We start from the raw sequence: 144,179 nt of genomic DNA, 5'->3' as shown, positions 1-144,179 counted from the left end.
GTCTGACAATTTTTAGGGTCTTCCTCTGACACTGCCTGGTATAGAGGTTCTGGATGGTAGGAAGCTTGACCCCAGTGATGTACTGGGCCGTTCGCACTACCCTCTGTAGTGCTTTGTGGTCGGAGGCCGAGCAGTTGCCATACCAGGCAGTGATGCAACCAGTCAGGATGCTCTTGATGGTGCAGCTGTAGAACCTTTTGAGGATCTGAAGACCCATGCCAAATCTCCTGAGGGGGAATAGGTTCTGTCATGCCCTCTTCACAACTGTCTTGGTGTGCTTGAACCATGTTAGTTTGTTGGTGATGTGGACACCAAGGAACTTGAAGCTCTCAACCTGCTCCACTACAGCCCCGTCGATGAGAATGGGGGTGTGCTCAGTCCTCTTTTTCCTGTAGTCCACAATCATCTCCTTTGTCTTGATCACATTGTGGGAGATGTTGTTTTCTTGGCACCACACGGCCAGGTCTCTGATCTCCCTATAGGCTGTCTCATCGTTGTCGGTGATCGGGCCTACCACTGTTGTCATCGGCAATTTTTTATTTAACCTTTATTTAACTAGGCAAGAACAAATTCTTATTTACAATGACGGCCTAGGAACAGTGGGTTAACTGCCTTGTTCAGGGGCAGAATGACAGATTTTTAACTTGTCAGCTCAGGGACTTGATCGACGGGGCGGCCGGGCAGGAGGTTCAGGATCCAGTTGCAGAGGGAGGTGTTTAGTCCCAGAGTCCTTAGCTTAGTGATGAGCTTTGAGGGTACTATGGTGTTGAACACTGAGCTGTAGTCAATGAATAGCATTCTCACAGAGGTGTTCCTTTTGTCCAGGTGGGAAAGGGCAGTGTGGAGTGCAATAGAGATTGCATCATCTGTGGATCTGTTGGGGTGGTATGCAAATTGGAGTGGGTCTAGGGTTTCTGGGATAATGGTGTTTATGTAAGCCGTGACCAGCCTTTCAAAGCACTTCATGGCTATAGAACATGAGTGCTACGGTTCGGTAGTCGGAGATCAGAGAGGTTTTCCAATGCTTCGCAAAGGGCACCTATTGGTAGATGGGTAAAAATATAAAAAGCAGACATCGAATATCCCTTTGAGCATGGTGAAGTTATACACTTTGGATGGTGTATCAATACACCCAGTCACTAAAAAGTTACAGGCGTCCTTCCTAACTCAGTTGCCGGAGAGAAAGGAAACTACTCAGGGATTTCACCATGAGGCCAATGGTGACTTTAAAGCAGTTATAGCATTAAATGGTTATAATATGAGAACTGAGGATGGATCAACAACATTGTAGTTACTCCATAATACTAACCTAATTGACAGAGTGAAAAGAAGGAAGCCTGTACAGAATTTAAATATTCCAAAACATGTATCCTGTTTGCAACAAGGCACTAAAGTAAAACTGCATAAAATGTGTCCTGAATACAATGTGTTATGTTTGGGGCAAATCCAATTCAACACATTACTGAGTACCAGGGCATAAAATGTACTTTTTGGTCCACGAACCGCTGTGGCAGGTAGATTTAAAAATCTACCACTGTTGTTGGCAGGTAGATTTAAAAATCTACCAGCCACTCAGATTTTTTACCAGCTAAAATAGTTTTGAAACCACTAAATTACACCAACAAAACACACAACAAACCAGATGAGCATGCTTTGTAATGTTTTTAAAACAGTACATGTATTACTAGTAACTAACTAATGTGGTATATTGAATAATACAAACAGTCTTTTAACCAAAATATCACAGATGAGACAAAAATGTTCACCAGCCCCCTTTAAGGGTGGAAGGTTACCTTGGTAGTGAGACTCAAGTCATGTTTGTGCCTGTGATATTGAGTCTGACTAGTAGAAGTGGTTTTCTCTTCACTAGCAGTTGAAACTCAAACATAGAAAACAACCTAGCTTGTGAACAAAACAATGTAAGTAGCCAAGAAACACAAGGATAAAGTCTCACTTTAGTAGACTTTTACTTCAAGTGAATTATAGCATATTTTATGCCTGTGCACAGCGCTTCTAAAAAGGTGTCTTTCACTCAGATCTTCAGGTGCGTACAGCCCCCAGCCAGGAAGTGTTGCAGTGCGAGGTGGAATAGGCTACAGTATATAGGATTTGTAGTTCTTTGACTTTGCGCGATTAATTTACCAGCTATGAAGCAAAACGGTGAAAGTACGATGAAAACAGCTACTGCTGCATTTCTTTTACTGTAAATGTGATCATACTTGACTATTTTTATTCACAAGTGAAATGCCTGCACTGTAGAGTCCTGACAATCTGCCAACGTGGCTGGTGAAATAGACATCTTACCCGCCAGTCTGCTTTCCACTAGACACTAGGAGATTAATTTACCTTTAAGCAGGAAAATAACTTAAAAACACAAGGCCAAATCTACACTGGAGTTGTTTACCAAGAAAACAGTGAATGTTCCTGAGTGGCCAAGTTACAGATTTGACTTAAATCTGCTTGAAAATGTATGGCAAGACCTGAAAATAGTTGTCTAGCAATGATCAACAACCAATTTGAGCTTGAAGAATTTTTTTAAAGAATAATGGGCAAATATTGCACAATCCAGGTGTGGAAGGCGCTTACACTTACCCAGAAAGTATTGACTCGGGTGTGAATACTTTTGTAAATGAGATATGTCTCTATTTCCTTTTCAATACATAACCCAACAATTTCAAAAAACATGTTTTCACTATGTCATTATGGGGTATTGTGTGTAGATGGGTCAGAGAAAAAAATATATTTAATCAATTTTGAATTCCAGCTGTAACACAACAAAATGTGCAATAAGTCAAGGGGTATGAATAAGGGATTTATTATTTTAGATCATTCAGAGTCTCACTGTTTCTCATAAGTTTCGAACAGGGCGCCTTTCCTTTGGGCCGTTTGGGATTTTTTTTGCCAAATTGGAGGCACCACTACACCAATGGTTGTGATCAAATTTGAAAAAATTACCGAATGGGGAACTGTATTCAAAATGGTTGCTCTCTGCTGGTGATTTGCAGGATGTGCAATGTTACAAGTAAGTAAAACGAGGGCTGTGATTGGTTACATTGCCTACTATGCAAATTTCTCTGTATAAAATGGGCCATAACTTTTAACCTAGCAGAAATCCCTGGGTAAGGCCAAAATGTCAAATATGCCAACTTTGATAAATTATTTCTCAATTATGCTTTTAGATTCAAACATCATATGTCAACAATTCTTCCTCCAAAGGACTATTCTATGGATTATTTTGTGAAAATCTCCAAAATCATGGTCTTTTTTTGTCCTGGTTTCGTGAGGAATTAGTCATTTGAATAATGTAATGTACTTTGTGATTGATTTATTGGATAAAAGTATATCAATCAATAAAATTCTATCCTAAATGGTATGTTGTTATTATTATTATTATTATCTTAGGTATCCACGAGATGGAGGAGATGTTGCGTCTAGGGGAGAGTGTGACCGGGGTCGGGGAGCTGGTGCTGGACAACAACCTGGTGAAGCTCCAGCCTCCCAAGCAGGGCCTGAGGTACTTCCTCAGCCGACTGGACTATGACTCCCTGGTGGAGAAGCAGCAGAGCAGCGTCAGGTTCTGGAGGATCCTGACCATGATGTTTGGTGTGGTTGCTTCCACAACGCTCTTCTTCATCCTGTGGAAGCAGTGGGCTTACCATAGACAGAGCAGGAAGAAGAAGAATGTTCTGGAGGAATTCAAGGAGCAGCAGAGGAAGAGGATGAGGGAGCTGAATGTGGAGGAGGCCAGTGTTTCCACTAGTGCCTGTACAGTTTGTTTGAGCCAGAAGCGTTCCTGTGTGTTCCTGGAGTGTGGGCATGTCTGTGCCTGTGACTGGTGCTACCAGGCTCTGCCAGAGCCAAAAAAGTGCCCTATCTGCAGGGCGACGATAGAGAGGGTAGTGCCTCTTTATAACAGCTAATGGACAATGCCATAGGGATGGCCATTGTAAATGGACTAATCTAATGTCACTGAAAAAAGGATTGTGTCGGCTTATTTTTCTGTTTTCTTTGCTTTTATAATGTTTAATTGAAAGATCAAGCTGACTTGTAGCTTGATTTGAGTTATATCACTTGAGGAAAACATGTAATATCCAGGATCCTTCTTAGTTGTAGAAGTTGAATGTTTTCACCTCAATGTTTCTCCAAAGAACATCAAAGCCATTTTGAATAAATAAAGACAAACAAAATAAATATATCCTCAACCTATTTTACAAATCTGTTAGCCCTGTACTATCCACACACATTTATGTAAATGTTTATGGCTGCCAGGAGAGGGTGATGTCTGCCTTGCATACCTTTTCAACAGGGATGAAAGAGTACATCATATTTTATGATTTATATAAACCATTGCATTTGAGCTAAGCAGAAAAGGTACAGAAATCATGTACAAAATAAAGGTATTTGCAAATGAAAAACATTTCATAAAGTATGAAGTTTTGTTTTAAGTGACAATCAGTAAGTTATCATAAAAGAAGGAGCAATACACAATGGTGTTAACAACTTATTCATGAAGTGTTGACTGTTACCGGGAAGGTAAAGAATAAATACAATATCGTGATGAGACAAGTGAATGCACCAGGAAAAAGCTACCACAGTCGGTGACGTATCTTTCTTCTGCAAATTCTGCTCGGGATTGTTTTGCATCGCTCTCCTACACTATTTGCATTTCTCTCTTCATTAGACTTTTATTCTGTAAATGACTATTCCATCGATAAAATACCCATTTAGTCGTAAAGAGGAAGGAACATTTTGGATAATATGTGTTTTATGCAAGCGATATCATAGGCTATCGTATAATTTTCAGTTTATTATCAAATCAGCTTTTTCACCGACGTCTTTCAGTATCGATTATTGACTAAGCTTTTATTGTGAAGACATGTTGGAAAGTATTGCCTTACAATGAGAAAAAACTCTATGGGGCTGATGGTGACAGGTTTCCATCACCGGTCTCCTTGCAGGATACCAACAACTTCTATTGTAGCCTACTTCAGACTAACAACCCACCTAAACTCTGACAGATTGGGAGAAGTAAAAAAGGTGAGAGACTATTGTCTGTAGGACCTCTCTAAATAATCATTACAGTAAAGGCAATAAACACGAAGGAATTGTCAGTAGAGCTCTGAGACTGTTGAGGCACAGATCTGGGAAAGGGTACTAAAAATATTTTGCACTATTGAAGGTCCCCAAGAACACAGTGGCCTCCATCATTCTTAAATGGAAGAAGTTTGGAACCACCAAGACTCTTCCTAGAGCTGGCTTCCCAGCCATACTGAGCAATCGGGGGAGAAGGGCCTTGGTCAGGGATGTGACCAAGAACCCATGGTCACTCTGACAGAGCTCCAGAGTTCCTCTGTGGAGATGGGAGAGCCTTCCATAAGGACAACCATCTCTGCAGCACTCCACAATCAGGCCTTTATGGTAGAGTGGTCAGATGGAAGCCAATCCTCAGTAAAAGGCACATGACAGCCCACTTGGAGTTTGCCAAAGGCACCTAAAGGACTCTGACCATGATAAATATGATTCTCTGGTCTGATGAAACCAAGATTGAACTCTTTGGCCTGAATTCCAAGCGTCACATCTGGAGGAAACCTGGCACCATCTTTACAGTGAAGCATGGTGGTGGCAGCATCATACTGTGGGGATGCTTTTCAGCGGCAGGGACTGGGAGACTAGTCAGGATCGAGGGTAAGATGAACGGGCAAAGTGGAGAGAGATCCTTGATGAAAACTTGCTCCAGAGCGCTCAGGACCTCAGACCGGGGCAAATGTTCACCTTCAACTTCCTACAAGGCAACAACCCTAAGCACACAGCGAAGACAATACAGGAGTGGCTTCGGGACAAGTCTCTGAATGTCTTTGAGTGGCCCAGCCAGAGCCTGGACTTGAACCCGATCTAACATCTCTGGAGAGACCTGAAAATAGCTGTGCAGCGACACTCCCCTTCCATCATAACAAAGATTGAAAGGATCTGCAGAGAAGAATCGGATAAACTCCCCAAATACAGGTGTGCTAAGCTTAGCGTCATACCCAAGAAGACTTGAGGCAGTAATCACTGCCAAAGGTGCTTCAACAAAGTACTGATTAAAGGGTGTGAAACTTATGTAAATGTGATATGATATTTGCAAAAATGTCTCAAAAACTTTTTGCTTTGTCATTATGTCAATCCTATACATCAGATGTTTTTTAAAGGCATAAACTGGTTTGCTATGTCACCTTGAAAAGTTATGCCCACGCATACTATAGATTCATTTGATGCTAAATATTTTTGGGCACATTAACAAATCAAATTGTATTTGTCACGTGCCGAAAACAACAGTTGTAGACATTTACATTTAAGTCATTTAGCAGACGCTCTTATCCAGAGCGACTTACAGTAGTGAATGCATTACATTTCATGCATTTTTTTTATTTTATTTTTTACATTTTTCGTACTGGCCCCCCATGGGAATACAAACCCACAACCCTGGCGTTGCACACACCATGCTGGCGTTGCAAACACCATGCTCTACCAACTGAGCCACAGGTAGACCTTAGAGTGAAGTGCTTACTTAAAAGCCCTCAACCAACAATGCAGTTTTAAGATAATACCTACAACAACAAAAAAATACTAACAAATACTAAAAATATATTTTTCCTTTTTTATTTAAAGAAACTTTTGAAATAAATATAAAAAATATAAGTAAGAGATAAGAATAACAAATAATTAAAGAGCAACAGTAAATAACAATAGCGGGACTATATACAAGGGGTACCGATGTCGAGGTAATTGAGGTAATATGTACAGTCATGGCCAAAAGTTTTGAGAATGACACAAATATTAATTTCCACAAAGTTTGCTGCTTCAGTGTCTTTAGATATTTTTTTCAGATGTTACTATTGAATACTGAATACAGCAAAGCAATGATGACGGCACGTGTTACCTTGCCTGTAACCATGGTTTGTCCTCGTCCAGCCTTGTCCTCGTCAACACTCACACCTGTGTTAACGAGAGAATCAGGGCTGAAATGCAGTGGAAATGCAGTGGAAATGTTTTTTGGGATTCAGTTCATTTGCATGGCAAAGAGGGACTTTGCAATTAATTGCAATTCATCTGATCAGTCTTCATAACATTCTGGAGTATATGCAAATTGCCATCATACAAACTGAGGCAGCAGACTTTGAAAATTGATATTTGTGTCATTCTAAAAAATTTGGTTCACGACTGTACATGTAGGTGGAGTTATTAAAGTGTCTATGCATAGATAATAACAGAGAGTAGTAGCAGCGTTCCAGAGGGGGGGAAATGCAAATGGTCTGGGTAGCCATTTGATTAGCTGTTGAGGAGTCTTATGGCTTGGGGGTAGAAGCTATTTAGGAGCCTCTTGGACCTAGACTTGGTGCTCCGTTACCGCTTGCCGTGCGGTAGCAGACAGAACCGTCTATGAGGGTGGCTGGAGTCCTTGAGCATTTTTATATCATAACACCTTAATGTTCAACCCCCCCCCCCTCCACCACACACACACACACACACACATACACTGAGCAAACACACACACACACACACACATACACTGAGCAAACACACACACACACACACACACACACACACACACACACACTGAGCAAACACAAGTAATTACAGGGTCTAGCTCCCACAGCAGTCCATAGAGATGCATCATGGTGCAGATCTATAAAAAAGAAATCCTACCTAGTCTCAACGTTGAAGCAACAACTGCACTGGGAGACGGAGCTGGAGGCTTCGAGCAGTTGCCAAGGCAACTGTCCTAGTGCTGGCAGTCTGTGTGGTGTGTGTTATGTGTTACGTTTTCTCAGCTCACAGTTGTCATACCAAGAGTGCCGCCATGAGTTATCACAGTTTCCTGAGGAAATCGCTGAACCCTAGGGTGTCTAACATGATGATTCCTATCACATTTTAATGATATCAGCAGGAGTTATACACTTCAATTAAGCCAACAACCAGACAGTGTAAGGCTAAAGTCTCACACAATGTAATGCATGGTGTGCACTGTTTTTCAACAGTATTGATCACTAAGGCTGCATTTACACAGGCAGCCCAATTCTGTTTTTTTGCCAAATTATTGGCAAAAGATCTGTTTTGATTGGTAAATTAGTGGCAAAAGATAAAAATTGGTCTGCCTGTGTAAGCACAGCCCAATTGCCTCATTGCCCTGTCATATGTCTCACATTTTTATCAGTCATTAATTTAATCATTATATTGACATGATATTAAGATGGAGAAACGCAACATCCTGATCATCTGAAAAGCAATGTGAGACCATGCTGGTGAAGAATTGTAATCTACTGTCATGTGCTGTGCATTGAAACCTGACAAACAAGCTTCCAGATAAATGAGTCTACATCTTATAATGTTGGTAAATGGCTCCTTTGCAGACAAAAATAATTCAGCAGATCTTTTCATTGGCAACATGTACCTTCAGTATGAAACAGGGATTGTGAGTTTTTCTTTACCCATCTACTTACTCTGTAAAACAAACACTTCAAGTCCTTCTGATGAATAATGCACAGTTAGTATGGGCTGCATATAAGATGTTTGAAAGTGAGGTGTTGTTTTGATTAGGCGTTGTGTGTTTTGTTCCTCAATCACTTCAATTCAGGATGATCTTTCAAAATGAGATGTTGACTCCCTTCAGTTGGGGTCTATTCCTTGGGGAGCCCTAGTCATTCCACAAATGTGTTCTATTCCAACACAAGCACTCCTGATTCAAGTAGTCAATGGACCTAATCATCAAGCTCTTGATTAATTGAATCAGGTGTACAGTGCTGGAATAACAAATATGTCCATGACATGATACTGGGTTAAAATATATGTAATGGATTATGTGTGCCGGGTGGAATTACTGTAATATATGGTATAGTTGCTCATAGTGGTCTCTTCTGTATCTAGCTGAATATCATTGATGTAGCCCTTACATCCAGACCGTGATTTCAAATGATCTTTCTATTGTGGCTGGCATTTCCTACTGGCCAAACAGAGCTATTGAGACAAACACACTGAGCACTGACAATGCCGATGTTGTTTGTTTTATGAAAACAAATTAAGTGTAATATGTATTCATGGAAGCAACCAGTCCACCTGCCTACATAAGATTATACAAATCAACCATGAGGAAAATTAGAAATATAATTGATTAATTGTAACGGCCGTCGTTCAAATGAGACCAAGGTGCAGCGGAGGATGTGTTCATCTTACAAGATATTTTAATAACCGAATGAACACTATACAAAAAAGAACCAAAAAACGACCAGCAACAGTTCTGTCAAACCCCAAAGGAAAAACAGGCTGCCTATGTATGACTCTCAATCAGCAACAACGATCTACAGCTGTTCCTGATTGAGAGCCATACACGGCCGAAACAACGTAACACACCAACATAGAAAAAGAAACCTAGAACATCCACCCATGTGACACCCTGGCCTAACCAAAAATAGAGAACAAAAAACCCTCTCTATGGCCAGGGCGTTACATTAATTATATATGAAAATGGTTCCGCTTCTATCAACCTAGTGATCATTTATAATATTGCCCCTCCTATAGCAGTAAGGATAGACACAATTCTAAATAGGAGTTATATCCATTGTCATTAAATATGCTAATGCAGCTATATACAATAATTGTAGATACAAATCAGGATAATAATCATAGCTGGTCATTTACGATTGTAACCTATACCGTAACAATACTAGTATGCATACCAGTCTCTGTACTATATTTTCTACTAGCCCAGATTATACCTTTGTCTCTGTCCTTGAGACCTGGGCCTTGCCTGTGAGCTAATTGCATTCACTTTTGTGTAATTACTCTGTATCTCTGTCAGACCGATTGGGCAGTATAATAGTAGCTTTGAAAGGCTACAACCATTACTGGAGCAGTAGTGGATATTCAAGTGATTCTTTAGTTTTTTAGAGTCTTTAATCCCATAGTAGTGAGAGAAACACCAAAGGGTGTTTCTGAATTAAACAGAACATTTCTATGAACATATAAGGTTGGTATAGGTACAACACCAAGCCACACTGAGAAGGTAAAAACAATAGGAGGTCTTCAAGGAGGCAGCCTGCTGAATCAGTGAAGTTGCCCAAGTACCTCTGATGTGTACTTTTAGGTCATCATAAAATGATTACCAGTGAGAGGAGGGCCATTAGGTTCATCTTGCTTGATAACCTGAGAATAGTCTGGGGTCCTCAGAGAGTACCGCTGTCAGTTAATACCTCTGATGGAGAGTGCTGTGAACAAAAATGGTCTCAGGGTAGCTATAATGGTTATATGTTGTAAATGGCTTGTTTGGTTGTAGGATAGTGCAAAGAGACTTAGGGTCAGCCAGGGCAAAGAAAAACAGTAGAGAACTCAATTTCACAATTTATTACTGTTTCAATACTGTTTCTGCTCCTAGCCAACTGTACATTACAAATATACCTCTGTTCAGTGCCCTCTTTTGCCCTCTTTTGTTCAGGTGCAACATACACAATATTCAAAGAAGATATTCTTGAGGTCTGTCATTCCAAGTTCCAAACAATATGTATGCCAGTTAGTTGTTTTTTACCACTGAGACACTTCTGTTCTGACTATTCCATGCAAGGGCAGATATTGACAGCCTTCAATCAAACATTACAATCAGAAATGCACATTGGGCCATCCGACATACACTGCATGGCCAAAAGTATGTGGACACCCCTTAAAATTAGTGGATTTGGCTATTTCAGCCACACCAGTTGCTGACAGGTGTATAAAATCGAGCACACAGCCATGCAATGTCAATACAAAAACATTGGCAGTAGAATGGCCCGTACTGAAGAGCTCAGTGACTTTCAACATGGCACTGTCAAATTTCTGCCCTGCTAGAGCTGCCTCGGTCAACTGTAAGTGCTGTTATTGTGCAGTGGAAAGTCTAGGAGCAACAACGGCTCAACCATGAAGTGGTAGGCCACACAAGCTCACAGAACGGGACCGCCGTGTGCTGAAGCGTGTAAAAATTGTCTGTCCTTGTTTGCAACACCTACTACGAGTTCCAAACTGCCTCTGGAAGCAACGTCAGCACAATAACTGTTCATCAGGAGCTTCATGAAATGGGTTTCCATGGCCGACCAGCCGCACACAAGACTAAGATTACCATTCGCAATGCCAAGCGTTGGCTGGAGTGGTGTAAAGCTCACCACCATTAGTCTCTGGAGCAGTGGAAATGTGTTTTCTGAAGTGCTGAATCACATTTCACCATCTGGCAGTCTGACGGACGAATCTGGGTTTGGCGGATGCCAGGTGAACGCTACCTGCCACAATGCATAGTGCCAACTGTAAAGTTTGGTGGAGGAGGAATAATGGTCTGGGTCTGTATTTCATGGTTTGGGCTAGGCCCCTTAGTTCCAGTGAAGGGAAATCATAATGCTACAGCATACAATGACATTCTACACGACTCTGTGTTTCCAACTTTGTGGCTAGAAGCTGCACTGTATATACAAAGTATGTGGACACCCCTTAAAATTAGTGGATTTGGCTATTTCAGCCACACACAGTTTGGGGGAGGCCCTTTCCTGTTTCAGCATGACAATGCCCCCGTGCACAAAGCAAGGTCCATACAGAAATGGTTTGTCAAGATCGGTGTGGAAGAACTTGACTGGCCTGAACAGAGCCCTGATCTCAACCCCATCGAACACCTTTGGGATGAATTGGAATGCCAACTGCGAGCCAGGCATAATCGCCCAACATCAGTGCCCGACCTCTCTAATGCTCTTGTGGCTGAATGGAAGCAAGTCCCCGCAGCAATGTTCCAACATCTAGTGGGAAGCCTTCCCAGAAGAGTGGAGGCTGTTATAGCAGCATAGGGGACACTAACTCCATATTAATGCCCATGATATTGGAATGAGACGTTCGACAAGCAGCTGTCCATATACTTGGCCATGTAGCATATGCCTACTCCAATACTCAAATTCTTCTCATGGTGCAAAATGTATCTTCTAGACATAGGGTCTATACTTGTCATTCCGTGTAACACAATGAGAGCAGTAACTTGGAACAGCAGTGTTTAAACCTTTATCCATGTAAAAACTGTTATGCTATTTGTTTTTGTCAAAGTCAAGAACGGTTTAAATTCATTTATTGCACCCCAAAATAGATGTACAAGCCAATATTAGCTAGAAAAGGTATCCAAATGTCATGACTTGGACTCCACTGTACCTATAATGACGATGCAAAAGTTGGAGTCCTCAAAGGCCCTCTTACGCTTGTTTCCATTCATATTCATCATTGACATGAGGCCGTTTGTCAGGGTTCTGTATAGAAGACAAAATATGTATTTTACAAGCAACACACCATGACCTCATTTAAAAGTGAAACAAATATGGTAATAGTTTACCGGTGCATCGCTCTCTTCACCCAGTCTGGGATGTCCCCCCCCCAGCTTTGAGAGATCTGTAGTTTTACAAAAGGAAAATAATGCATTACACGTGTACAGGATTTTCCCATCCAGTACTACATGGCAATTTGTCATTCAACTCATACCAATAAAACATTTCATTTCTCACCAAATATTTTGAAAATCATTCCCCATTAGCTGCTCTTCCATCTTTAATAAATCTTCCGGACTCGGGCGACTGTCCTTTAAAAAGGTCACAGATGTCACAAAGGAGATATAGGACTCTTTTTTTAAATTCTGAAACAAAGTAGATTTACATTTGTTCACTTCCTAATGTAATAGCCTAATTTGAATATCATTCAACATGGTTTAAAAAGAAGTGTCATACTTGCTTCCGGCATAGAAATAGGGTCTGAGCCTTTGCAGCGCTTTGGTAAGGGGGATCTCGCACCTGAATAGGCAGAAGGAGACCTTGGTCTCACACATGACCCATCCCTGGAGAACGAAGATTCTCTGCAGTAAAATATTGGACAACATCATGTTAATTCTCGGTACAACTAGAATACCAATGGGGTTGGCTTACTTTTTTGAAGGGTCCTCCTCACTATAATTGCTTGGTGGCTTGTGCATCATTTTAGTTTGCCATTTCCCCTCACCACCAATACTTGGTGGTTTGCAGGGAGTTTTAGCCTCAACCCCATCTAACACCTTTGGGATGAATTGGAAAGCTGACTGCGAGCCAGGTCTAAACGCCCAACATCAGTGCCCAACCTCACTAATGCTCTTGTGGCTGAATGGAAGTAAGTCCCCGAAGCAATGTTCCAACACTACTGGAACGCCTTCCCAGAAGAGTGGAGTCTGTTATAGCAGTAGGGGGGACCAAGGGGGGACAAACTCCATATTAATGCCCATCATTTTGGAATGAGGGTGAGGACTCCTGACCACAGACTTTGTATTGGGTCTGACTTTTTCTACATAGGAACACAGAGCAGATCAAATTCTTACGATAATTTTCTGATATAGGCATACTCATATTCCCTTGTAGCTGTTAGAGAAAAGCAATAAACAGTTTATACGTTCGAAAAAGATCTTTCAGAATATATCGGCATGTTTTGTTCTTAAGTTAACCGTTCTTCTCTATGCTGAGCCTGAACTCAATAGCAACCCTGTTCCGAAAAGATCCATCCACCCTCATCATGCCATAAGAAAATAACACAAAAGCTTTTTGAAACTCTTGGGAGTAGAACATTTTGCTGTTGTATGTTGTAGACCGAGCACTTTCCTGTTAAATGGTTGAACTGATTCCGTCTCATCATTATTTAATTGTTATAAAGAACCACGAGACATAAAAAAGGATTGGCGACGAGTAAGTCTGAAACTACGGGAACTGCTCTGTCTGTGGTACTGTCTAGGCTAATGTTAGCAGGGTGTATTGCTAGCAGAGGCAAGTGCATAGTCGAGCTAGCTAAGAGAGAGGGTTAGCATAGTCATGGATTCCAGAAAAGGTTTGAGACGGACGTCGGAGCAGGAAAACAACGTGATTAAAAAGGGAAGAATATACAGTGAGTAAAGGAAAGGACATGTATTAAACTGTGAAGACAAACTTTGAACTTTAAAACTGCTAAATGAGTGAAATTGAGGATGAAACATCAGTGAGTGAAGTGAATGAAGACAATATTGAAGTGAGTGACAATCAGAAGCCTATTGAGAAATGAAAAATGGCTGGAATTGTTGGAAACATTGGACAGTTTGATTAAAGTGTTACAGAACGGTTTGAATATTTTGTTCTTGCAAATGACATGGATGAGGACAAAATTGTGCCTACACATTCACTTACTACATGCCGCGCACACTGCAATTTACGCTGTTATCTAGCTAGCACACTGGCATACAGTGTCCTAGTGTATTTGCATATGCACGTGGATGAAAAGAAGCTGCTTGCTGTCATATACCATTTGGAATCACAAAAGAGCCAGAGCTGTTCCAGAGGGCGATGGACTGGATCTTGAGTGGTTTGCCAAGAGTACAATGCTACCTGGATGACATCCTTGTTACTGGAAGGACAAAGGGAACCATCTCCAGAACTTGGATGCGACATTACAGAGACTGAAGGACTACGAACTGTGATTTCGTAACTTCCAATGTGCATTCTTAATACCTCGGACACGTCATCGACACTACGTGCTTTGACAAGGCTCCGTCCAAGGTCAAGGCTATCTTGGATGCCCCAGCTCCTCAGAGCGTCAGCCAACACCGTTCTTTCCTGGGGTTAGTGAATTACTATGAACACTTTATTCCAAGCCTAGCAATGAAGCTGAAGCCACTGCATCAGTTGCTCTGTCAAGACAAAACATGTTCATTTACAGAACAATGCGAGGAAGCATTTGTCAAACCAAGGAAACTCTCCTGAAATCTGAGGCACTGACGCACTTCGACCTTTCACTGCCCATCCAGCTAGCTTATGATGCTAGTCAATATAGTGTGGTAGCAGTCGTGTCCCATGTCATGCATTCTGGTGAAGAGAAGCCGATCGCTTTCGCTTCGAGGACATTGAAAAAAGAAGAAAGTCACAACGCACAGATAGAACGAGAAACCCTAGGGATTGTTTTCAGAGTACACAAGTTTCACCATATCTGTATGGGAGGTAGTTCACCCTTCTTACAGATCATCGTCCACTGACGAGCATCTTTGGACCACGTTCTGTGATTCTGTAATTTGCTGCAAGCAGAATGCAAAGGTGGGCTTTGTTGTTGTCAGCACACACCTACGACATCAAGTACTGCAAGTCTGTACTGCAACGCAGATGGTCTTTCCAGGTTACCACTACCTGTGGTCAAGCCAGTCACGCCCATTGGACATCTTCTACTTCAGACAAGTGGAAAACGCACCAGTCACTTCAACACAAATGTGGAGAAACATAAGAAACAACCCGGTGTTATCTGATGTGATGGGCATTATAATCAAAGGTAAAGTCGCAGGAGATGCTCCGAAACCGAAACCTTACCTCTCCAGGAGAACTGAGCTGTCAGTACAGGGCCGGTTTCCAGAAAGCAATGGAATTTAGGCTTACGAGTGTTTTAACGATGCATCATTTCAACAACGGCCCATGATGCAACATGCGTTTCCCAAAACACCACGTAGAGAGAACGTTCGCTAAGTGCTTCGTTGAGGATCGAAAGAAAGTCAGAGCTGCTCTCGGATCAGCTTTCTCCATTAAAATCTTACCTTAACATTCAAATTATTCCAAAATACTGACCACGGGTCAGCTCCTAGAAAGATATTATCACGGCTGCAAATATTGAGGCGGCTCATTCTAATGCTTAGCCTACCCTATAATAATGCACTAAATCAAGATTGTTGCATATCATGAAATATATTAAGTCAAATTTGTAGGCAGCTTACAATTAGCAAAATATAACTAAATTGAATAAAAATGAAATGTATTTCAATGTTGTTTAATTACTGTGCCTTCGGAAAGTATTCAGACCCCATGACTTTTTCCACATTTTGTTACGTTAAAGCCTTATTTTAAAATTCATTAAATAAAATCTACACATAATATAATCTACACATAATACCCCATAATGCCATAGCGAGAATCAGGTTTTTAGAAATGTTTGCAAATGTATAAAAAATAGAAATACCTTATTTACATACGTTTTCAGACCCTTTGCTATAAGACTCGAAATTGATCTCAGGTGCATCCTGTTTCCATTGATCATCCTTGAGATGTTTCAACAACTTGATTGGAGTCCACCTGTGGTAAATTCAATTGACTGGACATGATTTGGAAAGGCACACACCTGTCTATATAAGCTCCCACAGTTGACAGTGCATTTCAGAGCAAAAACCAAGCCATTATGTTGAAGGAATTGTCCGTAGAGCTCCGAGACAGGATTGTGTCGAGACACAGATCTAGGGAAGGGTACCAAAACATTTCTGCAGCATTGAAGATCCCCAAGAACACAGAGCTCTAGAGTTCTTCTGTGGAGATGGGAGAATCTTCCAGAAGGACAACCATCTCTGCAACACTCCACCAATCAGGCCTTTATGGTAGTGGCCAGACGGAAGCCATTCCTCAGTATAAAAGGCACATGACAGCCCACTTGAGGTATGCCAAAGGGGACCTAAAGACTCTCAGACCATGAGAAACAAGATTCTCTGGTCTGATGAAACCAATATTGAACTCTTTGGCCTGAATGCCAAGCGTCACGTCTGGAGGAAACCTGGCACCATCCCTAAGGTGAAACATAGTCGTGGCAGCACCATGCTGTGGAGAAGTTTTTCAGTGGCAAGGACTGGGAGACTAGTCAGGATCGAGGCAAAGATAAACAGAGCAAAGTACAGAGAGATCCTTGATGAAAACCTGCTCCAGAGCGCTCAGTACCTCATACTGGCTTTAGTGGCTTTGGGACAAGTTTCTGAATGTCCTTGAGTGGCCCAGCCAGAGCCTGGACTTAAACCGATCGAACATCTCTGGAGAGACCTGAAAATAGCGGTGCAGCAATGCTCCCCATCCAACCTGACAGAGCTTGGATGGGAATGGGAGAAACTCCCCAAATACTGGTGTGCCATGCTCATAGCGTCTTACCCAAGAAGACGTGATGCTGTAATCGCTGCCAAAGTGCTTCAACAAAGTACTGAATAAAGGTTCTGAATACTTATGTAGATTGATGGGGGGGAACAATTTAATCCATTTTAGGATAACATGCTGACCAAACCGGACGCGTGCGTGCATCTGCGTGCGCCATCGCGCACACGTTGATTTTGTTCACCCACTCCAGAAGCGATCAGGACACGTAGGTTGAAATATCAACACAAACTCTGAACCAATTATATTAATTTGGGGACAGGTCAAAAAGCATTACACATTTATGGCAATTTAGCTAGCTAGCTTGCTGTTGCTAGCTAATTTGTCCTGGTATATAAACATTGGGTTGTTATTTTACCTGAAATGCACAAGGTCCTCAACTCCGACAATTAATCCACAGATAAAACAATAAACTGAATTTGTTTCTCGTCATCCTTTCTTAAGTCTTCTTTTTCTTCTTTGGACTTTATGTGGCGGTTGGCAACCAACCTTACAGCATTAATACAACCTACCGGAGTGTGGACCTAAGTTCATCTTTCAATCATCCACGTGGGTATATGCTCCTAAAAACCAATGAGGAGATGGCACATGGGTAAATGCTCCTAAAAACCAACGAGGAAATGGGAGAGGCCGGACTTGCAGCGCGTTGAGCGTCACAAATAGAATCAATTTCTATTTTAGCGCTTGGCCACGCAGACGCTCGCTGAAGCCCGTGAGCAGTGTGGGTGCAATGATTGAATAACGTATGTGTAAATGTATTTTGCAACGCACGCGATGCGAGCGGTGTGGTCAGTATGTTAGGCTGTAACCTAACAAAATGTGGAGAAAGTCAAGGGGTCTGATTACTTTCCGAATGCACTTTATATAGGCCTATGTGGCGTATACTGTAGGAAATGTCTTATGTTCTTACAGGTCCGTCCTGTATATTCCCTCAACCTGTCACGCCCTGACCATAGAGAGCCCTCTGGGTTAGGGTTAGAGAGAGTTTTGCACAAGCTTCGACTTACTAAAACCTCAGAACGCAAAGGTGTCAGTGTGACGTCAACACGAAAGTGAGGTCAAATATTGTGAACTGAGAAACTGTCTTTGCTAGGAACTACCTCAACGGACCAAAGCGGGTTCCTGCGACAGTCATTTCTCAGACTGGTCCTGCGTCCTACACAGACTGCAGGATGTCATCTGGAAAAGGCTCACAGATCAGTTACTTTTGAGTAAAGCCACACTGACAGAACCACCAGTTGTGAGTGGTCCAGAACTATTACTGGGTGACACCCTGACCCAGCAGTCATCACCTAAGGGCTCACAGTCACCTTCTCAGGACTGTTGTTCATAATGGGGACAATTTAAGTAGGAGGGGAAGAGATGTGGAGTATTGTGGTTGTGCTGCGGAGCATCATAGACCGAGCACTTTCCAGATAAATGGTTGAACTGATTCCCGTCTCCCGTTTCATCATAAAGATGTGGTTATGAAACCCACGAGACATAACACTAACTCTTACTTAATCTAGCTACAGCAACTTTTTTGTAAACTGAGTCAAAATATATCTGTATTTTAATGGAAGATGTTGGTTTACTTTTTCTTTAGGTCAGGGGTTCCCAAACTTTTTTGGCCCCCGTTCCCATTATGATACCTGAAATTCTAGCGACCCCAACCATGTGAAAAAAAAGTATATAATTACCAACCAATGTTTAATGTGGGGTGCTATGAAGTTAATTGCAAATTAGTCTGACATAATGTTTCTTATCTCACCACCACTAATGAGATGGGTGTGCTTGAAGCATGTCGCATCGGAGCTTTTTAAAGTCAGGGGGCAAGGTTGACAGTGTGCACCTCATCTCTGCTGTCACATGAAGCCTGGATCGATATTTGTTTTTAATGCAGACGAGAGCACTGAATCCAGCTTCACACAGATATGAGCTGGGCAAGGGTAGCCTACCATGAGTTCTATGGTGCTTTCAAGACAACTGGGAACTCAGAAAAATACGAGGTCAAATCATGAGGTCAGTGATCTTTAACCTCTCTAGGGTAGGGGGCAGTATTTGCACGGCCGGATAAAAAACTTACCCGATTTAATCTGGTTATTACTACTGCCCAGAAACTAGAATATGCATATAATTCTTGGCTTTGGATAGAAAACACCCTAAAGTTTATAAAACTGTTTGAATGGTGTCTGTGAGTATAACAGAACTCATATGGCAGGCAAAAACCTGAGAAGATTCCTTACAGGAAGTGCCCTCTCTGACCATTTCTTGGGCTTCTACACTCTCTTTATTGAAAACTGAGGATCTCTGCTGTAACGTGACACTTCCTACGGCTCCCATAGGCTCTCAGAAGGCGGCAAAATGCTGAATGATGTCTTTGCAGGCCCTGGCTGAAAAACAGTAGCGCATTTGGATAATGGTCGATCAGAGAACAATGAGACTGAGGTGCGTGCACGAGGCGACACCATGTTTTTATTTTTTCGTCTTTGAACTTAAACAGGGTTTCCCGGTCGGAATATTATCGCTTTTTTACGAGAAAAATCGCATAAAAAATGATTTTAAACAGCGGTTGACATGCTTCGAAGTACGGTAATGGAATATTTAGATTTTTTTTGTCACGAAACACGTCGGGCGCGTCACCCTTTGTCACCCTTCGGATAGTGTCTTGAACGCACGAACATAACAGAGGATATTTGAACTTAACCTGTTGAGGCCGGATCTTATCCCGGTATTGGGATTCATTGTCATGTGACCATGGCGGGGAATTCAAAACTGCAAGAGTAATCATTTCAAATAATCAAATAATCAACTATTTTCCTCCATTTGAAAGATATATCTCCTAAATCTAACCACGCTGTCCGATTTTCAGAGGCTTTACGGAGAATGCATAAAGTTAGGTTATGTGAGGAGAGTACATTGACAATAGCTGCGTGTAATGTTTAGCCAATTCAAAGAAGGGCATCAACAGACAGAAAACTAGCTAGAATTATGCACTTACCTTTGACAATCTGCATCAGATGACACTCATAGGACATTATGTTAGACAATACATGCATTTTTAGTTCCATCAAGTTCATATTTATATCCAAAAACAGCATTTACAGTCGCGGTGAAATTCAGAATTTTTTTCGGCTCGAATGCTCCCAGTGAATCCAGCATTACAAATCACGGAATTACTATTCGAAAACATTGGTAAATTATAATATTGTCATTCAAAGAATAATATATTATCATCTCGTAATTGCTACCGAATGGCCAGATCTCAAAATAACTTTACTGGGAAATCACATTTTGCTATAAACTGGGTACTATGCTAACAACATAAGCTAAGCTATAAGCTAAGCTAAGCTAAACCGTTAGCATTAGCATCATCTAATATCGATAATAACATTCTAAATATCCCCTTACCTTTGATTATCTCCATCAGAAGGCGCTGCCAGCGATCCCAGGTCCAGAACAAATGTGGTTTCTTTTGACAAAGTTCATAATTTATGTCCAAATAGTTAGCGTTCAGTAGGCTCCCACAAAATGAGGTGGGCAGTGTAAAGTCACGCCGAAAAGCTAAAAAAAACCTAGTAAATAATCTATTTATGTTTGTTCAAACATGTCAAACGTTGTTTAGCATTAATCTTTTGGTCCATTTTTAACGTGAAACATCAGTAAACATCAGTAATATTTTCACACAACCTATCAAGTGTCTAGAATAAACGATTATGACAAAGACACTCTTCTCAGATTCATGCGCAGGCGCAAAAAATGAAGTGATGACGTGTCAACTTGTAAGCATTCTAATTCGGTCTGTATTCATGACAGATGCTTCCAACAACTTTCTAAAGATCGTTGACATCTAGTGGAAGCAGTAGGAGTTGCGAACTGAATCCTTTCTCACTGTGGTATCTGTAAAACAATGACACTAAATAGTACAGTCACAAAATTCTCATTTTTTTAAATCTATTTTTCACAGGTTTTTGCCTGCAATATGAGTTTTGTTATACTTACAGACACCATTCAAACTGTTTTAGAAAATTCAGAGTGTTTTCTATCCGAATGTGTTAATAATATGCATATCCTAGCTTCTGAGTTGGTGTAGGAGGCAGTTAAAAATGGGCACATATTTTTTTCAAAATTCTCAATACTGCCCCCGTGGCCCGTAGAGGATAACTATGGATTATTTTGAACCAAACCAACATTTGTTATTGAAGTAGAAGTTCTGGGAGTGCATTCTGACGAAGAACAGCAAAGGTAATCAAATGTTTCTAATAGTAAATCGGAGTTTGGTGAGGGCCAAACTTGGTGGGTGTCAAATTAGCTAGCCCGTGATGGCTGGGCTATCTACTCAGAATATTGCAAAATGTGCTTTTGCCAAAATGCTATTTTAAAATCGGACATAGCGATTGCATAAAGGAGTTCTGTATCTATAATTCTTAAAATAATTATGTTTTTTGTGAACGTTTATTGTGAGTAATTTAGTAAATTCACCGGAAGTTTGCGGTGGGTATGCTAGTTCTGAACATCACATGCTAATGTAAAAAGCTGTTTTTTGATATAAATATGAACTTGATTGAACAAAACATGCATGTATTGTATAACATAATGTCCTAGAAGTGTCATCTGATGAAGATCATCAAAGGTTAGTGCTGCATTTAGCTGTGGTTTGGGTTTATGTGACATTATATGATAGCTTGAAAAATGGGTGTCTGATTATTTCTGGCTGGGTACTCTGCTGACATAATCTAATGTTTTGCTTTTGTTGTAAAGCCTTTTTGAAATCGGACAGTGTGGTTAGATTAACGAGAGTCTTGTCTTTAAAATGGTGTAAAATAGTAATATGTTTGAGAAATTGAAGCAATAGCATTTCTAAGGTATTTGAATAACGCGCCACGGGATTCCACTGGCTGTTGAGTAGGTGGGACGATTTCATCCCACATACCCAAGAGAGGTTAAGTTGGAAAGTCAGAACTCTAGAAGGAGGCCCGAGTTCCCGAGTTGGAATTCCAAGTTGGTTGACTGCTTAGGGCTGTTAACGTGATGGTATTACCTCCACACCGGGGGTCACGAGTCATGATGGTAGTCAAATTCCACGTGACCGTTTAGTCACGGTAATTAGGCTTCTCCAAGCTCTGATGCTCCTGATGGTCATTAATAGCCTACCAAACTTGCTAACTGACTGGTACTCAGCACTCTATCCCTCAAAGCACTCTGATATTAATGCAAATGTCACAGATAATGTCGTTGTGTTGAAGGGAGGACCAATACGCAGCGGGAATGTGGATACTCATCTTTTTAATAAAACACGAGTAATAGCATCCACAGGAAAAAAAAACAACAATACTCACGACAAGAACAGTGTGGCAGGCTAAACAAAAGCAGTGCTCACAAACAACTACCCACAACCACAAAGAAAAACACACACCTGTTTATAGGACTCCCAATCAGAGGCAACTAGAAACACCTGCCTCCAATTGAGAGTCCAGCACCCAACCTACACATAAAAAACCTCTGCCACATCCTGACCAAAACTAATACAATTACTCTCTCTGCTGGTCAGGACGTGACAGTACCTCCCCTAAAGGTGCAGACCCCGACTGCACCTAAAAGAAAAGAGAAAAACCCCCAAACAACAAAAAATATCCCCCTAAACTAAAGGGAGGGAAGGGAGGGTGGCTGCCGTCAACGACGGCACTGTGCTACACCCCCCTCCCCAACCCACCTATATAGGAGGTGGCTCAGGTGCGGGACGTGGACCTCGCTCCATCTTTGGCGTCACCCACTTAGGTGGCGCCGATGGCTGCGCCGGGCAGACGGGCCACTCGGGCTGGGCCAGAGGACAGGCGGGCCACTCGGGCTGGGCCGGAGGACAGGCGGGCCACTCGGGCTGGGCCGGAGGACAGGCGGGCCACTCGGGCTGGGCCGGAGGACAGACGGGCCACTCTGGCTGACCCGGGCAGACAGGACAATCTGGCAGACCCGGACAGGCGGGCCACTCTGACAGCTCCGGACAGGCGGGGCACTCTGGCTGATCCGGGCAGACGGGCCACTCTGGCTGATCCGGGCAGACGGGCCGCTCTGGCTGATCCGGGCAGACGGGCCGCTCTGGCTGATCCGGGCAGACGGGACAATCTGGCAGACCCGGACAGGCGGGCCACTCTGGCAGCTCCGGACGGGCGGGCCACTCTGGCAGCTCCGGACGGGCGGGCCACTCTGGCAGCTCCGGACAGGCGGGCCACTCTGGCAGCTCCGGACAGACGGGGCACTCTGGCAGATCCGGGCAGGCGGGCCACTCTGGCAGATCCGGGCAGACGGGCCGCTCTGGCAGATCCGGGCAGACGGGCCGCTCTGGCTGATCCGGGCAGACGGGCCGCTCTGGCTGATCCGGGCAGACGGGCCGCTCTGGCTGATCCGGGCAGACGGGCCGCTCTGGCTGATCCGGGCAGACGGGCCGCTCTGGCTGATCCGGGCAGACGGCCGCTCTGGCTGATCCGGGCAGACGGGCCGCTCTGGCGACTCCTGACTGGCGGGCCGCTCTGGCGACTCCTGACTGGCGGGCAGCTCTGGCGACTCCTGACTGGCGGGCAGCTCTGGCGACCCCTGACTGGCGGGCAGCTCTGGCGACTCCTGACTGGCGGGCAGCTCTGTCGACCCCTGACTGGCGGGCAGCTCTGGCGACTCCTGACTGGCGGGCAGCTCTGGCGACTCCTGACTGGCGGGCAGCTCTGGCAACTCCTGACTGGCGGGCAGCTCTGGCGACTCCTGACTGGCGGGCAGTTCTGGCGACTCCTGACTGGCGAGGCTGGGCTGACACACTAGATGCCTGATGCGTGGGGCTGGTACAGGACGTGCCAGCCTGGAGACATGCACCTCAAGGCTAGTGCGTGTAGCGGGAAACACTGGACCGTAGAGGCGCACTGGCGGTCTCGAGCGCAGGGTTTGCATCACCCCTTCAGGCTCGATGCCCACTCTCCCCTGGCACATGCGGGGCGCTGGTACTGCGGGGCGCTGGTAATGCGTTGTATGCAGCATTCGGTCACATGACAGCTCAATCAGCTGTTCGATTTCACTTACCATGTCAACTGAGCCAGGATCACAGTCAAAAGGATTGGGAAGTAGGTCCATCACAAAGTGCTCTTCCAAGCGTTGGAGGTGAGCAGTCATCACTCGTGCCGGACACTTACTGATGCTGTTTTCTGTTATTTTCTTTTCATTACACAGAAAGTCAACCAAGTCTGTTTTTTTACATCTATTGTGAATAACAACAGTTCCTCTCTCAATGCGAAAAATCTTTCCAACACTCCCCCTCGATAACCACTAAGCCTCCATGTGAAGTACTGTAGACATATGTTTTATTTCACACCGATGTGTGGTGGTTATCGAGGGCGAGCGTTGGAAAGATTTTTCACATTGAGAGAGGAACTGTTGTCATTCACAATGGATGTAAAATAAACAGATTTGGTTGACTTTCTGTGCTCTTGTCCCATGTCTCCACGTAGTTTTGCAAGCAGGCGTGCACGCAGTCGATGTGGTTTGATGTAGTTTACAATCAAAGTTACCTGTTGCAGTATATGTATCTCCGAGTTCTGTGCTCAGCTCTTTTGCCGCCAGTTGCTCTCGGTGTATGACAGTGCATCCATATGGCAGAGGGAGATACATTCATAACTGGAGTGCAGAGACCTGCCTGCCATCCCGTGATGGATGGAACCCGATCTGTGTAAAAGCCCACCATTCCAACCCATATGGAATCTGTTTTTCGTCAATATAGCCAAGCAGCTAGGGCTGTGGCGGTCATGAAATTCTGTCAACCGGTTATTGTCATGCAAAAGACTGCCGGACTCACGGTAATTGACCATTAATTAATATAAACAAGTTTCGTAATCTCTGGGCTCCACATACTGGCTACATCCAAAAAATGAGGGGTTCAACAAAGGTTTTTCTAAGATTCTCAAAGTTCGTTGAAGAACCTTAGGGTTCTTGGCACTGAAAATTGTCCCCATAAGTTTCTTCCAAGAACCCCATAGGAGGAGGGGTTCATCGAGGAACCTCCTTAGTTGGTGGGGGTTCTTGCAGGAACCTAACTGCCCAACTGAAATATTTGGATTTGAATTTGAAAGGACAGTAGGTGTAGACACCTAACTGAAAATGTAAAGATCTCCTCAATTTAAGGTAAGGTTTGTCCCTTGTATGATCTAAATTGATATTGTTTTATGACGATACCGTCTAGCTTTTTATATTTGTGCAAAACAGAAAATGGACACAATGGATATCAATCAACAAAGAGGTAAGAATATGTAGGCTATAAGAATATGTTGAAGGCTAGCTGTGTTGGGTGCAGCTGACTGAACTGCTTACTTTTGTGTCTGTGTCTGTCAATTGGTATTGGTATGCTGTCAATTGGTATTGGTATGTTATGCAGATCACATGTACCATCCTCCTCCCTTACCTCTTCGATGAAAATCCCATAGGCCTCTACATTATGGACAAGGTATGTGTATGAAAAACATAATTAAAACAGGTTATTTACATTCACATTTACCACAAAAACCAATAATGTCATGTGCATCTTTTGTTAGAAATATGTACAATTAAAAACATTTGAATTCACAGACTTCACCCTTCCTACACCTCTGATGAATATAACAGGAAACCTGTAGAAAAAAAGGAGGAGGAAGGGAAGCGCTGCTAAGGTACGTAATAGTAGATTTTGGTAGACAGAAGGTGCTCTTTAGTAAAAGGGGTAAATTGGTTATCAAAAAGGAAGGACCAAGGCACTCTTCATATAATTAATTAAAATGCCTTTATTTGTTCAATAGAAACAAAGTTTTAAAAATGTGATGCGTTACGGCTGCATGGCTTTCGTCAGGTAGTACAAAGAAATTATAATAAAATGACCTCTTTTGATCAGCTTTTTCCAATCAGCCCTAATTAGAAGAGGGAGTGGTTAAAAAATTGATTGGACAACACCTAGTAAGCAATACCATACACATTAAAAAGTGAAATACTGTAGATATGTTATCAAAATGTTTTACTCCAAGCTAGAAGCATCAGAACACCTAGAAAGGTAGTTCTAACCTTAAATATGACTGGGCAAAGTGCCAAGAAAAGGAAAGCAATATATTCCATAGGACACAGCAAACATGGACAATAGTCTAAAAATAGCTGAGGACAAAAGAGCAAAATGTCCACTAGATGACAGCAAATGGACCTATCATGACCCTACAGAAAAGGTGAGAAATCCATATCTTCATTTAAACCAGGGTACTTAGTGGCCTGTAGTTTGTAAATCCAAAAACGTCCCCTTTGGTTTAGCTGTTTAAGACGGTCCCCTTTTCTAATTGAGGCCGGAACATGATCAATACCCATAGCTTGTATGGAGGCAGGGTTGCCATGGTGTAAGGACTCGTAGTGCCTTGCCATGGGGTAGTCTTCATTGCCTACCCGTATGGCTTACTTGTGTTCCCCTAAGCGGTTTTGAAGGCGTCTCTTTGTCTGTCCAATGTAGAACACCTTGCACTGTGGACATTCTAATCTATAGATGACATGAGTGGTTTTGCAGTTAATTAAATGCTTGACGTGATACTCCATTTTAGAAGCTGTGTCAACAAAATACTTTTTCTGTGCAATATTTCTGCAATGGTTCCACTGGTTGCATTTAAAAAAGCCCTTGGGTTTGTGGTCTAGCTAAGTGTTTTGAGAGTCACCAGGAAGATAACTGTGGACTAATTTGTCATTTAGGGTAGGACATCTGTGGTGGCTAATTTCTGCATTACCAAATGAGGAGAGTTACAAACTTCACACACAAGTCAGTTATACTTAAAACTACATCTTTAATAATTAAGATGCTTTTGCAAAAGCACTTGACCTTCAATGATGCCATTGAAAAGTGATTACACAAAAGTACAAAGATCTTTTATACCCAAGACCCACCCCTCTCAACGTACATGACGAACAACAGATCTTAGGAACAGTTCACAAAGGTTAAGTTCTGTATGAAAGATATCTATAAAACATAGCAGCCAGCAACTGCTGTATCAACAGTGTTCATTGTATAGACCAGTATCTGGTCCTCCTACCCCAAACTGGAACCGTCTCTCCCTGGTACGGTATAGAACAGAACCATTAGCTCATCCAATGGCATAAATCAATTGACAACTCTAGATACTCCCATCTCAAGTAAACCCCCTCTTGACTCCACTCCTGGACAAGCTCACTGAGGGGAGTGAGCCTCTAGGTCATACACTATCCCAGGATAAGTGCAAGATCTAGAGAGAGGACATACAATGGTCCCAGACACTGCCATACACCTCCTCACAACATAGAAACAACATAGAAAAGGAGGGAGTGACATGCGCACAGACATTGTGGAGACAAGTAATTGGTTCCCCATTAATCAAGCCATCCCTTCACATGGTTTAAGAATAGGTAAAGACACATTCACATATGAAGACAATGTTTCATTCTGACTTCTCCCCTCTCTGGGCCCCAAGTGACTGAGCCCTAGCTAAGGGAAAAGTACAACTGTCAACACCAGAGTCCAAAGGGCACGCCATCCTAATGACAAGTATCTCACATAAGCATATTATACAAATAAAACATCTTAATTATCTATGTTACCCAACTAATTCTGATTCATCCGCCACACATCTCTTAAAGCTTATGACTGGTGGCTCTGGGAAGACTTAGCGTAGTAGCGATGTCAAGGTCCAAAAAATGAATTATCCTTGCTGTACTCCATAGTTAGTTTGATGTTAGGGTTAATGCTGTTAAGGTATTGGTGGAAGGAAATAAGTTAATCTTCTGAGCCAGACCAGAACAGGCAAACATCAATATAGCGTCCCCACCATATAATCCGGTCAAATAAATGGTTATTAGAAGGATCCAAAATGAAGTAATTTTCCCATTTACCCGAGTACAAACCAGTGTAGGAAGGGCTGTAGCAAACTCCCATGGCACATCTTTAACTTGTTTAAAAATACGGTCCTGAAAGACAAAGATGTTATTATTAAGAGTCCATTCAGTCAGTGAGACAATGAATTCTGTAGGAGGCATCTCAGTCTCAGACCGGGTACTCAAAATGGTGCATTGCTGCCAATCCTTGTTCATGTTCAGTGGTGGTGTATAGAGACTCCACATACATGGTGACTAAAAAGGAAGCTGTATCTTGTTAAGGGTGTGTACTGGAGGCGAAGTCAGGTGCAGGAGAGCAGAGTGTAGTTAACAGGCACACTTTTTATTCCGGTCCAAACGAAAGCACAGAAGTCCAAATATCATGCCCAAAACACGGAACTTAAACAAAACTCTGGTGCGTAACAATACCCACATAACATCAAAACAATTTCACACAAAGACATGGAGGGGAACAGAGGACTAAATACATTCAGTGTGATTTGGGAATGAAAACCAGGTGTGTAATGGAACAAGACAAAACAAATGGGAATATGAAAAATGGAGCGGCGATGGCTAGAAAGCCGGTGACGTCGATCGCCGAATGCCGCCCGAACAAGGAGAGGAGCCGACTTCGGCGAAAGTCGTGACATATCTATATTGTTCAATTCCTTAATTTTGTTCAACACATCTGTGGTATCTTGAAGATAGGCTGGGAGTGACGGCAGAAAAGGCTTAATAAAGTAATCAATGTACTTAGAGATGGGTTCTGTCAGACTTTCATTACCACTAATGACTGGTCTGCCTGGGGTGGTTTTCAAGATTCTTGTGGACTTTTGTAAGAAGATAATAATTTTCTATTGAACATGCCATACAAATAAAGGCATTTTAATTATATGAAGAGTGCCTTGGTCCTCCTTTCTTTTTGATAACAGGAAACCTGTTCTATCACCATGCACTGCAAAATAATTCTGGCTATGGATACGGAGAATATCCACACATTAACATCAATACGCCAGAGGATAAACCCAGCTCTGCTGGGAGTTTACCTCATATTTAGATTTTTTTATTCTGCTTTGCCACTAAAATAATATTGTGTTATTGTTGTTATTATTAATAATAATAATATGCATAAGGGAGGGGGAACACAAAAAATAGGTGTCCAACAAGGGTTATAAGATCCTCAAAGTTCTTTGAAGAATATATATACACACTACCAGTCAAAAGTTTGGACACACCTACTCATTCCATGGTTTTTCTTTATTTTGACTATTTCCTACATTGTAGAATAATAGTGAAGACATCCAAACTATGAAATAACACATGGAATCATGTAATAAACAAACAAATATACAAATCAAAATATATTTTAGATTCTTCAAAGTAGCCACCCTTTGCCTTGATGTCAGCTTTGCACACTCTTGGCACACTAATGTCAGAGAATGAAAGGGCACAGTCTAATTTCATGGCAATCCCTGGTGCCACTGTCCGTGGCTTGCAGAAAAATCCTGTCTCACTCCAGCATAGTTGAAGGGTTGCTGAGGTTGACTTTAGAGCTCATTTCCTGACGATGGCTCAACGCTCCTTGTACTTGGAGACTTCAACCTCCCGACGTCTGCCTTCGATTCATTTATTTCTAACTCTTTTGCCTCCTTTGATCTCACCCTTTCCCAGTCCCCTCCCACTCACAAGGCAGGCAATACTCTTGACCTCATCTTTACGATCTCACTGCAACCCCACTCCAGGTCTCAAATCACTACGTTGTTTCCTTTTCTGTCCCCCTCTCCTCCAACCCTAGCCACTCAGCCCCTACCCAGATGGTCATGAGCCGTTGCAATCTTTGCTCTCTCTCTCCCACTGTTCTGGCCTCTTCTATCCTATCATCTCTCCCTTCTGCTAAATCCTTCTACCTCCTGTCTCCTGATTCTGCTTCTTCGACCCTACTCTCCTCCCATTCCACATCCTATGACTCGCACTGTCCCTTTTCCTCCCGGCCGGCTCTCCCTTCCTGCTCCGTGTCTGAGTGACTCATTGCGAGCTTACAGAACAGGGCTGCGGTAAGCCGAGCAAAAATGGAAGAAAGCTAAACTCAACCTCATCCCCTCCTCCCTTCTCCAGACCATCTCTGGAGACCACCTCCCATTCCTCACATCCCTCATTAACTCATCTCTGACCAGTGGCTGCATCCCCTGTGACTTCAAAATGGCAGAGTTGCTCCCCTCCCTAAGAAACCAACACTCGACTCCTCTGATGTCAAAAACTACAGACCAGTATCCGTTATTTTCTTTCCAAAACACTTGATTGTGCTGTTTATGATTAACTCTCTCACCATCTCTCTCAGAATTATCTTCTTGACCCTAACCAGTCAGGTTTCAAGACGGGTCACTCAACCAAGACTGCTCTATTCTTTGCACTGCCAAAGCTGATTCTCTCTCCTCTGTTCTCATCCTCCAAGATCTATCCGCTGCCTTTGACACAGTGAACCATCAGTTCCTTCTCGCCACCCTCTCAGGACTGGGCATCTCAGGCTCTGCACTCTCTTGGATTGCATCCTACCTGGCAGGTCGCTCCTACCAGGTGACGTGGAGAGGATCTGTGTCTGCACCACATACTCTCACTACTGGTGTCCCCCAGGGCTTGATTCTAGGCCCTCTCCTCTTGATACACCAAGTCACTCGGCTCCGTCATATCCTCACATGGTCTATCGTATCATTGCTATGCGGATGACACTCAACTACTCCCACCCCCCTTGACACCCAGGTGGCGACACTATATCTGCGTGCCTAGCAGATATCTCAGCTTGGATGTCGGAACACTACCTCAAGCTCAACCTCGACAAGACGGAGCTGCTCTTCCTCCTGGGAAAGGCCTACCCACTCCAAGATTTCTCCATTACGGTTGACAACTCCATGGTGTCCCCCTCCCAGAGTGAACATAACCTTGACATGACCCTGACAACACACTGTCGTTCTCTGCAAACATCAAAACAGTGACTCTCTCCTGCAGGTTAGTTCTCTACAAACCTCAAACTCAACTCTATGTGCAATTAATTATCAGGTAGAACAGAAAACCAGTTGGCTACAGACTTCATAGGGTAAGAAATGAGTACCCCGCTCTACAAACTTCCGTAGAGTATGACCCTATCTCATACAGGAAGCCGGCACAGGTCCTAATCATGGACTACTGCAACTTGCTGTTGGGTGGGCTCCCCGCTTGTGCCATTAAACCCCTGCAACTTTTTCAGAACATTGTAGCCCGCCTGGTGTTCAACCTTTTCAAGTTCTCCCATGTCACCCCGCTCCTCTGCACATGCCACTGGCTTCCAGTCGAAGCTCACATCCACTCCAAGACCATGGTACTTGCATACGGAGCAGCAAGAGGAACTGAACTTCCCTAATGTGAGCGGACCAAGTACGTGGAGGTTGCTCTAAAGCGGAAAGGTGGAATAAACGAGTCAGGAGCAGGTTTTCTTAGTTGAACAAAGTTCTCTATGGAGGTGTTTTTTTCCTTCTCAAACACTTCAACACAATCAAGGATGATATCCCAAGGATGATATCCCAAGGATGATATCCCAAGGATGATATCCCAAGGATGATATCCCAAGGATGATATCCCAAGGAAAACACAAATCATCTTCACAAGAACAAGGAACACAAGGTGAGTATCTTTAAACTATAACATAAATCCCAGGTGTGTCACCGCCTTCAAGATCCGTCCGGGGAGAGCTCCCTTCAGGTGGTCGTCCGGATCCGTGGTGACCATCCCCAAGAGGTGGAGTGTCCCCTTCTCCCTTCTGAAAGGTACGCCCTCTCCTTTGTAGAAGTAAACACTCTTTTCTCCCCTCTCTGCCGGTTCCCTCCTCTCTCTTGTAGGGGAAAGAGAATAGCTCATTAGTACCGTCAGCTGTGCTTAATTGCCTCTGATCACCTTGACTCACATGCCGGGCTGGGCTACTGTCCGTAGGAGCAGCCTGCCCTCTGGTGGTCCTTCCACACTACCTACATCCCAACCCAAGCACTCCGTTCTGACATCTTTGGTCTCTTGGCCACCCCACCTGTACGGGAGGGAAGCTCCCGCTCAGCCCAGTCCAAACTCTTCTCTATCCTGGCAACCCAATGGTGGAACCAGCTTCCGCCTGAAGCTAGGTCAGCAGGTTCCCTGCCCTTCTTCCAAAAAAATCCCAAACCCTACCTCTTCAAAGAGTATCTTAAATAAAGCCACAGTACCACCTGCAAACCCTCCTCACCCCGACCTTTTCTGAACTAACACTCGTACTTGATTTCTTCTGGATGAGAGCGTCTGCTAAATGACTAAAATGTAAAAAAACAAAAAAAACATTTTATTTTTTTTAACCTTTATTTAACGAAGCAAGTCAGTTAAGAACAAATTCTTATTTACAATGACGGCCTACCAAAAGGCAAAAGGCCTCCTGCGGGGACGGGAACTGAGATTAACTACAAAAATAAATAAAATAAAATTCAGGACAAAACACACATCACGACAAGAGAGACCACACAACCCTACATAAATAGAGATCTAAGGCAACAACATAGCACGGCAGCAACACATGACAACAACATGGTAGCAACCCAACATGACAACAACATGGTAGCATCACAACATGGCAGCAGCACAACATGGTAGCAGCACAAAACAGGGTACAAACATTATTGGGCACAGACAACAGCACAAAGGGCAAGAAGGTAGAGACAACAATACATCATGCAAAGCAGCCACAACTGTCAGTAAGAGTGTCCATGATTGAGTCTTTGAATGAAGAGATTGAGATAAAACTGTCCAGTTTGAGTGTTTGTTGCAGCTCGCTCCAGTCGGTAGCTGCAGCGAACTGAAAAGACGAGTGACCCAGGGATGTGTGTGCTTTGGGGACCTTCAACAGAATGTGACTGGCAGAACGGGTGTTGTATGTGGAGGATGAGGGCTGCAGTAGATATCTCAAATTGAAGGGCACATTTCCATCCCCTGCACTGGCTTTGGAGGGTACCTCTTCAAAGCAACGTGTAGTGTGTACCATGTGTACCAGTAACAGGAACAGCTGTAGCTCTGTGTTTGATCTTCATAAAGAAATGGTCAAGATGGACTTCTGTTGCATCGCCTGTCTTTACACTAATGAGCCTTGCTTCATCTTTATTCACGCTCTCTCTCTCTCCATATCTCTCTCCCACTCTCTTTCTCTCTCCCACACTCTCTCTCCTGCCTACCCCCATCTAGCCCTCTCTTTCTATCGCTATTCCTCCCTCTCCCTCCACTCTCTCTCTCTCCCTCCCTACCTTCACCTCTCTCTCTATGTAGAGATATGTGTTTCACAAGGTCGTGGTGTTGGTAGCATGACCAGATCCTTTCCACTGGGCACAGACGTCAGGTCAACGTCTAGTTTTGATTTACATTTGGTTGAGTTTTCAACTAATGTGAATTCAACAAAAAATTGCACGAGGTCAAAAGACGAAATGTCCTTACGTTGATGACTTTTTGCAAATCCAATCAGTTTTCCATGTTGATTCAACATCAGTACATAGATTTTTTGGGTTGAAATGATGTGGAAACAACATTGATTCAAACAGTTTTTGCCCAGTGGGTTGTTATCCTAATGAGCTCTTTGATTTTCTCAAGTCATGGCTCCTTCCTACACTTGTTGTTAATGAGTCAGGTCTAGCTTACCTGATCGAGTTGACAAGCAGTCGATAGTGAGTGATCCTATAAAATATGAAAGCATATTTTCATTTCAGTGAACATAGTGGCCTTTTGGTACAGACATTCTATACAGTTGCATGAGAGAACTTCGCATTTTAACTATACTGAACAAAAATATAAATGCTTCTTTACATCCCTATTAGTGAGAATTTCTACTTTGCCAAGATAATCTATCCACCTGACAGGTGTGGCATATCAAGAAGCTGATTAAACAGCATGATCATTACACAGGGGCACCTTGTGCTTTGGACAATAAAAGGCCACTCTAAAATGTGCAGTTGTGTCACACAACACAATGCCACAGATGTCTCAAGTTTTGAGGGAACGTGCAATTGGCATGCTAACTGCAGAAATGTCGACCAGAGCTGTTGCCTGAAAATTAAATGTTAATTTCTCTACCATAAGCCGACCTCCAATGTAATTTTAGAGAATTTGGCAGTACGTCCAACCGGCCTCACAACAGCAGACCACGTGTAACCACGCCAGCTCGGGACCATCACATCCAGCTTCACCTGCGGGATCGTCTGAGACCAGCCACCAGGACAGCTGATGAAACTGAGGGTTTGCACAACCAAAGTATTTTTGCACAAACTGTTAGAAACCGTCTCAGGGAAGCTCATCTGCGTGCTCATCATCCTCACCGACTTCAGTGGGAAATAATCATCTTTGATGGCCACTGGCATGCTGGAGAAGTGTGCTCTTCCTTGATGAATCTCGGTTTCAACTGTACCGGGCAGATGGCTGACAGCGTGTATAGCGTCGTGTGGGCGAGTGGTTTGCTGATGTCAATGTTGTGAACAGAGTGCCCCATGGTGGCAGTTGGGTTATGGTGTGGGTAGGCATAAGCTATGAACAATGAACACATTTGCATTTTATGGATCACCTCATGCTTCAGCATGATAATACACGGCCCCATGTCGCAAGGATCTGTCCAGAATTCCTGGAAGCTGAAAATGTCCCAGTTCTTCCATGGCCTGCATACTCACCAGAAATGTCACCCATTGCACATGTTTGAGATGCTCTGGATCTACGTGTACGTCAACGTGTTCTAGTTCCCCGCCAATATCCAGCAACTTTGCACAGCCATTGAAAAGGATTGGGACAACATTCCACAGGCCATAATCAACAGCCTGATCAATTCTATGTGAATTGCATGAGGCAATTGGTGGTCACACTAGATACTGACTGGTTTTCTGGTACACGGCCATACTTTTGTTTGAAAGTTATCTGTATTCCCAGTCATGTGAAATCCATAGATTAGGGCCTACTGGATTTATTTGAATTGACAGATTTCCTTATATGAACTATAACAGTAACATCTTTGAAATTGTTGCACGTTACGTTTATATTTTTATTCAGTGTACATAGTTTTCAAATTGTGGCGCAACATCCACTGACTATCAATAGTACAGTCGTGGCCAAAAGTTTTGAGAATGACACAAATATTAATTTCCACAAAGTTTGCTGCTTCAGTGTTTTTAGATATTTTTATCAGATGTTACTATGGAATGCTGAAGTATAATTACAAGCATTTCATTAGTGTCAAAGGCTTTTATTGACAATTAGATGAAGTTGATGCAAAGAGTCAATATTTGCAGTGTTGACCCTTCTTTTTCAAGACCTCTGCAATCCGCCATTGCATGCTGTCAATTAACTTCTGGGCCACATCCTGACTGATGGCAGCCCATTCTTGCATAATCAGTGCTTAGAGTTTGTCAGAATTTGTGGGTTTTTGTTTGTCCACCCGCCTCTTGAGGATTGACCACAAGTTCTCAATGGGATTAAGGTCTGGGGAGTTTCCTGGCCATGGACCCAAAATATTGATGTTTTGTTCCCCGAACCACTTAGTTATCACTTTTTCCTTATGGCAAGGTGCTCCATCATGCTGGAAAAGGCATTGTTCATCACCGAACTGTTCCTGGATGGTTGGGAGAAGTTGCTCTCGGAGGATGTGTTGGTACTATTCTTTATTCATGGCTGTGTTCTTAGGCAAAATTGTGAGTGAGCCCACTCCCTTGGCTGAGAAGCAACCCCACACATGAATGGTCTCAGTATGCTTTACTGTTGGCATGACAGGACTGATGGTAGCGCTCACCTTGTCTTCTCAGGATAAGCTTTTTTCCGGATGCCCCAAACAATTGGAAAGGGGATTCATCAGAGAAAATGACTTTACCCCAGTCCTCAGCAGTCCAATCCCTGAACCTTTTGCAGAATATCAGTCTGTCCCTGATGTTTTTCCTGGAGAGAAGTGGCTTCTTTGCTGTCCTTCTTGACACCAGGCCATCCTCCAAAAGTTTTCGCCTCACTGTGTGTGCAGATGCACTCACACCTGCCTGCTGCCATTCCTGAGCAAGCTCTGTACTGCTGGTATCCCGATCCCGCAGCTGAATCAACTTTAGGAGACGGTCCTGGCGCTTGCTGGACTTTCTTGGGCGTACTGAAGCCTTCTTCACAACAATTGAACCGCTCTCCTTGAAGTTCTTGATGATCTGATAAATGGTTGATTTAGGTGCAATCTTACTGGCAGCAATATCCTTGCCTGTGAAGCCCTTTTTGTACAAAGCAATGATGATGGCACGTGTTTCCTTGCAGGTAACCATGGTTGACAGAGGAAGAACAATGATTCCAAGCCCCACCCTCCTTTTGAAGCTTCCAGTCTGTTATTCGAACTCAATCAGCATGACAGAGTGATCTCCAGCCTTGTCCTCGTCAACACTCACACCTTTGTTAACGAGAGAATCACTGACATGATGTCAGCTGGTCCTTTTGTGGCAGGGCTGAAATGCAGTGGAAATGTTTTTGGGGGGATTCCGTTCATTTGCATGGCAAAGAGGGACTTTGCAATTAATTTCAATTCATCTGATCACTCTTCATAACATTCTGGAGTATATGCAAATTGCCATCATACAAACTGAGGCAGCAGACTTTGTGAAAATTAATATTTGTGTCATTCTCAAAACTTTTGGCCATGACTGTACTGCCTTTGGGTGCAATTCTTTTAAAATGCCAAACGTCATTAACTGAACATAAAACTGGACATAAACCACTACTGCACCATTCAGGGTAACGTTCGTTATATTGTTTATTTGACCAATGGGACCAATAGTTTTTGCTTTGTCTCAATACAAACTTTTACGGCTTCATGTGCAAACATATTTTATTACATGCAGCCCCAAACAAACAGTCAACAATCTTTTCAAAACACACAGCAGCAATGGCGAGGTACACTATATATATATAAAAGTATGTGGACACCTTTTCAAATTAGTGGATTCGGCTATTTCAGCCACATCCATTGCTGACAGGTGGATAAAATTGAGCACACCGCCATGCAATCTCCATAGACAAACATTGGCAGTAGAATGGCCTAACTAAAGAGCTCAGTGACTTTCAATGTGGCACCGTCATAGGATGCCACCTTTCCAACAAGTCAGTTCGTCAAATTTCTGCCCTGCTAGAGCTGCCCCGGTCAACTGTAAGTGCTGTTATTGTGAAGTGGAAAAGTCTAGGAGCAACAACGGCTCAGCCGCGAAGTGGTAGGCCACACAAGATCACAGAACGGGACCGCCAAGTGCTGAAGCGCGTAACACATAAAAATTGTCTGTCCTCGGTGGTAACACTCACTACCGAGTTCCAAACTGCCTCTGGAACCAATGTCAGCACAAGAACTGTTCGTCGGGAGCTTCATGAAATGGGTTTCCATGGCCGGCCAGCCGCACACAAGCCTAAGATCACCATGCGCAATGCCAAGTGTTGCCTGGAGTGGTGTAAAGCTTGCCACCATTGGACTCTGGAGCAGTGGGAATGCGTTCTCTGGAGTGATGAATCACGCTTCACCATCTGGCAGTCCGACGGACAAATCTGGGTTTGGCGGATGCCAGGAGAACGCTACCATAGTGCCAACTAAAGTTTGGTGGAGGAATAAGGGTCTGGGGCTCTTTTTCATGGTTCGGGCTAGGCCCATTAGTTCCAGTGAAGGGAAATCTTAACGATACAGCATACAATGACATTCTAGACGATTCTGTGCTTCCAATTTTGTGGCAACAGTTTGGGGAAGGCCCTTTCCTGTTTCAGCATGACAATGCCGTGTACAAGAACTTGACTGGCCTGCACAGAGCCCTGACCTCAACTCCATCGAATACCTTTGAGATTAATTGGAACGCAGATTGCGAGCCAGGCCTAATTGCCCAACATCAGTGCCCGACCTCACTAATGCTCTTGTGGCTGAATGGAAGCAAGTCCCTGCAGCAATGATCTAGTGGAAAGCCTAATTGCCCAACATCAGTGCCCGACCTCACTAATGTTCTTGTGGCTGAATAGAAGCAAGTCCCCGCAGCAATGATCTAGTGGAAAGCCTTCCCAGAACAGTGAAAGCTGTTATAGCAGCAAAGGGGGGACCGACTCCGTATTAATGCCCATGATTTTGGAATGAAATATTTGACAAGGAGGTGTCCACATACATTTGGTCATGTAGAGTATGTTTGACCTCGAAACTACAAAATACAACTTCTCACAAGTAAAGCCAGCCACCACAACCACTATAAGCTTATACAGATCATAATTACATTATGACATTTCTAGAGATGCGTCCCAAATGACACCTTATCCCATATGCAGTGAGATACTTTTGACCAGAGCCCTGGTCAAAAATAGTACACTATAAAGGGAATAAGGAGACATATAAGACACACCATTGATCTCATCTCCAACAGCCAAATGCAGCAGAATAGGTTGACTGTGGTGGGAATTGCTTTGCTCCCACTGTTGATACATCTTTTAAAACACAAACACCTGGTTTCCATGCAGCGGGATAGATGCAATTTCAAAGCCTGAGGAAAATAATATCACCTGAGTAAAACAACACAAGTTTATGAGTAAATATGAGAGCAAAGTACAATGCCTTGTAAAAGATAACAAGGACCAAAGAGAACATTTATATCAAATTATTCAGAACTATGAAAACATGCTGAGCATTTTTTATAAGGAAACACAATTAATATAGTATATCAAACAACATGTTGATGAATGGACAATGCATGACATCAGCAAAACATGTAAATACGTATTCCAGATAACCAATCGTTGTTTGTGTTTGATCATTGTTAGGCACTTATGGCTGATGAAAATACAATAAAAACGCATCAAACATGAGAAGAGGACTTCGCAAAACGGCACAAACAGATCTGCTACCAGGCTAATTTTCATATCACAATATGGATTTTGAAATGAGGGTGACGATCAAACACATTAGATGCAATATTAATAATTGGTATTGTTTTGGCAGATTCTCTCATCATTGGACATCAATATGATGGAAATATTAAACATAAACAAAACATATATTTTCTCTCAAATATGTAAACAGTCAGCAAGTAACTTTACAGCATGTTTACTCGAACACTTCGGATTTCTTTCACTGACCCATGGCTAGTGAATGCATGGTCTGTATCCATCCACATGGAGACAACAAGCGTGCCTCAGAAGCTTCTGACATGTTTAGAAGTTATCACAACAAAATTAAACCAACTACACAATGCTCACAACAACCTCACTAACAAAATCATCAGAACAACAAATACCATTTTTTTGTGAGTAAAGCGTTAGTCAGTTAGCATAGTATGGTTGGATATGTCAGGATGGAGGACGGTGCATGCGATGCGATCAGCCTCAGACACTGTTGGGATTGTAGCAGAGCATGTTGAGCTGGAGGTTCTCGTCCCAGTGTCTGAGGATGATAAAGAGCTGGTTGGCAGCAGACTTGACCGAGGCTAAGTCCTTTCCTTCAGGGATGCTCTGGGCACTGAGCCACATGCTAGCCTTAGCTGCTATCAGCTCCCACTCTATGAAGTAGCTCGCCGAGCTGTGTTCCAGCCAGGCCAGGGCTACAGCCGTGGCCCACACCATGCCCTCCGTATCAAGCCTCTTCTCAGACCCAAGGGGCGCTGCTGGGGGGGTTTCCACACTCTCCGACTCCGAGTCCCGTCCGCCGTCAGTCAGAGAGAGAGGGTAGAGAGGGGGCTCGGCGTAGGTGGTAGGCGTGGAGGGGCCGCCCAGGAAGAAAAGAGAAGATCCTGGCCCACCCTCCATCCGGAGACTCCTGGCCAGGTGTGAGGGGGTGTGGCCCGTCTGGCTGTGGCTGCTGACAGCCAGGTCTCCAGTCTGGTGGTGGCCTGCCAGGCTGGTCTCTGTTACCTTAGCTGAGCTCTCAAATGGAGACGGAGAGGTGGACTTGTGGCTGTCTTCTGCAGTGCTGCGGTCTGAGCGGCAACTGGCTGAGTGGGAAACGTGGTGACTCAGACTGACCCGGTGGCTGGTGAAGGGAGATGTCCACTTCAGCTTGTCCATGTGCACATTGATGGCCTCACACAGAGCGCTGTCCAGGCAGAACGCACCACACGCCAACTGTAAGGACACCTGTACCAGAGAGAGGGAGATGTAGGGTGAAAAAAAGATAAAGATTTATATTTTAAAAAACGTGGCGTTTTGTCACCACTGCATTACGCACCAGAGGAATGTAGTCTTTTTTTTCATTCTCGCTCTCCCCTACAGAGTTGCTGGTTTTGCTGTGTGAGCCAAACATGAAGCCCCTGGCAGCCCGGGTCAGGAGTCTTGTCCGGCTGAGAGTCAGCCTGTAGAGGACAGGAGAGAGATGCAGCATCTCAAGATCAACTTTAAGTTTCATTCATTGCCATTTGTAAGCACAAATACATACACTGGATTTTCTCTGGGACATAACGAAGCATATGCAGCCCTTATTTCCTGCTCCTAGCATAACCCTGCCATTCTCAGCACATACCTATAGTTCAACATAATAACAACTGAACCCAGCCCTTATTTCCTGTTCCTAGCATAACCCTGCCATTCTCAGCACATACCTATAGTTCAACATAATAACAACTGAACTCAATAAACACAAATGCCTCGTCCGTTTATGTTATTTCACGACAAAGGAAAAAAAGGAAACGTATTGGTCGAAGCAAAATTTTAAGATCCTTCCATCAGTAAGGATGCATAGCATCCTTAAGAATGGACCTCAAGGGCACTGGCACACAGTGAAATTGTTTTCATTTTGAGAAAGAAGGGGAAAGGGACATTTTTCCTACACTGGGAAATGCACAAATGATGCATAGTGGAAAAAGGCGACTGAGTGGTAATGTGTGCCTGAGAGATAAGACTGGGGGAGATTAGGATGACATGGAGAAAGGAGACATTACATCACACAAAAAACAAAGCACTCGAAGTAGGGCTGTCCCCAACTAAAACAAATCTTACTCGACCGATTGATTGGTCAAAATGTTAAAACGTGTATTTTTCCATATATGTGATTCGTTTAAGGAAACTAGGCGTATGTCGCACGTCACTACTTCACAGGAGAGGGATGTGAACATAAACATTTATTTTCTTGGCAGAAATTCCTTCTGAAACATCTGAACTTTCATGTGCCTTAATAACAAACTTGTATTCCATCCATAAATACAAATAGATTTTTGAAATATCGAGCCTAGTTGGTTTAGTCACGGAAAAAGACAGGAATCTTACCGCTAGCCATGATTGGCTGAGATAATGGATGGGCTGGACATGCCGGGAGATGATTTTGGATTGGTCTGCCATGTAGCATGCTTCTGTTTGTAACGTGAGCTGTTCAGTATGTGTTGATATTCTTTTCTACCGCACCATTTAAAAAAATATATAACGTTAGCCATCGAGAACTACAAAAGTTTTGCTACTTTTCTCAACAACATTGATGCCCTGAATTTAGCAGGCACTATCAACAGTTCAGTTGGAAAAAGTGATGGACTACTTTCTGCACACGCCACGGTCAGTGTGAACCGGAGTGACTTGACACAACATTTGCCAAACAAGATGTAGCTACAAACAAAACGGAGTTAGATGGTTCCAGTCTGCCGTGAAACGTTTATCCATGTATACGGGTAAGAGTCTAGCTACATTTTCAGATATAAGTTTCTAATTTAGTCAGAAAGTTGTTTTTATTGCAAGTTAAAGCGTACTGTTAGTTAGCTAGCGAACGTTAGCTTGCTGGCTCACTAGCTAACGTTAAGTGTATGATCTGTCTAGTAATATTATTCGAATCAGAAATCAATTTGCATTTCTAGTTAAAGAAAAAATAACATATGACATTTTTTTCCCTTTCATGCTGAGTGGTTATCGAAAGGGAGAAACTGGACGATTTTTAAATAGGCTATGTTGAGGAACTATTGTCATTCTCAATGAATGTAAAAACAGACTTTGTTTACTTGCAGTTTGAGGCAAAATAAAAAATTACCTTAATTAAGAAGCTCCACAGTAATGGTGAGTTAAGACAATCAGAAATAGTAGCAGATCCCAAAATGGGCACATCTAAAAGCCTACATTTGCATGCAGGCCAGGTAGCCTAGGCCTACTTCTATGCGTAATCATGTGGTTGTCCTTACTCAAAATTGACAGGAGCGCTCCAAGAAAAAAAAACATTAATAAATTGATAACTCATAAATGAAATGAAATAAGCAAAAACTGGTGTAGCCTAGATTGTGTGCACTGCAAACAACGTGTCCACTCCTACAATGACAATGGTAAGACTGTATCAGTTAATATATTGAATGTATTAACAGAAATGACCTTAACCAAACAAACATTGTAGATGAGAAATTATGGAAATTAATCATAGGCTAAATATACTACTGGTGATACTGGTGTGGCATCCCTTTGGCCTATTCAATGGATTAGTCCACTCAGACAGGCGTGAATCAGACAGGTGTCTCGTTTTTTCCCAAATGTTGTTATGTTACAGACTTATTCTAAAATTGATTAAATTAAAATGTTTCCCTCATCATTCTCTGAATACTTATGTAAATAAGATATTTCTGTTTTATTTTTTTGCAAAGTATGTAAACCTGTTTTCGCTTTGTCATGGGGGGGGGGAACAATTTAATACATTTTAGAATAAGGCTGTTAGGTGTGGAAAACGTCAAGGGGTCTGAATACTTTCCAAATGCACTCTATTTGCTACTGCTCTACTAAAAAAAAATATTGAAAAATCTTGGTCAACCAACAGCTTATCGACCAAACAATCAACCAGTCGACTAAATAGGGTCAGTCCTAACTTGAAGTCACTAGACCTAGCAGGTGCCCTCAGAATATAGAGTAACAGGAAGTAACAATTATCAGTTGGCAATAAGACAGCACTAGCGGTCTAGTTAGTATTTTATTCTCCATTCTGGCCCTCTCCATCACCCACCTGGCTGAGAAGAGGCTCTCCACCAACTTCTGTGATTGGTCTGAGGTCACAGACGGGCTCCTCTGGGGGGCTGAGAGAGACAGAGAGAGAAAGAGAAATAAAGAGAGAGAGAGAGAGAGAGAGAGAGAGAGAGAGAGACAGTCAGTCAGGGCACGTTAGTTTTCCATTTAGCTCTCCCCTCTCCTCTCTCCCCTGAGCATCACGACCACATGACACTACCACACAGTACACAGATAAGACACCCACAGAAGGTTGGAAGCCACAGCAAAGGACAAACACAATCTAGCAGCTGTGTGTGTGTGTGTGTGTGTGTGTGTGTGTGTGTGTGTGTGTGTGTGTGTGTGTGTGTGTGTGTGTGTGTGTGTGTGTGTGTGTGTGTGTGTGTGTGTGTGTGTGTGTGCGTGTGTGTGCGTGTGAGCGGGCATGTTTAGACGTTATCAATGTAGACCATAAGAAAACAAATGGGCTTTTTAATGAAGACAATATTATTTGCGAGCCAGTGATTTTCCTTGAAAGCAAAACAGGCCAGATAAAAACTCACCATTTGTAAAGCTGCTTCTTTCCCAACCAGAGGATGAGGGGGTGCTGCATGGAGAGGCTCCATCTTCCACACCTAAAACCCAGCAAAAAGATAGGTCAATGTCATTTGAAAAGTTTCACTGTGGACAACATGAATAGTATACTACACAGGTAAAACACTCAAAGCATATTCTATGCTATGTTAATATGAATGCACTAACTGTAAGTCGCTCTGGATAAGAGCATCTGCTAAATGACTACAATATAAAATGTAAATGTTTTACATACAGATCTCACATTACTGTATTGATTCAAACTTTAAAAAAACATATTGTTCACAAATGTATCCTTTGTACAGTTATATTTCTTTAATGTAGTTATTTGTTACATTTGACTGTGTAAAACCTAGCAGTACTACTTGTTTTTCTGAGAGTGAGGCGGATATATAGCGTTTTGCAAAAAACGTGATTATTTGTCCCTCTGAAATGAAACCATCAATTGATAGATTTCAAATACATGTCTGTCATTGCACAACCCCATGCCACGATTAGATAGTCAAAAAACACACAACCTCTTTCATAACTTCTTTAAACAATAAAAGCTAATTTAACAACATTTCTGAAAATAGTCGTTTTGGAATGAAGCTTTTGTCACGCCCTGACCTTAGAGATCCTTTTATGTCTCTATTTTGGTTGGTCAGGGCGCGAGTTGGGGTGGGCATTCTATGTCCTTTTTTCTATGCTTTGTATTTCTTTGTTTTGGCCTGGTATGGCTCTCAATCAGGGACAGCTGTACATCGTTGTCGCTGATTGGGAGTCATACTTAGGCAGACTGTTTTCCTTTGGGGTTTGTGGGTGGTTATTTTCTGTTTAGTCATTTGTTACCTGACAGAACTGTTTGGCTGTTGTCTTTTGTTTAATTGTAAAGTGTTCTCATTTTCCATTAAATTTCATGATGAGCACTAACCACGCTGCGCCTTGGTCTACTCCATTCAACAGCTGTTACAGCTTTTCATATAGAAATGACTAAAACCTGTCAGATCTGTCTGTTTGGCAGGTGCATGAGCTCCTAAAACTATCACCTGTCACACATTTTCACACATTCTTCTACTATGTAGTACGGTAAAGGTCTTACTGGGGTGCAGATGCCCGTCCTCAGCCTCCTCTGACATGCAGCCAGACTGGGAGCGGCCCAGTCCGATGGAGTAACCCTGGTTCTTCCTGCTTCCCGAGCGAGAGCCCCACTTCAGACCCTCACCTGAAACACCCAACAGAGACACAGTGTATTTCCTAACCAAAAGGGTGACAGAAGTCTTAGAACTATACACATTTGTAGTATTAAAGGACAAAGTTACCTTGATTTTAATAAAGGTCTGAAGAAGAGTCAATGGATAAAATAATGATTTTAAAAAACTCCCATCCATTCAATGTGAACGTATGCATACCAAGAATTCCAAAACGTTTTGGAACACTGTAAAGTCCATGGAGAATAAGAGCACCTCCTCCCAGCTGCCCACTGCACTGAGGCTAGGAAACACTGTCACCACCAATAAATCTACGATAATCGATCATTTCAATAAGCATTTTTCTACGGCTGGCCATGTATTCCACCTGGCTACCACTACCTCGGCCAATAGCTCTGAACCCCTGCAGCAACTTGGACAAGCCCCCCCCCCCCCCCCCCAATTCTCCTTCACCCAAATGCAGACAGCTGATGTTCTGAAAGGGCTGCAAAATCTGGATCCCTACAAATCAGCTGGGCTAGACAATCTGGACCCTCTCTTTCTAAAATTATCAGCCGAAATTGTTGCAACCCCTATTACTAGCCTGTTCAACCTCTCTTTCGTATCATCTGAGATCCACAAAGATTCGAAAGCTGCCGCGGTCATCCCCCTCTTCAAAGGGGGAGACACTCTAGACTCAAACTGTTATAGACCTATATCCATCCTGCTCTGCCTTTCTAAAATCTCCTTTCTAAAACCTCAGCCATGCTCAAGGTCCTAAATGATATCATAACCGCCATCGATAAAAGACAGTACTGTGCAGCCATCTTCATCGACCTGGCCAAGGCATTCTTATCAGCAGACTCAATAGCCTTGGTTTCTCAAATGACTGCCTCGCCTGGTTCACAAACTACTTCTCTGATAAGAGTTCAGTGTGTCAAATCGGAGGGCCTGTTGTCCGGACCTCTGGCAGTCTCTATGGGGGTGCCAAAGGGTTCAATTCTCGGGCCGACTCTTTTCTCTGTAAATATCAATGATGTCGCTCTTGCTGCTGGTGATTCTCTGATCCAACTCTACGCAGACGACACCATTCTGTATACATCTGGCCCTTCTTTGGACACTATGTTAACAAACCTCCAGACGAGCTTCAGCTTTAACTCTGTGTTGTTGTTTTTGTCGCACTGCTTTGCTTTATCTTGGCCAGGTCACAGTTGTAAATGAGAACTTGTTCTCAACTGGCCTACCTGGTTAAATAAAGGTGAAATAAAAATAAATAAATAAAAATGAACAGGAGTGTCTCACCTGGGTTGATGTAGTCGATTAAGGTCTGTAGATATTCATTAGTGTCCAGATCAACAGGGACAAATGCAGTGTATTTACTGAGAATGTTACAGGCCTTGCTGGTGTGGATGGCATACAACTGGCATCTTCTGCCAGAACCTGGAAAATAACATGTTGTCACCTTATCATCTTTGATTTACACAAATTCCATTATAAAACTGATTTGAAGAAGTAAACTATTACCAAAACAAAACAATAAAAGACAATCACTCCAAAGGATACCATTTGTGACTGAATTCAGGAAGGTGAGCTTATGTCAAATTTTCAAGGTTAGCTTTTTTTACAGACTCAGAGCTTCAAAATGGTGTATCATACACTGCAGTTAGGGGAAACATGGGAATGTGATAAACGTTGTGGCAGACGGCAGGGAGAGATGAGGGGAGTGGTTATTGAGGGGAGATATCTTGCAGCCCGCTGGTTCCACCCCAGAGCCTTATATGGACTTCCTGCCCCAAATAGACAAGGCTGTAGATCGTTAAGCCAGGGAGTGCTTGGGGATAAAGGAGGAAGCAGCCTGCACAAAGGAGCAGAGTAAGGAAAGATCAACGTGCATTGATTTGCATTCTAGTTGTGCTACTGGTGTGTTTTGTTATTGAACTTGGTGACGTGGAAACCCCACACCCTTGAGCGTGCTACATATGGTGGAGAATGTGGAGAGGCCAAACCAAGCTCAATAACTAAACAGACACAGAGCACAATGGAAGAATTGGTGAAACGGCTGGTGGAGGCGAACATAGCACAGCAGGCTATGCATCGGGAGCTGCTGGAGGAACAGCGTCACCAGACTGCTCTCCTGCAAGCTGAACTCAGCCAGCTGACAGCCGCCCAGGCCGGCATAGCGGCAGGTGCAGCAGTCTCTCGTCCCAAACCCAGTAGGTTTATACTGAAGCTGACAGAGGCTGATATTGAGGCTTATCTACATGCCTTCGAGAGGACGGCGGCTAGGGAGAAATGGACCCATGAGCAATGGGCCAGCCTACTAGCACCCTTCCTGTCAGGCGCGGCACAGAAGACCTATCAGGATCTGACGGTTGACCAGGTGATGCATTACGAGGTGCTGAAAAAGGAAATCTTGCACCGGTATGGTTACACCCTGATTAGCAGGGCACAAAGATTCCATGATTGGGCGTATGATCTTACAGCATCCCCCCGATCACAAATGCATGATCTAATTAGGCTGGCCAAGAGCTGGCTAACTGCTAAACCCCTGATGCTCACGACGATCGAAAGTGGTCATAGATAAATTGATACGCTCTCTCCCGAAGCTAAATAGTTAGCCAGCCAAGCTAACCCGCAGATCAGCTGGTGGAACGGGTGGAAGGCCAACAGGTGGCTTTGGAAGCCAGACTGGAGGAAGAGGTGGCAAGTCTGGAAGACATGTTCCCAATGGACCATGAAGTGGCACCAGAGCCCGACTCTCTAGCGGGCCGGTTCGGCACGGCCCAACTGGAGGATCCCAACTTGGCCAGCGCTCTCCAGCAGGTGACCGTGGTGGACGGAAAGCCCGTGGAGGGAGTAAGTCAAATAACCTACCCCCATTGCTCTATAAAGAAGTTGCTATATCAGGCCGTGAAGAAGAATGACGAATGTCTGGAGTTGTTGTTGGTGCCCCGTCCCTTTGTACCATCTGTCCTGAAGTTGGCACACTCCCATCTTCTTGGGGCTCACCTAGGGGTGGAGAAGACCTTAGACAGGATCAAGGCATGATTTTACTGGCCAGGAGTGAAGAAAGCAGTGGAAGAATACTGCCATAGTTGCCCTGAGTGCCCGCAGGTGGCACTTAAAACCCAATTTTCACAGTCCCTTAATTCCCCTACCCATTATTTCAGTTCCTTTCAGCAGGACCGCAATGGACCTGGTGGGACCTCTACCCAAGAGCAACCGAGGGCACCAATACATTCTGGAGATTCTGGATTATGCACCAGGTACCCAGAAGCCATTCCCCTGCGCACCATGGCCACCAAGGGAATTGCTGGTCATGCTGTTCTCCCGAGTAGGCATTCCTGACGAGAACTTGACCGACCAGGGCACCCCGTTCATGTCACGAATCATGAAGAATCTATGCAAGCTAATGAAAATAACCCAGTTGCGCACCTCAGTGTATCACGCTCAGACCGATGGATTGGTGGAAAGATTCAATCAAGCCCTGAAGCAGATGATAAAGAAGGTGATGGAGGCTGATGGAAAGAATTGGGATCAGCTGCTACCCTACCTGATGTTCTCGATCCGAGAAGTGCCCCAGGCTTCAACAGGATTCTCTCCCTTAGAACTCCTGTATGGGAGATAACCCCGAGGACTGCTGGACGTGGCTAAAGAAGCCTGGGAACAGCAACTGTCGCCACACCGAACCTTGGTGGAGCACGTGGGAGACATAAGAGATTGGATGGCAACCCTGTGGCCCCTGGTACGGGAACACATGCTGGAGGCCCAAGCGCGGGTGTACAACAGAGGAGCACAATGAAGGGACTTTCAGCCCGGAGACAAAGTGTTGGTCCCCACCTCAGAATGTGAGTTTTTGGCCCGATGGAACAGGCCAGACAAAGTCATTGAGAAGGTGGGTGTAGTTAACTATAGGGTCAGACAGCCGGGACGTAGGCATCTGACCCAGCTTTACCATGTGAATTTGCGAAAGAAATGGAATGCATGTGATGCACCCTACTCTATTTCCCTGAAGAAGGCTACCCCAGAGACCGAGCCGATGGAGGTGCCAATGGGGGAGCAGCTGAGCCATGCCCAGAAGCAGGAGCTGAGGGAGTTGGTCGGCCAAAACCAAGATGTGTTCTCCAGTGAACCAGTACACACCGATCTGGTACAGCACAGCATCATCACCAAACCCAGGAAAAAGGTGAAGTTGAGACCCTACCGGAAACAAGGAGAGAGGCTGTCAGGACCGAGGTAAAAACGATGTTGGAAGCTGATATAATCGAAGAGTCAAATAGTGAGTAGTGCAGCCCCATAGTGTAATGATGTTAGAAAGGTCAATTAAATCTCAAAGTTCAATGCCTACCCCATGCCCCGAATTGATGAATTAATCGAACGACTAGGGACCGCCTGATTTATCAGCATGCTAGACCTGACAAAGGGTTATTGGCAGGTGCCCTTAGCTCTCGAGGCACGGAAGAAAACTGCTTTCACCACCCCGGACAGACTGATCCATTATAAGAAGCTGCACGGGGTCCCGGCCACCTTCCAGTGGTTGATGGACCGGGTTCTCCAACCCCATTGGGAGTACGCGGCGGCATACATTAACGACATTGTGATCCAGGGGAGCGAGTGGGAGACACATCTAAACCAAGTGAGCGCGATATTGCAGGCCTTACGGGAGGCGGGGCTAATAACGAACCAAAAGAAATGTCGGCTCGGCTTGCGGGAGGCTGAGTACCTGGGGTACATGACCGGGAGGAGATGTGTCAAACCCCAGGTGAAGAAAGTGGAGGCGATTTGGGACTGGCCCCGCCCCCTCACCAAGAAGCAGGTACGCACGTTTGCGGGGTTGACTAGTTACTACCGGAGACGTATTCCCCACTTTGCCTCCCTAGCCAGCCCCCTGACAAAACTGACCAGGAGCCGTCTGCCCGCCCAGGTGATGTGGACCGAGGAGACGGAGAAAGCCTGCCAGGACCTAAAGGGAGCACTTTGTTCTGGACCTGTGCTGGTGACACCAGACTTCTCCAAACCACTGGTGGTACAGACCGATGCATCCGAAACAGGGGTGGGTGCCATCCCATCACAGCTACAAGAAGGTGAGGAACACCCAGTCATGTACATTGGCCGGAAGCTGTTGCCTCAGAAACAAAGTTATTCCACGGTGGAGAAAGAATGTCTAGCGATCAAGTGGGCGCTGGAAATGCTGAAGTATTACTTATTGGGACAGCCCTTCACCCTCGTAACAGACCATGCACCACTGGTTCGGATGTCACAGAATAAGGACAGTAACACCCGTGTCACCGGCTGATTCCTATCCTTACAGCCCTTTGCTTTCTGTCATCCACAGATCAGGTGCAGCCCATGGAAATGCCGATGCCCTCTCCAGGAGGGATGCTCTAGGGAACTGGACCGCCCTTCCCTCCTGGTCAGAGCTGAGGGGTGGTTATTGAGGGGAGATATCTTGTAGCCCACTGGCTCCACCCCTGAGCCTTATATGGACTTACTGCCCCAACGAGGCGAGGCTGTAGGTCATTAAGTCAGGGAGTGCTTGGGGATAAAGGAGGAAGCAACCTGCACAAAGGGGCAGAGTAAGGAGAGCAACGTCCATTATGAAGAGTGGGAGAAGAGAGAATAATATCTGAGATTACCCGTTGTGACCTGGACTGTCGGATTACCCCCCTTGTGTACTGAACCGTATTGGCTGAGGACCCAAGTTTTAGGATTACCCCTGGAGAACGGAACAGACAACGAGAATGCCTTGTGGACTGTGAAGTAATTGGTGAATTCCCCTTTCTTCCCCAGTGTACAAAAATCCCTAATAAACTTCCCATTTGCATTCTAATTGTGCTTGTGGTGTATGTTTTGTTATTGAACTTGGTTACGTGGAAACCCCACACCCTTGAGCGTGCTACAATGTGTTATGTAACTTTGGAGATAAGTAGGAGAAAATGCCATGAAATTATTTTTACTACCATTTAGCAATGTTCACAACTTAAGCCTTAGCCCCACCCATCTCTAAGAATTCATATGTAAACGCATGAGTCAGTATGACATTGTCCTCCAGAATGTAGTTTCTCTATTATCCCCCTCCCTTATCTCAGCCAATCATGGATCCTGCCTTTCTCCCTATATAGCTCAGTGCTTTCTATTGGGCTAAACTCATTAGATTTTTTTTTCATATTTACAGATCCCATACAAGTTTGTTATTAAGGCATATGAAAGTTAACATGTTCAAGAAGGCATTTCTGCAACAAAAAAAAAATCACATCAAACCTGAATCCGGTCACATTTGAGCAATGAGATATTACCCATGTCTTACGCACCATGCTCAATCTCACACTCCTTATCTGCCATGTTTTCAAAATCCTGAATAATGGAACGTCCAGCCAGATGATGGAACGTTTCGTTCCATAGTTCCTCGTGAACTTTCTCTTCCCGCTCTCTGCCCTTCAGGTAGGGGTTTATGTCAAAGGTAACCTCCCACTTGACTGGCTTCCCGCAGAGCAGGCCCGACACCACGGCCTTACAGTCCCCCTTCACCACCTCCTGACAGGCTGGGGTGGTGTTCAGTTCTGGCATGGCTGGAGGCTCCTGGGGGGTTTCTATCTCACACAGCTGATTGGGGTAGCAGTCTGGTAACACAACAATGAGAAGTTAGACGTCTTGTCTGGGATATCAGTTATTGAATAGATTAGTGTGTCTACCATTGCTCAATGTTCGGGTGAGTGGGGGGGGGTGTGTGGTTGTGGACGCACCTGCGTCTCCTAAGCTGCCGACAGAAGGGTCAGTGGAGGAGGAGCAGTCCTCCCCACCGGTGCTCCTGGCTCCTCCTGGAGCGTGCTCTGTGTCAGCCCTGCTCCTGGTGGCTGCGGCCTGCAGGTTGGAGCCGGGGGGCTGGGCCTGCTCTAGGTCCACCTCTTGGGGAGCCCACTCCAGATGGGAGGAGGGTCTGTGAGAAGCCCCGTTGGCAGGGCGCCCCCTGGAAGCTGTGGCAGTTGTGGCACACAGGTTCACCAGCTGTGGCTGTCAGGGGTTAGACATAAAGATACATGTTTAGCTAAATACTATGACCAAATATGTTATTAAACTTTATTGCAATGTTCATTTATGTCCAGAATAATTGCAATACATCCATTGACTTACTCCCCACGACTGTGAACCGACCATAGACTAATTGCGACCGTGCCCATTCAGCCAAGAAACTCACTTAAGTGTTAAGGACCATTACAGTGATGGCATTGTGCATGCAGTAATCATAGACTCAGTCATCAGAGCAAAGTGGTTTTGCCCATTCCACTGTTTACACTAAATCAGTGGTTCCCAAACTTTTTATAGTCCCGTACCCCTTCAAACATTCAACCTCCAGCTGCGTACCCCCTCTAGCACCAAGGTCAGCGCACTCTTAAATGTTGTTTTTTGCCATCATTGTAATCCTGCCACACACACTATACAATACATTTATTTAACATAAGAATGAGTGTGAGTTTGTCACAACCCGGCTCGTGGGAAGTGACAAAGAGCACTTATAGGACCAGGGCACAAATAATAATAATCAATCATTTTGCTCTTTATTTAACCATCTTACATATAAAACCTTATTTGTTCATCAAAAATTGTGAATAACTAACCATAGGTTAATGAGAAGGGTGTGCTTGAAAGGATGCACATAACTCTGCAATGTTGGGTTGTATTGGAGAGTGTCAGCCTTAAATCATTTCCACACAGTCTGTGCCTGTATTTAGTTTTTATGCTAGTGAGGGCCGAGAATCCACTCTCACATAGGTACATGGTTGCAAAGGGCATCAGTGTCTTAACAGCGCAATTTGCCAAGGCTGGATACTCTGAGCGCAGCCCAATCCAGAAATCTGGTAGTGGCTTCTGATTAAATTACATTTTCACAGAACCGCTTGTTGCAATTTCGATGAGGCTCTCTTGTTCAGATATTGGTAAGTGGACTGGAGGCAGGGCATGAAAGGGATAACGACTCCAGTTGCTCGTGTCATCCGTTTCGGGAAAGTAGCTGCGTAATTGCGCACCCAACTCACTCAGGTGCTTCGCTATATCACATTTGACATTGTCCGTAAGTTTGAGTTCATTTGCACACAAAAAAATCATACAATGATGGAAAGACCTGTGTGTTGTCCTTGTTAATGCAGACAGAAGAGCTCCAACTTCTTAATCATAGACTCAATTTTGTCCTGCACATTGAATATAGTTGCGGAGAGTCTTTGTAATCCTAGATTCAGATCATTCAGGCGATTAAAAAAAACACCACCCGGATACATCATTGCATAGTGCAGAAAATACACGAGAGTTTAGGGGCCTTGCTTTAACAAAGTGAACCATTTTTTCACTGTAGTGTCCAAAATGTCTTTCAAGCTGTCAGGCATTTCCTTGGCAGCAAGAGCCTCTCGGTGGATGCTGCATTGTACCCAAGGAGCTTCCCAGGAGCAACTACTTGCACGCGGGTTACCACTCTACTATGTCTCCCTGTCATGGCTTTTGTGTCATAAGTACAGATACCAACATGAGCAGCAGCTACGTTTGGCTACATACGGACCGTTAGTGGAATTCCCGCGAGAGAGTAACGGTTAATGTGATTGGATGTTAATTATTTGTCTAGGCTACCTGTATTTGACATTGTGTTGTTATTTCGCTGAACACTAGATGGTTTAATTTTATTTTTGGCAGTGAAACGAGGCTAATGAGGCGAGAAATAATGTAATCACATTTTTATTTGGCATACCCCCGACGGCATTGCTTGGGAATACCTGCACTAAATCAAGGACAATGCCAGATACATTCTGATGATCTTTTATGACATGGGTTATGCCACAATTTGAATTAGCTGATGTCAATTTGTATAAAATGTTTTCTTATATATTTCTTTATATGCTTTCTGTTGATGACCTTGAAACCTGTTTTGTCTTAATAAGCAGATCAATAATTTCAGCACCCAGAACCAAGTCTTGCGTGCACTAGTAACTATCACACTATGCAGATCAAAGTCAAATTCCAAGTATATCATTTGTACAAGGGCAGAAACCATAGAATGACAGGTGAGCCTTGCCTCATTATGCCAATGCGCTCTGGGCAACTTTCAGACAGTCCATTATCATTCATGAAATGATGGTGGCTCTCATTAGTGATGAGAGAACATTCCTCTTTTGTATTCTTGATTACACTCCAACTCAGCCCAGGGTCAGATCGCTTTCTCCCACGCCATTATTACTCATCCACCGTCACTGCAATTTCAACACTGACTTCCTGGCATATCTTATCGAAAAGACAATATAATTGTCCGAAAGAGATTTGGGGTTTTCATGTTCATGTACAAAATGCCATATGCTGCAAGATCAACCTGTAAAAAACAATATTTTCCAGAATAATGGTTTTTACTTTTACCATGAAAGCCTATTATTTTTGCGCCAATGTCTTAGGTATTCTGTGGTGTTTCTTAAATTGCTTTTGTGTGGTTATGAACAAAGAATAAATTGGATTGTCACTTAAACGATTCTATTTGAAGATTGAAATCAATGAACCATGTGTATCATATTAAGACATGTTTCTAATGATTTCTATAAATGTTTTTATTTTTGAACAATTCCCCTCGTAGTCATTCTTCCTCAGGTTATAAGTAGAGTGTGAGATAGATGATGAGGACAGAGACAGTAGGAAGAGGGGACATAGGAATCGAACTGCAGTCTCCAGGGTCGAGACCCAGATCTGTTGGCAGTGCCACAAGATCACAGACACTGCACTCACGTGGTAGTCAGTCTTCCACTGTGCTCCATAGTCAGGGCTGGTCTGTCCATTCAGCTCCTGGACCTTAGCTCTCCTCAGTGGGTTCTTCCCCTCTACAGACCTGGGGTCACTGGGAGTGTAGGTCTTCTTCATGTTTTGGTTGTATTCCACTATCTGGCTGGTGCTATACACACGTCTTCTAGGTGACGTTTTGCTGTCCATTCCTATGGGTTTGTGAAAAGATCACATTCATTTATGTGCACAAATACAACTTTTCATGTCTGAATGCATGATCATGTCTAACCAAGTGATTGTTATCGCATGAATTGGACCAACTAAAGAAAAATGGCATTTGAACCAGTGGAAAGGCAGAGATGATCTCAGACCTCTAGATTCTTACCCATGGCTTTGTGTTCTGTGGGGCCAGGGCTGCTTTCTGACATGGAGTCCGGATAGGAGTCAAACGGCAGGCTGGAGTGTATGTCCCTGTGCGTTTCTGGACCATCAGAGAAGCCTGTAGTCGTCCCTGGGTCCTCCTCTTGGGAGTGGTAAAACACTGAGCTAGCTGACACATTGGAATGCATCATACTGTATCGCCTCCTTTTATCCTGGTGGAAGAGTTGAAAGAGAAATGTTTGAGTGCTCAATCTCTACACCACTTGAGAGAGTAATTGATAGTTGCTGACCGAGACATTCATTTCAAGATATAGCTTTTCGACACCTTTCAGAGAGGATATTTTAGCCTTCAAGAAATAATCCACATCCTTCACTTCAATCACTTAACATAGAGAAGATCTATTGAATTGAAATAGAGGGGAACAGATGATGTGCTTGAGTCTCATTTAGGAGTGAGGAGACTCAATATCTTAGTCACACTAAGAAAATATGAACACATATGACATAGCCACTTTATGTCAAGGTGTAGGCCTACTTACAGATTTGGGATTGGGATGGTAGCGCGTGGTGTCGCACACCACGCTGTAGCCAATCAAACAGTCCCCAGGGAACAGGAATGTGGAGCCCACTGGGGAGAGCAACACCTCCTTGGTGTCAGGGAACAACCAGTCGATGGCTATGTCACTCAGTACTGGGGCCATGGTCTTCTTCAGCGACTTAATAATCTGGGAGAATATACAGATAAGAGAGATGCAGTTGATATAGAATAGAAACAGAGATCTATCGAAGTTATTCTTATGATGTTCAGTGATCTGGGAGAGTACAGGCAGAGATGCAGATGACATTGCCTTCCTTGAGTGCCAGCATTATAGAGGTGAAACGCGGATTCCTAGAATACCTGAAATTATGACATTCCCTCCGTCTGTGCAATACAATTTGTTTTGTGAAAACAAGACTAGAGCCTGTAAGCCTGTGAGTATGGAATAATAAAGGACCCTTTTAAAACATAAAGTATGCTGTGAATCAGACTGATTCTAATGGGTGTTTTATTCAACAAAATGAATTGTTAATTGCTAACAGTGGCGAGCACTCTGTCTGAACAATTTGCATCCACTGCATAATGGCCCTCCTCTATGACATTCAGAATCGCTGGTTGTCACAAAGAGGAGGATAAACATGTGATTGGAAATGAGGACCTTGGGCTGCAGTCTCTCCCCTTCTGCCAAGAACTCTGCCGTTCCTTTGGAAACGGCCGCCAGTCCTGTCATCAGTCTCCTGCAAGCACTCTGACCGATGCCGAAGGTGTAGCACCTGCCAAAACAAGATTCACATCTCAGTGGCTTAGTGGCCTGGAAAGACCAGCGGCCTGAAAATGTCTGTAGGTATCGGAGTCTAATAAGCGTCAGACACCCTATCTCTCATAGACATTTATTCCCTCACAGAGACCTCTTGAGACGGTCCAGTAGCTCAAAGTTGTGGTGGTATATTACAACACCCCCCCCCCCCCCGCAAAGTTTTGGTTTAATAAGTCCATGTAATTTGCTGCACATAGCAGCAGAAAACTGGATAATGCGAAATGTAGTTAATTCTCCGCAATGAGAAGTATGAAGAAAATGACAGAGCAGTGGAAGAATTTAGTGTGTCATCAGGCACCCTCAAGGCAGTCAATGAACGCATTGCGCCGAGAGTAGTTAACAAACTAGACCTCGATTCAAATGTATCAAGAAATATGAATCTGTATGCCTAGCAATCAACAAATGTACATCGTTTAAAGCACACGTTTACAAGTCTCAGTCACAAATGACAGCACCAATAAACCCCCTATGGTGAACAACATTGGTGCTTTCAAGACAACTGGGAACTCTGAAAAAAACGATGACGAATCATGAAGTCAATGAAAGAGATCCGAGTAGGACTTCTGAGTTGTATGACCGTTCAAAACAAATTTTCCCAGTTGGAGCTCGTTTCCTTCCGAGTTCCCAGTTGTCTTGAACGCCCTGAAGTCGGAAGTATGAGATCTCCCAGATCTGAGTTCCCAGTTGTTTTGAATGCGGCACATGTGAACAAGAGGCTCGTAGAATCATTCATGACTCTTTTCGAGTTTTCAGTTCATTGTTCGCCGGTAAGGGCACTGAGGTATAATAAAAATGGATAGGGGTCATAGTGGCTCTGGCCATTATTGAGTCAAATGAATGAAATTAGTCTAAAGATTTGCTCTTTTGACTAAACTAGTCAAAAAGATCAGAGTCAGCAAAAAGATCAGAACTACCCATCACTAGCCTGATGAGGACCGAGAGTGAGACAGAGAGTGAGAAATGATCGGACTCTGTTGATGGTCAATTTTCATCATCATGCAGCCTAATGCCATGTCTCCTTATCAGTTTTCCCATTAGGTTTGTCAATTTCACTTCACATGTCACACTGAGTACAAATTAGAGATGTCAATCTCCATCTCAACATCAGCAGATGCACCAGCGATGGCCGCTCTGCATAGTTGGTGGGGGCAAACAGTGGGGATTAAAAAGGAGGCGCAACCTTTAGCATAGCTACATGTCTGACGTGGGCTGTGTCCCAAATGGCACCCTATTCCCTATACAGGAAAAAAGTAGTGCACTATGAAGGAAATTGGGTGCCATTTGTGATGCAAACCTGGTAGCAGAGGTTCATTAGTATTTTCTCTGTCCACTGACCGGGGATGTGCTGATTTGTGAGTGTGGAGCAATAATGATTCTGGACGCGCGGACGGATTGGCCAGACCACTGTGTATCTAATCCAATCATCTGGGGTTATTCATCCTTTAAAAAGGGGAATATTTAAAGTTAATTACATCAGTTGTAGTTCAAGAGAGGATGACTGCGGACTGAGATTGGAGATGCAACAACCAAAGTGAAACAATAACCAATTCCCTGCAGACAGTATTGTGTTATTGGCAGTCTTGGTCTATCAACAGCTGGTGTTTTGATTCTTCAGTTGCAGTGTTTGAAAATATTAGCATATTACCATATGACTTTGTTGACACTGAGTTGCTTTGACTTTACCATACCCAAAAGTGTTGCGCGGGTTGATTCATAACCAGCAGTCTGCGCGGGGCGGGTTTAGGGCCATGAAATATTGTGTGGATTAATGGCGGGTGGTGGTGGGCGTGTTGAATAAAGAGAAAACAATACCTTACCATAAATGTAGCCTATCATTCTTGTGCAATTTATATCTATAGGCTACATTGGCATTTTTATTTCCTCATTTTACGCTCTGGCATTTGCGCATAAGCCTAAACTTTATAGGCCAAACTGTATGCATGCCAAACAGCCTTCACGCTAATCGACAAATGCTTTTGGGATCAGTCAGTAAATGTTAATGTCTATCCATGGAGGCGAAAAGGACAATGTTGGAGTTTAAAGCTGCAATATATGTAACTTTTTGAGTGACCTTACCAAATTCACATAAACGTTTGTGTTATAGATCGGTCATTCTAATTGAAAGCAAGTCTAAGAAGCAGTAGATCTGTTTTATGTGCGCTATTTCTATGCTTCCCGTTCTGTAACGTCCTGGCCATAGAGAGGGGTTTTTGTTCTTTATTTTGGTTAGGCCAGGGTGTTACATTGGGTGGGCGTTCTATGTTCATTTTTCTATGTTTTTGTATTTCTTTGTTTTGGGCCGTGTGTGGCTCCCAATAAGGCACAGCTGTAGTTCGTTGTTGCTGATTGGGAGTCACACATAAGTAGCCTGGTTTTCCTTTGGGTTTTTGTGGGTGATTGTTTTCTGTTGTGTTCATTTGGGACCAGACAGGACTGTTTGCTGTCGTTTCTTTTCATGTTTTGTATAGAGTGTTTATGTTCATTAAAATATTTAATAATGAATACACATCCTCCGCTGCACCTTAGTCTAATTCTAACGACAGGCGTTACACGTTCTTACGTTTCGTTTTTGCATCTTTTACTTTCGGTTTTGTACACCAGCTTCAAACAGCTGAAATTACAATATTTTTGGTTATGTAAAATATTTCACAATGGTTTAGATGGTACAATGATTCTCTACACTATACTTGCTTGTTTTGTCACATAAACTGAAATTAGGCAAACTATTCGAATTTTAGCAACCAGGAAATGGAGGAGTGATTTCCGCATAGCGCATCTTTAATTCTATAAGGGGTAAAGCTGCAAAATGGAGAGTTGAAAATAAAGAGAAGGGAGGGCCAGAAAAGTAATGTTAGGAAACTATGGACACTATACCAATTGGATAGTCGCAAGACTGACTTCAAATAGGCGTATGGCACCTCAAGGAAACTGTAGCCTACTGAATAGATGGGTTAAATGGAAACTGAACTCTGGACACTGCAGGTCTATAACATCTTACATTACCTTTATATTAATTCCTGCAGAATTAAGCATTTCTTGCAGTAAAAAGATACACCAAATGTAGGAGTGGAGAAATATGATTTTTTCCTTTCTGCATCTTGAGAGAATGTGAATGCAGTTCCATCTGTAGAGTTGCTATCTTTAAAAGCTGATAGTAGCCTATTTCAACCACATAAACATGGTCATTTTCATAGCTGTTTGGTCGTTTTCATAGCTTTCTATTTCTTACAACCGGTCAAACTGATGTAATTTGGAAGTTTTTTTTCTCCCCGGTCCCTAAACTTCTTTGCTCCGAGAAAGAAGCAGAAATTACATGGAAAACTTTACCTATGTCAACTAGATTGAAGCATTAATTCTATCGATTTATGACATTCTGGTAAGCAAGGGTTTATTTAGTCTTCTAGGGCAACATATAGGCCTACTGACATAATTATATACTGTAATTATAGACAAGTTGACCAACAAACAACCTACCACAATGTCGGAAATTATAAGCAGAAATAACTATAATCAGGCAAAAAAAAGAATCCTGCACCCCCTGTCAAATTATTCCGTCATCTCTGACTAGCCTAGAATGCATTTTCTATATTATCAGGTTAGGGTCGGGTGTGGGCCTCAGATTTTCCCTTTACCACATACAGTGCCTTTGGAAAGCTCTGGAGCAGGTTTTCATCAAGGATGTTTCTGCACTTTGCTCCGTTCATCTTTCCTTTGATCCTGACTAGTCTCCTAATCCCTGCCACTGAATCACATCCCCACAGCATGATGCTGCCACCACCATTCTTTACCGGAGGGATGGTGCCAGGTCTCCTCCAGACGTGACGCTTGGCATTCAGGCCAAAGAGTTCAATCTTGGTTTCATCAGACCAGAGAATCTTGTTTCTCATGGTGCCTTTAGGTGCCTTTTGGCAAACACCAAGCGGGCTGTCATTTGGCTTTTACTGAGGAGTGGCTTCCGTCCGGCCACTCTACCATAAAGGCCTGATTGGTGGAGTGCTGCAGAGATGGTTGTCCTTCCGGAAGGTTCTCCCATCTCCACAGAGGAACTCTAGAGCTATGTCAGAATGACCATCGGGTTCTTGGTCACCTCTCTGGCCAAGGCCCCCCCCCCCCCCCCCCCCCCCGATTGCTCAGTTTGGCTGGGCAGACAGCTCCAGGAAGAGTCTTGGTGGTTCCAAACTTATTCCATTTAAGATTGATGGAGGCCACTGTCTTCTTGGGGACCTTCAATACTGCAGAAATGTTTTGGTACCCTACCCAAGATCTGTGCCTCGACACAATCCTGTCTCGGAGCTCTACGGACAATTCCTTTGACCTAATGGTATGGTTTTTGCTTGGACATGCACTGTAAACTATGGGACATTATATAGACAGGTGTGTGCCTTTCCAAATAATGTCCAATTAATTGAAATAATGTCCAATCAAGTTTTAGAAACATCTCAAGGATGATGAAAACAGGATGCACCTGAGCTCAATTTTGAGTCTCATAGCAAAGGTTCTGAATACTTATGTAAATAAGATATATATTTATATATATATATATATATTTATATATATATATATATATATATATATATATATATATATATATATATATATATATATACATACATATATATATATATACATATATTATTTTGTAATATAATCCCCAAAAAATCGAAAAACCTGTTTTTGCTCTGTCATTATGGGGTATTATGTGTAGATTGCTGAAGATTTAAAATATATATATAATCAATTTCAGAATAAGGCTGTAACGTAACAAAATGTGGAAAAAGTCAAGGGGTCTGAATACTTCCCGAAGGCACTGTATAGTTGGAAGGTTGCGGATGGGTTATTAGCAATTGCGGGTGCGGGTGAACAAACAGCTGACCCACGCACCCCTAATACCCAATCCTGATTGAGCTACAGGTTTTTGAAGTCACACCAAATAATATCAAGTACTGTGTGAACATAAGGTGCATATTTCCAAGCTTCATTTTAAAAGGATTACTGCGCAATAACAGCACAGCCACCACATAACGTTCTGAGAGCCATATGTTTCTTAGAGCTTAACGAGCGTGTTGGTGTCATATGGTTATTTTGCATAGAACCATCACACAACCTTCTGGGAATGGTGTAGGATAGTTGCTTGGCTTTGAAAATTCGCAACACATTTAAGGACTTGACAAAAAACATACATTTGTTGGTACTGTAGCCCATTGACCAAAAGTGCCCTCTTTGGCCTCATGGGTGGAATGTTATTCATATTTTTCATAATTCATAAAGATAATTTTTTTTAAATGATTGAAAATCCGGTGTTTCTATATAAAACAGTTTTGTTATATATTTCAGTCTTCTGTGTTGTATATAAAGTGTCATATTGGGATGCAAAATTGAATACATTTCAACTTTATATCTGACATGGTACTGGTGTCTTCTTTCTTTAAGCCCATAACCATGTGTGTGAGGTGTATACTTTAGTTTCAAAGTAGATTTGCTTAAGACTACCAATAATCACTGTGGCCCTGATTTAGCCCACTGCAGTAAAAGGTTAACAGATTGTTTCCTAAAAGTTGAAACATGGGTACATTTAATTACATTTTTAATTAAAATGTTGGTAATGTTATAGGAACGTGCTCCAACTGGTTTGACATCAGGAATGTTCTCAAATAGTTCAAAGAGCTTTAAGAAACAACGTTCTTCTGTGGAAATCTCAGGTTTCGTCATGGTTCTATTTAAAGTAATGTTCTCATATTAACCCTTCGTTAAGCCCCAACTCCCTAAGTTACTGTTGCAACCTCAGACAACATTTTCCAGGGAAGCCCATTTCCCCATACGAACCACTGGCGAAATCCCCTCGCAATGATCTCAAACTGTGTTTTTAATACACAATGAAATGAAACACAGACTACCCCTTGCTAACCAGGAAACGCTCGGGTATATTGTGGTGGACTGTCATTACAATTGCTTTACGAGAACCTGGTGAAATTTGTTTGTGGTGTGGCTAGCCACTGAATGCCTCTGAATTCACTGTCAGCATGCAGTCAATGCTACTAACCACTTTTGGCGCTAACTAGCTAGTGCTTTCAAATCTTGATGTCGACAGCAGATGGCAGTTGTATTAATAACATGGCTAGCAAATATACATTTCAAAAACAAAGTTATATTAAGTGGCTAGCTAGCTAGCATTAGCAACATTTGGTGGTCAATGAGACTGAGAGCTAGCTAACCAGCTGAGCTAGCAAACAATGTAACAAAAGTATAGTTTCAGATTCGAAAAAATACTCCATCAGGCTCTGCATATCAGGAATCACAGTAGCAAGTACCCCTGGTGCACTGTTAAATTATTTAACCATTAAAACAATGTATTTTTTGAAGAAAACTCAATTTCATATGTTTTAAACTTGAGCTTGTCCGAGGTGTAGGACTCAACGACAGTTGTTATCCGTTGGAGCACTGTGATTGGTTATCCATAAAAACCACAAGAAAACTTTAGTAATGTTGAGAGAACATTCTAAGAATGTTATTTAAAAACATATACATTCCGTTCTCAGCATCAACAAAACTCTCTCTATGCTCTTTCTTGTTAAGTGTGTTCAGGTGTGTTGGTCACACCCACTTATTGGCCACACCTGATCTTGTTGAGTGCTTGATTCGTTTGAAATGAGGCCTGTTTGAATAGACAAAAATGAACAGTTTTGTATGTGTAAAAAACAAAAGGCAGGGCATGCTAGCACCATCCTGGTGGCGCAGTGGACCAATTCCATGGATAGAAAACAGAAGATTATAGACTCGAATCTCACTGATGCCTTGTCACAATAAAAAAATAATTGTGTTTGCATGATTACTGCCTAAGGAAATAAATGTCCATGTGTCCTATCTGTGCTAAGCCAAAATAAGCTAGCTGTTTTATTAGTCTTATTGAAATATTCAGTGGAAGTTATTTAAAAAACCGAATAGCCTATCATTTCTCATGAATAAAACCTCCCAGAACATTCTCAGAACCTCCCTGCAATCTAAAAGTTTACATTCCCAGAAAAGGTGAAATTTTCACTTCTGTTCTCAGAGCATTTAAATAAAGATACCGGTCAGGAAACGGCTTCGTTCCCACAACCAATGTGAACTTCCAAGGAACCAAATGTGCTAGCTGGGAAGGTTTTGCAATAACGGCCCCTCCAATCCCCTAGCCTTGATTACATGTCTGAATGGTTTGTTGTTTATTTGCTTTGTGCATAATGCATTAGCAGGCCTAATCAGATTTAATATGACTACTGTGCTAGTTAGTGTTGTGCTGCTATTGTTCTTGTGTCCAATTCCATTCCAACTCTTAAAGTGGTGCCCGAGGCTGTCTGATTCTGTTAAGGGAATTTTCAATCTCAATAATGCATTTAATCTTTAACCAATTCACCGAGGTTTGTAAGACCCTGGGTTCACTAATAATTGGGCAAAGTCTCAGATTTTATAAAAAAGGTTCACAGATCTTTATTCATGAGAGCTCTAAAGTCAAAATGAGGACCCAGTCCTTTTATAATACACACACACATTCCTATCTTTAGACCACTCCCTGCTCAAACAACCAGTACTTTTCCACTAACCACAAAGAACCATAAATGTCACATTCTTCAAGGCTTTCACCTCCCCTCCCCCGTTGGGACCCTCTTGGTTTGAAACCCTCTAATGATTTTCTATTATCTACTCTACAACTTCACTCTGTTTACATCCCTACTAAAGAATATAACATCATAGTATTACAATACTAACAGATCTACTCACATCCTGGTTTTAACTTCTCATGATTCTCAAACATTTCACACTATCCTACAATTTTAGAGTGGAACACTTAAGTCATTATTCTAACACATACAAATGATTCTAACAGATTCAGACGTGGTATCAAATGGGGCACTTTGCAACGGGCTTAGATTAGAAGCCTCCAGCTAGGGCAAAACGAACAGCAATTTAACAATACCCATTGTCACGGCTGTTCGAAGGGGCGGACCAAGATGCAGCATTTTCGTAGTTCCACATATTTATTAAAAGTGAAACTGAATGCAATACACTAATAACTTGAAAATAGGCCGCCGCCGCCGCCAACAACCACCACCACCACCACCACCACCACCACCACCACCACCACCACCACCACCACCACCACCACCACCACCACCACAACCTGTGACGCAGTGAGGACAACACACTACTCAAAAGACAATAACCCATAAACAACAATGAGAAAAACCCCTACTTAAATATGATCTCTAATCAGAAGCAATGAGGATCAGCTGCCTCCAATTAGAGATCAACCCCAAACAATCCCAACATAGAAATAGACAAACTAGAACTTAAACATAGAAATAGAAAACATAGAACAACCAAAAACACCCCCTGTCACGCCCTGCCCTACACTACTATAGAAAATGACATCTTACTAGGGTCAGGACGTGACACCCATAAACCACTTTACACCATGGTAAGGAATGCTGGGTTTGCATTGATTGATTCCCCCAGTGCCTGTAAGAAGAGGAAGTAAAGGACAGGAATATGTTGATTGTCTGTTTACCTGGTGTAGCGGGCATGGCTGCGGACCAGCTCGATGACCTTCCCTGTGTTGTTGACGGCCCCGTCCGTGAGCAGGAAGAGCATGCGAGGATGACCTGCGTGCATCGGTTGTCTCAGGATCCATTTGAGCGGTGCCAGGATGTTGGTGCCGCCCATGTCAGCTCGGATCTTCCTGATGTACTCACAAGCCATGGTTACTGTTTCCTGAAAAAATGTAGAAAGCAAGAGAAAAAGCATAGTAGAATTTAATATCTTAGCAGTTAGAAAGGCTAGCCTGCAACCGGAGGGTTGCCAGTTCAAATCCCGGGTCTGACTGGAAAAATCTGGTGGCAAGTGAGCTGGCAAACAGAGGGTTGCTTGTATCAAATTGTAGACGCTATTGCCTGCAGTTGTGCCCTTGAGCAAGACACTTAACACCCCACAACAACAGCGCTTCGGGCGCCCAGTGTGGCAGCCCCTGCACCTCTCCTAGGGGTTGGGTTAAAAGTGGAAGTCAACTTTCGGTTGAATATTGTGTGCAATTGACCAATAAAGTGATCTCTTAATAGACAAACGTGTCTCTGACTCATACTTCGATTACCTGTAGTTGTCAAATCTGGCCCGCGAGATTAAGTATTTACTAATAGAGATTTTATCAATGACATGCAGTTAATTAATATTGACCTGAAAGCAGAAACACTACATGTCCTGCCAGCCTCATACCTCATCATAGCTCTGACTGGTAGTAAACAGTGTTTTGAATGTGGAGCCGAAGCCAATGATGTTGAAGAGGCTGGCAGGCACAAGGCTCTTCAGAATCACCACCATGGCATCCTGGGAACAGAACAGACATGATAGAAACACAAGGTCAAGAGGTAGAAGAGCAGAATGAGAAATGTGGGAAAGAGCAAGGAAGAGAGCAAAAAGAGAAAAAGAAAAGAAACAAGACAGGCAGACCAGGGAGTCAATTTTTAAGTCATTGTCTAACAATCAACCTTGTTCACCTGCTGCAAGTGTTCTTTACCTATATGAGGAGAATTGTTAAAACATTTTTGGCTGCAGCAGTACAACCAGATTACAGCTCCTCTAACACTGTCTTCTCTGGCATCAGGCAAGTTATTACAAACTGTTTAAAGTTTAAAGTGTCATTAGTCGTATGTACAGGATACACATATACACTGTCCAACAAAACGCTTACTTACAGGTTCCTTCTTGATAATGAAACAACAATAAGAAATAATACAAGATAAGAATATGAACAGAAAGTAAATGGCTTAGTAGAATAGAATAGACATTTTAGCATATGTATAATACAGGAAGTTTGTAGTAAATTAATTACATTTATGTATCAGGGAAGGGGGGATTAGGGGGCAAGTGTTTAAATTGTGCAGTATTAGCAATAGTAAATAAGAGTCTGGTAGCAGCAGTTGTGATGTGTGTGTACCACATACTCTTACTACTGGTGTCCCCCAGGGCTCAGTTCTAGGCCCTCTCCTCTTCTCGCTATACACCAAGTCACTCGGCTCCATCATATCCTCACATGGTCTCTCCTATCATTGCTATGCGGATGACACTCAACTACCTTTCTCCTTCCCCCCTTCTGACACCCAGGTGGCAACACACATCTCTGTGTGCCTGGCAGATATCTCAACTTGGATGTCGACCCACCACCTCCAGCTCAACCTCCACAAGACAGAACTGCTCTTCCTCCTGGGGAAGGCCTGCCCGCTCCAAGACCTTTCCATCACGGTTAACTCCACAGTGTCTCCCTCCCAGAGTGAAAAGAAGCTAGGCGTGACTCTGGACAACACCCTGTCGTTCTCTGCAAACATCAAAGCAGTGACCCGCTCCTGCAGGTTCATGCTCTACAACATCCGTAGAGTACGACCCTACTTCATACAGGAAGCGGTGTGCGGGACTTAATCCGGCACTTGTCCTCTCCCGTCTGGACTACTGCAACTCGCTGTTGGCTGGGCTCCCCGCTGGTGCCATCAAACCCCTGCAACTTATCCAGAACGCAGCAGCACGCCTGATTCTCAACCTTCTCAAGTTCTCTCATGTCACCCCACTTCTCCACACACTCCACTGGCTTCCAGTTGAAGCTCGCATTCACTACAAGACCATGTTGCTTACCTATGGAACAACAAGAGGAACTGCCCCTCCCTTCCTTCAGGCTATGCTCAAACCCTAAACCACAACCCGAGCACTCTGTTCTGCCACCTCAGGTCTCTTGGCCTAAGGGATGGCAGCTTACACTCAGGCCAGTCCAAGCTCTTCTCTGTCCTGGCACCCCAACGGTGGAACCAGCTTCCCCCTGAAGCTAGGACAGCAGAGTCCCTGCCCATCTTCTGAAAACATCTGAAACCCTACCTCTTCAAACAGTATCTTAAATAATCCTCCTCCTCACCTCGACCCCCGCCCACCCCCAACAAAAAACAACACTTGCACTTGACCTCTCCCCCAGCTCTGACTCTACTGTTATTGAGGAAAATGTACTTTCTATGCCTGTGATATGTGGTTGTCCCACCTAGCTATTTTAAGAGTGTAAGTCACTCTGGATGAGAGCATCTGCAAAATGACTAAAATGTTAAATGTAAAAAATGTGCAGCATGAATATATATATACTGGTCAAAAAATAAAGGGAACACTAAAATAACACATCCTAGATCTGAATGAATGAAATAATCTTATTAAATACTTTTTTCTTTACATAGTTGAATGTGCTGACAACAAAATCACACAAAAATAATCAATCGAAATCCAATTTATCAACCCATGGAGGTCTGGATTTGGAGTCACACTCAAAATTAAAGTGGAAAACCACACTACAGGCTGATCCAACTTTGATGTAATGTCCTTAAAACAAGTCAAAATGAGGCTCAGTAGTGTGTGTGGCCTCCACGTGCCTGTATGACCTCCCTACAATGCCTGGGCATGCTCCTGATGAGGTGGCAGATGGTCTCCTGAGGGATCTCCTCCCAGACCTGGACTAAAGCATCCTCCAACTCCTGGACAGTCTGTGGTGCAACGTGGCGTTGGTGGATGGAGTGAGACATGATGTCCCAGATGTGCTCAATTGGATTCAGGTCTGGGGAACGGGCGGGCCAGTCCATAGCATCAATGCCTTCCTCTTGCAGGAACTGCTGACACACTCCAGCCACATGAGGTCTAGCATTGTCTTGCATTAGGAGGAACCCAGGGCCAACCGCACCAGCATATGGTCTCACAAGGGGTCTGAGGATCTCATCTCGGTACCTAATGGCAGTCAGGCTACCTCTGGCGAGCACATGGAGGGCTGTGCGGCCCCCCAAAGAAATGCCACCCCACACCATGACTGACCCACCGCCAAACCGGTCATGCTGGAGGATGTTGCAGGCAGCAGAACGTTCTCCACGGCGTCTCCAAACTCTGTCACGTCTGTCACATGTGCTCAGTGTGAACCTGAATCATCTATGAAGAGCACAGGGCGCCAGTGGCGAATTTGCCAATCTTGGTGTTCTCTGGCAAATGCCAAACAACCTGCACGGTGTTGGGCTGTAAGTACAACCCCCACCTGTGGACGTCGGCCCTCATACCACCCTCATGGAGTCTGTTTCTGACCGTTTGAGCAGACACATGCACACTTGTGGCCTGCTGGAGGTCACTTTGCAGGGCTCTGGCAGTGCTCCTCCTGCTCCTCCTTGCACAAAGGCAGAGGTAGCGGTCCTGCTGCTGGGTTGTTGCCCTCCTACGGCCTCCTCCACGTTTCCTGATGTACTGGCCTGTCTCCTGGTAGCGCCTCCATGCTCTGGACACTACGCTGACAGACACAGCAAACCTTCTTGCCACAGCTCGCATTGATGTGCCATCCTGGATGAGCTGCACTACCTGAGCCACTTGTGTGGGTTGTAGACTCCGTCTCATGCTACCACTAGAGTGAAAGCACCGCCAGCATTCAAAAGTGACCAAAACATTAGCCAGGAAGCATAAGAACTGAGGAGTGGTCTGTGGTCACCACCTGCCGAACCACTCCTTTATTGGGGGTGTCTTGCTAATTGCCTATAATTTCCACCTGTTGTCTATCCCATTTGCACAACAGCATGTGAAATGTATTGTCAATCAGTGTTGCTTCCTAAGTGGACAGTTTGATTTCACAAGTGTGATTGACTTGGAGTTACATTGTGTTGTTTAAGTGGTCCCTTTATTTTTTTGAGCAGTGTATATATATATATATATGTGTGTGTGTGTGTGTGTGTGTGTGTGTGTGTGTGTTTGTGTGTGTGTGTGCGTTAGTAATTGATTGCATGTGTGCTAAGGTGCGGAGAGTAGGTGCAGGTGGTCAGTCCAGTTGAAGTCTTCAGCAATCTGATGGCTTGTAGATACCAACAGGCTCAGAGACTGTTTCTATCAGACCTCATGCTCCGATGCCATCTGCCCGACGGTAAGGGAGTGAACAGCTCGTATGTGGGGTCCTTGATGATGCTGCTATACTTCCTCAGGCACCGTTTTAAGTAGATGTCCTGGATGGTTGGGAACATGGCCCCCGTGATGTCCACCACCCACTGGAGGGCCTTGCGGTCGTGGACATTTTCGTGAGATTCAATTGGTAGTTACAGTCTTGTCCCATCGCTGCAACTCCCATACGGGTTCGGGAGAGGCAAAGGTCGAGATCCATGCGTCCTTCGAAACACGACCCTGCCAAGCTGCACTGCTTGCTTAACCTGGAAGCCAGCCGCACCAATGCATCAGAAGAAACACTGTACAACTGGCGACCGTGTCAGCGTGCATGCGTCCGGCCCGCCACAGGAGTCGCTATTCACTCTTTATAGAGTTTTCCATACGTCAGCCTTGGAGAGCAAAAGCACATGCTCATCCGGAGTAGTGAGAGCCTTCCTGGATGGCTCGGTATTGTCTGCCTCAAAGCGAACATAGAATGTCTTAAGCTCATCTGGGAGGGAGGCTTCAGTGGGCACCACACAGCTGGATTTGCCTTTGTAGTCCATGATAGGCTGTAGTCCTTGCCACATGCATCGCGAATCTGAGTTGTTAAACATCGATTCAAGTTTGAGTTTGTATTATCTTTTTGCGTCCCTAATGGATTTGCGGAGCTCATACCTGCTTGCCTGGTACGTGTTGCACACCACCGAGTCGTTGGGGTTTGTTCTGCGGACATTGAATGCTGCAGTACGGGCTCTCAGAATGGTACGGATTTCTCCGTTTATCCTGGGTTTTCGGTTTGGGTGTGTCCGGATTGTTATTGTGGGTACAACAATTCATCAACATATTTCCTAATGAAGCCTGTGACTGACGATTCCTCAATGTTGATGGATGAGTCCTGGATGGATGAGTCATTGAATATATTCCAATCAGTATTCTCGAAACAGTCCTGCAGCATTGAGTCTGACTCCTCTGTCCAGTGCCTAACTATTCTCTGTGTTGGTGGCTCAGTCTTGAGTTGCTGTCACAACTTCTGCCGAAGTCGATGCCCCTCCTTGCTCGGGTGGTGCCCGGCGGTCGATGTCACCGGTCTTCTAGCCATCATCGATCAGTTTTTCATTTTCCATTGGTTTTGTCTTGTTTTCCTACACACCTGTTTCCAATCCAATTAATCATGTTGTGTATTTAACCCTCTGTTTCCCCTCATGTCCTTGTCGGTGATTGTTTGTGATGTTATGTTACGTGGGTTTGTGTATCGGTGTGCGACGGGTATACTTTGCACATTTATTTTGTACTTTGGTTTTGGAGTTGTTTTTTTAAATTAAATACTCCATATTAACCAACTTGGTTTCTCCTGCGCCTGACTTCCCTGCCACCTACATACACAAACATGACAGTTGCTGCTTGTAGGCGGGAAGAAGGAGAGACGTGATCTGATTGGCCAAAGTTGGGGTGGAGATGGCTTTGTACACGTCACGGATATTTATGTACACATGGTCTAGCACGTTGTTTCCTCTCGTGGGGTATGTTAAATGTTTGTAATACTTGGTTAGTTAAAATCTCCCGTGATAATAAAGACTGCTTCTGGGTGATAGGATTCTTGCTGGCTAATGTTCTTGTACACTTCGCTGAATTGTGCCTTGATATTTGCTTGTGGCGGCATGTACACAGCTGTGATAATAACACAAGTGAATTCTCTGGGCATATGGTGGCATATATATTGGCATATATAGCATATAGTGAACAGGAGCTCAAGATATTTTTAACTTCGGTACACCAGGAATTGCTGATGAGCAAGCATATACCTCCCCCTACTCTTACTAGAAGTGAGTGAATTGTCCATAAGCCTTGTCTCTATAAAAACAAAGACAAAGCATTCCCTGATGTCCCTCTGCAATTGAAGCCTTGCTCTGAGTTCACAAAGTTTATTTTCCAGTGACTGGATATTAGCCATCAGGATACTAGGAAGAGGAGGCCGTGTAGCCTGTCCTTTCAGCCTAGCATGGAGTCTCCCTTTCTGTCCTCTTCTTCGTCGCCAGCGTTGCAAAGTTGAGCAGGAATCGGCAAGATACGCGCACTCCTCAGCGCCACCATCTTAACTCTTAGCGTCTTTGTAGTGCACTAGAGAAGTGCCATATAATCCAATTTATTTGTATTATTTTCTCTGTGTGACAAAGGGGCCAGTGTATTATTATAAAGAGAACGCTCAATAAAAAACGGTCATTTCAAGTTTTGCTGTAATATGGATGTCACACCACATTATGTATTCAACACCAGCGGTTGGCACCAAAATTATTTTCCAATTGTTCCGTTCTGAGCAGAAGCCCTATTTATTTTGTTCCGTTCTGGTGTTCCGACCAGAAAATAAAGTTCTAAACCAGTTCGAAACAAAAGGTAGTTCATGTAGTTCCTTTTAGTACATTTTTTTTAACCTCTGAAATCAACTTTGTTTTTACATTTAGCTCATTAATTTACTTCCCTAATTACTGCAGATAGAGCAGCTTGCTGTGGATCGGGTAAGATAGTTGTTTACATGTTTGATTGGTGCAGGCACGAGATGAGACTGAAATTTCACAGGTGGGGAGAGAGCGAGAGAGAGGGGTGGACATGGGGGCTTGGCTTGAAGAACTGAAATATCATGACATGATGTGAATTGGAATGTGTTCAGCATATCATTAGCATTATAACTTCACCAAATTACATAATTATATACTAGACATGAGTCATATTTTTGGAGCTAAAAATAAAATGATTTACTGGTTCTCAAGATTTGACAATAACAGTTCTGTTCCGGAACACTAGAGATCAACCACATAATCTCCTCCTCTTTTCCCCTCCTTATTTTAAGAGGTGGTATCAAATAGTTGTCTGGCATTTTGGGGGTGTTTAATTTCTCATTCTCTTTATATTCAGTCGAAGGTGGTATCAAATTGGGGCCTGGCATTTTAGGGGAGTTTCTGGCTGATCAAAGAAACAGAGGAGGAATGGTTGCATTATCATTGATTTGACCAGCCTTTAAGCCAGACTTTGGGGTGTCAGAGAGTGTCAAAGGAAGAGGAGCCCATCCCTTCACAATCAGAAGCTATCTGAGTCACACTGGCCCGAAGTGCATCACAGACTGAGAGAGGTTAGTCAACATCACTCAGCCTGCCCCAATCAGGTAACATTACGGTCAGATGCCCCGGATATAAAGTCTGAGCTGGGCTGAGTTTCCATTGACCATTCCATTGAAAGGTGTGGCAGCTTCACTCCATCTTTGTAAAGACTACTTACTATGAGCAGTGAGTCATTGAGTCATTAATAGCACACCACTCGTGTATATCTGCACTTAAGACACCTAATTAGTATACTACATCATTCCTTTATCATTAATTTATTTTTCTTTGCCCTGAATTAACAAGTTTAGAATGTAGTTAATTATGCTTACTATATAATCATTTCCTATGAATGTGTTATGTATGGGTTATTATGAAGTCTCGTACAGTACCTTGACACGGCTGATGTTGACCCCGCTCATGCTCCCACTGCGGTCAATGAGGAAGATGTACTCTCCATGCACCTTCCTCAGGTCAGAGGTCATGGACTTGAGGTCTGGGCAGAAGTTGAGCATGACCACAGGGTTGTGAAGGATGTCCTTGTGGAGACGCTTGCGAATGATATCCACCTACATATGGCCACATGACCAGAGGATAACATGGTGAGTGAAGTGCTTGAGATCTAGTCTACACATGGTCCAGAGGATAACATGGTGAGTGAAGTGCTTGAGATCTAGTCTACACATGGTCCACAGGATACAGTAAGAGAAGGGTGAACGAAAGAAAATGAGATCAAAATCACGTCATGCAAGCTTTGAATGAGAGCCATATCCACATATTGGAATAACTTTGTACATGCATTTGTTTTTAAATATAGTTATCTTACAAATCACATCTGATAAGATCAGCATTAAAAAGAGCTAGTTCTTAACAAAACAGTGTTCCCCTAAACTACAACACAGCTGTTTCCTTAATGCAAAAGGTGCATGAAATACATCTAACAGTTAAATATTCTCCACGCGGAATGTTTTTGATAAGCTGAATTACAGCTATGCTTCTTTAAATAAAAAATATTTCATAATTCAAGGACTTTCTTATCTTTAAGAGACCCACATTATTTGAGAAAGAAAGGGCACTCGATCAACCGGTGAATGTGTTCTTGCAGGTAGATCCAAGCAGAAGGCTGAGGACCTTTCATTGTTTCCATAGTAACCCCTTTTTAATCACACACACACCATTTTAGGGCGTGAGTGTTTTCTCTCTCCCTCCCGTTTAGGTCTACTGGTCACTGAGGATGTATGTGTGTCTACCACTGTTGTGCCATTCTGACATGTGGAGAATAAGGTACAATCTGTACTGACACATGATTTCACCTCAAGAAAAATGATAAACTCACCATTTAAATAACATACCGTAGCTCCAATGTGTTTCATATGTGGTTTTAAAATCATTTCAGATAGGTGGAAATAAATCAAACACTTTAATGTAATAATAATGGACACAGGAATAATGTAAAATACCTGAATCATGCAAAACTTGCAAAAGGTGTGGGGGCAAAAACCCTGTACTATTCTGGAGCACGAGTACAGAACATTACAAGGCTGCTTCTGACCATTCTACGACAAATTCTGGGAGCTGACGCTGTCATAGTCCATGTGGGGTCAAACGACATTAGGAGGGATAGCTCGGAACTTCTGAAAATGTATTTTAAAGAACTGATTCTAGCACTGAAAGATTCCAAAAAGTGGCCAATTATTTCACGTCCGGTACCATCAATGGGCTGCGGGTGTGAAAGATTGAGCAGGCTACTGGCATTACACACTTGGATAAAAGATTACTGTAGCTCTGTTGGAATCACGTTTATAGATAACTTTGGCACCTTCTGGAAACAGAAGATGCTCTACAGGAATGACAAAGTCCATACAAATCATCTTGGGTCCTCCACGCATTTCAAGGCTGCGTTGAGACAATGACTTATCAATGACCCACGCCCAGCTCAGATAATTCCTATCATTGTGTCGCTGAGTTGTCGTGGTGCTGCTGCAAATGTACATTGTCCCAGGGGTGTTGGCAGACACAATGTAAGTCATTTAATTTATGTCCCTCTAACTGCCCTGAATGTCTCTGTTGATCCTACAGCTATTGTATGCAGTAATCACGTGCCTATGAACCAGAGTTATACTGTTAGCATGAGGCAGTGTGCCCTAGTAAGAAGTCCACCGTGTGCAGCTCACCCTGCACAGCTCAAACATAAATACTATTGTCATGTCTACTTCTGATAAGCTTCCCAATAAAGCAATAAAAACAATGAAGCATCCCAGAAAAGTGCTAAAAATAGCCCACAATAACATATGTAGAGAAAGAAACAAGGTTCATGAAATCAATAACATGCTAGTAACAGATGACATTCATATTCTATCTCTGAAACTCACTTAAATAATACCTTTGATGAAACAGTGATAGCAATATATGGCTATAACATGTACAGAAAAGACAGAAATGTCAATGGGGTGGAGTTGCGGTCTATATTCAGAACCACATTCCTGTAAAGATTAGAGAGGATCTCATGTTAAAGTAATATGTTGAAGGAATATGGCTACAGGTTCATCTGCCTGACCTAAAGCCCATTCTTGTGGGAAGCTGCTATAGACCACCAAGTGCTAACAGTCAGTATCTGGATAATATGTGTGAAATGCTTGATAATGTATGTGATATCAACAGAGAGGAATATTTTCTGGGTGATTTCAATATTGACTGGCTATCATCAAGCTGCCCACTCAAGAAAAAGCTTCAAACTGTAACCAGTGCCTGCAACCTGGTTCAGGTTATGAGTCAACCTACCAGGGTAGTTACGAACAGCACAGGAATGAAATCATCAACATGTATTGATCACATCTTTACTAATGCTGCAGAAATGTGTTTGAAATCAGTATCTAGATCCATCTATAAGCAATATAGTAGCCATATCTAGGAAAACCAACATTCCAAAGGCTGGGCCTAATATAGTGTATAAGAGGTCAATACAATAAGTTTTGTAGTGATTCCTATGTTGATGATGTAAATCATATTTGCTGGTCTGTGGTGTGTAATGAGGAGCAACCATACGCTGCACTTGACACATTTATGAAATTGCTTATTCCAGTTACTAATAAGCATGCACCCATTAAGAAAATGACTGTAAAACTGTTAAATCCCCTTGGATTGATGAGGAATTTTTTAATTGTATGGTTGAGAGGGATGAGGCAAAAGGAATGGCAAATAAGTCTGGCTGCACAACCGATTGGCAAACGTACTGCAATTGAGAAATCATGTGACTAAACGTAATAAAAAGAAGTAGAAACTATACTATGAAACAAAGATAAATGATATAAAGATTGATAGTAAAAAGCTTTGGAGCACCTTAAATGACATTTTGGGCAAGAAGGCAAACTCAGCTCCATAATTAATTGAATCAGATGGTTCATTCATCAAAAACTACTGATACTGCCTCCTACTTTAATGATTTTTTTCATTGGCAAGATTAGCAAACTTAAGCATGACATGCCAGCAACAAATGCCGACTCTACAGATCCAAGTATATCTGACCAAATTATAAAAGACAAGCATTGTAATTTTGAATTCCATAAAGTGAGTGTGGAAGAGGTGAAAAGATTATTGTTGTCTATCAACAATGACAAGCCACCGGGGTCTGACAACTTGGACTGAAAATTACTGAGGATAATAGCGGACGATATTGCCCCTCCTATTTGCGTTATCTTCAATCTAAGCCTATTAGAAAGTGTGTACCCTCAGGCTTGGAGGGAAGCAAAAGTAATTCCGTTAGAATAGTAAAGCCCCCTTTACTGGCTCAAATAGTTGACCAGTCAGCCCTTAGAAAACTTTTGGAAAAAATGGTGTTTGACCTGATACAATGCTATTTTACAGTAAACAAATTGACAACAGACGTTCAACATGCTTATAGGGAAGGACATTCACAAGCACAGGACTTACACAAATTACTGATGATTGGCTGAGAGAAATTGATGATAAAAAGATTGTGGGAGCTGTCTTGTTAGACTTCAGTGCGGCTTTTGACATTATTTTTTATTTTATTATTTAACCTTTATTTACAGTGAGGGAAAAAAGTATTTGATCCCCTGCTGATTTTGTACGTTTGCTCACTGACAAAGATAGGATCAGTCTATAATTTTAATGGTAGGTTTTTTTGAACAGTGAGAGACAGAATAACAACAAAAACACCCAGAAAAACTCATGTCAGAAATGTTAGAAATTGATTTGCATTTTAATGATGGAAATAAGTATTTGACCCCCCTCTCAATCAGAAAGATTTCTGGCTCCCAGGTGTCTTTTATACAGGTAACGAGCTGAGATTATGAGCACACTCTTAAAGGGAGTTCTCCTAACCGCAACTTGTTACCTGTAAAAAAAGACACCTGTCCACAGAAGCAATGAATCAATCAGATTCCAAACTCTCCACCATGGCCAAGACCAAAGAGCTCTCCAAGGATGTCAGGGACAAGATTGTAGACCTACACAAGGCTGGAATGGGCTACACGACCATCGCCAAGCAGCTTGGTGAGAAGGTGACAACATTTGGTGCGATTATTCGCAAATGGAAGAAACACAAAAGAACTGTCAATATCCCTCGGTATGGGGCTCCATGCAAGATCTCACCTCGTGGAGTTGCAATGATCATGAGAATGGTGAGGAATCAGCCCAGAACTCCACGGGAGGATCTTGTCAATGATCTCAAGGAAGCTGGGAACATAGTCACCAAGAAAACAATTGGTAACACACTACGCCGTGAAGGACTGAAATCCTGCAGTGCCCTCAAGGTCCCCCTGCTCAAGAATACATATACATGCCAGTCTGAAGTTTTCCAATTAACATCTGAATGACTCAGAGGACAACTGGTGAGTGTTGTGGTCAGATGAGACCAAAATGGAGCTCTTTGACATCAACTCAACTCGCCTTGTTTGGAGGAGGAGGATTGCTGCCTATGACCCCAAGAACACCATCTCCACCGTCAAACATGGAGGTGGAAACATTATGCTAAGAAGGTGTTTTTCTGCTAAGGGGACAGGACAACTTCACTGCATCAAAGGGACGATGGACGGGGCCATGTACCGTCAAATCTTGGGTGAGAACCTCCTTCCCTCAGCCAGGGCATTGAAAATGGGTCGTGGATGGTTATTCCAGCATGACAATGACCCAAAACACACGGCCAAGGCAACAAAGGAGTGGCTCAAGAAGAAGCACATTAAGGTCCTGGAGTGGCCTAGCCAGTCTCCAGACCTTAATCCCATAGAAAATCTGTGGAGGGAGCTGAAGGTTCGAGTTGCCAAACGTCAGCCTCGAAACCTTAATGACTTGGAGAAGATCTGCAAAGAGGAGTGGGACAAAATCCCTCCTGAGATGTGTGCAAACCTGGTGGCCAACTACAAGAAACGTCTGACCTCTGATTGCCAACAAGGGTTTTGCCACCAAGTACTAAGTCATGTTTTGCAGAGGGGTCAAATACTTATTTCCCTCATTAAAATGCAAATAATTGTATAACATTTTTGACATGCGTTTTTCTTGATTTTTTTGCTGTTATTCTGTCTCTCACTGTTCAAATAAACCTACCATTAAAATTATAGGCTGATAATTTCTTTGTAAGTGGGCAAATTTACAAAATCAGCAGGGGATCAAATACTTTTTTCCCCCACTGTAACTAGGCAAGTCAGTTAAGAACAAATTATTATTTACAATGGTCTACAAAAAGGCAAAATGCGTCCTGGAGGGACGGGGGCTGGATTAAAAATAAAAATATAGGACAAAACACACATCACGACAAGAGAGATACCACAACACTACATAAAGAGAGACCTAAGACAACCACGTAGCATGGCAGCAACACATGACAACACAGCATGGTAGCAACACAACATGGCAGCAGCACAACATGGTCGCAGCACAAAACATGGTACAAACATTATTGGGCACAGACAACAGCACAAAGGGCAAGAAGGTAGAGACAACAAAACATCACGCAAAGCAGCCACAACTGTCAGTAAGTGTCCATGATTTAGTCTTTGAATCAAGAGATTTAGTGTTTTTTGCAGCTTGTTCCAGTCGCTAGCTGCAGAAAACTGAAAAGAGGAGCGACTCAGGGATGCGTGTGCTTTGGGGACCTTTAACAGAATGTGACTGGCAGAATGGGTGTTGTATGTGGAGGATGAGGGCTGCAGTAGGTATCTCAGATCGAGGGGGAGTGACGCCTAAGAGGGTTTTATAAATAAGCATCAACCAGTGGGTCTTGCAACGAGTATACAGAGATAACCAGTTTACAGAGGAGTATAGAGTGCAGTGATGTCCTATAAGGTGGCAAATCTGATGGCCAAATGGTAAAGAATATCTAACAGCTCGAGAGCACCCTTACCTGCTGATCTATAAATTACATCTCTGTAATCTAGATTGAGTAGGATGGTTATCTGAATCAGGGTTAGCTTGGCAGCTGGGGTGAAAGAGGAGCAATTACGATAGAGAAAACCAAGTCTAGATTTAACCTTAGCCTGCAGCTTTGATATGTGTGTCACGACTTCCGCCGAAGTCGGTCCCTCTCCTTGTTCAGGCGGCGTTCGGCGGTCGACGTCACCGGCCTTCTAGCCATCGCCGATCCACTTTTCATTTTCCATTTGTTTTGTCTTGTTTTCCCACACACCTGGTTTCAATTCCATCATTACATGTTGTGTATTTAACCCTCTGTTCCCCCCCATGTCCTTGTCCGGAATTGTTTATTGTAATGCTTGTGCACGTTATGCTGGTGTGTGACGGGTTTTACCTATTGATTTATTGTACTGTTAACGGTGGTTTTATTTATTTAAACTGCGCCGTTGTAAATCAGTTTTTGCTCTCCTGCGCCTGACTTCTCTGCCGCCAGTATGCACCCCTTACAATGTGCTGAGAGAAGGACAATGTACTGTCTAGCCATACTCCCAAGTACTTGTATGAGGTGACTATCTCAAGCTCTAAACCCTCAGAGGTAGTAATCACACCTGTGGGGAGAGGGGCATTCTTCTTACCAAACCACATTACCTTTGTTTTGGAGGTGTTCAGAACAAGGTTAAGGGCAGAGAAAGCTTGATTGGACATGAAGAAAACTTTGTTGTTGAGCGTTTAACACAAAATCCGGGGAGGTGCCAGCTGAGTATTACTGTATCATCTGCATATAAATGGATGAGAGTGCTTCCTATTGCCTGAGCTATGTTGTAGATGTAAATTGAGAAGAGCGTGGGGCCTAGGATCGAGCCTTGGGGTACTCCCTTGGTGACAGGCAGTGGCTGAGACAGCAGATGTTCTGACTTTATACACTGCACTCTTTGAGAGAGGTAGTTAGCAAACCAGGCCAAAGACCCCTCAGAGACACCAATACTCCTTAGCCGGCCCACAAGAATGGAATGGTCTACCGTATCAAAAGCTTTGGCCAAGTCAATTAAAATAGCAGCACAACATTGCTTAGAATCAAGGGCAATGGTGAATTCATTTGGGATCATTAAGGTTGCAGTGACGCATCCATAACCTGAGGGAAAAAAAATATTGCAAACCAGAGAGAATACTATAGACATCAAGAAAGCCAGTCAGTTGATTGCCCTGTGGTTGATTCACCTGTGGTTGATTGATTCTCATTTCACCTGTTTCCTGGCTATTTTGGTTCCTCTTTGGGCAGGGATCTTTGCTTAGGTCTCATGTTTTGATTAGTGTGCTCGTGTGCTATTGCTTTGTTTTTTCTGTGAAGACCTGAGTAAATGTTCTGGATTTACCCTTACCTCTGCCTGCTGTCTGTCTCTGCGCCTGGGTCCGAGTTCGTACTAGTATTATTGTCACACAGGTTAAAAAGGTCAGAGATAGGCTTGGCGATAATAGGGGCTGCAACCTTAAAGAAGAAAGAGTCTAAACCATCTGACCCAGATGTTTTTTTGGGGTCAAGTTTAAGGAGCTGCTTTAGCACCTCAGACTCAGTGACCGCCTGCAGGGAGCAACTTTGTAGCGGGGCAGGCGGAAAAAGAGGGAGGAGCATCAGGGATAATTGCCTTAGAAGGGGTGGGAGATATGGAAATGAATGGGAAAGGAGGCATGGCTGAGTCGAATAGGAATCCTGACTTAACCTGTTGGGGCTAGGGGGCAGTATTTGCACGGCCGGATAAAAAACGTACCCGATTTAAACTGGTTACTACTCTTGCCCAGAAACGAGAATATGCATATAATTAGTAGATTTGGATATAAAACACACTAAAGTTTCTAAAACTGTTTGAATGGTGTCTGTGAGTATAACAGAACTCATATGGCAGGCCAAAACCTGAGAAGATTCCATACAGGAAGTGCCCTGTCTGACAATTTGTTGTCCTTCTGTTGCATCTCTATCGAAAATACAGCATCTGTGCTGTAACGTGACACTTTCTAAGGCTCCCATTGGCTCTCTAAAGCCGCCAGAAAGTGGAATGGGGTGTCTGCTGTCTCTGGGCAAAGTACAACAGCTCTGTTTGTGAGTGGTCAGCCTGGGTACAGTGAGACTGAGATGCGCGTTCACGAGAATTCAACGTTTTTTTCTTTCAGCCTTTGAATGAATACAACGTTGCCCGGTTGGAATATTATCGCTATTTTACGAGAAAAATAGCATAAAAATTGATTTTAAACAGCGTTTGACATGCTTCTAAGTACGGTAATGGAATATTTTGACATTTTTTCTCACGAAATGCGCTCGCGCGTCACCCTTCGGATAGTGACCTGAACGCACGAACAAAACGGAGCTATTTGAATATAACTATGGATTATTTGGAACCAAAACAACATTTGTTGTTGAAGTAGAAGTCCTGGGAGTGCATTCTGACGAAGAACAGCAACGGTAATCCAATTTTTCTAATAGTAATTCAGAGTTTAGTGAGTCCCAAACTTGGTGGGTGTCAAAATAGCTAGCCGTGATGGCCGAGCTATGTACTCAGAATATTGCAAAATGTGATTTCGCCGAAAAGCTATTTTAAAATCTGACACCATGATTGCATAAAGGAGTTCTGTATCTATAATTCTTAAAATAATTGTTATGTATTTTGTGAATGTTTATCATGAGTAATTTAGTAAATTCACCGGAGGTTTTCGGTGGGTATGCTAGTTCTGAACATCACATGCTAATGTAAAAAGCTGGTTTTTGATATAAATATGAACTTGATTGAACAAAACATGCATGTATTGTATAACATAATGTCCTAGGAGTGTCATCTGATGAAGATCATCAAAGGTTAGTGCTGCATTTAGCTGTGGTTTTGGTTTTTGTGACATATATGCTTGCTATATGCTTGCTTTGAAAATGGCTGTGTGATTATTTTTGGCAGGGTACTCTCCTGACATAATCTAATGTTTTGTTGACTACGCAATCGTCCCACCTAGCCCAGGGAATAATTGGTGATTAAAGAGCTCAGCCATCCTTGTCAGTGAAAAACACATCAACATTAAGGGACATGGGCAGCTGTGAGGAGGACGGTTTATTCTCCATGTCTTTAACCATTTTCCAGATGTTCTTAGACCCACAGAGAGAAAACGGCTCCTTCAAGTAACTAACTTTGGCCTTCCGGATAGCCTGAGTGCACTTATTTCTCATTTGCCTGAACGAGAGCCTGTCAGCCTGATTATGCGTGTGCCAAGCCTTTCACCAAATGGAATTCTTGAGGTGGAGTAACTCTGCCAGATCACGGTCGAACCAGGGGCTGAACCTGTTTTTAATAACTAATTTTCTTTACGGGGGCGTGTTTGTTAACAATACCACAGAAAATATTAAAAAATAAGTTCCAAGCGTCTTCGACAGAAGGGATAAAGCTGATTCTATAGCAATTTACAGAGGCCAGGTCATGAAGGAAGGCTTGCTCATTAAAGGTTTTTAGCAGGCGTTTATGACAAATAAGGACAGGTCGTTTCGCTGAGCAGCCATTACGAACACAGGCTGTAAAACAGTGATCACTAAGGTCATTATAAAAAACACCCGACTGATACCTATCAGGATTATTTGTGAGGATAACATCAAGGAGCGTAACCTTTTCTGGGTGTTTGGAGTCATACCTTGTGGGATTGGTAATAATCTGAGAAAGATTTAGGGAGTCCCATTGCTTTAGGACCTGGTCAGGTGGTTTATGCATGTCCCAGTTTAGGTCACCTAGTAGGACAAATTCAGACTTAGTGTAAGGGGCCAGGAGAGACCTTAGGACAGGTAGGGTACAGGCCGCGGCTGATGGTGGATGATAACACCCAGCAACAGCCAACAAAGTTTTTTTTTTTTAAGTTGAATGCTTAAAATCAGAAAATCGAATTGTTTGAGGACAGAATTGGTGGAGACAATTGAGCACTGAAGGTGTTCCTTGGTCATAGTCTGCTGCTGGAAACACGTATGTGTTATGGCTTTACACCCCCTGCTATATTGTGGATAAAGAGTTACCTGTCTAAAAGAACACATAGGGTGTTATTTAATGGAAGCCACTCCAACATAATCCAGGTTGAATCAGGAATTCCCCAGGGCAGCTGTCTAGGACCCTTACTTCTTTCAATCTTTACTAATGACATGCCACTGGCTTTGAGTAAAGTCAGTGTGTCTATGTATGCAGATGACTCAAAACTATACACTTCAGCAATTGAAATGGCTGCAGTTAGTTTCAGAATTGGTGGCAAGGAATATGTTAGTCCTAAATATTTAAAAACTAAAAGCATTGTATTTGGGACAAATCATTCACTAAATCTTAAACCTCAACTAAATCTTGTAATAAATAATGTGGAAATTAACAAGTTGAGGTGACTAAACTGCTTGGAATAACCCTGGATGTTGATACAACAGTAGCTAATATGGTGAGAAGTCTGTCCATAATAAAGCGTTGCTCCCCCTTCTTAACAACACTATCAACAAGGCAGGTCTACAGGCCCTAGTTTTATCGCACTTGGACTACTGTTTAGTCATGTGGTCAGGTGCCACAAAGAGGGACATAAGAAAATTACAATTGGCTCAGAACAGGGCAGCACGTCTGGCACTTAAGTGTACACGGAGAGCTAACATTAACAATAATTATGTATGTCAATGTCTCATGGCTTAAAGTGGAGGAGGGATTGACTTCATCGCTACTTGTTTTTGTAAGAAGTGTTGACAAGCTGAATGCACTGGGCTGTCTGTTTAAACTACTAGCACTACTGGACACCCATGCACACCCCACAAGACATGACACCAGAGGTCTCTTCACAATCCCCAAGTCCAGAACAGGCTATGGGAGGTGCACAGTACTACATAAAGCCTCGACTACAAAAAACTGTGAAATGGCTAGTTAGTTAGTGGTGGTGCGCGCTAATAGCTTTTCAATCAGTGACGTCACTCGCTCTGAGACCTGAAGTGGTTGTTTCCCTTGCGTTACAAGGGCCGCGGCTTTTGTGGCGCGATGGGTAACAATGCTTCGTGGGTGTCAGTTGTTGATGTGTGCAAGGGTCCCTGGTTCGAGCCCAGGTTGGGGTGAAGAGAGGGACGGAACCTACACTTTTACATTGATGCTGTTGACCCGGATCATTGGTTGCTGTGGAAAAGGAGGAGGTCAAAAGGGGGGTGAGTGTAACCGATGTGAAATGGCTAGCTAGTTAGTTAGCGGTGGTGCGCGCTAATAGCGTTTCAATCAGTGACGTCACTCGCTCTGAGACCTGAAGTGGTTGTTTCCCTTGCGTTACAAAGGCCACGGTTTTTGTGGCGCGATGGGTAACGATGCTTCGTGGGTGTCAGTTGTTGATGTGTGCAAGGGTCCCTGGTTCGAGCCCAGGTTGGGGCGAAGAGAGGGACGGAACCTACACTGTTACATCAGGTAACTGATGCAAGCAGTAACATCAGATCTTTCTTAAATGATAAAAATACACCTTATGGAACAGCGGAACATTTTGTAATGTAGATAAGTAGTGGTGTAATAATGTTATATGATGTACTGTTTTATTTTTTGTTTATGTGTAAAATAAATTTTAAAAAAAATATTGTCTGATGAGTATAATGAAATATTTATTATGCTACACACTTTTCTTCTTTAATTATAAGCAGCATCATGCCATTTTACAAAGTCTGTTTAATCTAAAAGTCATTTTCTGACAGCTGTTTCTGTGTCTCTCATTAAGGCTGCTGTGTAAGATGCATATCAGATCTGATGCAGCACTCACTTTCTTTTCATTGCTGGAGTCCTTCTTGGTGGCCTTGATGAAGTCACTCTTCCCCGCGAGGTGATCATCGTACTCCTCCAGTGTCATGTCTCCATCCTCAATCAGCACATGTGGCAGATGAGGATCTAGACAGAAGAGGAGATTGTGGCCATTAGACTAATGTGATACAGTATCACCTAGACAACAAGCATGTTTCAGTATGAGCTAGATAGTGGCTAGATATAGTACATATTTTTTCTGTCACAGAAGTCCGTCTTGGATTTAGATTTCCAAGTTGTAATGATGTCGGAGTCAAAATGATAGTCCCATTACTGTTATTTCCTGCTCAAATTCTGCTCTCCACAGGCATCTCTCAAAACATCTCTCTGCAGTGAACTTTACGGCGAGCTGTTTTTATTGACCGTTTATTGACCATTTACTAAATCAATGACGTTTTCTTTGAAAACCGACAATCATTTTTCAAAATCATTCAAGTTCATTTACCTATACCAATACTGAGGAAAAAACGGCAAGCACTCCATTCATCTCTCTATTTGTATTTAACCTTTATTTAACTAGGCAAGTCAGTTAAACCGCTGCGCCATCCATTTGGTTGAGCTCAGCAATTTCCTTGATGAGATTGAAACCCCAGCACCACATCGGGCTGAACTGAATTGCACAGCGAGCAACAGGCCCCAGGTCTGTTTGTAGACAAAGCCATCTCTTAGCGCCTATTGAATAAGCAATGTGGGGATTTATTATTGCCTCTGGGAGACAACTGGTCCATGCATAGGTCAAGACAACAAGGAGAGGATAGATAGCCAGCGAAAGAGAGCAAGAGGGGGGAGAGATAGAGAGAGTGAGAGAGAAAGGGAGGGAGACAGAGAGTGAGAGTGAGCGAGAGAGAGAGTGGGTGGGTGGCTGGGTAAGCCCGAGGACAGCTCATACATTTGCACAAGGTGGAGGGTGGATAGAGTGGAGGGGCTGAGGGTGAACAGATATGCAGAGAGAGAGAGTGTGTGGCTGGGTAAGCCCAAGGATAGCTCATACATTTGCACAAGGTGGAGGGTTGATGGAGGAGAGGGGCTGAGGGTGAACAGATATGCAGAGAGAGAGAGAGGCTGATGATTCCCCCCCATGTAATCTGATTAACTGTCCTCATATAAATAACAGGGCTTAGCTAAATGAATGGTTTGCTGCAGATAGTTGATGATTTAACACAGAGGACAGGTCAACACTGGTCTTTTCTGGGTATGTGATACTGTATTTTGAAGAGGAGTGAGTAATCGTAGTGTCTGCCAGGCTGAGTGGTGGGTGGTGGATGGTGTGTCTACTAAAGTGCAGTACCCACCGCTGGGGTAGATGAGGATCTCCACAGGGCAGTCGTAAGTGTATTTGTCAGCCAGGGTGATGACAACGCTGGTGGCTGAGCGGGCCAGGGGGTCTGCGTCAGCCCGGATCGCATGAGAGGGGCTCTCCACACCTGCACAAAAACACCTCTAAAGCATCTACAGTGTAGAATCTACAGTGTAGAATAAACAGTGGCATCCACTGTGATTTCACTTGACAAAGACATACGCTATATACAAAAGTATGTGGACACCCTTCAAATTAGTGGATTCGGCCATTTCAGTCACACCCGTTGCTGACAGATGTATAAATTCGAGCACACAGCCATGCAATCTCCATAAACGAACATTGGCAGTAGAATGCCTTACTGAAGAGCTCCGTTACCTTCAACGTGGCACCATCATAGGATGACAACTTTCCAACAAGTCAGTTCGTCATATTTCTGCCCTGCTAGAGCTGCCCTAGTCAACTGTAAGTGCTGTTATTGTGAAGTGGAAACCTCTAGGAGCAACAACGGCTCAGCCACAAAGTGAAAGGCCACACAAGCTCACATAACGGGACTGCCGAGTGCTGAAGCGCGTAAAAATTGTCTGTCCTTGTTTGCAACACTCACTACCGAGTTCCAAAGTGCCTCTGGAAGCAACGTCAGCACAAGAACTGTTCATCGGGAGCTTCATGAAATGGGTGTCCATGGCCAAGCAGCTGCACACAAGCCTAAGATCACCATGCGCAATGCCAAGCGTCAGCTGGAGTGGTGTAAAGCTGCCGCCATTGGACTCTGGAGCAGTGGAAACGCATTCTCTGGAGTGGTGAATCACACTTCACCATCTGACAGTCCGATGGACGAATCTGCCAGAATGCATAGTGCCACCTGTAAAGTTTGGTGGAGGAGGAATAATGCTCTGGGGCTATTTTTCATGGTTCGGGCTAGGCCCCTTAGTTCCAGTGAAGGGAAATCTTAACGATACAGCATACAATGACATTGTAGATGATTCTGTGCTTCCAATTTTGTGGCAACAGTTTGGGGAAGGCCCTTTCCTGTTTCAGCATGACAATGGCCCCATGCACAAAGCGAGGTCCATACAGAAATGGTTTGTCAAGATCGGTGTGGAAGATCTTGACTGGCCTGCACAGAGCCCTGACCGAAACCCCATCAAACCCCTTTGGGATGAATTGGAATGCCGACTGCGAGCCAGGCCTAATCGCCCAACATCAGTGCCAGACCACACTAATGCTCTTATGGCTGAATGGAAGTCCCCGCAGCAATGTTCCAACATCAAGTGGAACGCTTTCCAAGAAGAGTAGAGGCTGTTATAGCAGCAAAGGGGGGACCAGCTCCATATTAATGCCATGATTTTGGAATGAGATGCAAAAACAAGCAGGTGTCCACATACTTTTGGTCATGTAGTGTATCACAAAAATACTCAAATAAATCCTGTTTGTGTGTGGAGGTAGCTTTTTACTCATAGTGGAAGGATGTCTATATCGGTATTCAAGTGACTGTTGGTCAATAACATAAATTGCATTTATTATTATACAAATAAACTGCAATGTGTAGATGGTTGTGTGTTGTGTCTCTGACCTGCAAGGAGATAGGGGGCTCTGATCTCCAGCTGGAAGCTAAACTCATAGTCGATGGAGTTGATGGCCTCTTCCTCCAGTAGCAGGGCCATGCACAGCTGGGGATTTATGGGTGTCTGTTCATGTGGACCCAGGGCACAATTATGCCTATCCCTCCTGTGCAAAATACCAGAATACAAAATCATATCATGTATTGTCCACGAGTCAGCTATTTCTCTGTCTAGAACATTTAAAATAATGTGTCTAATACCGGAAGGTGAGTGAATAACTTAAATTCTAAGTTCACAGTCAAAGGGATACTTCAAGACTCAAGAGTTACAAGACTGTAACTACCCATTGGATACCACGAAATTGGGCAGAAAAAGGGGTAAAATAAAATAAAAAATAAAGATCACGTTTCCTTTATAGATCAAAATGTCTCCATAGATGTTTTATTTGGACACAGCAGCGTTAACATTCAGTTGTGGTTATGATGATGACACACTGTCACAGCATTCTTACGTTCTGTTCTGGAAGTTAGGGGAGAGTCCCTGCTCCTCGTTGATGGTCCTCTGGACCCTCGGGGTGCACACGGAGGGTGACGTGACACGGATTCCCCCGTCCGGCAGGGTGGGTAGCTCAGAGGAGGTGCTGACCAGCACGTTGACCGTCTCCAGAGGTGGGATGACCCCCAGATTCACCACCAACACCGTCCTCTCCAAGTCCTCGTCCAGCACTATCTGTCCTGGAATACCATAGCAGAACAACTCACATAAATGGTAATGTTTTGTATTTTTCTGAGCAATATTATCATTATTCACTGGATTATATTCTAGATACATAGTTGGAACCAAAAACACTAGACTGGTCTCTGTTTGGACTGTCTTGCCATCTCCAATTGTCATTGTCACACAAATGACCATAGGAGTTGGCAAGATGGCACAAAGAGATCTGTGGCCAGGCTACAGAACCACTGACCACTTCATGACAGTTTGTGACGATTCCTCTAACCTTCAGAGGTGACATGACGTGAGACACATTCTTACCACTGCCACTCTGAAGGGCTCCATTAGCTGTAGTGCAGCAATCAAAGTAACAGTCATCCATCTTGGACTTGTCTTTGATTTGCACTGTTATTATTTGGCTGGAGATCATAGCCTCGAATCCCACAACGGTAGAGCATTCTTCCAGTGGGTAAATGAAGATACCTGCATCAAATGAAGACAGATAACATTAACCAGAGGCAATCAGGCAATTAAGTCAAACTAACTCAATTATGTTAATACAGCCCCCGGACAGTGCCTATGTTAATGTTTACATTGAGAAGCCTTGTGGAAGCTCTGGAGGCTACAAGGAAAGTAAATTCAGAATAATAATTTTAAGCACATTTGTATAAGCCCCCCAGAGAATGTTCATGCTCACTTGTAGTAATGATCTTACTTTGTTGTATATACTAACAAATGAGGTTCTCACCTTCAATAGGATGGTCCTCGAAGTTGTTGTAGGTCATGGATGCTGTCAGGGCTAGAGTGTAACCTCTGACACAGGAAGTGATCTCAGAGACACTGAGAGGCAGAGCATTCTGCCTCTCCTTGTTGATCAGGCCTGGCATGGTGATGCTTCTTTTATGTTTGAGTTTCTTTTCATTACCAATCATAGACTGGGGGTAAATAACAAATTGTTCAGACACATTTTTAATAACTCAGAAAAAAACAATTAATCAAACAAACAGCTTTCATTATAAGCTCTGAAATCCTCTCTCTTGTGTTGTTATCCAGCAATAACATCAAAGAAAACAGAGCGGGCCTTATAAATGCCTTTGAAATAAATCCAAACTTTATTTAACTAGGCAAGTCAGTTAAGAACAAATTCTTATTTACAATGACGGCCTACACCGTCCAAACCCGGACGACGCTGGGCCAATTGTGCGCCGCCCTATGGGACTCCCAATCACAGCCGGTTGTAATACAGCCTGGATTCAAATCAGGGTGTCTGTAGTGACGCCTCTAGCACTGAGATGCAGTGCCTTAGACCGCTGCCCCACTCAGGAGCCCAAAACGTTACATCCCTGCAGGCAGGCCCAGACAGTAAAACCACAGGGAAATTAAAACTATCAGTTCAGTACATGCATGCTTAGACTACAAAAGTGATTGAAAATGAAAAAAAAAACATGAGAGATAGATAGATCATGTTTTTTACTGTAGTATGACATGAGTGGGGGGTCTCTGATCTACATGTAAGGCAAAGGCAGAAAAAAACAATATAACACATTTGTCCAAGGTTATATTCAGGACACAACATTTCAAGTTCCCACTATAGAAAAAGCATGACTCATCCAACAAACAGAGGATAAACATCAAAGTTGCACTGGTCTGGTAGAATATTGCATGAATGAGTGTGTGAGATGAGATGTGGCTATGAGAAGTGGACAATGCTTATGGCCAAAATGTTCATGCAAATGTCATGTGACATGGCAGCTCAACCTTTATTACCAGTCAAAAGTTTGGACACACCTACTCATACAAGGGATTTTCTTTATTTTTACTATTTTCTACATTGTAGAATAATAGTGAAGACATAAACTATGAAATAACACATATCACATATGGAAAAAATGTGTTATACAAATATATATTTCACATTTTTCAAAGTAGCCACACCTTGCCTTGATGACAGCTTTGCACACTCTTGGCATTCTCTCAACCAGCTTCATGAGGTAGTAACCTGGAATACATTTAAATGAAAAGTAACCCTAACCCTTCTTAATGCATTTGAGCCAATCAGTTGTGTTGTGACAAGGTATGGGTGGAATACAGAAGATTGCCCTATTTGGTAAAAGACCAAGTCCATATTATGGCAAGAACAGCTCAAATAAGCAAAGAGAAACGACAGACCATCATTACTTTAAGACATGAAGGTCAGTCAATCCGCAACATTTCATGAACTTTGAAAGTTTCTTTAAGTGCAGTCGCAAAAACCTTAAGCACTATGATGAAACTGGCTCTCATAAGGACCGCCACAGGAAAGGAATATCCAGAGTTACCTCTGCTGCAGAGGATAAGTTCATTAGAGTTACCAGCCTCAGAAACTGCAGCCCAAATAAATGCTTCACAGAGACACATCTCAACATCAACTGTTCAGAGGAGACTGCGTGAATCAGGCCTTCATGATCGAATTGCTGCAAAGAAACCACTACTAAAGGACACCAATAAGAAGAAGATACTTGCTTGGGCCAAGAAACACGAGCAAATGACATTAGACCGGTGGAAATCTGTCCTTTGGTCTGATGAGTCCACATTTGAGATTTTTGGTTCCAACCGCCGTGTCTTTGTGAGATGCAGAGTAGGTGAACAGATAATCTCTGCATGTGTAGTTCCCACCGTGAAGCATGGAGGAGGAGGTGTGATGTGTGGGGGTGCTTTGCTGGTGACACTGTCTATGATTTATTTAGAATTCAAGGCACACTTAACCAGCATGGCTACCACAGCATTCTGCAGCAATAGGCCATCCCTTCTGGTTTGTGCTTAATAGGACTATCATTTGTTTTTCAACAGGACAATGACCCAACACACCTCCAGGCTGTGTAAGGGCTATTTGACCAAGAAGGAGAGTGATGGGAGTGCTTCATCAGATGACCTGGCCTCCACAATCACACGACCTCAAAACAATTGAGATGGTTTGGGATGAGTTGGACCGCAGAGTGAAGGAAAAGCAGCCAACAAATGCTTAGCATATGTGGGAACTCATTCAAGACTGTTGAAAAAGCATTCCAGGTGAAGCTGGTTGAGAGAATGCCAAGAGTGTGCAAAGCTATCATTAAGGCAAAAGGTGGCTACTTTGAAGAATCTAAAATAAAATACATATATTTTGATTTGTTTAACACTTTTTTGGTTATGACATGATTCCATATGCGTTATTTCATAGTTTTGATGTATTCACTATTATTCTACAATGTAGAAAATAGTAAAAATAGTAAAAAAAAAACTTGAATGAGTAGGTGTGTCCACATTTTTGACTGGTACTGTATGTGGTGTTCTGGGTCTGTCGTGTCCGGAGAGTCATTGCCTGAGCTTCTAACACTGGCTTTATGCGAGGTGTTGTGAGGAAAGGAATTTACATAGAAACTGAGAGGCTGCCTGCCTAATATGCCAGTACTAGTGGCTATAAGACTACACAGACTACAGTACTTCCACATAGTGAACAACTCTACCTACTTCTTCAGACAAAGAGTATTTTCCGTGAAACCTCAAGATCTTAATTATCTACATGATGAAGCTCAAGATTGTTGCTCTCCCTGACTCCCTGGACTCGATAAGATGTCAACATTTAACAGACCAGACCACTATCTGTTGTCATAATGCAGCCACACTTTACAGGATCCATAATTCATTGACAAAATGCGTTCCCCCTCCTCGTACTACTTAATCAAAAGGAGGTTTTGGCTGGCTGGCACAGCATTGTCATTTATTGAAAAGGAAAAGGTCAGACAGACGCATCAACATTGCTCACATCTGCTCTGCTCTGCTCTGTTCTGCAATCAGTGTCAACCGTGCCACCATGTGTCCTATGAGGCACAAGCCGGGAATATTGATATAGTATTATATTTAATAATATTATTATATTATATATATTATAATATTGATGTGTTAGAGATGCAGTGTCTTGTTCCTGTAAGACTCAAAATCTCTCACAGTACAATGAAGCATACATTAATGCCATTATTCTTACTTTATTCTAAAAATAAATTGAACAGGATAACTGGACTGTAAAACTGTTTTAGCTATGACAATACAGAAATGCATTGTGAAATCAGATAGCCTCATATTGATGTACAGTTATAATGCAAACATGATTGATAAACTAAATCCACTTATTTTATAGCCATGCTAAGCAATCAAGGTGGAGGAAAAAGAAGAAAAAACACACACACATAATATATATATATATATATATATATATATATATATATATATATATATATATATATAAATATATATATATATATATATATATATGTGTGTGTGTGTGTGTGTGTTTTTTTTTCTTATTTTCCCCCACCTTGTATACACACACACACACACACACACACACACACACACACACATACATACATACATACATACATACATACATACATACATACATACATACATACATACATACATACATACATACATACATACATACATACATACATACATACATACATACATACATACATACATACATACATACATACATACATACATACATACATACATACATACATACATACATATATATATATATATATATATATATATATATATATATATATATATATATATATAAAATATGAGAACAGGAACTCAAATTGAGGGGGAATGTTCACATAAAATGTTCACAATTAAGTTGATTTATCTTATGCACAAAACTATCCCCTTTCAATAATTCTAGAAACTTGCTCCAATTATTTCTGGCCAGTGGTTATAAGGCAATCCATTACAGTTTCTCTTTTAATGGGATTTTTTTTCTTCTTCAGTCTGACAGGTCATGATATTGATTGTGTCCAAGTGATAGACCCCATGAGACCCCTCTCCTTGTCGTATGAATCATCCTGAAATCTCCAGAAAGGTTCATCCAAACATAACCTAATTTCATCCACTATAAATATACCAGAAGCCACCATTAATACAGTACAGTCATAATAACATTGCAATAACAACAGCTTTCCAAGGAAAAGGGTCTGAAAAAACACCTGTTGATTGCTATTGCTGGATTTCATTGCAGACCATTATAATTGTAAAAATATCAATGTCATTATACAATATACATGCACAATATTTAGCAACTTTTAAAATATACAAATCATATTTAGAATGTAGAGAATGGAAGCAGCATCATGTCATGCAATCACTGACATCTGATATCAACACGTCTTCTTACCTTTCATTTGTGTCAACTGGGAGTGAAATTATGTCTGTCTTTTGGATGCCCACTTTTCATGAAAGATGTCCTTTCCCTTCTATTTCTCTTCCCTCCCTTTTTTCTTGCCTCTACATGTGGCGTAGAGGAAATGCCAGCTGTCACAGGTGGGCAGAGTTACTATTAATTAAATGGCTCTGGCTTTTCACAGAGGGACTAAACAAATCAAAGAAGGACAGTTGACAGGCAGCAACCGTGGCAGCAATTCAGTCAGCACAGCAACATGTGGTTATAAAAAGTATCTCTCAGCTCAGTCGCTGTCCTCCCTCCTTGTGGCTGGAGTTAGAGGCTTTCGCTAACGGAGAGAGAGAGAGAGACTCAGAGAGAGAGAGACTCAGAGAGAGAGAGAGAGAGAGAGAGAGAGAGAGAGAGACAGACAGTCCTTTGCAACAGATTAGCATCCCTTTCCCCTAGTACCTCTCCTCTTTGCATTTATAGCATCAGCACCACCACTCTCCTTCCCTGCAATCGATGATGGGAGACCCCATTTATGGATCCTTTTTGAAAGCTGGGGGATCAGACTAAATAGATGAAATGCAGCACCAGGCATGGAGGAGTAGTGGGGGGGGGGGGGACGGACGGACATAAAGCATGTCTCTCTTGCCTCCACCCAGGGCAGGCATTAACCTTCCCACTCACCATCGCCGACAAGTCTCTGTCTCTGGTTTATTGGAAAGCCTATAATGTTTTTATTTTAATGTGGGTAGTGGGAGTTTAGCTGTCTGCATTGTGGCCACTGTTAGTCTGATCCACCTATTATTTTTTTCCACTGAGGAGGTAACCATGACAATCGATATAGAGTTCTACTGGCATCTTAAAAGACATTTTAGGTTGGCATGAGGGAGGGGGTTGTGTGGGTGGAGGGTATTGGCTGAAGCTGCATCCGCTCCTCAATTAAATTAGCATAATGCTGGCCATAACCCCCCTCTCTCTCTTTCCTCTCTTAATCTGTGTGTGTGTGTGTGTGTGTGTGTGTGTGTGTGTGTGTGTGTGTGTGTGTGTGTGTGTGTGAGTGAGTGAGTGAGTGAGTGAGTGAGTGAGTGAGTGAGAGAGAGAGAGAGAGAGTGAGAGAGTGAGTGAGAGAGTGATGTGGACTGTCAGGTCTCTACCTGCCTGGGTCACTTTCATTAGGACCGATCAGGACATCCATAATCTCTTCTCCTACTCAATTTGTCTGGGTCCAGATGACGAATCAAAAAGAATAAACCATATCAAATTCGATAGAAATGACATATCATTTATAGCTGTAATACGTTAACGATTAACAAACAATAGTTTAAACTGACAAGTAAAAAATAGCCAAACCTGCTTATCTGATAAAGATTGTATTATTCCAATATAGTCTGTGGTATTGCTCATTTTAAACCACCTCCTACACAAACACATTTGGGGGTAAAACAAAGTTGATCAGAATTCCACTTCCGAGTTTCCATCGGAATGAGTGCAGCTGAGCTAGCTACAGCCGGTGCGCATCAGCAGTAGCTTCTTTGGCTTGGCAGGCAGCATCTCTTTCGACGCCCAGCTTGATTGCATCGTTTGTGTATCTAAAACTTGTTAAACTTGGTCTAAAATAATATACAGTAAAGGTTAATAATGGCTACTGACTCCTGGGCCCTTGCTGTCGATAAACAGGAATCTACGACTGACTCAGTAAGTTTAAATGTATAGGCTAGCAAGTTTAGCTAGCTTGGTACAATTAGCTAGACAGCTATATTCGCAGCTATGCTTTACGAAAAGTATCTAACTTTATGCTGCTAGTTTGCGAGCCCAGCCAACTGCAACTGAGGCAATTTGTGGCCGAGTTATTACTTTAGCATACCATGTGCTGGTGGTGTTCCACTTACTGACACACCTTTTGAAAGCACTGCCATTGACTGTAGCTGTGTTTGTCATGGCTTTGTTTGTTGGTCGAATTTGACACTTGCTTGCCAAGATTTTATGAGGGAAAACTTTCATTCTGAGATGAGATATTTGCGTACTAATAAAACATTTTTGTTTCTCTTACCAGTTCGGCTCCTTGGTGATAAGATCTCCACCTCGAGGTGATGCTCCACCTAATAAGGCAAAAAAGGGTAAAATCACCGATGTCAATCAAACATTTGCTCTTGATATTCTTCCATGTATTGTCCATTACATTTTTGTGATACAATCATGTGATGAGTTTTTGTTTTTCTGCCAGGTACCACAAAGCAAGTGGAGGATGGCACCAATGTAGAAGGGGAGGAAAAAGGTGTGAATTCTTAGGGTTTATTCTCATCTCCCTGTCATGTCTCCATTCAATTAGTGTAGTCGGACAGGTCATTCACCTGTCACTCTTGTCTTTTAGAGGACAAAGCGGCCCAGTCATTGTTGAATAAGATGATCCACACCAGCCTTGTGAACACTACCAATCAAGTAGAGGTTCTTCAGAGGGATCCCAACTCTCCTCTTTACTCGGTCAAGACATTTGAAGAGCTGAGATTGTAAGTGATATCTGATTTCAAATTCACCAGTGCTTACACCTCACATGAAGCCTTGATTATACAGTGTATTTCAACCTGAGTTAGGATCTGTAACATTGCTTTTTTTTTGTGGCATCATGTGTTTGGTCAACCTTTTCATTACATGTTGTCCTTTTCATGGCCTCAATGCTTTTTTTTATTGTACATCCATCTCAGGAAAGATAAGCTGCTAAAGGGAGTGTATGACATGGGCTTCAACAGACCCTCTAAGATCCAGGAGAATGCCCTGCCCATGATGCTGGCAGAGCCGTGAGTACCCATTATTCAATAATAGAGGAAATAGCCTAGATATTCTGGACATTTAAAAAAAACATTTTTAGTCATTTAGCAGACGCTCTTATCCAGAGCGACTTATAGTAGTGAATGCATACATTTCATACATTTGCATACATTTTTGTTTTTCCATACTGGACATTTGAAGGTGTTGTGATGTGTGTTCTGAGGTTACACATTTAATTTCAACTTTCAGTCAGATGTAGTCAAACTAGTTATTAACCAGTGTTTATGTACACAGTAATATAGTTGTTTGATTTTTTTTAGGTGAAATTAATGGAATCTACCTTTTAGTCCCCCATTAATCTCTCTTCAGCGTGTATTATCCCTCTGGTTCCAGACCTCAGAACCTGATTGCCCAATCACAGTCCGGCACAGGTAAAACAGCTGCCTTTGTGCTGGCCATGCTCAGCCATGTCGACCCAACTAACAAATGGGCACAGGTGAGTGGCATCTTCAGCAATGCTATGGTCCATCAGCATTACTCAGGCTATGAGAGAGGTTAGACCTCAAGAGGTCAGGTAATCAGGAAGGTCAGAAAGAGTTTGCTCTTTAGGTGGATTTTTATGGGTTGTTTTATTAAGAGCACCTACAGATCAGGGTTACAGAAACGTGTATTAGTTTAGAGAACATCTATCACAATGTGTTGCTTTTTTTGTTTGTTGGTTTTGTAGATAGAAGCCTCTTATTACTGAAACTTCTTATTTTGCCCCCTCAGTGTCTTTGCATTGCCCCAACGTACGAGCTAGCTTTGCAGACTGGTAAAGTCATTGAGCAGATGGGGAAATTCTATCCTGAGGTCAAATTGGCATATGCCATTCGTGGCAATAAATGTAAGTCTCAAAACATTCCTACTTTTTATTTTTATTTTTAAGACAACCTGTAACGTTTGGGTGCCTAATTTCACTGGGGAAATGGTAGGCCTATGCTGTCACTGCCAGTGCTGTCACACAAATTTCATGTCGAAAGCATAACTGTCAATGAAGAAAATGCCACACGTGTATTATAGAGTTGATGTTCTGTAAATATAAGATGTTGATGAAAAGCATCATTGTAACAATATCATTAACTGTCCTGTTTGTCTCTGGGTGCTGAGCAGTGGACCGAGGGGCAAAGCTTCAGGAGCAGATTGTCATCGGGACACCTGGCACAGTCTTGGACTGGTGCTCTAAACTGAAGATCATCAACCCCAAGAAGATCAGCGTCTTTGTCCTGGACGAGGCTGATGTCATGATCGCCACACAGGGTCACCAGGACCAGAGCATCCGGATCCAAAGGTGAGTTTTCCATATAGAAAGTTGTAAATGTACAGTACTCTCATCTAGCAGAACTTAAGTGATACGAGACAAGCTCGTCTTGCAGGCCAGTAATCATGAGCGCTGCCATTAACTTTGTTTACAGACACTTGTAAAAGGGCTCTTAACCTCTCTTGGGCAGGTGGGACGCTATTCACACTATTCAACAGCCAGTGAAAAATCAGAGCGCCAAATTCAAAACAACAAAATGTCATAATTCAAACTTCTCAAACATACGACTATTTTACACCATTTTAAAGGTACACTTCTCCTTAATGTAACCACATTGTCCGATTTCGAAAAGGCTTTACGGCGAAAGCATAAAGTTAGGTTATGTTAGGACAGGTACAACACAAGAAAAACCACACTGCCATTTTTCAAGCAGGCGAGGGGTCACAAGTACCAGAAATTCAGCTAAAATTAAGCACTAACCTTTGACGATCTTCATCAATGACACTCCTAGGACTCAATGTTAGACAATACATGTATGTTTTGTTCGATAAAGTTCATATTTATATCCAGAAACAGCATTTTACATTGGCGCATGATGTTCAGAAAATATTTTGCCTCCAATACTGCCGGTGAATCAACACAACAATTTACAAAAATACTCATCATAAACGTTGATAAAATATTAAACTGTTATTCAAAGAATTATAGATAACCATCTCCTTTATGCAACCGCTGTGACAGATTTCAAAAAAGCTTCACGGGGAAAGCACACTTTGCAATAATCTGAGTACGGCGCTCAGAAATATACACCAGGCAATACAGATACCTGCCATTTTGGAGTCATCTAAAATCATAAATAGCATTATAAATATTCACTTACCTTTGATATTATAGGTGAATGCACCAATTTGTAAGTCGCTCTGGATAAGAGCGTCTGCTAAATGACTTAAATGTAAATGTAAATCTTCATCAGAGGGCACTTCCAGGAATCCCAGGTCCACAATAAATGTTGTTTTGTTTGATAAAGTCCATGATTTATGTCCAAATACCTCCTTGTTGTTTGCGCGTTCAGTAAGCTACTCCAAATGTAGGAAGCGCGCCCACAATTTCACGACGAAAAGTTTAAAAAAAGTTCTATTTACGTTCGTTGAAACATGTCAAACGTTGTATAGCATCAATCTTTAGGGCCTTTTTAACATAAAACTTCAATAATATTCCAACTGGACGATTCCAATGTCTTGAAAAACATTTTGGAACACAGATACCTCATCACGTGAACACGAGTCACCAACTTCCCGGCCTTCTTGTTCGCTCTCTGTTCACTGCAAAAGCCTGAAACTAGGTTCTAAAGACTGTTGACATCTACTGGAAGCCTTAGGAAGTGCAAAATGAACCCTAAGTCACTGTGTTAGATAGGCAATGACTTGAATTACAAGAACCAGATTTCCCACTTCCTGGTTGGATTTTTCTCAGATTTTTGCCTGCCATATGAGTTCTGTTATACTCATAGACATCATTCAAACAGTTTTAGAAACTTCAGAGTGTTTTTCTATCCAAATCTACTAATAATATGCATATTCTAGTTCCTGGGCCCGAGTAGTAGGCCGTTTAATTTGGGTACGTTTTTCATCCGGCTGTGAAAATACTGCCCCCTACCCAAGAGAGGTTAATGACTGCTGATGATTTTCAGATTGCTATTCGACTCAATAACAGCATAACAGTCTAGTTCTTTAAGGACTTTTCTTTCCCCCGTTCAGAATGTTGCCAAAGGAATGTCAGATGCTGCTGTTCTCTGCCACCTTTGAGGACTCCGTGTGGAAGTTTGCTGAGAGGGTTGTGCCAGACCCCAACATCATCAAGCTGAAACGTGAAGAGGAGACTCTGGACACCATCAAGCAGTATTACGTGCTTTGCAGCGACAAGGAGGAAAAGTTCACAGCACTCTGTAATATCTACGGCGCCATCACCATCGCCCAAGCTATGATCTTCTGTCACGTGAGTGTCCTCAACTTATCCAAGGATTGAAGGAATTCTCTGAGGGATTGGGTTTGATACGGTACATAAACTAATGAAGTAAAGAAATAAAGTAGGCTTCTTTGCCTCTAGACCCGAAGGACAGCTGGCTGGCTGGCTGCAGAGCTGACTAAGGAGGGCCATGTGGTGGCGCTGCTGAGTGGGGAGATGACTGTGGAACAGAGAGCGGCCATCATCGAACGCTTCAGGGAGGGCAAGGAGAAAGTCCTGGTGACCACCAACGTATGCTCCAGAGGTATAAAAACTGTCATTGAAAGCTAGATTAATGGTACCATTTATCCCAAGTAGGAGGGTGAGGATGAGTGTTTAACTCATTTTTAATCATATATTTTTTACATTGAATAGGCCTAAGGGCATGTTTTTTTTCTCTTTCTATTGATAGGCATTGATGTTGAGCAAGTTTCTGTGGTGATAAATTTTGACCTGCCCATGGACAAATACGGAAACGCTGACAACGAGACATACCTTCACCGGATTGGTCGCACAGGACGTTTCGGCAAGAGGGGCCTTGCAGTCAATATGATTGACAGCAAACACAGCATGAACATTCTCAACCAAATCGAGGAACATTTCAGTACGTCACTCTGTTTCTAGAAGTCTTCACAAGGTTGTACATTTTGATCTATAAGACAATGTTCTAATAATTTCCTGTATTTTTTTTTTCCATAGATAAGAAGATCAACAAGCTTGACACTGATGATCTCGATGAAATTGAGAAAATCAGCAACTAGATGCTGCTAACCTTGATCACTAATCATTTAATGCAACTATTTATGCAGTTTGGACTATTAACTCATTTGGGCTTTTGGACTTGTCATTTTAAGGATTTATTTGAATGTTTACATGAAATGACAGATGTTAGCCATGCCTTAAATGCAAAGCATTTTAGCATTTTCAGGACAATAGTTCATGCCAAAGAGAGGTCATGGCTAGAAGGATCCAGATTTTCAAATTAACGTCAAAGGTTTACATTTTTTGTATTTTAGCGAACCCTAACCCTTTTCCTAACCTTAACCTAATTATCCTAACCTGCTATGAAAAGTAAAATCTGACAAAAGCAGGATACCTTCATTGATACTATTAGCATTACGGTTGGTGTTCAGTTGCTATATTATTTTTTTTATTGAGTGGTTGCACTAAACTAGTATTTTACCCTCTAGATCTTGAAGTCTCTCTGAGACATGTATAGGTAGCCATTGGTTGTTAGCAATATACAATATATTGAATCAAACAAGACTTTGCAATAGTTAGAATGGGGGAAGTTTGCTGTGCTGATTGGTCTTAAAAACCATTTTCTTATAGAATAATACTAGTGGAAGGTAATGTGATTTGAAGTAGTAACCAAACTGGAGAAATGTCCATTCCTTATTAATGAGAAGGCAACTCATGATCAGTCTAGACTAACAATCCTCAAGTGATAAAGAATTTCAGGATCACAACACTAAATACATTCTTGATGGTTTTGATGTGTGCTTCACAATAATCCAAAGATTCCATTGTATTAATACTGCGAGTATTGGAGCAGTTGCTCCCTCTTTTTATTTTATTTTTTCCCCAATAGGTTCTGCAAATCTATGGCGGGAGGTTGTTTCAGTGGAAACAAGTTTTGTTCAGTCACATTCAAGCTTATTCTGTCAACTGACAAAAGTTGGTCACTTTTACCAAGTAAAATAAGATTGTATGGAATATACCTAAGTTGTTAGGAATAAATAATAGATCTATTTCAAGAGGAAAAGCTTTATTGAGCAAAACACCATTGAATTGTTTTATTTTGTACCTCAGTGAATATGATTTATATTTGGACTGCTTGAACTAAAGAGTTTAGTGTTTACCTTGGCTATGAAAGCTAAAATAGCCTCTGCTGAATCTATTCTCTAATACTTTCTGCACTTTTTTGGTTTTGTCATTTCTAAATGGTGGTTGTAATAAAGATTACTTACCTAAAGTATGTCTGTCTGGGCTTATTCTGTGGCACAGTGGCTGTGAGAAAAGGCTAGTTTTGTTTTACCTTAAATGCAAAACACACCTTCCTAAGCTCCTCTTTACAATGGAAATAAGCACTCTTTCCTCTAAACATATGGCTTCATTGTTAATATAATATATAGGCCTATTTGTCATAACTTTAATGTTTGTTATACTGTGTCATCCATCTTGAGTTCAGGCAGAGTCCATATCCTCCTGAAAGATGCACAGTACTGATCTATTTAAGATGCCACATTGGGCCAAAGTCATGTTCAGGTCTGTGAATGTCCTTCGGAGGGGTCTATCCACACCACTCTTAACGTAGCCATCCACGATCTCAATGTAACCATGCTCATATCTGGCCCCATATCTGGCCTCTGCACTGGCAAGCACCGTCAGTAGGGTGTCTGTGGGTAGGAAGTGGTACTCAAACCGCCTACCACACGGAGCACGGATGGCAAGGAGTAAGCTCAAAGGCCCAGGAGTGCCAGGGGAGAATACTGGTGGGCTTTCTGCCTCTGGGGTTGTGGCCATCACGCTGAGGTCCGGAGGGTTGGGAGTGGGGCAGACCTTGCAAAGCACCTCTGACACGTTGCCTATCTCCGGGTTGCTCCGGGATTCTGCTCGGGCCCTCACTGAGGACAGCTGATGCTCCCCGTGCCCTTGCCGAGCCTGGATAATGAGGCTGTCGGACAGGCTGAGCTTGGATGTCTTCTCCTCCATGCCCCTCAAAGAGACACCCTCCTCTGATGGCTTCTTCTCAATAGAGGGGAGGGGCTTGTATTTGTTCCAAGGGAAGGGAAGAGAGGGTACCTCAGGAACAGTATCTAGGTAGTCTGGGTCTTGTTTCACGCTCAGCTGGCTGCTCTGCCTGAAGAGGGAGCGGGAGCGGAGGCAACGATCTGACCTGTCGTAGCCCATTGAAGGAGGCTTCGGGATCAGTGGTGTGTTGTGGAAGCTTTCAGCCACATCCATGTTTGGCGTGTGGCTCAGGTTGGGTCGACTACGCCCTTTCGAGGACTTTGGCCTGGTCAAATGCATTCTTCTCCACAGCAGTCAAATATTTTAGATGTGACTCAACTCTAAAAGATGGGAGATAGTTAAGAGAGAACTGAAATATAAATATAATAGCTATTCTGTGACATTTTCTGTCATCATAGTCACACTGTGAATGGCATTCTTGCTGAGAGCCACTGGGTGTGCAGGCTTTTGTTACATCCCTGCTGAAAGTTTTGTTACTGTCTGCTCATCAGGGTTGGCGCAAAAGTCTTCATGCCTAGTAGCTGTTAAGGAGGAGACTGGCCACCCTTTTTGAGAGCACTGGCCAGCTTGAAAGTTTACTAATCTTGGCATGCCAATCACAGAAAATGTCTTCCATTTGATTTCCTTGTTGACCAGTTAACGTTACCAAATTAACGTTAGGTAACTAAGCTGTCTGATGCAAGTAGGTAACAAAAAGGGGACATACTTGCCACTAGAATTACAGATAGTGCACGATAAGAATACTAACAAACATATGCAGCATACCTTGCATTTCAGCTGATAGATCAGTCTCTTTTTTTGCTTGTCAACACTCGAGGGAAGTTTTCAAGCTTTTTCAGCGGGCAGCGTAACTCAAGTTACCGATACAGCGATAGTTACCTTGACAACGCTGCTTGCCTCACACATCAACAAAGCTGCCCCCTGGTGCAAGTCAAGGAGCGTGCAGCATCAGTCGTATCTAATCCATTTCTAATCACACTGCTCCAGACTAGGGTTGCAAGATTTCAGGAACTTTCAATCAATTCCCTGGTTTTTCGTAAATCCTGATTAGAGGATCCTGATTCCGGATTTCCTGTTTATTCCCTCCTGATTCAGGGAATCCTCCAACTGAGACTTTGGGAATACCAGAGAATTTATTGAAATTTCCTGTAATTTTACTCCAGAGATGTTTTACATTATGCAAACTGTATTTGAAACATTGCACCAGATTTAACGCTAATATCCATATTCATTCTTAGGTTATATAACACCATGACACAATTATGAAGAAACATACATCATTGCAGAAATAGAACAAAGACAAAGTCTAGACTTATCAGGTGTCAGTGTTTCATTTATCATTTCATTCATAGTCAACAGAAAAAAATGCAAAACTGTAAGATTAAGTGGTACATATTTTAAACAATAAACAAGGCAACAGTAAACATGTCATCCCCACGAATGATGCAGCCCCCCCCCGGCCAATCAGTGTAACTTTGTAAATGACAGATTTCTAAAGCAAAACAAAACGTCCACCAGCCTATCAGAGCTCTTGCAGCATGAACTGACATGTTGTCCACCCAATCAAAGGATCAGAGAATGAATCTAGTACTGAAAGCATAAGCTACAGCTAGCACTGCAGTGTGTACAATGGGGTGAGTAGTTAACTCAGAGAAAGACAATAGTTGGAACAGTTTTGAACAAATTAAGGGGAAGCAAGAGAGAAATAGAGATTGTTCCTTTTCCCCACTTTCAGTTTCACTTACTTAGCAAATGCAGCTGGCTAGTTTAGCCTACTGAAACACCTTGCTCAAACAGAGTGATGCTATGTTAGCTAGCTGGCTATGACTTTCCAACCTAACACTGGAACTCCTCCAAGTTGTTTTTTCAATGTAAGCTTTTGGTATTACTAATTTATTGCCACCGGGGCCTCGTTGATGTAACTGCTTACTGACCGTACACTGTAGCGTTACTGCATGACTCTAGCTGGTTTACTAACGCGTTAGTTCTATTATCTATGCAAACTATGACATTACTTTAGCTAATATGGTGACAATAATGTAGGCTGTGTGTAGCGGTTTGGCTTGGAAAGGTTTTTTCCGCCTGGTCACATACAGCTGATGTGTTGTGCATTGAAGTCCACAACAAAGGGAAGAGGTGAGAGGAGGAGAGATGCGAGAAGGAATACAACGTGGCTGTTATGAAAGTGAACGGTGTTTACGCATTATCAGGGGTGTATTCATTCAGCCAATTCTGTTGAAAAACGTTTCTTAAATGGAAGCAAATGGAACAAACAGGGATAAACATACCTGAATTTGTCCAATAGAAACTCTTGTTTGCAACTGTTGGACTAATTATGACACCCTATGTCTCTCGACCTGTGTGCACCTACGTTGTAAACTTTCATTCATAGGCTAGGTTGTAGCAACCTCATGATGGTATAGGGAAAATTTGAGTATCATGTAGTAGTCTAAACCTTTCGCTGTTACATTGAACTAGGTGAATGCAATATGAATTAGTCCTCCCTCATCTTAGACGGCACTGACCGCCACTGGCCAAGACTCATCATTCACCCAAGTTTCCTTAAAAATCAGCCAGTGGTGTCTGATAGTGGTGCACGATTCAGAAGTTTGTTCACCTGTCACGTACCTACCCGCAATTGCTAATAACCCATCCGTAACCACTGACTATATGTGTTAAAGTGAAAATCTGAGGCCCGCACCCGACCCTAACCAGCAAATATAGAAAATGCCCTGCAGGCTACAGTCAGACCGCAGAATACGTTTTTGACAGGAGGTGGAGGATTTGTTTGTGTGCCTAATTTAGATATGTTCCTGCTTATAATTTCTGACATTTTGGTAGACTATTTGTTTGGTAACTTGTCTGTATTTAGATAAGTTGCATGTAGGCCTCTATTCTGTTATTATATGTTGCCCTAGAACACTAAGGGTGAGTTGGTAAATTCACTCTGGCTATCTACTAAGATTTCAGAGCACTACTCTGAGTATGCCTGTGTGCAGAATAACTGATGAATTTAAGAATGCACAACTCCCGTTGAATATGATCGGTCTCTTCCAAATAAAGATTACAGTTTTGAAACTGCAGTAAAAGCGTAGTAACTAGTTGCCTGTGGTATTTTGGATACACTGCAGTTATACTGCACTGTAACTGCAGATACACTGCAGATGCTCTGCAGTTATAAAAAAAAATGTTATTTTGGATGCAGTATTTGCAACATACTGCAGTTATACAGCAATCTTTTTTTGTAAGGGGTGTCAGTAAACGTCAGCCAAAAAAAAGTAATTAAATTGTTGCCAGCAGCACAGTTAGTCACCAATGCTCTAGATAACATGAAAACAGCCTAACCAGCTCTGCTAGGGCAAGTAAAATGGTCAGAGTGAGGTGTTGTCATTTGTGTCTGGAAGTAGCTAGCAAGCTAGCCAACTTTAGCCAGTTAGCTTGGGTGCCGTTGTGAGGTCAGAATGCTCGGATCAACCCTACTTCTCGGTCAGTGTTCAGTGTGCACTCTGAACGCTCCGAGAGAGAAACGCTGTGAATTTGTGAACCGACTATCTGACAATGCTCTGAATTTAAGATTGCCCAGAGCGCACTCTGGCACTACCAGTGAATTTACGAACACACCCTAAATAAACCCTTGCTCACCAGAATTGTATAAATGATAGAATGATTGCTTAAATTTAGTTGACAACGGTAAAGTTCTCCCTGTCATCTCTGCTTCTTTCACAGAGCAAAGACATTTAGAGACTGGGGAGAAAATGCAACAAAAAAAATGGGAAAGATTTTCTGTGCAGAATGTCCAAATGACATCAGTTTAACCGGTTGTAAGGAAATAGAAAGCTGTGAAAACAACCCAACATGTTTCTGATAAGATTTACATTCGACTTAGATGTATATTTTATGTGGTTGAAATACTATCAGCTTTTATGACGCTGATAAAGATAGCACCTCTACAGACTGCACATTTGCATTCTCTCAAGATGCTGAACTAAATCAATCATATTTCTCCACTCCTGTTCCCGAATCAAAGTGTACACTTGATGTATCAGTTTACTTCAAGAAATGCTTAATTCTGCAGGAGTTAATATTAAGACTACGTGAAAGGTTATAGACCTACAGTCAGTCTCCAGATTTCAGTTTCCATTTAACCCATCTGAACAATGGGCTGCAGTTCTTTCGTCACGCCATCTGGATAATAAGTGTAATTTTGTAAATGCCTGATTTTTATGGCAAGACACATCATTCCACAAAATTGCTGTCAATTTGTCAAAATTGGGCCAGTGCGGTCCGAGATCTCACGTGTGATGAACAAACGTATGTACGTACTAACGGACAGAGAGAGATCCACAGTCCCCTCCCCAATTTCATTGTATATCATGTATATCTTTAGATTAGACAAGACAGACATACAACCTAAAATTATGCTATTGCATTTGCAATGAAATCATACTGTTTCCGTAATACAAAACCTACTTTGAGCGATAAAAACTGATGCATACTTAAATTAAGGAGAGACTTAAATGCAAAAAGATGTGTTGCACAAAAACAGCACTGAATGCCATAGAAATCCCATTACACAATTCTAATTAGAAATAAATATGGGTAATGCTGCCTTATTACATAATAATGTAATGTACATACAGTAATACACCCATCTCTATACACCAGAAATGGTCACCAAGAAACAATAAAGGAGCAGCACGGCTTGCCAGCATTGATGTGCTGGTTGGACTACGAGGCCTACAGTAGCCTGGTGGTCTCAGATCTATTTATGCTGTCTTGCCAACTCTCATAAACAATTCCATTGGAGTTGGCAAGATGACACACACAGATCTGGGACCACCAGGCAACCACTACTACAGTACTTCCTGCCTACTAGGGCAAGTCCAGTATATTGTTCTGGGCATAGAGGTTCTCTGTCACTTGGTACACCTCAGAGATGAGCGGCAGGGCATCCCCTAGCATGGCCACTACCTGCTCTGGGGTACCTACATTCATCACATCAAAGAACGTAGCACGCCCTGGGAGAGCCCAGAAAGCTGTACCGGCAGCCTTGCGGATGATCCATGCATGGTGTTGGGAGAGGGACTGATTATAGGCTTCAGAGCACATGACAGAGGTCTTGCTTTCCTCAGTGCTGGTGCGCAGCCGTTCGAGAAAGAGCTCCAGCCAGCGCAGGGCACGGTGCAGCCTCAGAAGGGTGCGGCAGCCGGACTCGGGGAAGCTGCCTCTCTTAGTCAGATCCACCAGTTGGTTGTCCAGTTCGTATTTGACCATAGACTGGACGGTGACGTAGTGGGCCCCATTCTCACCGTTCAGATGGTTGATCAGGATTTGGATCTTGTTGACAGCATCCTTGGCGATGAAGGAGAACACACTCCCCAGGCTGTTCATGAATCTGGATACAAAGGACAATAAACACATTTAATACAACATAAAAGCTTTTTTATTGGAAGAGTCTTCAAATATTTCATTATGCTAAATGGCTCTATATTGAGACAACCAGAATCATTTCAGGGGCTGACATCAAGGAATCATTAAGATCAGTACTGGGATTTTGTATTTGTGTTGCTATAAATAAATAAAAAAATCTCAGTGCAGGATCAACTTGCACGGGTTGGCTGACATCACGAAAATGATGCGTGCGCATTGATGTGGCGTGCGTTCTTATGATTCTGAACGGTCAGATAGCAAGCATCAATGACAAAAAGCTGCCATGTGGGAAATCGCAGATGGCTCGTTTCAGCTCGTAGCTTGTTATTGATACCACTGATGTCATGTATATGCCAATATGGCTCAAATTTGCTAGCTAGCTAACCAACAACTGTAAAGATATATTTGAGAAACAACTGCTCATTGTCAAAATGTTTGTTTTCAATAAACATTTGGAGACTAAATACAGTTTACATGTTATCAACAGTCTACGCCAACCCCGTCTGTTACAACCAACCTGTCTATAAATACCATACATTGTCTGTCTTTCACTTAAACAATGGTGAGGATCCAGAAAGATCAGTTTTAGGCTAATGGAATTCTTTGCAGTTTGGTTGTTTTGTCTTTTTTTAAATTAACATGCACAATGGTGCTGGCTCAACTTGTGCGACTACTCCCTTCACTTGCCCCAGTCAATAGGGCAACACTTAAAGCTAGAGTCCTTAGTTGCTACATCCATTTTTTTATATATATAATTCATTTACGATATAAACCCATTGATTCTTGAAGAATATAACTTATAAATGCCCCTGAGCTTTAGTTCAACTGTTATACCCCCATCAGAACCTAAACATGAGCTAGTTTTACTTTATTTGTAAACAATGTAAACAAACACTAACTATAGGCCCAAAACATAGTTCAAACTATAATGTTGATATCAGATATGGTCAGTCCTTGCATAAATAGCTCTTTCTACGAATTTGATTGTGGTAACACTTCTCCAGGCCAATCTCTCAGCTTTTTATCAAAACAAAGGTGGGGTAACGCTTTGTTATTGTTTCAACTAAGGATTCTAACTTTAATGTTAATCCCTGTAATGTACATAGCATATTTATTTTTAGTACATATAACTAGATGATGTGCACACAATGATTTTCCAGCTGTTTGTTTACTGTTAGCCCAGGGCTACCTAGTTAGCTAAGAATCTAGGCTAGCATAGATTCAAACGACTTACCTTACAAGACCAAGCCATCCTGCTACATAATGTTCGAGGAATACTTCTTTGTTTTCAGATAGGCATGACTTAAAAGTGTCAAGAACCTCTTGTAAAGTGAATTTCGGGTCCTCTACTGCTACAGAATCGGCCATGGCTACACGGAAGTACTCTACGTCGAAAAATGATATGAATGAGTACAGCAATTCTACAATATTGTTTACTTGCCAATACAGATCTTCATATGAATGTTTTATATTCAACCTGTGGGCATCCTTAATAACCTGTTATTATTAGAATTGCTAACAAATTAACTGCATTCTGATATCGTACTTGCAAACTCTGTCGTCCCACGGAAGTACTAGCTAGGTTTCCACTAGCTTCTAGCAACAAAGTCAGATTCCGCAGCCACAAAATAGCAAAAATTGCAATAACAAAAAACGAAGTATACGGTTAGGTTTAAAATCATATTTTAAAAATAGAAATTGTAGAAATGTGCGGGGTTTATGAAACTATTGAAGACCAAAGCACTGCGAACGGCCCTGCGCAGGTCCGAAGTTCGTGAGTACTGCAGTGCAGTTGCACATCCTCGTCAATTGGTGGCGATAATGATGGGTGAAGCGCGTTGGAACAAACAGCATAAACACAGATAAGCTCATGAGACCATCTTTGGTATAAGGGCCACTGCTAGCTAGCAACAACACACGCTGCTAACCCATCTTTCTAAAACAAAACTGCTTCTTGCCGCCATCTAGCGAGCTAAATAATTTGTTTAAAGGGAAGGCTTTGTCCATCATAATTTAGCCGCTAGGGTTAACTACTAGCTGGCAAATCAGTCTACATTAGCTATCTAGTCAGCTACTTTTCGACCCATTCTTGTTTGAACACCCAGCCAGGATGCCTAAGATAAGTGGCACCACTGGGTAAATCGACAATTCTTCAAAATACAGAAATATAGCTAGCTACGAACTTTTGAGCACGTTGTTTACCGCCAGATTAGCTAACTCTCCTATAGCCTGTGATTCCACCAGAGTTTCTAAACCGTCTTTGATTTCACACTCATTCGAAAGCGATATCTGCTAGAAAACAGATAATATTTTATATTGACCAGATACTCTAGTGGCCGCTCTACTTAGCTGCTTTAACGGCGGTTGGCATCCAATAAAATGTTGCATTACCGCCACCTGCTAGACTGGAGTACAACTCCCTTATACTTTGAATGAAAAAATAAGTAAATACCCTACCATCTAACACTACTCACAAAAAATACAAAATTACACCACCCTACTCCACTATTTAAATCTATTTAGTCCTACCTCAGGCCAACAACCTGAAAGGATGGGACATCACCACTTAACACATTCTGATGTCAAGTCTCACATGACCAAATACCTCTCGGCAGCTCCCACCACAACCTCAATGTTCTACGACTAATGTTCCATCCTTGCAGTACAGTTGATAACCATTGCTATAAATGCAAAAAATCCAATCTTACTGAAACATACACTACCGTTCAAAAGTTTGGGGTCACTTAGAAATGTCCTTGTTTTTGAAAGAAAAGCACATTGTTGTCCATCAAAATAACATAAAATTGATCAGAAATAGAGTGTATATACATTGTTAATGTTGTAAATTACTATTGTAGCTGGAAACAGCAGATTTTTTATGGAATGTCTACATTTTTATTTATTTCACCTTTATTTAACCAGGTAAGCTAGTTGAGAACAAGTTCTCATTTACAACTGTGACCTGGCCAAGATAAAGCAAAGCAGTGCGACACAAACAACAACACAGAGTTACACATGGAATAAACAATCGTACAGTCAATAACACAATAGGGAAAAAAAGAAAGTCTATATACAGTGTGTGCAAATGGCGTGAGGAGGTAAGGCAATAAATAGGCCATAGTAGCGAAGTAATTACAATTTAGCAAATGAACACTGGAGAAATAGATGAGCAGATGGTGATGTGTAAGTAGAAATACTGGTGTGCAAAAGAACAGAAAAGTAAATAAAAACAACATGGGGATGAGGTAGGTAGATTGGGTGGGCTATTTACAGATGGGCTATGTACAGATGCAGCGATCGGTTAGCTGCTCAGATAGCTGATGTTTAAAGTTAGTGAGGGAAATATAAGTCTCCAGCTTCAGTGATTTTTGCAATTCGTTCCAGTCATTGGCATTAAAGAACTGGAAGGAATGGCTTTGGGAATGACCAGTGAGATATACCTGCTGGAGTGCCTGCTACAGGTGGGTGTTGTTATCACGACCAGTGAGCTGAGATAAGGCGGAGCTTTACCTAGCATAGACTTATAGATGACCTGGAGCCAGTGGGTTTGGCGACGAATATGTAGCGAGGGCCAGCCGACTAGAGCATACAGGTCGCAGTGGTGGGTGGTATAAGGGGCTTTGGTGACAAAACAGATAGCATTGTGATAGACTGCATCCAGTTTGCTGAGTAGAGTATTGGAAGCTATTTTGTAAATTACATCGCCAAAGTTTTATGAGGGTATGTTTGGCGGCGTGAGTGAAGGAGGCTTTGTTGCGAAATAGGAAGCCGATTCTAGATTTGATTTTGGACTGGAGATGTTTAATATGAGTCTGGAAGGAGAGTTTACAGTCTAGACAGACACCTAGGTATTTGTAGTTGTCCACATATTCTAAGTCAGAACCGTCCAGGGTAGTGATGCTAGTCAGGTGGGCATACAGATGCCCATTATCAGTAACCATCACCCCTGTGTTCCAATGGCACATTGTGTTAGCTAATCCAAGTTTATCATTTTAAAAGGCTTATTGGTCATTAGAAAACCCTTTACAATTATGTTAGCACAGCTGAAAACTGTTGTGCTTATTAAAGAAGAAAAACAAAAAGGCCTTCTTTAGACTAGTTGAGTATCTGGAGCATTAGCAATTGTGGGTTCAATTAAAGTCTCAAAATGGCCAGAAACAAAGACCTTTCTTCTGAAACTCGTCAATTCTTGTGCTGAGAAATGAAGGCTATTCCATGCAAGAAATTGGAAGGCTTTCTACCATTCTATTTTAACAAACCATCTCCCTTTTCTCTGCCATTTTTAACCGACTCATACTCCCCCTCTATCTCTTAGACCTCCATTCCTCCTCCGTATTCCAAGTATACGTCTCCTTATGATAATACTGCACTTCTGACGTATGTAGCAGTGTAGGTTCCGTCCCTCTCTTTGCCCCAACCCGGGCTCGAACCAGGGACCCTTGCACACATCAACAACTGACACCCACCGAAGCATCATTACCCATCGCGCCACAAAAGCCACGGCCCTTGCAACGCAAGGGGAAACCCTACTTCAAGTCTCAGAGCGAGTGACGTCACTGATTGAAATGCTATTAGCGCGCACCACCGCTAACTAACTAGCCATTTCACATTGGTTACACTCACCCCCCTTTTGACCTCCTCCTTTTCCGCAGCAACCAATGATCCGGGTCACGGCACCAATGTAACAGTGTAGGTTCCGTCCCTCTCTTTGCCCCAACCCGGGCTCAAACCAGGGACCCTTACACACATCAACAACTGACACCCACCGAAGCAACGTTACCCATCGCGCCACAAGAGCCACGGCCCTTGCAACGCAAGGGGAAACCCTACTTCAAGTCTCAGAGCGAGTGACGTCACTGATTGAAATGCTATTAGCGCGCGCCACCGCTGCATTTCACATCGGTTACACGTACATATTGTTTTTGTCTTCTCGAGGGACGCCATTTAACAGTCTGTCACAATCAGCTCGAACCCCTCGGGATGTGGCGCTCAACACTGCATCTCACTTGATGTTATTCTTTATCAAAAGCTACCACAACACTTTTCCATTTCAAAGCGCGCTCTTCCATCCACCGTCTCGCTTCATGCCATCCTAGTGGCCGCTCTAACAATGGAAATACCTTTATTCAAAAACAGAAGATCATTCTAGCCAATGAGAGGGCAGATATGGGTGTGAACAACAGGCACAGCTGTTTCCACTAGTTGTCATGAAAGCTACATTTGCTTTTTGGTCCTAAGGTTAGGTATAAAATCACATTTTAAGAAGATAAATTGCAGAAATGGGTTGGGTTTATGACTATGGTCGTGGTAATTAGTGACGACCAGGCACAACTCCGACAATGTTTTTTTCCTCAAAGTTGCCGGGATGTCACGTGTCCTACTTATATCGGTACACTCCTAACAACCAAATCGTTACAAAAGTTATATTCGAGCAAATACGCCATTCCATTTTTCTAAAACTAAATTAGACACTTGTTATGGGTGTAAGATAGCACGAACAAGACTGGTTACTGTCATCAATGACTCTGTCTCGTCATTTAACATCCAAACAACTCTCATTGAGCTCCATACAAAAGCTCATCGCTTGGTGTGCGGAAAAAACGTAACCTGCTGGAGAAGACCAATTGTGGATCCAGTTACACCACGCCAACAGTGTCTTTTCGCAAAAGAATACTTTGCATAATCTAGATATGTGTGCAACAAAAGTTCAATATACACCTTTTCTTCAGGAATGTAGTGGAGTAAAAGTAGTCAATTATAAATACCCCCCCAAAAAACGAGTACTTTAAAGTATTTTTACCTAAGTACTGACTGTGTTATTGCATTTTGGTACACCAGAAGTACATCCATTTCCAATTGAACGTTGCAGAGGCAGTTGCAGTACGTCTTGTGTGGTGCACAGATTGGATGTATCGAACATATGCATAGATGGCTTGACAGAAATGGTAGCAGAAGGTGAATGTGTAACTTTTGTTGCACACATACAGATGATGCTGTGTACCACTTTCCGCATAAACACTGTCGGTGTGATCGAGGCGTGAAGCTTGAAGCCTCTTTCTCTCTGGCTAGAGCTAGCTAGCTTTGGTCCGTGCGCATGCGTTGGATGCACATGCAGTTTACATTCCTTTCGCCTTGATCACACCTACAGCGTCTTGCGCAAAATGGTACGCAGCATCATCTGGATAAGTGCAACAGAAGTTCAACATTCACATACAGTTTGACGCATACATTCAACAAATCTAACGTATGCACCACACAGAACTCAATGCAACTGCCTCTGCAATGCAATGCTGCGAGGCAAATGCAACGTTCCATTAGAAATGAATGTACCTCTGGTGTACTAAAATGCTAATTTCTGTTCTTAGTGCAGATTATCCTATGCATGTGCTCTGGACTTTCAATCTTAATGGTCAGTTGCCATCACGTTTAAGAAATCAGTAACATTATGGATGAGATGTTGTTTGTACCTCGTCCATCTGTCCCTACTCAAGTGCTGGACAAGATGTCGGCCGCAGCTGCATCCTTGTCTCGATTGGAGGCAAAAATATTATGCTTGATTGTGGGATGCACATGGGTTTCAATGATGATGTAAGTAGCTGCATGATTCTCAATGTCACTGTCCCATTATGTAATTCAGATAATCTTTTGGTCCTTATGATGTTCCATTATTGTGCCATTGTTGTCTTTCCAGAGACGATTCCCAAATTTCTACATAACACAAGGACAGCATGATAATGCACGGCCCCATGTCGATGCACAGCCCCATGTCGCAAGGATCTGTACACAATTCCTGGAAGCTGAAAATGTCCCAGTTCTTCCATGGCTTGCATACTCACCAGACATGTCACCCATTAAGCATGTTTGGGATGCTCTGGATCGATGTGTACGACAGCGTGTTCCAGTTCCCGGGAATATCCAGCAACTTCGCATAGCCATTGAAGAGGAGTAGGACAACATTCCACAGACCACAATCAACAGCCTGATCAACTCTGTTCAAAGGAGATGTGTCACACTGCATGAGGCAAATGGTGATCACACCAGATACTGTCTGGTTTTCTGATCCACTGACCTTTTTTCTAAGGTATCTTTGACCAACAGATGCATATCTCTATTCCCAGTCATGTGAAATCCATAGATTAGGGCTAAATTAATTTAATTCAATTGACTGATTTCCTTATGTGAACTGTCAGTAAAATCGTTTTGGTTCATTATAGATTTATTCACCACACTGGGTGTTGCAGCTGCAAAAACACATACAATTCATATATATTTATACCTTCTAATTAGGCAGAGTCACATTGTATTTCTAGGATAAACAATCAGTCTCTGTTTCTAGGCAAGAACTGAGTCTGTTCCTCCTATTGGTGTTATCGTGGGCCAACCTGAGTCCAGAACCTTCATGGGCAGGGATGTGCGTGTATGAGATAAGACCTCAGTTTGAGTATTGTTGAGATGGACACCTCTAGCCCCCCTCCCAGAGGTTTCTTCTCTCTTCAACTTTGTCCTCATCTCCACGTCTCTCTCTGCCGTAGTTCCACAGAAACTCGCCTGACCTTACCAGGAACTGAGAGTCGACTTTGGCTCTTTATCTACATCTTTTAGAAATATGAATATAAAAGGAGTTCACTCACTGCTTTAGAATGTAGTGAAATACTGGTGAATTCAAGAGGGTGCTAATAAATGAATGTCTACATGTAGTTTTCATTGCCCTGTCATTATGAATCACATTCAACTAATCATTAGAATTTTCTCTACAATATTATTACCTTAATATGCTTGTACTTAACAGTGTTGAGTGAAATAAGAAACTAAGTTTGTTGTGACCGTTGCTAGTTTAAACTGCCCTGCTCTTGGTTGTATCTCTTCCATTTTCGGCATTGGGAGGTAGTAACATTATGAGGCGTTTCTGCAGTTTGGACCAATCAACTGGACCGATTGTCTTCGGGGAGGGTAGATATTGAAATTCAGTCTGTTTAGCTTTATAAATCAATAAATACATAGACCCAATTTGTTTTGTATTCTGCAGATTTAATATAGAAAAACCCAATGTTATCACACAGGAACCTGCAGCCACTAGCTAGCTTGTCAGTTGATTTTTGAAGTTAGCACTGTTCTGGCCGCAGAGCAGTGGCAGAGTTCTATTGAGCAGCGACCACTTTTTGACCACGGTCATATTGACATTCTATTCACTCTAATCATGCTAAATTCTCTGAGAAACTTGTGAACCATCTATGGTAGAGACAGGATTTGCACTATTGTTTTTTTTCTTCCGGATAGACAGGGGCACACTCCAACATTCAGACATAATTTACAAACGGAATGTGTGTTTAGTGAGTCCTCCAGATCAGAGGCAGTAGGGATGACCAGGGATGTTGTCTTGATAAGTGCGTGAATTGGACCATTTTTCTGTCCTGCTAAGCATTCAAAATGTAACGAGTACTTTTGGGTGTCAGGGAAAATATGTGGAGTAAAAAGTGCATTATTTTCATTAGGAATGTAGTGAAGTAAAAGTTGTAAAAAATATAAATAGTAAAGTACAGATACCCCAAAAAACTACCTAATTTTAATCAAAAGCTTGTCTGGGACAGCGAAACCAGGGCCAAAATCACGTAGCGTACACCCAACTTAAAGCGGGCTCAAAAGTCCTCCCTCTGGACCAGCGATCACTCACATGTTCCACACCACCTATAAAACACAATGACTTGAGCAGAGAAAGAAAATGTGTCTTAATAATTTCACACCACCCTTGATGAGAATTAGTTTGAGACAAGGACCATCTACCTGATCTGTTCCATGCCAATGGGATGTTAGATCTTCTGCTGGGCTCTGTGAAAATGGGACCCTATTGGTTTCCCTCACACATTACCCCAGACTTCCCACATTGGCTTCAGATCATCAGAGAGAACACACTCGCTCCCTCTCCTTCATCCTCATACTTGGGTGTCATAGCAAACTACGAGCTTTGTAATTACTTAATTGCACCGTGTAGTCCAGCAAACCATATGTATTAATGCACTTTAACATTAAGGTTTTGATGGCATAGTAAAATAAGGCCCCTTTCATCAAGATAACAATTTTGTCTAGCATTGCCCAAGCTGCATATTCAACTATCCACATAATTTGTCCCTTAGTCCATGACCATGTGGTTACTACTGCATCTCGAACAGATTTGGCTACCCCTTTTTACACTTCCACCCTCCACAACTGCAGTCACTACCAATGACATGGTGAATCTATTCACGCTGCTAGTCGAAACTCGTAATAAATTCAATTTTAGTGACATTCACTTCTCTTATAGGTGTGTCATTCACCACTAGTGCCTTGGTGAACACTCCACCATGGTTGGAAGGTGCTGTTATCGCCTGTTCACCCGTGTCTGATTCTAACACCCCATAAGATTGTTTATCTGCTTCAAGGCTCTTCCATTAGATAACCGTCTGTTCCAGAATTATGCTGCCAGAAGTGTTTTGCTCGCACATATTGGTCAATTTAGGGGCTCGTAAGAGGCTTTTTTAGGGGCTCGTAAGTAAACATTTCACTGTAAGGTCTACACCTGTTGTATTCGGTGCATGTGACTAATAAAACTTGATTTGATCAACGCGTTTCACTACAATTGTAGTTTTGTTAGCGTATTGCTCGGTTAACATGTTTCTTAGAGTTGTGTTATCCCAGCACAGAATGTTATCGGGTAGGAGAAGCTTTCCCCCCAAAGAGAGTCTGTGTTTCCATCTTTAACTTGATACACTATCGGCATTTGGGGAACAAACATTCTTTTGACTACTCAGCCCTGAACGACTCTCAGAAGGCTGAACATCTGTGACGTGTCTTGGGTGGGTTTCCTGCTCCCTTCTCTCTGGGAGGATGTGAAAGCATATGGTTTCAAGAGTGTCATTTTCACCGCTTCCTCTACACAGGGGCGGTGTTGTCGCAGATGCAGTAGGAGGGACAGTCTAATCTAGTTCTTCAGACATGAAGTGCCGTTCTGCTCTCTCCAGATCCATTTCTGCAACACAATTACTCCACCCGGGGCAGAACCCACCCTCAGAGTACTGGTTTGTTTTTTACTCTCCTAGAACAACCCACACAACATGTCCACAGTGATTAATGTTCTGCTTCGCACCTGTGACATTAACAGCACTTTGTCACGCCCTGACCTTAGAGTTCCTTTTTATGTCTCTATTTTGGTTTGGTCAGGGCGTGAGTTGCGGTGGGCATTCTATGTTCTATTTTCTATGTTTTGTATTTCTTTGTTTTGGCCTGGTATGGCTCTCAATCAGGGACAGCTGTACTTCGTTGTCGCTGATTGGGAGCCATACTTAGGTAGCCCTTTTTCCCACCTGTTCTTGTGGGTAGTTAACTTTGTTTGTGGCACTTTGCCCTGTAAGCTTCACGGTTGTTTTGTATTGTTTATTGGTTTTGCTGGCGACATTCAATAAAGAGGAAAATGTATGCTCACTACGCTGCACCTTGGTCTACTTCATCCGACGGTCTTGACACACTTCTCACCCAATGCACCCTCTCATCTGTCCACTCTCCTATCCATTGTACTGGCATTGAAATGTGGTCATTATCATTGTTCCCCTAAATCACTACTGCTAGGAATACGGTTATCACTACACGGATGCTGTTATGACAACACTTTTCTTAACATAACGCCTATTCTCCAGTCTCCTTTTCTCCAGCGCTTCTTCCAGCTTACCCATTAGTCAGCCGGATCTCATTTCACATGAGAAGTATGGGCCACCAGGGAGAGGCTGTGGTTTTCACCGCTGTAGGCGCGGTGAGGGGTACCATTTGGGGTCCAGACCAGCGTTTATTTTCCAAACACAACGGCTTGGTGGACTTTGATGTACACTCGGTCCCCCAGACTCAGGCCGTGCTCGCGGTTATCTCCTGGGGTTCCGTTGCTCGTGTGCTACTTTTACCTGTGAATACACACACTGCAAGGCATGGGCCATTTTCTGATAGTATGACAACATTGATTCTGCCATTATGGAATCACCTCCCTTAGGAGAGTCTGTGCTGCAAAGTTCAATGTAGATTTATTCACCACACTGAGTGTTGCAGCTGCAAAAGCACACATACAATTCACACAAGCATATGTTTATTCCTTCCTATTAGGCGGAGTCCTTGTATTTGTAGGATAAACAATCTGCCTCTGTTGCTAGGCAAGAACTGAGTCTGTTCCTCCTATTGGTGTTAGCGTGGGCCAACCTGAGTTCAGAACCTTCGTGGGCAGGGTTGTGTGTGTGATAAGACACATTAGGAATGTGACCAAAATAGCTTTTTACCACCTGATGAACATTGCCAAGGTGCGGATGTTTCTCTCTCAGGCTGATACAGAGGGACTCATCCACGCTTTTATTACAAGCAGACTTGACTACTTTAATGCTCTCCTGTCTGGTCTACCCAAGAAAGCCATTGGTCAACTGCAAAACATACAGAATGCTGCAGCACGGGTACTGGCCAAGACCGAACAAAGAGCACACGTTACACTTGTTTTAAAGTCTCTGCACTGGCTGCCTGTGAGTTTTAGAGTACATTTTAAGATTCTTCCATTGGTTTTAAATCAATCCACGATTGTGCACCCCAATACATATCAGACATGCTTTTGTGTTATGTACCCAGTAGGTCCTTCAAGTCCTCTGGCACTGGCCTTTTAACTATCTCAAAGCCTATGGCAAAGAGGCATGGAGAGGCAGCCTTTAGTTACTATGCCCCCAGACTCTGGAATAGTCTGCCAGAGAACCTGAGTGGGACAGAAACTGTGGACATATTTAAAATATCTTTTAGCTTTGCTTTAACTTTTAGCTTTGCTTTTCCTTAGGGTGCTTTAGTCTTTTTAGTCCGTTTTATTGTTTTCTTTAGTTTTTTAACCTCTTATGTTTGTTGTGTAGTAAATCAGTTTTTTTCATAGTTTTATCTGTTTTTTTTTCCTGTGCATTGCATTGCATTGCATGTCTGAAATGTGCAATATAAATAAAGCTTGCTTTGATTTTAGGTAAGTCTACAGTTGGCGCATGGTTAGGATGTGCCCTTCTAGCCCCCCTCCCAGACGTTTCTTCTCTCTTCAACTTTGTCCTTACCTCGGTGATGAATGCCACGTATCTCCCTACCCTAGTTCCTAAGAAACTCACCTGGCCTTGCCAGGAACTGAGACTTGACTGTGGCTATTTACCTACTTCCTTAGAAATATTAAAATACAGTGCCTGCAGAAAGTGTTCAGATCACTTGAATTTTTCCACATTTTGTTGCGTTACAGGCTGAATTTTAAAATCATTACATTGATATGTTTCACTGGCCCACACACAATACCCCATAATGTCCAAGTGGAATAATGTTTTTAGAAACTTTTATAAATTAATTATAATGAAAAGCTGAAATGTCTTGAGTCAGTAAGTATTCAACCCCTTTGTTATGGCAAGCATAAATAATTTGCTTAAAGCTGAAATATATGTAACTTTTGGGGTGACCTGACAAAATTGACATTGAATGTGAGTTATAGATCTGTCATTCTTATTGAAAGCAATTCTAAGAAGTGTTAGATCTGTTCTATGTGCGCTATTTCTATGATCCCGTTTTTAAGTTTCGAAAATACAATAGTTTTGCCTATGGACAAGATATTTCACAGCTGTTTAGATGGTACAATGCTATACTTGCTTGTTTTGTCACATAAAGTGAAATTAGGCAAACTATTAGAATTTTAGCACCCAGGAAATGGTGGAGCAATTTCTTCGTAGTGCATCTTTAACAAGTCGCATAATAAGTTGCATGGACTCACTCAGTGTGCAATAATAAGGTTTAACATGATTTTGGAATGACTACCTGATGTCTGTACCCCACACATACAATTATCTATAAGGTCCCTCAGTCGAGCAGTGAATTTCAAGCACAGATTCAACCACAAAGATCAGTGAGGTTTTCCAATGCTTCGCAAAGAAGGGCACCAATTGGTAGATGGGTAAAGACATTTAATATTCTTTTGGAGCATGGTGAAGTTATTAGTTACACTTTGGATGGTGTATCAATACACTCAGTCACTACAAAGATACAGGCGTCCTTCCTAACTCAGTTGTCGGAGAGGAAGGAAACCACTCAGGGATATCTCCATGAGACCAATGGTGACTTTAAAACAGTTACAGAGTTTAATGACTGGTATAAAAGAAAACTGAGGATGGATCAACAACATTGTAGTTACTCCACAATAGTAGCCTACACTGAACAAAAATGTCAACTCAACATACAAACATTTAAAAGATTTTACCGAGTTACAGTTCATATAAGGAAATTAGTCAATTGAAAAAATATATTTGGCCCTAATCTATGGATTTCACATGACTGGGAATACAGATATGCATCTATTTGTCACAAATACCTTAACAGTTGAGCTGACAGCTGTTTTGCACTGTTTAGCTATGGCTTTAGTCATCAAGCTAGCAAGAGGGCAATACACTTTTCAACCCACATGATCTAGTACACACAAAAAATATAATATGATAGAACATTTTAAAGTGAATGAATAAGCCTTTTCATACTTTATAATATGTCCATATATAGTTATAATCTGTTTTAGGAACATCTACCCAAAATCTTAAACCTTCTTTATTAATTTGTCCCCAGTACAAGGTGTACCCGTATAATGATCATGCTGTTTAATCAGCTTTTTGATATACAGTGCCTTGCAAAAGTATTCACCCCCTTGGTGTTGTTCCTATTTGTTGCATTACAACCTGTAATTTAAATTGGATTTCATGTAATGGACATACACAAAATAGTCCAAATTGGTGAAGTGAAATGAAAAAAAATTACTTGTTTCAAAAAATTCAAAAAAATAAAAAATGGAAAGGTGGTGCGTATTCACCCCCTTTGCTATGAAGCCCCTAAATAAGATCTGGTGCAACCAATTACCTTCAGAAGTCACATAATTAGTTAAATAAAGTCCACCTCTGTGCAATCTAAGTGTCACATGATCTGTCACATGGAGTCTGCAACACCACCAAGCAAGCGGCACCACCAAACAAGCGGCACCACCATGGCTACCAAGGAGCTCTCCAAACAGGTGTGGTGGATGAATCAGAATTAGTTGGGTAACATAGATAATTAAGATGTTTTATTTGCATAATATGCTTATGTGAGATAATTATCATATGTGAATGTATCTGTTAAACCATGTGAAGGGATGGCCTGATTAATGGGGAACCAATTACTTGTCTCCACAATGTCTGTGCGCAAGTCACTCCCTCCTTTGGCATTGGGGGAAGGTGTATGGCAGTGTCTGGACCATTGTATGTCCCCTCTGATGTTGCACTTATCTTGGGATAGTGTATGACCTAGAGGCTCACTCCCCTCAGTGAGCTTGTCCAGGAGTGGAGTCAAGAGGGGGTTGACTTGAGATGGGAGTATCTAGAGTTGTCAATTGATTTATGCCATTGGATGAGATGGTGTTTCTGTTCTATACTGTACCAGGGAGAGACGGTTCCAGTTTGGAGTAGGAGGACAAGACACTGGTCTACACAATGAAAACTGTTGACATAGCAGTTGCTGTCTGCTATGTTTTATAGATATCTTTAATACAAAACTTAACCTTGTGACCCATTCTATGAATCTGTGGTTCGTCATGTACGTTGAGAGGGGTGTATCTTGGCTATAAAAGATCTTTGTACTTTTGTGTAATCATTTTCAATGGTTCATTAGAGATGGCACATCATTGAAAGTCAAAGTGCTTTTGCAAAAGCTCTTAATTATTAAAGGTGTAGTTATAAGTATAACTCTGACTGGTGTGTGAAGTTTGTAACTCTCCTCATTTGGTAATGCAGAAATTAGCCACCACACAGGTCAGGGACAAAGTTGTGGAGAAGTAGAGATCAGGGTTGGGTTATAAAAAAATATCAGAAACTTTGAACATCCCACGAAGCACCATTAATCCATTATTAAAAAATGGAAAGAATATGGCACCACAACAAACCTGCCAAGAGAGGGCCGCCCACCAAAACTCACGGACCAGGCAAGAAGGGCATTAATCAGAGAGGCAACAAAAGAACTGTCTATCTCCATCGGCCTGGGGCTCCATTCAAGATCTCACCTCGTGGAGTTGCAATGATCATGAGAACGGTGAGGAATCAGCCCAGAACTACACGGGAGGATCTTGTCAATGATCTCAAGGCAGCTGGGACCATAGTCACCAAGAAAACTATTGGTAACACACTACACCGTGAAGGACTGAAATCCTGCAGCGCCCGCAAGGTCCCCCTGCTTAAGAAAGCACATATACATGCCCATCTGAAGTTTACCAATGAACATCTGAATGATTCAGAGGACAACTGGGTGAAAGTGTTGTGGTCAGATGAGACCAAAATGGAGCTCTTTGGCATCAACTCAACTCACCGTGTGTGGAGGAGGAGGAATGTTGCCTATGACCCCAAGAACACTATCCCCACCGTCAAACATGGAGGTGGAAACATTATGCTTTGGGGGTGTTTTTCTGCTAAGGGGACAGAACAACTTCACCGCATCAAAGGGACGATGGACGGGGCCATGTACTGTCAAATCTTGGATGAGAACCTCCTTCCCTCAGCCAGGGCATTGAAAATGGGTTGTGGATGGGTATTCCAGCATGACATTGACCCAAAACACACGGCCAAGGCAACAAAGGAGTGGCTCAAGAAGAAGCACATTAAGGTCCTGGAGTGGCCTAGCCAGTCTCCAGAGCTTAATCCCATAGAAAATCTGTGGAGGGAGCTGAAGGTTCGAGTTGCCAAACGTCAGCCTCAAAACCTTAATGACTTGGAGAAGATCTGCAAAGAGGAGTGGGACAAAATCCCTCCTGAGACGTGTGCAAACCTGGTGGCCAACTACAAGAAACGTCTGACCTCTGTGATTGCCAACAAGGGTTTTGCCACCAAGTACTAAGTCATTTTTTGCAGAGGGGTCAAATACTTATTTCCATCATTAAAATGCAAATCAATTTATAACATTTTTGACATGCGTTTTTTCTGGATTCTTTTGTTGTTATTCTGTCTCTCATTGTTCAAATAAACTTACCATTAAAATGATAGACTGATCATTTCTTTGTCAGTGGGCAAACGTACAAAATCAGCAGGGGATCAAATACTTTTTTCCCTCACTGTACCTCCAATGTACTCACATCCTACCTTACCTTTGTCTGTACACTATGCCTTGAATCTATGCTATCATGCCCAGAAACCTGCTCCTTTTACTCTCTGTTCCGAACGTGCTAGACGGCCAGTTCGTATAGCCTTTAGCCGTACCCTTATCCTGCTTCTCCTCTGTTCCTCTGGTGTTGTGGAGGTTAATCCAGGTCCTGCAGTGCTTAGCTCCACTCCCACTCCCCAGGTGCTCTCATTTGTTGACTTCTGTAACCGTAAAAGCCTTGGTTTCATTCATGTTAACATTAGAAGCCTACTCCCTAAGTTTGTTTTACTCACTGCTTTAGCACACTCTGCCAACCCGGATGTCTTAGCCGTGTCTGAATCCTGGCTTAGGAAAACCACCAAAAACCCATGAAATCTCCATCGCTAACTACAACATTTTCCGCCAAGATAGAACTGCCAAAGGGGGCGGTGTTGCAATCTACTGCAAAGATAGCCTGCCGAGTTCTGTATTACTATCCAAGTCTGTACCCAAACAATTCGAATTTCTACATCTAAAAATTCACCTTTCCAGAAACAAGTCTCTCACTGTTGCCGCTTGCTATAGACCCCCCTCTGCCCCCAGCTGTGCCCTCAATACCACATGTGAATTGATTGCTCCCCATCTATCTTCTGAGCTCGTGCTACTAGGTCACCTAAACTGGGACATGCTTAACACCCCGGCCATCCTACAATCTAAGCTTGATGCCCTCAATCTCACACAAATGGTCAATGAACCTACCAGGTACAACCCCAAATCCGTAAACACGGGCACCCTCATAGATGTCATCCTAATTAACTCGCCCTCCAAATACACCTCTGCTGTTTTCAAACGCTCCCTAAAACACTTCTGCGAGCAGGCCTTTCTAATCGACCTGGCCAGGGTATCGTGGAATGATATTGACCTCATCCCGTCAGTAGATGATGCCTGGCTTTTCTTTAAAAGTGCCTTCCTCACCATCTTAAATAAGCATGCCCCACGCAAAAAATGTAGAACTAGGAATAGATATAGTTCACTCCAGACCTGTCTGCCCTTGACCAGCACAAAAACATCTTGTGGCATTCTGCATTAGCATCGAAAAGCCGCCGTGATATGCAACTTTTCAGGGAAGTTAGGAACAAATATACACAGGCAGTTAGAAAAAGTACTAACTCAAAAAAGTTCTGGGACACCGTAAAGTCCATGGATAGTAAGAGCACCTCCTCCCAGCTGCCCACTGCTCTGAGGCTAGAAAACACTGTTACCACCAATAAATCCACTATAATTGAGAATTTCAATAAGCATTTCTCTACGGCTGGCCATATTTTCCACCTGGCTACCCCTACCCTGGTCAACTGCCCGGCACCCTCCACAGCAACCCGCCAAAGCCCCCACCATTTCTCCTTCACCCACATCCAGATAGCTGATGTTCTGAAAGAGCCGCAAAATCTGGACCCCTACAAATCAGCCGGGCTAAACAATCTGGACCCTCTCTTTCTAAAATGATCTGCCGAAATTGTTGCAACCCCTATTACTAGCCTGTTCAATCTCTCTTTCGTATCGTCTGAGATTCCCAAAGATTGGAAAGCTGCCGCGGTCATCCCCCTCTTCAAAGGGGGTGACACTCTAGACCCAAACTGCTACAGACCTATATCTATCCTACCCTGTCTTTCTAAGGTCTTCGAAAGCCAAGTTAACAAACAGATTACCGACCATTTCGAATACCACCGTACCTTCTCCGCTATGCAATCTAGTTTCAGAGCTGGTCATGGGTGCACCTCAGCCACGCTCAAGGTCCTAAACGACATCATAACCGCCATCGATAAGAGACATTACTGTGCAGCCGTATTCATCGACCTGGCCAAGGCTTTCGACTCAGTCAATCACCACATTCTTATTGGCAGACTCGACAGCCTTGGTTTCTCAAATGATTGCCTCGCCTGATTTACCAACTACTTCTCTGATAGAGTTCAGTGTGTCAATTCGGAGAGCCTGTTGTCCGGACCTCTGGCAGTCTCTATGGGTGTGCCACAGGGTTCAATTCTCGGGCTGACTCTCTTCTCTGTATACATCAATGATGTTGCTCTTGCTGCTGGTGATTCTCTGACCCACCTCTATGCAGACGACACCATTCTGTATACTTCTGGCCCCTCTTTGGACACTGTGTTAACTAACCTCCAGACGAGCTTCAATGCCATACATCTCTCCTTCCGTGGCCTCCAACTGCTCTTAAAAGCAAGTAAAACTAAATGCAAGCTATTCAATTGATCACTGCCCGCACCTGCTCGCCCGTCCAGCATCACTACTCTGGACGGCTCTGACTTAGAATACGTGGACAACTACAAATACCTGGGTGTCTGGTTAGACTGTAAACTCTCCTTCCAGACTCACATTAAGCATCTCCAATCCAAAATTAAATCAAGAAACGGCTTCCTATATCGCATCAAAGCATCCTTCACTCATGCTGCCAAACATACCCTCGTAAAACTGGCCTTCCTACCGATCATCGACTTCGGTGATGTCATCTATAAAATAGCCTCCAACACTCTACTCAGCAAATTGAATGCAGTCTATCACAGTGCCATCCGTTTTGTCACCAAAGCCCCATACACTACCCACCATTGCGACCTGTACGCTCTCGTTGGTTGGCCCTCGTTTCATACTCGTCGCCAAACCCACTGGCTACAGGTTATCTACAAGTCTCTGCTAGGTAAAGCCCCGCCTTATCTCAGCTCACTGGTCACCATAGCAGCACCCACTCGTAGCACACGCTCCAGCAGGTATATCTCACTGGTCACCCCCAAAGCCAATTCCTCCTTTGGTCGTCTTTCCTTCCAGTTCTCTGCTGCCAATGACTGGAACGAACTGCAAAAATCTCTGAAGCTGGAGACTCATACCTCCCTCACTAACTTTAAGCACCAGCTGTCAGAGCAGCTCACAGATCACTGCACATAGCCCATCTGTAAACAGCCCATCTATCTACCTACCTCATCCCCATACTGTATTTATTTATCTTGCTCCTTTGCACCCCAGTATCTCTACTTGCACATTAATCTTCTGCACCTACCATTCCAGTGTTTAATTGCTATATTGTAATTACTTCACCACCATGGCCTATTTATTGCCTTAACTTACCTCATTTGCACTCACTGTATAGAGACTTTGATTTATTTTGTTCTACTGTATTATTGACTGTATGTTTTGTTTATTCCATGTGTAACTCTGTGTTGTTGTATGTGTCGAATTGCTATGCTTTATCTTGGCCAGGTCGCAGTTGCAAATGAGAACTTGTTCTCAACTAGCCTACCTGGTTAAATAAAGGTGAAATAAAAAAATAAAAAATGTTCACCTTCCAGCAGGACAATGACCCTAAGCATACTGCTAAAGCAACACTCAGTGGTTTAAGGGTAAACATTTAAATGTCTTGGGATGGCCTAGTCAAAGCCCAGACCTCAAACCAATTGAGAATCCGTGGTATGACTTAAAGCTGTACACCAGCAGAACCCATCCAACTTGAAGGAGCTGGAGCAGTTTTGCCTTGATATCAAGTGTCATTTATGTGGAGGTGAGGATGGAGTCAGGCGCAGGACACAGAACTGAGTAAAATAATGTACTTTACTCTGAAAAAATAAATATCCAAAACCCACGCAGGGATAACAACCCTAACACAAAAGACTAACACAAAAACCATGACACAATCATGCACAAAACATAATGAGAACCAGAGGGTTAAATAGGGAAATAATAATAACGTAATGGGAACCAGGTGTGAACAATCAAGACATAACAAATGGAAAAAGAAACGTGGATCGGTGGCAGCTAGAAAGCCGGTGACGACGACCGCCGAACGCCGCCCGAACAAGGAGAGGCACCAACTTCGGCAGAAGTTGTGACACTTGAAGAATGGGCAAATATTCCAGTGGCTAGATGTGCCAAGCTTATAGAGACATGCCCCAAGAGACTTGCAGCTGTAATTGCTGAATAATGTGGCTCTGCAAAGTATTGACTTTGGGGGGCGTGAATAGTTATGCATGCTCAAGTTTTCTGTTGTTTTGTCTTATTTCTTGTTTGTTTCACCCCCCCCCCCTCCACCCCCCTCAAAAAAGAAATGTCTGTCTTCAAAGTGGTAGGCATGTTGTGTACATCCAATGATTCAAACCCCCCAAAGAATCTATTTTAATTCCAGGTTGTAAGGCAACTAAATAGAAAAAATGCCAAGGGGGTGAATACTTTTGCAAGCCACTGTACTACACCTGTCAGGTGGGTGAATTATCTTGTCAAATGAGAAATGCTCACTAACAGGGATGTAAACAAATTAGTGCTTAAAATTTTTGAGAAATAAGCTTTTTGTATGAGATCTTTATTTCAGCTCATGAAACATGGGACCAACACTTTACATGTTGTGTTTATATTTTTGTTCAGTATAAATGACAGAGTGAAAAGAAGGAAGTCTGTACATAATACAAATATTCCAGAACATGCATCTTGTTTGCAATAAGGCACTAAAGTAAACTGCAAAGAATGTGGCAAAGAATACAAAGTGTTATGTTTGGGGCAAATCCAACACAACACGTCACTGAGTATTACTCTTCATATTTTCAAGCATGATGGTGGCTGCATCATGTTAGGGGTGTGCTTGTCATTGGGAAGGACTCGGTTTTTTGGGGGGATAAAAATATATACGGAATAGAGCTAAACACAGGCAAAATCCTAGAGGAAAACCTGGTTCAGTCTGCTTACCAACAGACACTGGGAGACAAATTCACCTTTCCGCAGGACAATAACCTAAAACACAATGCCAAATATACACCGGAGTAGCTTACCAAGATGACATTGAATGTATCTGAGTGGCCTAGTTAAAGCTTTGACTTCAAACGGTTTGAAAATCTATAGCAAGACTTGAAAATGGCTGTCTTGCAATGACCAACAACCAACTAGACAGAGCTTGAATAATTATTTTAAGAATGTGCAAATATTGTACAGCCCAGCTCTTAGAGACTTACCCACAAATACTCACAGCTGTAGTCGCTGCCAAAGGTGATTCTAGCATGTGTTGACTCAGGGGTATGAATGCTTATGTAAATTAGAGATTTCTGTATTTAACTTTCAATAAAAAATAAAAATAAATTCTACAACATGTTTTCACTCTGTCATTGTGGGGTATTGTGTGTAGATGGGTGGGGGATACATTGTTTTTAATACATTTTTTATTCAGGCTATAACAAAATATGGAATACAGTGCATTTGGAAAGTATTCAGACACCTTGACCACATTTTGTTACGTTACAGCCTTGTCGTAAAATGGATTAAATAGTTTTTTTCCTTATCAATCTACACACAATACCCCATTCAGACCCTTTACTCAGTATTTGTTGAAGCACCTTTGGCAGCGATTACAGCCTTAAGTCTTCTTGGCACACCTGCATTTGGGGAGTTTCCCCCATTCTTCTCTGCAGATCCTCTCAAGCTCTGTCAGGTTGGATGTGGAGCGTCGCTGCACAGTTATTTTTCAGGTCTCTCCAGAGATGTTAGATAGGGTTCAAGTCTAGTGGCTAGGCCACTCAAGGATATTGAGACTTGTCCCGAAGGTGAACCTTCGCCCCAGTCTGAGGTCCTGAGTGCTCTGGAGCAGGTTTTCATGAAGGATCTCTCTGTACTTTGCTCTGTTCATCTTTGCCTTGATCCTGACTAATCTCCCAGTCCCTGAAAAACATCCCCACAGCATGATGCTGCCACCACCATGCTTCAACATAGGGATGGTAACAGATTTCCTTCAGACGTGACCCTTGGCATTCAGGCCAAAGAGTTCAATCTTAGTTTCATCAGACCAGAGAATCTTGTTTCTCTTGGTCTGAGAGTCCTTTAGGTGCCTTTTGGCAAACTCCAAGCAGGCTGTAATGTGCCTTTTACTGAGGAATGGCTTCCATCTGGCCACTCTACCATAAAGGCCTGATTGGTGGAGTGCTGCAGAGGTGGTTCTGGAAGGTTTTCCCATCTCCACAGAGGAACTCTGGAGCTCTGTCAGAGTGACCATCGGGTTCTTGGTTACCTCCCTGACCAAGGCCATTCTCCTCCAATTGCTCAGTTTGACCGGGCGACCGGCTCTAGGAAGAGTCTTGGTGGTTCCAAACTTCTTACATTTAAGAATGATGGAGGCCACTGTGTTCTTGGGGACCTTCAATGCTGCAGACATTTTTTGGTACCCTTTCCCAGATCTGTGCCTTGACACAATCCTGTCTCGGAGCTCTACAGATGTGTCCTTCGACCTCATGGCTTGGTTTTTTAGGAAAAAATTGTATGTAGTCCATTTTAGAATAAGTCTGTAATGTACCAAAATGTTGGATAATTATAGGGGTCTGAATACTTTCCAAATACATTGTATAAAACACAAGAAAAAACACAAGACATTTTTTGAATGAACTTAAAAATATATATTATCCACCGTCAAATCTCGTTTAGGGCCTCTTAAAGGCTGGAGGCGGGCCTGGCCCTGCCCTGCCCTTGTGGTCATTCATACATAATAGGACCTTTTATTCTGCATTGTGAATTTTTGTCTAATTTTGTGATTTTTTCTTACCTTTTTAATGGAAAAACTGTTTTAAAAAAAATGGCTGTTTAACCTTTTAACTGGCACACCAAGAAAAAGTATTTTTCAGCAAAATTTGTTTGTAGCCTCAATATAGGCATAAATTAAGATTAAGATAAGTTGTTTGTTTGCATGATTTAAACTTTGATAATGCATCACAAACATCTCAACCAGCCAGTTGTTGCCCAATTAGCGTAAACACATTTTGTACAGAAATTTGCATAGACTTTTTCAGTCATCTAAAAAAATTATACATGCTTTTACATTATGTCTGCTTCATTAACTTACAATGGAAGTTAGGACTGGTATCAAATATTAATAAAATATGATACGTGTAAAAATCTGAATATTAGAATGCATGTAAATTAATGCATTTACAGTTTATATGCTTAGAATACCAGTACAATTACATGTACTGAATGATATTGTGAAATATATTGAAGATAACAGTCATACAGTGAATAATGATATTGTCAGAGTTGACTTGGACTGGTGTAAGGTGGAATCAGATGCAGGAGACAGGTGCTGGAGTTGAGTGTCCTTTTAATAATTCGACACACAAAACAAAAACGCGAGGCACAGGGCGCTACAGACAGACTGCCTGGGAAAAACACACTCCCAATATTGCGAACAAACAATATATATAAGCGGCACAAAAGGCACGGGGCGCAGCCCGGTAAATCCTCTCTTCAATAGACTGTCAGGAAAAAAACCGTAATGAAACACGGACCACCGTCCTGAATGGACAATCAACAATCCCGCACAAAATCCCCAACTGAAAACACACATTAAATAAGTCCCCACTAATGACACACATAAAACAGGTGCGGAACAGACAGACAAAACTAAACGAAACTGAAACAACGATCGGTGGCAGCTAATAGGCCGGCGACGACGACCGCCGAGCGCCGCCCGACCGAGGAGGGGCGCCACTTTCGTTGGATCCTGTGACAGTACCCCTCCCCTGACCGACGCCGGCCTCGGGGACGGCCCGGAGGGCGAGGCGCCGGCCAATCCGGTCGGCGACGGTGGAAGTCCAACAGCATAGGGGGGTCCAGAACGTCCGCCGCCGGAACCCAGCACCTCTCCTCCGGACCGTACCCCTCCCAGTCCACGAGGTACTGCAGGCCCCCTACCCGACGTCGGGAGTCCAGGATGGCTCGGACTGTGTACGCCGGGCTCCCCCCGATGTCCAAGGGGGCCGGGGGGGCCTCCAGCACCTCACTGTCCTGCAGCGGACCAGCTACCACCGGCCTGAGGAGAGACACATGAAACGAGGGGTTAATACGGTAATACGAAGGAAGTTGTAACCTGTAACACACCTCGTTTATCCTCCTCAGGACTTTAAACGGCCCCACAAACCGCGGACCCAGCTTCCGGCAGGGCAGGCGGAGAGGCAGGTTCCGGGTCGAGAGCCAGACTCTATCCCCCGGGTTAAACACGGGGGCGTCACTGCGGTGGCGGTCAGCGCTCTCTTTGTGTCGTTCGCTCGCCCTCCTTAAACATTCCTGGACCGCGTTCCAGGTCTCCTGAGAGCGCTTGACCCATGCCTCCACCGCAGGAGCCTCCGTCTGGCTCTGTTGCCATGGCACCAGGACCGGCTGATACCCCAGCACCACCTGGAAGGGAGACAGATTAGTGGAGGAGTGGCGCTGAGAGTTCTGGGCCATCTCGGCCCATGGCACGAACTGCGCCCACTCCCCTGGCCGGTCCTGGCAATATGACCGCAGGAACCTGCCCACATCCTGGTTGATGCGCTCTACCTGCCCATTACTCTCGGGGTGGAACCCCGAGGTCAGGCTGACCGAGACCCCCAGCCTCTCCATAAACGATTTCCATACCCTGGACGTAAACTGGGGACCTCGATCAGATACGATGTCCTCGGGCACCCCATAGTGCCGGAAGACGTGAGTGAACAGGGCCTCCGCGGTCTGCAGGGCCGTAGGAAGACCGGGCAAAGGGAGCAGACGGCAGGACTTAGAGAACCTGTCCACAACGACCAGGATCGCCGTGTTCCCCTGAGACGGCGGGAGATCCGTAAGGAAATCCACCGAGAGGTGAGTCCATGGCCGCTGTGGAACAGGGAGGGGCTGTAATTTCCCTCGAGGTAGGTGCCTAGGAGCCTTACACTGAGCGCATACTGAACAGGACGAGACATAACGCCGGACATCCTCAGCCAAGGTGGGCCACCAGTACCTCCCCTTCAGGCCCCGCACTGTCCGTTCCACCCCAGGATGACCCGAGGAGGGTAGAGTATGGGACCATCGGATCAGGCGATCGCGAACACCAAGCGGAACGTATTTCAGGCCCACGGGACACTGCGACGGAGTAGGTTCTGACCGAACCGCCCGCTCGATGTCCGCATCCACCTCCCATACCACCGGCGCCACCAGACAGGAGGCGGGAAGTATGGGAGTAGGATCGATGGTCCGCTCCTCGGTGTCGTAGAGACGCGACAGTGCGTCAGCCTTCCGGTTCCGGGAACCTGGAATGTACGAGAGAGTGAAGTTAAACCTCGTGAAAAACATGGCCCACCTCGCCTGACGGGGATTAAGCCTCCTCGCTGCCCGAATATACTCCAGGTTACGGTGGTCGGTCCAGATGAGAAAAGGGTGACGTGCCCCCTCAAGCCAATGTCTCCACACCGTCAAAGCCCTGACCACGGCTAACAGCTCCCGGTCCCCCACATCATAATTGCGCTCCGCCGGGCTCAGCTTCTTAGAAAAGAACGCGCATGGGCGGAGCTTCGGAGGAACGCCCGAACGCTGCGACAGCACAGCTCCTACCCCAGCCTCGGACGCGTCCACCTCCACTATGAATGGCAAAGAGGGGTCCGGATGCGCCAGGACAGGTGCATTGGTAAACAGAACCTTCAGACGATGAAAGGCTCTGTCCGCCTCTGCTGACCATCGTAGCCGCACCGGCCCCCCCTTCATCAGTGAGGTAATGGGAGCTGCTACCTGGCCAAAACCCCGGATAAACCTCCGATAATAATTAGCGAACCCCAAGAACCGCTGCACCTCCTTCACAGTGGCTGGGGTTGGCCAATTACGCACAGCCGTCACGCGGTCACACTCCACCTCCACCCCCGAGGTGGAAATGCGATATCCTAGAAATGAGACGGCTCTTTTGAAGAACTCACATTTCTCAGCCTTGACGTATAGGTTATGCTCCAGCAGCCGCCCAAGCACTTTACGCACCAGGGACACATGCTCGGCGCGTGTGGCGGAGCAGATCAGGATGTCATCGATGTACACCACCACACCCTGCCCGAGCATGTCCCTAAGGACCTCGTCCACAAAGGATTGGAAGACGGCGGGAGCATTCTTTAACCCATACGGCATGACGAGGTACTCATAATGGCCAGATGTGGTACTAAATGCGGTTTTCCACTCGTCTCCCTCTCGGATACGCACCAAGTTATACGCACTCCTGAGATCCAATTTCGTGAAGAAGCGCGCCCCGTGAAATGACTCCACTGCCGTAGCAATGAGAGGTAGCGGGTAACTGAAACCCACTGTGATAGCATTTAGACCTCTATAGTCAATGCACGGGCGCAGACCTCCCTCTTTCTTCTTCACGAAAAAGAAGCTCGAGGAGACGGGGGATTTAGAGGGCCGAATGTATCCCTGTCTCAAGGACTCAGTGACGTATGTATCCATAGCCACTGTTTCCTCCTGAGACAGAGGATACACGTGACTCCTAGGAAGAACCGCGTCAGCCTGGAGGTTTATCGCACAATCTCCCTGTCGATGGGGGGGTAATTGAGTCGCCTTCGTCTTACTGAAGGCGATAGCCAAATCGGCATACTCTGAGGGAATGTGCACAGTAGAGACTTGGTCTGGACTCTCCACCGTAGTCGCACCGATGGAAACTCCTATGCACCTACCTGAGCACTCCCTCGACCACCCCGTTAGAGCCCTCTGTCTCCACGAAATCTGGGGGTTGTGAGTGGCTAGCCAGGGGATTCCCAGTACCACCGGAAACGCTGGGGAGTCAATGATGAACAGGCTGAGACGCTCCACATGACCCCCCCACGTCTGCATAACCAGTGGCACTGTGACCTCCCCTACTTGGCCTGACCCTAGCGGTCGACTATCTAGGGCGTGCACGGGGAAGGGGTGGTCCAGCTGAACCAGGGGGATCCCTAACCTCTTCGCTAACCCATGGTCCATAAAACTCCCAGCTGCACCTGAATCGACTAGCGCCTTATACTGGAAGTGAGGGGAAAAATTAGTGTGGCTGGTGCGGACTCACCTGGGGGGCCGAAGCGGTGCTCTGCGGTGCTCTGCCTGCCCTCCGAACTCCCGGAGGGACCTCTCCAGCACCGGTCCACAGTGTGTCCTCTGTGTCCACATCGGGTGCAAGAGAGACCCCTCCCTCCGGTCCTCCTCGGTGCAGCCCCCCCTATCTCCATGGGCTGTGGAGCGGGAGGACTGGTAGGTGGAACGAACAGGCCCCGACTGGAACGTCCCCGGGCAGCCAGCAGGTTGTCCAATCTAATGGACAAATCCACCAGTTGGTCCAGAGTGGAGGTGTTGTCCCTACATGCCAGCTCCCGGCGGACGTCCTCGCGAAGGCTACACCTATAGTGGTCTATCAGGGCCCGCTCGTTCCACCCCGATCCAGCGGCGAGAGTCCGGAATTCCAATGCGAAGTCCTGAGCGGTCCTCGTCTCCTGTCTTAAATGGAATAGTAGCTCACCCGCCGCCCTGCCCTCCGGGGGATGATCGAAAACCGCCCGGAAGCGGCGGGTGAACTCCGGGTAGTCACCCCGGGCCGAGTCTGGACCTTCCCAGACCGCATTGGCCCATTCCAGGGCTCGACCCGTGAGACACGAGACGAGGACGCTCACCCTCTCTTCGTCGGAGGGAGGGGGGCGGACGGTCGCCAGGTACAGTTCCAGTTGGAGCAAGAACCCCTTGCACCCAGCGGCCGTTCCATCGAACTCCCTGGGCGGTGAAATCCGGATCCCGCCGGCACCCGCTTCAGTGGGTGTGGATAGGTGCGTAGGGTGAGGGACCGGAGCTGGTCTGGCTGGGGAGGCACCTCTCTCCCAGCTCTCCAACCGGGCCAACACCTGATCCATGGCCGAGCCTAGGCGGTGGAGGAGGCCGGCATGTTGGGAGACCTGCTCAGCCATGGATGGCGCTTCTGCTCCTGCTGACTCCATATGTTGAAGGTGCGGGATTCTGTCAGAGTTGACTTGGACTGGTGTAAGGTGGAATCAGATGCAGGAGAATGGTGCTGGAGTTGAGTGTCCTTTTAATAATTCGACACACAAAACAAAAACGCGAGGCACAGGGCGCTACAGACAGACTGCCTGGGAAAAACACACTCCCAATATTGCGAACAAACAATATATATAAGCGGCACAAAAAAAACGGTAAATCCTCTCTTCAATAGACTGTCAGGAAAAAAACCGTAATGAAACACGGACCACCGTCCTGAATGGACAATCAACAATCCCGCACAAAATCCCCAACTGAAAACACACATTAAATAAGTCCCCACTAATGACACACATAAAACAGGTGCGGAACAGACAGACAAAACTAAACGAAACTGAAACAACGATCGGTGGCAGCTAATAGGCCGGCGACGACGACCGCCGAGCGCCGCCCGACCGAGGAGGGGCGCCACTTTCGTTGGATCCTGTGACAGATATGGATTTGAAAGGATTTTTGGATTTGCACAGATTTAAAAAATCCCATAATATTTCTCCATTGTCCATTATCTCTAGCTTTGACTTAATAGCATTCCGTTAATGGGCAACTCAACCAACTGGTAGAGCATGTTTTTCAAGAGTTCCTAAAATTGTAAAACAACAACTTATTAGTAATTTAATCATTCTGAAGTTATGTTTTAAAGGTCAACAACATTTTACAACGTTCTCATTTCCCATTTTAAACACAATTAGTAAACTAAACGTGCGGTACTGTAAATCAGGTTTGGTTTTGCTCATGTTCACGTCCTAGCAACTTTGAATGCCTTCTTCAAAAAATATGGGAGTTCGATAATGAAATCCATATGATCATTTTACAAAATAGTATTTGTTGAGATGATAAAATATCCCAAACCAAATTTGTGTTTAATTTCTATTAACATTGGTTGTAAAAACTTGGTCAACCGCCCGTTTGAGCTGCCTGTTAAACAAACGTTAAGCAAAATTGTCCATTTGTCACATCCCTAGTGTGTAAAATGATTTAGATCCATGCTTATGTGTTCTTTAATAAACCATTTTTATTCTGTGTTGTCATAGGGCTGCGTGGATTGATAAGTGTCGGCCTGACATCCTCATCTCAGAGTCTACCTACGCCACCACCATCCGTGACTCAAAGAGGTGCAGGGAAAGGGACTTTCTGAAGAAAGAACATGAGACAGTGGAGAGAGGAGAGAGGAGGAAAGGTGAGGACCACCACACAGGTTTCTTCTGTCCCTTTAGCTATTTCTGTCTCTAGAACTTGTGCGTAATGGAGGAAATGTTGTGCTCTCAGGTTCTGATTCCAGTCTTTGCCCTGGGAAGAGCTCAGGAACTGTGCATTCTATTGGAAACATTCTGGTAAGGTTGTAATTCTGAGTTTAATTTTCGAGTTCAATTAGTATTGTGATCATAGTGTCCATTTGTTAAGATGCCATTAATTTTGTGTTGATTTGGTGTTAGGCAATTCAGAGAATGATTTCACAGTAACACTCTCCTCTCCTTCCACAGGGAGCGGATGAACTTGAAGGCCCCCCATCTACTTCTCCACAGGGCTCACAGAGAAAGCCAATCACCTCTACAAACTCTTCATCACCTGGACCAATCAGAAGATCAGAAAAACCTTTGTACAGAGAAACATGTTTGAGTTCAAACACATCAAGGCCTTTGATCACTCCTACACAGACAACCCTGGACCAATGGTGCAGAACCATCATATTTTTGTATGCTACTACTATAACATTACTTTACAGTTGCAACAGTTGAATGTATGTTTAGGCATTGATATGCTTTAGATACAGACAATTCCCATAATTTGTCCATTATAGATACTATTCTTCTTACCCCAGTGAATATTCTACATAGTCACTGTAGACCCGTTATTATTGGTCAGTCTCTACAGATTTTCAAGAAGTGCGCTGGCAACGAGAAGAATATGGTGAGTCCCATTTAAGATCTATACCATAAGCCTCCCGAGGTGCTAGCTGTGCCACTAGAGATCCTGGTTTGAGTCCAGGCTCTGTCACAGCCGGCCATGACCGGGTGACCCATGGGCGGCGCACAATTGGCCCAGCGTCGTCCGAGTTAGGGGAGGGTTTGGCCGGCAGGGATGTCCTTGTCCCATTGCGCTCTAGCGACTCCTGTGGCGGGCCGGCGCATGCACGCTGACACGGTCGACAGGTGTACTGTGTTTCCTCCGACACATTGGTTTGGCTGGCTTCCGGGTTAAGCGGGCATTGTGTCAAGAAGCAGTGCGGCTTGGTTAGGTTGTGTTTCGGAGGATGCATGGCTCTCGACCTTCGACTCTCCCGAGTCCGTACGGGAGTTGCAGCGAAGAGACATGACTGTAACTACCAATTGGATACCACAAAATTGGGGAGAATTTTTTTTTAAATAAAAAGATCTATACCATAAAACTTCAATTAAATGGCGAGTCTCAAATAGCCACTGGGTCTAAATGAATTGTTTACGAGGTTATCATGAATTACAATTAATTGGTTTAATGTTTGATTTGTAACATTAAAGGTGCCTTATGCAGAAATGTTTCGCCATTTCCTGGTTGCAAAAATTCTAATAGTTTGCCTCATTTCAGTTTGTGACAAAATAAGCAAGTATAATGTAGAGAATCATTGTACCATCTACACCAGTGTGAAATATATTTTCCATAATTTGTTTGAAGCTGGTGTACAAAACCGAAAGTAAAAGATGCAAATCTGAAACTTAATAAGAACGGGAAACATAGACATAGAAAATATCTACCGCTTCTTAGACTTGATTTCAATGAGAGTGACAGATCTATCTAACTAACTGGCAAACACAAAAGCCTATTACGTAAAGACCCCCAGAAATTGGCCAATCACCCTCTACTGGCAAAAGTAAGAACAAAAAATGCACTGTGAAAGTAAAGAATCATCAATTTTGTATTTTTTTTGCCATAATAAGACAAACATGACAAAGTGTGTAAATAAGAACACATTAGTGCAGGATATGAAGACATTTATTAAAATGCTGGAAGTGGATGCTGCAATTAAAATAATTACTACGCAAAGGAGAAAAAGCTGTGCACATTAAGGAAATAGAAGCCTCTCTCTGGTAAGTGCCTGTTGTGTTCAGTGATTTAAGCAAATAAATGCCCGGGCTATTATTTGAAGTTTTATGTAGATTACAGAGCTGAAGTAAATACCCATTTCTGTGAAGTTGGGGAGAAAAACAATTCTACTTTTCATTTTATGTTTATCAGATCATCATGACTGGGTATTGTGTGCAAGGCACCATCAGACACAAGATCCTGAATGGTCAAAATAAACTGGAGATGGAAAACAGACAAACTAATGCTAGATAAGATTATATTAAACTTTATGTATAATCATGATGTTACTGCAGTAATAGATATCAAATGGATACGTTGAAATTGAGATCAGTGAGCCAACCTGCTGAGTTTGTCCCTGTGACCCCTGCAGTTGGAGGTGAAGCTGCAGGTGGAGTATATGTTGTTCACCTCCCATGCAGACGCTAAGGGCATCATGCAGCTCATCCGCATGGCAGAGCCTCACAACATGCTGCTGGTGCACGGAGAGGCCAGCCAAGAAGATGGAGTTCTTCAAGGACAAGATCGAGCAGTTCGGGGAGGGACACCAGTATGTCCTTGTAACCCTATCTTTTTCAAGAATGTCAGGGGTTTGGAGAAAAGGATATAGAATTGCAGTGTGCGCCACATGTTTGAGGAGCACTGGGTAGTGTTTAGTAGTAGGGCACAGCAAAAAGTTTTGCAACAGAAAACAACAGTCTTCTTATTAGACAAGTTCACGTTTCCACGTCCCTCGTTTTATTCCATTTGAAAAGTTTTTCTCCCCACTGAACAGCCCTGGTATTATCCATCATCAGTCATTCTATGTGAGTACGGGCATTAACTGATTCATGCCAGCCAACGGTGAGACGACCACTGTGATCACCAACCCCAGTGTCCCGGTGGACATCTCACTCAACCTGCTCAAGAGGGAGATGGCCCTTGGAAGTATTTTTCAGTACACCTGAGTCAGTCTCGATCTTTGTCACTCTCAGTTAATGTGTGTGTTATTCATTGTGATGTTTCAGAGGCCCCTTACCTGACCCGAAGAAGCCTCGTACCATGCATGGGACCCTGATCATGAAGGATAAAGTAAGTTCTGAATTCCATCAACTGCCATGCATACAAAATAAATATTCTATTTCTCTATTGTTTATGATATAAAACGTTAAACCAGGGCCTTGCCTTGCTAATTTAGATGTTAGTAACAACGCGCATGCCCCGCCCACCTGAGAGTTTGTCATTTTCAGCCATCAATTTCCTTTGTTTGCGGGGAGCGAAATCCACTTCTCAGTTAAATCAGGCAGGGTTGATTGCTTTCATTTCACTCCTGCGACTCTATTGTATTCTTGCGACTGCCTGTCCTATTTACCCGTTAACGTTACGAATGCCGAAGTGTTTGTAATGACCTGACAAACACACCCTGTTAATGTCTGAAATGTGCTCAGTGGGATAAATTAGCTTTCCATTGAATCTATAAGAAAGGTAAAGCTTTGTCTGGGATTTAATGCACCGTCTCAACATGTACATCACAAGAAAGACGAAAGATTACTTTATTTTGATCGGTGTTCATTATTTGTGGATTTGTAAAAAGTTATTTAATACGCACTGAAATGAAACGCCCGAAAATTAACACTTGCATTATAGTGATATTATGTCTGATCTCACAAATAATGTAAAATATGTTTAGATAGGTGTAACCTAGAGCCACGTGTGTTGAATTTTAATCGGAGGGTATCCTGTTATTGACACTTGTTGAATTATGCAAGAGAATGTGACAACAACAGTAATTAATGAGGCAGTCTAGACAGCACATGCGAGTGCAGTTAGTGTAGACAGAGCAAATGTTGTTTGGTGTTTGTAGCCATGTTCCTCCCATTTATGTTAATTTATTCATAAATGCAAGTAGACCCAATGTATTTATTCAGATGAGACACAAATATCCTGATTTTTAACACACACACAAAAAATACCTGATTCAATAAGAAAAAGTATACATGAGTGCATTCTAAGAAAATAAGAAGTGACATTTGACAGTGAATTGAATACCTGAATTCCATTCATTATTTGTACTTACCAGTAAAATGTTTTATGTGCAATAATTCAGTCGATATCTGATAGATGACAAAAATTTGAATAGTTTGGAGTATCTTCATGCATTGTCCAATAATGTTGCATTTATTACAATTGTTTTTAAAACCTTAACAATTTAGATGACCAGTTGCTAGTGTTTGTAATTCAGGGTGTTTTATTCTCTGCCTTTGGACTTGCAAGCTTTGTCCTATTATTGCACTTGGTTCACTTCTCCCCCATTTGTTCCCCTGCTCTCCATGGGTGTAGAGTCTTTGGCTGGTCTCTCCAGAGCAAGCTCTCAAGGAGCTGGGCCTCAACGTGCACCAGCTCCGCTTCACTTGAGTGCAGCTCCACGACGCGCACAGTGACCCCGACATCCACAGAATATACACACACCTCAATAGGTACAGTAAGACAAAGTGGACAATTTTTATTCTTATTTGGGCAAAGATTGGGCATAAAATGTACAAAGTTTGTTCTATGTCTTGAGCAAAGGAAAGTACACATGTATCACAAAAAAAGAGTTACAGTAAGAGGACTAATATGAATGATTCAATCTCCCGTTTCAGATTACCCAGACATACTGCTAAGCAGACACTGTCGTCTGTCACAATAGCTCACACTCATTTCCAACACCCGTCCTCCTTACCTGATAGCTCCAGGAGAGCAACAGCACCTTGCTGTTGGGTTCTTCAGCTGAAGAGCCTGGGAGGTGCTGGATGGTGTAACCTTTCAGTAGACTAGAACAGAGGCAATACATGGCTCGAACCAGGGTCTGCATCGCAAACACGCGAGGCCGTCTGTTCGACAACGTACTAGTCAGTTGCGCCACTGAAAAGCGATGTGACTGGAGACAGTTCAAGCTTTGGAGTGTGCTTACGGTACTATCTGAACCCTTTTGCACTATACACATTATGGCGCAGCCCACAACCTTAAAGAGTCCTGTGGTTTCTAAACCTTGCTGCTTGAGTCACCGTCGCCATATCCTGTGACGCACTTCTATTTATTTGACCAAAAACATCTAGCTAAAGCAGTACATGTAGCGACCACAAGCCATAACCTTTTCGAATCGAACCCTTTTTAGATAAACACTATGTAAATGTCAATGATATGATCAAAATACACTTTAGGTTAGTATGTTTCCTGATAGAGCAGATTTACTAATCACAAGTCAAACTAATCCATCACATTCTCAGATGGTTTATTTCAATCCAAATGATGTCAACCTGGTTTTATTTGTAGGATGAAGATCTAAGGAGCTTTCTGTCTACTCTGCTGAAGAAAGGACTTCCATCGGGATTGTCTTCAATATGATCCCATTGTTCAGTGTAACTTTCGGTAAAGGTTAGTATGTCTGTTGTACAAAGCTTGAATACATACAGTTGAAGTCGGAAGTTTACATACACTTACGTTGTAGTCATTAAAACTCGTTGTTCAACCACTCCCCAAATTTCTTGTTAACAAACTATAGTTTTGGGAAGTCGGTTAGGACATCTACTTTGTGCATGACACAAGTAATTTTTCCAACAATTGTTTACAGACAGATTATTTCACTTATAATTCACTGTATCACAATTCCAGTGGGTCAGAAGTTTACATACAATAAGTTGACTGTGCCTTTAAACAGCTTGGAAAATTCCAGAAAATGATGTCATGGCTTTAGAAGCTTCTGATAAATGATGTCAATTAGCCTGAGTCAATAGGAGGTGTACCTGTGGATGTATTTCAAGGCCTACCTTTGCTTGACATCATGGGAAAATCAAAAGAAAACAGCCAAGACCTCAGAAAAACAATTGTAGACCTTCAGAAGTCTGGTTCATCCTTGGGAGCAATTTCCAAACCCCTGAAGGTACCACGTTCATCTGTACAAACAATAGTACGAGAATATAAACACCATGGGACCACGCAGCCGTCATAGCGCTCAGGAAGGAGACGCGTTCTGTCTCCTAGAGATGAACGTACTACAAATCAATCCCAGAACAACAGCAAAGGACCTTGTGAAGATGCTGGGGGAAAAACATGTACAAAAGTATCTATATCCACAGTAAAACGAGTCGTATATCGACATAACCTGAAAAGCCGCTCAGCAAGGAAGAAGCCACTGCTCCAAAACCGCCATAAAAAGGCCAGACTACGGTTTGCAACTGCACATGGGGACAACGATCGTATTTTTTGGGAGAAATGTCCTCTGGTCTGATGAAACAAAAATAGAACTGTTTGGCCATAATGACCATCGTTATGTTGTGGAGGAAAAAGGGGGAGGCTTGCAAGCCGAAGAACACCATCAGAACCGTGAAGCACAGGGGTGGCAGCATCATGTTGTGGGGGTGCTTTACTGCAGGAGGGACTGGTGCACTTCACAAAATAGATGGCTTCATGAGGTAGGAAAATTATGTGAATATATTGAAGCAACATCTCAAGACATCAGTCAGGAAGTTAAAGCTTTGGTCGCAAATGGGTCTTCCAAATGGACAATGACCCCAAGCATACTTCCAAAATTGTGACAAAATGGCTTAAGGACACCAAAGTCAAGGTACAGTGAGGGGAAAAAAGTATTTGATCCCCTGCTGATTTTTTACGTTTGCCCACTGACAAAGAAATGATCCGTCTATAATTGTAATGGTAGGTGAGAGAGAATAACAACAAAAAAATCCATAAAAACGCATGTCAAAAATGTTAGAAATTGATTTGCATTTAATGAGGGAAATAAGTATTTGACCCCTCTCAATCAGAAAGATTTCTGGCTCCCAGGTGTCTTTTATACAGGTAACGAGCTGAGATTAGGAGCACACTCTTAAAGGGAGTGCTCCTAATCTCAGCTTGATACCTGTATAAAAGACACCTGTCCACAGAAGCAATCAATCAATCAGATTCCAAACTCTCCACCATGGCCAAGACCAAAGAGCTCTCCAAGGATGTCAGGGACAAGATTGTAGACCTACACAAGGCTGGAATGGGCTACAAGACCATCGCCAAGCAGTTTGATGAGAAGGTGACAACAGTTGGTGCGATTACTCGCAAATGGAAGAAACACAAAAGAACTGTCAATCTCCCTCGGCCTGGGGCTCCATGCAAGATCTCACCTCGTGGAGTTGCAATGATTATGAGAATGGTGAGGAATCAGCCCAGAACTACACGGGAGGATCTTGTCAATGATCTCAAGGCAGCTGGGACCATAGTCACCAAGAAAACAATTGGTAACACACTACGCCGTGAAGGACTGAAATCCTGCAGCGCCCGCAAGGTCCCCCTGCTCAAGAATGCACATATACATGCCCGTCTGAAGTTTGACAATGATTCAGAGGACAACTGCGTGAAAGTGTTGTGGTCAGATGAGACCAAAATGGAGCTCTTCGGCATCAACTCAACTCGCCGTGTTTGGAGGAGGAGGAATGCTGCCTATGACCCCAAGAACACTATCCCCACCGTCAAACATGGAGGTGGAAACATTATGCTTTGGGGGTGTTGTTCTGCTAAGGGAACAGAACAACTTCACCGCATATAAGGGACGATGGACGGGGCCATGTACCATCAAATCTTGGGTGAGAACCTCCTTCCCTCAGCCAGGGCATTGAAAATGGGTATTCCAGCATGACAATGACCCAAAACACACGGCCAAGGCAACAAAGGAGTGTCTCATGAAGAAGCACATTAAGGTCCTGGAGTGGCCTAGCCAGTCTCCAGACCTAAATCCCATAGAAAATCTGTGGATGGAGCTGAAGGTTTGAGTTGCCTCGAAACCTTAATGACTTGGAGAAGATCTGCAAAGAGGAGTGGGATAAAATCCCTCCTGAGATGTGTGCAAACCTGGTGGCCAACTACAAGAAACGTCTGACCGCTGTGATTGCCAACAAGGGTTTTGCCACCAAGTACTAAGTCATGTTTTGCAGAGGGGTCAAATACTTATTTCCCTC

The 144,179-nt window shown here is 43.2% G+C and overlaps 5 protein-coding genes and 1 pseudogene across 8 annotated transcripts in view; 3 read left to right on the top strand and 3 right to left on the bottom strand.

Annotated features, from left to right (window-relative positions):
- The window catches only part of LOC115167967 (mitochondrial ubiquitin ligase activator of NFKB 1), a 7,385-nt gene extending 2,968 nt beyond the window's left edge, over window positions 1-4,417 (top strand). For both annotated transcript variants that reach the window (XM_029722764.1, XM_029722765.1), the window contains exon 5: window positions 3,403-4,417. In XM_029722764.1, coding sequence (XP_029578624.1) covers window positions 3,403-3,920 — 518 coding nt within the window. In that variant the 3' untranslated portion in view covers window positions 3,921-4,417. The remainder of the gene's footprint in view (window positions 1-3,402) is intronic.
- Window positions 4,418-37,952: 33,535 nt separating this feature from the next.
- On the bottom strand, window positions 37,953-88,846 carry LOC115167966 (von Willebrand factor A domain-containing protein 5B1-like). The gene is made up of 21 exons (XM_029722763.1): window positions 88,512-88,846; window positions 88,085-88,246; window positions 87,561-87,783; window positions 87,061-87,215; window positions 85,480-85,611; window positions 84,150-84,274; window positions 72,404-72,580; window positions 65,224-65,334; window positions 64,523-64,725; window positions 55,822-55,936; window positions 55,165-55,350; window positions 54,630-54,837; window positions 54,251-54,453; window positions 51,241-51,508; window positions 50,809-51,117; window positions 45,800-45,937; window positions 44,410-44,532; window positions 43,298-43,369; window positions 42,757-42,826; window positions 40,027-40,150; window positions 37,953-39,935 (listed from the first exon to the last, which is right to left on the bottom strand). Exons 1-21 carry the CDS (start codon window positions 88,693-88,695, stop codon window positions 39,189-39,191), a joined length of 4,035 nt encoding a protein of 1,344 aa, XP_029578623.1. The 5' UTR covers window positions 88,696-88,846; the 3' UTR covers window positions 37,953-39,188.
- A 5,547-nt stretch (window positions 88,847-94,393) lies between these two features.
- Window positions 94,394-101,002, top strand: LOC115167965 (ATP-dependent RNA helicase DDX19B). 3 transcript variants are annotated; one of them, XM_029722760.1, is made up of 12 exons: window positions 94,394-94,652; window positions 95,011-95,074; window positions 95,182-95,232; window positions 95,329-95,464; window positions 95,660-95,752; window positions 96,117-96,219; window positions 96,495-96,609; window positions 96,876-97,053; window positions 98,781-99,018; window positions 99,130-99,292; window positions 99,440-99,631; window positions 99,727-101,002. In XM_029722760.1, the coding sequence occupies exons 1-12, from the start codon at window positions 94,596-94,598 to the stop codon at window positions 99,786-99,788; spliced, it is 1,452 nt and encodes a 483-aa protein (XP_029578620.1). In that variant the 5' UTR covers window positions 94,394-94,595; the 3' UTR covers window positions 99,789-101,002. The 3 variants fall into 3 exon arrangements, with proteins under 3 accessions (XP_029578620.1, XP_029578619.1, XP_029578621.1); XM_029722759.1 differs by having other exon boundaries at window positions 96,093-96,219; XM_029722761.1 differs by lacking the exons at window positions 94,394-94,652; window positions 95,011-95,074; window positions 95,182-95,232; window positions 95,329-95,464 and having other exon boundaries at window positions 95,668-95,752; window positions 96,044-96,219.
- Window positions 100,784-101,940, bottom strand: LOC115168860 (UBX domain-containing protein 10). Its single transcript, XM_029724392.1, has one exon. It carries the CDS (start codon window positions 101,938-101,940, stop codon window positions 101,215-101,217), a length of 726 nt encoding a protein of 241 aa, XP_029580252.1. The 3' UTR covers window positions 100,784-101,214.
- Window positions 101,941-105,983: 4,043 nt separating this feature from the next.
- Window positions 105,984-109,525, bottom strand: LOC115167964 (ceramide-1-phosphate transfer protein). The gene is made up of 3 exons (XM_029722758.1): window positions 108,758-109,525; window positions 108,446-108,596; window positions 105,984-107,176 (listed from the first exon to the last, which is right to left on the bottom strand). The coding sequence occupies exons 2-3, from the start codon at window positions 108,577-108,579 to the stop codon at window positions 106,654-106,656; spliced, it is 657 nt and encodes a 218-aa protein (XP_029578618.1). The 5' UTR covers window positions 108,580-108,596; window positions 108,758-109,525; the 3' UTR covers window positions 105,984-106,653.
- Window positions 109,526-135,692: 26,167 nt separating this feature from the next.
- Window positions 135,693-140,964, top strand: LOC115168859 (integrator complex subunit 11-like; annotated as a pseudogene).
- The last annotated feature ends 3,215 nt before the right edge of the window (window positions 140,965-144,179 follow it).

The sequence above is a fragment of the Salmo trutta genome, chromosome 30 (assembly GCF_901001165.1).
Source record: "Salmo trutta chromosome 30, fSalTru1.1, whole genome shotgun sequence".
NCBI classification, from domain to species: domain Eukaryota; kingdom Metazoa; phylum Chordata; class Actinopteri; order Salmoniformes; family Salmonidae; genus Salmo; species Salmo trutta.
The sequence above is the reverse complement of the archived record's forward strand: the minus strand, read 5'-3'. Positions and strand labels throughout refer to the sequence as shown.

Excerpts from the sequence above, each read along its gene's own strand:
- LOC115167965 (XM_029722759.1), top strand. The coding sequence starts at position 94,596 with ATGGCTACTGACTCCTGGGCCCTTGCTGTCGATAAACAGGAATCTACG. Across the intron at positions 95,233-95,328 it reads TGTAGAAGGGGAGGAAAAAG|AGGACAAAGCGGCCCAGTCA; the intron begins GTGTGAATTCTT and ends CTTGTCTTTTAG. Across the intron at positions 96,610-96,875 it reads TGCCATTCGTGGCAATAAAT|TGGACCGAGGGGCAAAGCTT; the intron begins GTAAGTCTCAAA and ends GGTGCTGAGCAG.
- LOC115167964 (XM_029722758.1), bottom strand. The coding sequence starts at position 108,579 with ATGGCCGATTCTGTAGCAGTAGAGGACCCGAAATTCACTTTACAAGAG. Across the intron at positions 107,177-108,445 it reads GGATGGCTTGGTCTTGTAAG|ATTCATGAACAGCCTGGGGA; the intron begins GTAAGTCGTTTG and ends CTTTGTATCCAG.
- LOC115168860 (XM_029724392.1), bottom strand. The coding sequence starts at position 101,940 with ATGGGCTACGACAGGTCAGATCGTTGCCTCCGCTCCCGCTCCCTCTTC.
- LOC115167966 (XM_029722763.1), bottom strand. The coding sequence starts at position 88,695 with ATGATTGGTAATGAAAAGAAACTCAAACATAAAAGAAGCATCACCATG. Across the intron at positions 72,581-84,149 it reads ACTCCAGCAATGAAAAGAAA|GTGGATATCATTCGCAAGCG; the intron begins GTGAGTGCTGCA and ends GGCCATATGTAG. Across the intron at positions 54,838-55,164 it reads ACCATCCCAATCCCAAATCT|GATAAAAGGAGGCGATACAG; the intron begins GTAAGTAGGCCT and ends CTCTTCCACCAG.